At 42.8% G+C, this 144,179-nt stretch overlaps 1 protein-coding gene and 1 long non-coding RNA gene across 7 annotated transcripts in view; both read left to right on the top strand.

Annotated features, from left to right (window-relative positions):
* The window catches only part of LOC122118890, a 14,007-nt gene extending 11,687 nt beyond the window's left edge, over positions 1–2,320 (top strand). Inside the window, exons 2-3 of the long non-coding RNA XR_006149448.1 lie at positions 1,286–1,355; positions 2,161–2,320. This is a non-coding gene — a long non-coding RNA (uncharacterized LOC122118890). The remainder of the gene's footprint in view (positions 1–1,285; positions 1,356–2,160) is intronic.
* A 38,371-nt stretch (positions 2,321–40,691) lies between these two features.
* Vrk1 (VRK serine/threonine kinase 1) lies at positions 40,692–116,258 on the top strand. Of its 6 annotated transcripts, none has more exons than XM_042692733.1 (14): positions 40,692–40,771; positions 68,550–68,714; positions 74,760–74,815; positions 81,402–81,471; positions 83,833–83,920; positions 87,896–88,004; positions 88,138–88,230; positions 90,920–91,052; positions 91,848–91,968; positions 92,413–92,471; positions 93,454–93,632; positions 110,862–110,946; positions 112,189–112,260; positions 116,069–116,258. In XM_042692733.1, the coding sequence occupies exons 2-14, from the start codon at positions 68,555–68,557 to the stop codon at positions 116,098–116,100; spliced, it is 1,257 nt and encodes a 418-aa protein (XP_042548667.1). In that variant the 5' UTR covers positions 40,692–40,771; positions 68,550–68,554; the 3' UTR covers positions 116,101–116,258. The 6 variants fall into 6 exon arrangements, with proteins under 6 accessions (XP_042548667.1, XP_042548668.1, XP_042548669.1 ...); XM_042692734.1 differs by lacking the exon at positions 40,692–40,771 and adding an exon at positions 40,781–40,971; XM_042692735.1 differs by lacking the exon at positions 40,692–40,771 and adding an exon at positions 41,064–41,140.
* Positions 116,259–144,179: the final 27,921 nt, after the last annotated feature.

Genomic DNA, 144,179 nt, shown 5'->3' with positions numbered 1-144,179 from the left:
CGGGGACTGATGCAAAGGGGTTAATTGCCTCTAAGCATTGGAAAGCGATTCTCTAATTAAACTTTGAAACGGAATGGTAAAAACACTGGGTGACAGACTGTCTGTGGGAGGGTCCCCTGAGGTGCTCCCGGTTTCTTGCTAATCATCTTCCCGGCCCAGGCGGTGCCTGCTTGCTGCGAGGCGCGCTCAGACCTTGCTCTCCGGAACTCTGGATTGTCAGACGGCTCCCCCACGGCGTTCTGCGCCCTGCCTGAACCCCACACTTGTGCCTGGGTGGCTTGGAAGGCTCTCGCTTGTCTTCGGTTCCTGACTTCTATTTAAAAATCAAAAGGTTATTTCTATACTTAGCACCATGAGATCAAAGAAATGTGAAATTATTGGATGTTTAATCTGGATATTTGTGAATGCTGCCCAGAATATTGGGGGAAAGTGGGGTGGGGGGAGACCTAGGGTGGCAACCAGAGGGTCTCGCAGATGCTTCCGCAGCTCCTCCCAGCGAGGCTCCCCCTTACCCCCCCAGGGAGATACCTGCTTACCAGGTGCATCTGAAGTGCACCCTGCTGAGAGGCAGCGTGTGGGGGAGGTGGGCAGGGTGGGTGGGTTTGCCTTCTAGAGCTCTTCCTAACGTACAGTACCGTCCCTACTTGCTTCTCATACTTACCTGGCCGATTTTTTTTTTTTGGGGGGGGGTCGTTCCTGGGGCTTGAACTCTGGGTCTGGGTGCTATCCCTGGGCTCCTTTTGCTTAAGCCTAACTCTCTACCACTTGAGCCAAAGCACCCTTTCTGGCTTTGTCTGTGACTAATTGGAGATCAGAGTCTCACAGACTTTTCTGCCTGGGCTGGCTTCAAACCATGATCCTCAGAACTCAGCCTCCTGAGGAGCGAGGATTACAGGTGAGAGCCACCAGCACCTGGCACAACCTTGCATTTTACCCCTTCCCCCCCTCCCCATTCAGACCAGCAGGATACAAAAAGTCCACTTTTTATGTAATTTGTGTGTGTGTGCACGTGTGTGTGTGTATGTGTATGTGTGTGTGTGTGTATGTTTGTAATACTAGGAATTGAACTCAGGACCTTGTGCTGGCTGGGCAAATGCTTTACTACTGCGGCTACCTTCCTTCCCAGTCCACTCTGCCATTTTGTAGACTAGGAGACTGAGGCTCCGGCGGCCTCTTCAAAGCACAGCTTTCTGACAACAAGGGCCATGTTTCCTCTGTGCTGCCCGTGACACACAGCGGTCTGCTGCCTGCGGTGGGGTCTTGATACAGTTTATTTCTACTGCAGTTCCTCAAAGTGACCACACCAGAGAAGCCATGATGAGCCAGAAGTGGACGCTGACATTGGAACTGGCAAGGTGGGGGATGTGACTCCAGACCTTTCCATGTGTGAGATCTGAAGGAATCCTTTATCCAGTGGGAATACGTTCTGAGCCCCTATCACATGTCAGGGCATGGAGATCAGACATGTTGGTGGCTCCCACGATCCAGCACAATATTTCTTTTGAACAGGATGAGACAAGCTCAGCCGTGGTTTTAGGACAGTCCCTGGGGCGGCACTGTGGAGGAGGGGCTGGAGGCAGCTGGGACCAGCCCAGAGGCGCCACAGGAGATGGCTGTGGAAGGCCTGGGGAAGGTCTGAGGAGACAAGTTTAAACTGAATTGCAGAAGGGTTTCTGTGTGCTCTTTTGCCAGGACCCAAGGCCTGGTAGTTACTCCAATTTCTCTCTAGAATTCCTTTGTGGAAGTACCTTTTGTAGTTTTAGCAAACCATCACAGTGGTGTAAGAAGATGCAGAAAGCTTGCGCTGGTGGCTCACGTCTGTCATCCTAGCTACTCAGGAGGCCGAGATCTGAGGATCACAGTTCAAAGCCAGACCAGGCAAGAAAGTCCATGAAACTCTTATCTCCAATAAACCACCTAAAAACCAGAAGTGGTGCTGTGGCTCAGGTGGTAGAGTGCTAGCCTTGAGCTGAAGAGCTCAGGGACAGAGCCCAGGCCCAGAGTTCAAGCCCCATGACCACTACCAACAACTACAACAACAAAAACAAAGATGCAGGGACACTGCTATATTTTTTTTTTAACCAAACGACTGTTGGGGATATAATTCATTGCTCCACTCAGTCCACTTATGCAAATGTCCCTGTGACAAATTCATTCTAGGGCACTGGGCCAAGAAAAGCTGCTCCTCCTCACATTCACTGGATCCCATCTCCAGATCCAAAGGACTTGGTGGCGGGTCATCCTTCCCTGCACACTCCAGCTGGCCAGTTATCAGAGAGAGCTTTCAGTCTTCCTACCTGGAATTGTCATGTGCCCACTGTGTAACCTAATTGTAAGTTGTTCTTTGGAAAGGGAGGAGGAAGAGGGAAAAGAAGTGAAGCCAGTCCATCAATGGTGTTAAATAAACAGCTATGGCAGCAGGCAGATACTGTTTGCCAAACTCTGTTTCATGGCACACAAGAGGATCTGTGAGGTGAATGGGGGGGGACGGGGGGGGCAGGGGGGATCTGTGAGGTGAATAGCGTGGGGGGGGGCAGGGGGGATCGGTGAGGTGAATAGCGGGGGGGGGGAGCAGGGGGAACTACAGCTGGTGGATTATGTTGTCTCCCTTCGTCCTCAAGTCCGCACTGGAGCGCTGCTGAGCTTGTCCCTGAAGACCGTACCAGTAAGAGGGCGATGATACCACAACCCTGAATCCCAGGTGCAACTCAGCCCCGAATCTTTGTGGCTTGATCTTTGTGATTTGGTTTTGAACCAGGGTCTAGACGCTATCCCTTCATGGTTTTTGCTCAAGGCTGGCACTCTACCACTTGAGCAATAGCTCTCCTTTTGGTTTTTATTTTTCTGGTTAATTACAGATTAAGAGTCTCATCGAGTTAGATCCTCAGATCTCAGCCTCCTGAGTAGCTAGGACTGCAGGCATGAGCATCTCCAGCTTAGGGAGCAGTTTCTTGTGCATTTGCCAGATTTCCTGGGTCCCATCTCCAGATAGGAAGGACTTGGTGGGACTGATGGTGGTGTCCGCGTGGGAGGTGGGGACACACCAGGGACACAGTGCATCCTGGACGAGGAGGGGTTTTCTTTGAAGTGCTCCTCCCTCTTGGGAAAGGGATCTCTCACAGCATGGATGACAGTGGGAAGCCACAGAACCAGTCACTTCCTGTGCAGAGTGTGATAACCAGACACACAAGGTAGGGAGTCACGTGACGACTACCTTCGGCCGGAAGTGTAGCAGGTGCAGGGCGTGTATGTGCTGCGTTGTGTACTTCTTTGTGAGGCTGGCCTTCCTTAGGCCTTTTGTCTCGTCATTTTCACATTTTTTTGGTGCGATTACTTAATGTTTACTTTTTATTAAGCATATGGATCCAATTTTGATCTAAGGGCAATTACCTCAACTATGAGACCGTGTTATTATTTTTTATTTCTCTGTCGATGTTAATTTAGATGGCACTGCTGGAGCCTGCCTTGGCTCCTGGACAGAACAGCACCATCTAAATAACACCCGACGGTCAAACGAGTTGGAAGATGCTGCCTGAACCGCATCTCAGTTATGTGTGGAATGTTCCAGCAAGACGCAGCGCCAGCCAGCTTGTGCCCTTGAAATACTCCGGTCTGTGTACTGGAAATATATACAAACTATGTCTGTTTGTTATTATAACATGTATAATCGTCCCGTCCACTAACCCTAGCTCTGTCACCATGCCTTTGTGAACCCCATTTACCCATCAGCAATTATTTACTGCGCACCTCTGTGCTGGATACTACTCCATGCCTTGGTGACTTGTAAGTCTACCTTGCTTTCGCTTTTTGTGCTGGTACTGAGACTTCAGCCTTGTACATGTATGACAAGCACTCTATTACTTGAGCCCCTTCTCCACTCTTAATGATTATCTTTTTTTAAAAAAAATAATTTTTAGGGGCTGGGAAGGTGGCTCAGTGGTAGAGTGCTTGCCTTGCATGCATGAGGCCCTTGGTTCGATTCCTCAGCACCACATAAAGCAGAAAAAGCCAGAAGTGGGGCTGAGGCTCAAGTGGTAGAGTGCTAGTCTACAGTTGAAGAGCTGAGGGACAGCGCACAGGCACAGCGTTCAGGCCCCACAACCGACAAAAAAAACCAATCATTTTTAAATTGTTATTATAAAGGTAAAAGTACAGAGGGGTTACAGTCACATAAGTTAGGCAATGAGTACATTTCTTTAGGGCAATATCACCTTCTTCCTCAATGGTTGCCTATGTGTATTAGACAGTTTTCTGATACTGTAACAAAACTGCTGGGTTAGGCTCCTCTTTAGGAGAAGAGGTTTCTGGGCATTGACTTGGATCTGGTGAGGCTCAAATGGCAGGTGGGGTTGCCATAGCAACACAGAACAGGTGTAGGGGAAAGATCGCATTTCAAGACAGGAAGCCAGACGGTAGTTCAGGCAGCAGGCTGCTCTCTCCAGAACCAAGTTGGGGTCCTCAAGAAGATCCCTTGTTCCTTCTAAAGGAAAGTCCCCCCATTTGCTAAGGATCTCTCTCCCACCACCTCTCTAATCCACACCACAGGCCAAACCTCTACTACTTGAGCCTTTGGGTCGTCAGCTCAGACCATAGCCTATAGGAAATGCCTAGTTATTTCTTGGTTTACCTTATGTCTGAGGTGGTAGATGGGGAGTGGCAGCCATAGGTGAGTTGGTCAGCGAGCACATCACTTCTTGGACACATAAGTGAGCTACATGTCCCAGGCTCCCATGTGGCCAGGGGAAACCATGTGACTGAGTTCTGGGCAGGACAAATAATGTCCACTGCCCTTCTAGGCATGGCCCTGAACACCTGCCATCTAGCCCCACCTCCTCCAGTCTCAGTTCTGCATCCTCCTTCACATGCAGACAGGGCAGTTGGAACTCTGGGCCCTGGCTAGAAGAGGCCTGGTGGCAGAATGACTGCCTAGAGCCGACTCCCACATCCATCCATCCATTCAGCCATCTGTTCAGGCTGTGTAAAGAGAAGCCACTGATTTCTGAGTGTTTATCAGAGCTGTTGTCTGTGCTGGGCCATCAACCACTGGTGCTAGGGCAGAGGCTCCCGTGGACAAGTGAAACACATTAGGTCCAGGACCGTAGGCTCAGGGGAAGAAGCTCGTGTGCTCACCTGCTGTGTGGGTCAGGAGAGCTGCACCCAAGCATACGCCTCCAGACCTGCTAAGAACAAATCCACGTCCTATAGGGGATCTCAGCCTGGGTGGAGACTGGACGCCCAAAGTCCTCAGCAGCCCCAGTAGGAGCAAAAACAAAGATGGAGGCCAAGGTCAGGGACTCAGCGTGGGTCCAGTCAGAGCAGGTGCAGGTTTGGAGCTGGGGAAGGCGCCACGCCCGTGTTGGGTGCAAAGCCGATGGGAGTCCTTGCTCGCTGCATGGCAGCTGAAGCCACAGGGCACTCCAGGGAGGCAGAGGTTACCATTCATCAGCCCCGACATATCCTACAGACTCCCAGTGCGTGTTCAGTCCTGAGCCGGGGCAAAGCAGCCAGGCCAGCAGATCTACTTTGGAGGTAGTGCAGAGCTTGGACAGAGGCAGGAGATGGGGTGGAGGAAGGCCTGGGAGGCATTGGCTCTGGACTCTGGGGCAGCTGACTTGGGTCACAGCAGCTGCCCAAGAGTGAACCTTTGCTCTAGTGTGTCAGAAGGTCAGCACCGGCTATGGGCTGGGCGGGCTTTCCCCCTTCACCCATGAACATTTGTATTCCCCTCTTCTGCAAAGGACAATGTCCTGACTGGGGTCCTTGGAACTGAGGGCCCAGCAGGCTCAGGGACCAGACGGTAAATGCAATACAAATACCGATTCTACTGCTTTTATGTCTGCTGGTGAGAGGACACATGCACACAAGCACACGCACATGCACATGCACACACCAACGTGGGGTCTGGCAGATGTAATTAGCCTCTGGGTCCCTCAGAATTAGATGCAGGTGGCTAATTGTCCATGCCAGGAGGAAACTGTGGGCACAATTAGTCATGTCTCTTTCTCCACTCGGGGCTAATAATGGGTAGGTACTGGGGGAAGGGATCTGAAGGGCTCAGTCTGTCTGTCCTGGGCTGTGATGGGGATGTTGGTGGCTTTGCTTGTGCTTTGGGGCTGGGGAGCACTGCGGTAAGGATGAGGACAGGCAGGGATAGGTGCCAGCTTCTTATGAACGTCAGGGCCCGGTGCTGCCAACATCGCCTCCCCGCTCCATCAGCACACGGAGTCTCAGTGAGGCCTGCGCTGTCCCGGATGCCGGCCCCTCCCCACTTGGGTTCAGAGCCCCTTGCTTCCATTACTGTGTGGAAATACACACATCCGGAAAGGTATCATTACTACATCCCACATCCAGGTGAGCCATAAGGGCACACCCAGCAATTTACAACAATCTGTGTTGGGACCCAGGCTGGCCTGCAAGCGTCATCTTCCTGTCTTTGTCTCTCCTCCATGCCTGCCTGTCAGGAAACCCCCAGAGAACCCTCTGGTTCTGGAGGTCACCGTGGCCTGGGTACCCAGAGAGGCAGCAGGCAGGGAGTGGAAACTTAGCACCCATCCTCTGAGAGAGAAGGTGACAGGAACCCTGGTGCTTCCCTAAAAGTCCAGTGTCTTGGCCAAGGGACTTGGATATTGCTTTCTGGGCCTCTGTTTCCTAGGCTGTTAAAGTAGGGGTTCGAGTCTCAGTGGTGACTCAGTGTTCTATCCAGTTTTTCTGGTTGATTCTCAACGGGGCTATGAACTTGAAAGAAGAGATGACTTCTGACTGGGGGGAAGGCGTGAAAGTGGGGAGAGTGGGAGGGGGGTGTCTGGAGTAGTTGTGGCAGGTAGGACTTCCACAGGGGAAAGGATAGAGCAGACCGCACCCTGATCTAGGTAGAGCTCCATTCAGCCTATGGTTCTGAGTGCCAGGCACCATGGGCACCACAGAGAATATACTGGGTGGCAAATCGTGGTACCTGGACTGTGAGGATGGCTTCGCTACTCGTCACACCTCCAGAATTCACACCTGTGGGTGGGGTACCCACTCAAGACTTGTAGAAAGTGGAGGCAGGATGCTGCCTGGCTTCCAAGGCTCATGTGTGGCAGCTTCCACTCACTCTGGGGAAAGTCAACCTGACATAAGAAACCCTGCTATCCTGACGCCTCCATACTGTGAGGAAGTCCAAGCAGCCATGTGGAGGTCACAGTGGCCTGGGTACCCAGAGAGGCAGCAGGCAGGGAATGGAAACTAGCACCCATCCTCAGAGAGAAAAAGTGACAGGGACCCTGGTGCTTCCCTAAAAGTCCAGTGACTTGGCCAAGGGACTTGGATGTTGCCTTTCTGGGCTTCAGTGTTCACTGGGAGTTTCCTGACAGGCAGGTATGGAGGAGAGACAAAGGCACTGCCAGCTAGGTTGACAGACATGTTAATGAAGACATCATCGTTGCTTGGCTGTTATCAGGACACAATGAACCAAAGACCCCAAGCAAGGACCACCCTCCCCCCTCCCCCAGCTCTGCTCCTCAACCCACAGAGCCGGGCAGGAAATAAATTATTGTCTGAAGACCCCAAATTTTAAGATGATATGTTTTGCAGCCATAGATAATCAGAATACATGTATTGTGCAAAATTGCACAGGGCAGGCTCATTTTAGGTACAGGTGAATCCAGAGTCTCAAATAATGTCAGGTCTGTTTTTTTTTTCTAACTTTCTCAGGTCTGTGCTGGCTTCTTCCCTAAATGCTCACTCTCCATTGGTGTCCCCTAAAATCTCTAGACTTTTATAGCTCCTGCTTCCAGTAGTATGAGTGGACAGATTTACTCTTGCTCAGCAGTTCCAACAGCATTTGTGGAGCTGCACCTTGTTGACGGGGTAAATTCTCCTTCTGTGAATGGAGTAGAGGGCCATGAGGGGAATGCCCTGTACCCCTAAATGATGGCATATGTTTCAGCCCTGCCAAAGGCAAGTCTTGGGCCTGGGGATTGTACCCCTAAACAGTAACTGGAGGGGCTATTTATTACCAAAGAAGGGAAATGAGTTAGATGACAGAATGTCCAACTCTGTGAGCCTACCCATGCCATTTCCCCTAATCTTTCCTTATCATTTAGAAAAATTCAGGAAGTAATCCTTGTTCCGTCTACCTTATTGTGAGGCTCACACATGGGAACACCATAGGCAGAAGCTGTAAAAGCTGTGGAAAAGGTGACCTTTGCTACCAGGGACCACCTGGGGAACATATAACAGTGGAGCAGAGGCCGGGTATGGGGGTACATGCCTGTAATCCCAGCCACTTAGAATTGTAGTTTAAGACCAGCCTAGCAAATATAAACAGAAGGGGACATGTCTCAAGTTGTAGAGGACTTGTCTAGCATGTGAGTGAGGCCCTGAGTTCAATTCCTACTATGAAAGAGGAGGAAGAAAAGGAGGAAGAAAAGAGAAAAGGAGGAAGAGGAGAAAGAGGAGAAAAAGAAGCTGAGTAGAACAGGGCATATCTGACTCTGCTAAGCCCAAGTTCTCTCCATAGTGGGGAAAGGAATCAAACTCACAGCAGCACCAGTTTGTGTGCCCCCAGTTAGAGAGCCCAGAGCTGTGTGTCTCTGCACAGTTGTTGGGGCTTCTGAGGACTCCAAAATGCAAGCATCTGGCCTAGGCTTGGCTGAAGAAGGTAGGAAGAGACTTGCAGACAAGCAAGCACCTTCCTGAGATGAGGCGGAGGTCCCTGCTGGCAGGAAGACTCCTGCACCTGCAGGTGGTCAGAGAGACCCGTGCAAGGATAGATCTAGCATGTTCAACACACTAGAGGGTATATTGTCCCAATCTATTATTGATTGAGTGTGTGTGTGTGTGTGTGTGTGTGTGTGTGTGAACTGAGATTTGGACTCAGGGCCTGGGAGCTGTCCCTTAGCTTTTTCACTCAAGGCTGGTCCTCTACCACTTGAACCACAGCTCCCCTTCTGGAGTCTCATAGATTTTCCTGCCTGATTCTCAGATCTCAGCCTCTTGATGAGCTAGGATTACAGGTGTGAGCCACAAACTCCTGGCTCCAATCAATTGGTTATTCTTTTTTTTTTTTAATTGTGAAAATACTGTACAGAGAGGTTACAATTACATGGGCAAGATAATGAGTACATTTCTTATCAAGCATCGTAACCTCCTCCTTTATTTCTCTTTCCCATCCTCCCCCACAATTGGTTATTCTTAAGAGTCCTTGAACATTGCTAAAGAAAAGGGGACTTTCACACAGGACAGGGTAGAAACACAAAGAAGAGAAACTAAGTATTGGAAGTCAGAAAACAGCACGATGAAAGAAACTGAGTTCGCAATGCTTCAACACCGGGGTGAGATGTGACTTGTATACTTACATCCAGCCACCTGACAACAAATTCTCTCATTCATTTATGCATTCATTCATTCATTCACTCTGCCATCTGCACATGATTCCATTCACTCAGTCAACTATCCAACCGTGCTAGCCATACTGACACCAGCCAGAGAAAAACTGCAGTGCCTGGGAGAGGCCTAGACAGGAAAAAAAATCTCAGAGTAGGGAAATGGTTAAAATAAATCAGAATGAAATGGGAGTTGGCTGCATGTTTGTTCTTAATGACACACAGGAAGCGATAAAGCAGCATGCTATGTAATTGACCACTGAGGGTTTTCACTCTCAGTTTGAGATGTACCGAATCCAATATCCTATCAGTGATTTGATTTGTTAATAATCAAATTGCAAATACCTTTTCATTTGGCTTCAAAAAGCAAACAGCCATTCAGAATAATTTTTATGGGTCTTGGAATGCAATATAAACTTAAAATATTGTGTTTGCAAGTCCTATTGGCATGACCGTATTATAATTTATATTGGCCTATTTTGATGTACAGTAGCATAATGAAACTTTAAGAAATAGATTTTGCAAAGCTGCATCTAAGTCCAAGCCTGCATCCCAGATGAATGTAAGCACATCATGGGGATTCTTTTTAACAGAAATTTCTAGAGAGTGACTTCATGAAAACTTGAACTACATCAGGGTTTGTACACTTTTACAGTTTCACCCCTTGTCAGCTGCCCAGGTGGCCTGCCTGTTGCCTGCTGCCTGCCTCATCTTCTGCCTCACATAACCCACCTTGCTGTACTGGTTCCGACGTTCTGAATCTGTCATACACGCACATGTCTGTATGTGGTTTTCTGTCCCTCTGTCTGTAATGCCTTCCTCTCTCAGCTGTTTGGAGACTGACCGAGCCATCCTTCAGCCCCTGGCTAGAATGCCATCCCTGCTGAGAACTCTTCTCTCACATCCCCTGCAGGTATCACATCTAGTCTTACACAATTTAGAAAAAATGCCATTACAGCTCTTGTCACAGTGTGCTACCATTTTTGGTGAGTTTCTTGACATCCTCATCAAGATAGGTTCAGTTCAGAACCCTCAGCACCTGCCACCATGCCTGGTGTATGACATATGTCCTTCAAGTGTTTGTGTTCGAATGCTGTGGATGGATGGATGCATGCATGGATGCATGGATGGATGGGTGGATGCATGGATGGATGGATATGTGGATGTAAGCATGGGTTGGTGGGTGGATGGATAGAAGGATGGGTAAGTTGTTGACAATCAAATGTATGAAGAAAGGATGAGTAGACTGCTGATGGATGGAGGGTGGGTAAGTGGATGGAAAGATGGACTGATGGACGGGTGGGTGGATGGATGGGAGATGGACAAATACATGGAAGGAAGGATGAGAGAGTAGTCAGAGGATGCATGGATAGAGCATGGATGAATGGAGGAAGGAAGGATTGGTGGATGAACTGAAGAAGAGATCCTCCTGGAAGGTAACACTTGTCCTGCAATTCCATTCAAACATAGGCTGTAGAGAGACTTCAAGATCTAGTGGATGGAGTTAGACAAACAAATGTGTTAAGTAATTTCCTGATTCTACTCCTTTCCTTTAGAGCTATGCTTCAGCCTAGAAATGCAATCGGCCTACTTTACTTTTAAAGCCTGTTTTTAAGAATGGACCAGGAGGGCCACAGTAATAAGACAACGGTGAAATGGGAACCTGGGGGGAGAGTGTCCCAGGCGTGGATCCCCAGACACCGGAGGTGGAAGCATTCCTGAACCCTTCAGGGACAGAGAGACCAATGTGGTTTGAGCAGAGAGGTTTGAGATCTTGTACCCTGTAGATGCTGCATTTTCTATCTTGCTTAGAGAGGGTCTGCTAGCTGGGCACTCTAACGTATGTTTTCCTGTATTTTGTCCCTGTGCCTTTCCAGTTTAGAGTTTTACTTTGAGCCCTTTGACTTAACTAGAATCTGTTATTGCATGTGGTATGAGGTAAGGCTCTAAAAATATTTCTAAAAGGAGAGCCAATTATCCCAGGGTCACTTAGAGAATAGAACATTTTCTCTATCTGCACCACAAACGAAGCTGTCATTTGTACAAGAATTCTTTCTTTCTCTCTCTCACTTCACTGATCTTTGTCAGTTTCTATTAGAACTTTAACCGTGGGAACATTTAAGATGTCTGATATTTTTATTTTCCTTGGATTCTTCCATGCTTTCTTGTACACACAGACTTAGAAACCAGCTTATCAAATTTATTGCGATTTTGTAGGAAATATATAATATTAAAAGATGGATTTGGGGAGCAGTGACATCTTTATAGCAGAGTATATCATTGAAAGACAGTATGTTCTTGATTTTTCTTTCCAAGACCTTCTTGTATCATTGAGAAAAGCTTAGTCCTTTCCTAAATAGGATATGTACTTCCTAGTAAAGTCTATTCCTGTATGTCTGCCTATTTGTTTGTTATTGTTGTTTTGCTTTTGGTGAATAGGATTTTTTCCTACTTTATATTCTTCTTTTTTAAAAATTTCTTTTCTTTCTTTCTTTTTTTTTTTGGGTCCGGCCGTGGACCTGAACTCTGGGCCTGGGCGCTGTCCCTTAGCTCTTCAGCTCAAGGCTAGCACTCTGCCACTTGAGCCACAATGCCACTTCCAGCTTTTATTTCTGCTTATGTGGTGCTGAGGAATCGAACCCAGGGCCTTATGCATGCAAGGCAAGTTCTCTACCACTTTGCCACCTTCCCAGCCCCTAAAAATTTTCCACTGTGCACTCCACCCTCAGTTTACAGCACAGAGGCAGGGCAATGGTTTTGGGCCATAGTTTGCTCTAGCATGGGACATTGTGAGAGGACCAGAGGGGATAGGCCTATTCCATTTCCCAGTTGGTCATGGGAAACCACGTGTGTGTGTGTGTGTGTGTGTGTGTGTGTGTGTGTGTGTGTGTGTGTGTGTGTGTGTGTGTGTGTGTGACCCAATTATTGAAATCACAAATTTCTAGTACTTTTCCCAAATGTGACTGTATTGCCTGTACATAACATATTTTCTTCCTGTCTTTTCTTTGTCAATCGTGGGACTTGAACTCAGGGCCTGAGTACTGTCTTGAGCTCTTTTGCTCTATCACTTTGAGCCACAGCTCAAAAGCTTGCTTTTTTCTTTTTCTTTCCTTTCTCTCCTTCCTTCCTTCCTTCCTTCCTTCCTTCCTTCCTTCCCCCCCCCTCTCTCTCTCTTTCTTTTTTTTTTTTTTTGTCAGTCATGGGCCTGAACTCTGGGCCTAGGCACTATCCCTCAGCTCTTCAGCTCAAGGCAAGCACTCTACTACTGAGCCACCTTCCCAGCCCCTCTCTCTCTCTCTCTCTCTCTCTTTCTTTCTTTCTTTCTCTCTCTCTCTCCCTCTCCTTCCTCTTTCTTTCTCTCTCTCTCTCCTTCCTTCCTTCTTTCCTTCCTTCCTTCCTTCTTTCCTTCCTAGTTAACTGGAGATAAGACTTTCCTGCCCAGGCTGGCTTCAAATGGCAATCTTCAGATCTTACCTTCTGAGTAGCTAACTTTTTTTTTTTTTTTAATAAATTTTATTTTCTTCTTCTTGCTACTTGATTGTTTTGGTCAAGTCAGCCAGTGTTGTGATTTACTCTGAAATGTCCCATGGGCCCATGTGTGAAAGGCTTTTGCCAGGTGATGGAGCTTTTTGGGAGAGAATGGTTCTGAATTAGAAGAGTGAGCTCTTAGCCCAGCACGAGTGAGTCACGCCTGTCATCCTAACTACACAGGGGGCTGAGATCTGAGGGTCGCAGTTCAAAGACAGCCCGGGCAGGAAATTCCCTATGAGACTCTTCTCTCCCATTAACCACCAGAAAACAGGAAGTGGCACTGTGGCTTAAGTGGTAGAGCACTTACCTTGAACTGAAGAGCTCAAGCACAGCGCCCAGGCCCAGAGTTCAATCCATGACCAACCAACCAAAAAAAAAAAAAAAAAGAGTGGACTTTGAATAGCCAGGCAGTCATAAGATGATGGCATTGTTGGGAGGTGGTGCCGATTTAGGAGGCTGGTCCTAATTGGATGAGGCAGGTCATCAGGGGTGTGGCTTTGAAGGGCAGATCTTATCTCCAGCCACTCGCGGGTCTCTGTGATCCCTGCTCATTATGAAGGAAGCAGCTTTGTTCCATCCTGTGCTCCCAGCCAGGATGCTCTCTCTGGCTTCGCCTTGGTCTCAAAAGCAATGGCGCTGGCTGACCATGGATGGAAAGCTCTGGAACTGTGAATGTAAGGAAAGCTTTCTTTCTTTAAGTTTTAGTTATGTATTATTATTTGAACGCCTAATCTTGCACTCACTAGGACAGTGATCTATCACTTGACCCTTTTTGCTTTCACTTATTTTTCAGATAGTGTCTCTACTTTTTCCCCAGGCCAGTCTCAGACCATGGTCTTCCTGCTTCTACCTCCTGAGTACCTGGGAATAGATATGCACACCATCATCCTTGACCTTTGAAGTTGTTTTTCGCAGGTATTTCTCACAGCAATAGAACACTGACTCATAGAGCTAGCAAGATGTGGATTGAATAACAGAGATCATAGAACAAAACGTTTTCTTGTTCGTGACTATAATGAGCATTCTTCTAATGGCTCACCATTGGAAATTATGTTGATGGTGATTTCTGGTATTAGTGTACTAATAAGGCATGGGCTACATGGTCTGACCAAGAAACTCTGGCTGAAATGGAGTAGATGTTAATTTCTCTCTTGCATGAGAGCTTGCAGTAATACCCTTGTAAGTGGCATAAAGTTGGTTCTGTGTTCCCTGGGTAGCTTCTGGGTTTGCTGCAGTCACTGCCATTTCTCAGCCAGCTAAAGTCTGGGCAAACATCTTCCTCTTGGAGCAGGGCAATGCTAGATGCCACTTCAGCTCACAGTCTATTGGCTTGAACTTCATCTGGCCACACCTACCTGCAAGGGATGCTGGGAGTGGTAGTCTCTAATTCATTGGATGTTGATCCAGCTAAATATGGGGGTTGGGCCTAATTACAAAAAAGGACCAAAGGGAGAAAGGATAAGGAGACTAAAACAATCTCTCACCACCTTCTATCAACTTAATTTCCTTCTCTTCCTAGTTAATAGGCAGTCTGTTTTCATTTAGTCTAATCTGAGATTAGGTGCTTGATTTTGCCAGAATATTTCCAGCATTCTCTGGGGTAGGCATATGGTTTTTCTCCTTTAATTTGTAAGTGAGGTGAATTTTCTAGTATGAGTCACGTTTCTACTTCCAAGGTTAGACGCTACTCCAAGTTCCATGGTTTTTGTGGTGAACCATTGATTATATTTTAATAGTTGCTTCTATGTTTATAAGTGATATTTATCTGTAGTTTTCTTTATTGTTGTTTTTAGTATCAGGGTTATGTCAACCTGGAAGGATAAACTGGAAAACTTTCTGACCTCTTCTGTGTTCTATAATAGTTGACATGTCTGAAACTATTTTTTGAAAGTTGGGGAGAATTTGCTATTAAAACCATCTGGCATGGTGGTTTTATTTAGGGGCAGATCTTTGGCTACTATGGCAGAGACTGCTAATTGTACTCAATATCAGCCCCTTCCCTTTTCTGAGATAAGAGATTCCTAGATTTGTAGTATACACATTCCTGTAATGAGACAATTTTCCTGACTTTTCTTGATTTGCTAAATTTGGAATTTTGGCTGTTAAGGAAAAGGGAGGTTTACATGTGACTCCTGGCCAGGCCTGCCTGCCTGCTTTCCTTCCTCCCTCTCTCCTTCCTTCTCTCCCTCCCTCCCTCTCTCCCTCTCTTCTTTTCTTTTCTTTTCTTTATTTTCTGTTGTTCATGGTCCTTGAACTCAGGACCTGGGTGCTGACCCTAAGCTCTTTTGCTCAAGGCAAGCATTCTACCCTTTTGAGCCACAACACCTCTTCTGGTTGTCTGGTGGTTCATTGAAGATAAGAGTCTCACGGATGTTCCTGCCAGGGCTGGCTTTGAACCATAATCCTCAGATCTCAGCCTCCCAAGTAGCTAGGATTATAGACATGAGCCACCAGCTCCCGGCCTGGCCAGGCATTTAAATATGGATATGGTCCCTTCCCTCTCTCTATCCTTTTCTCCATTTGTTCCCAGGAGGAGGGCTTACAGGTAAGCTCAGCTGACCACAGACTGGAAAGGCAGATCCCAAAGCAGAAGAAGTCTGGGTACTTAACACCCCTGTCCACCATGCTGGCTCCTGGGCAGTTACTGTCTCCTCTTTCTTGTGAGTTATTTATTCTGTGGTGTGTTCTGCCCACTGAAGCCTGAAGCTACCTGTAGTTAATGTAATCCATGTTAATAATACCTATGTGAGCCTATGATTTTCTGGGTCACACACACACACACACACACACACACACACACACACACACACACACACACACACTTATGATCCTGCATGCTAGTCAAGTGCTCTGCAACTTGAGCCACCCCTCCCCACCAGCCTTTTTGCTTGTCTTTGTGTGTGTGCACATGCACCAGCCCTGGGGCTTGAACTCAGGGCCCAGGTGCTGTCCCTGAGCATTTTTGCTCAAGGCTAGCACTCTACCACTGGAGCCACAGCTCCACTTCTGAGGGTTTTTTTTTTTTTTTTTTTTTTTTTTGGTGCTTAATTGGAGATAAGAGGAGCCCCATGGACTTTTCTGCCTAGGCTGGTTTTAAACCTCAGTCCTCAGGTCTTGGTCTCCTGAGTAGCTACAATCACAAGTGTGAGTCATTAGCTCCCAGCTTTTTTTTTTACTCATTTATATTTATATATATATTTATATTTATTTTTTAATCTTCTGCTTCTATTTGCCAAGTAGCTTGGATTATAGCTGTGTGCCACCATATTCAGTTAGGAGAAAATATATTTCATCTATATTTTCAAATTGATTAGGCTATATTTGAAGAAGTGACTATAATTTTAGCTAGACCTCTTTCTCATCCCGTTAATACATTTGTTCCTTCTCCCTCTCCTCTCCGTATTTCTTCCTTGCCTCTTTTGCAAACACATGGCTTGCTCTTCTGGGGGATATTTGCCGTTGTTGCTCACTCTTCCTGATGTCTGCATGGCTTCTGGGCTTTCTCCATGGGCTCCCTCTTGGTGAGGTGTTTGGGTAATTGCACCCCAGCCCCAGCTCCGGGCTCTGTACTGGTCTCCAGTGCTGTGTTCCTCAGGACAGTGCTCAATGTCTTCAGACATGTTTGGGTTTTCTGTGTACTGAGTTATTTCCTCCCCACACAGAGTGCTCGTCAGAGGACGGAAGAGTGTGGCTGTTCCTGAAGTCTTCCGTAAATCCACTTGACACTTACTTGACAGAAGTAGATCTGGGTTATCAATCTCTTTGGGTGTAAGCTTTCATTTTTACTGCTCATCTGCTTTTATTTTTTTGCCCTGTGTAATCCAGTTTTGCTTTTATGTTTGTTCATTTCTTCCTGTGACCATCTTTAGGTTTATTTTATTATCCTCCCCCCTCTCCAGGTTCCTACGTATTTAGCTCACTTAATTTCTATATTTCTTATTCCAAATAGAAGGATCATGGCTATTGCTTTTCCTTTTAAGTATTGTTTTGGCTACAAACCATGAGCTTCCATTATATAGTACTCTGCTGTTCATGTCAAAATAGTTTTTTTTTTTTGTTTCAGTTTACTCTTCTCTCTATGAGGTCTTTAGAAAGGTATTTTGCTATTTCAAGGTAAATTGGCCTTATCAATCTGTCTTCATCTTGGCTGCTGTATGTTCTTAGTTTTATTGACTTCTGGTCAGAAACATGGTATTATGTCTTGGTTTTTGTTTATAATAAGAGTTTTATAAAATCTGACCATCATGACAAGAATATATATACTTTTCAAAGAAGACATATTCTTTGATTTCTAAGCTCAAGATTCTGCTTTTCTAGTATATCAAACTTGTTAATTGTGCTATTTAATTCTTCCCCATATTCTTTCTTTCTCTCTCCAGTAATCTTTGAGAGAAGGGTATTAAAAACTTCTAGTATGATTTTGTAATAGTGGGCTTCTTGCTTTTAGTTCCAAATTTTCAAATAATGTCATGTGCAAAAAATTCATAATAACCACCTCTTATATATTATACTAAAAAAATCAGGATAAAATCTTCATTTTTCTTGCTTCCTATCTGTCTGTATTGTAACTACCACAGGTTTGTTCCTTTCCTGACTATTACATCTTTCTCTTGTCTTTATTTTCAGTCTTTTCCTCTCTTCTTCCATATGTGCCTCCAATAAGTGATGTATGTGTGAATTTAGAAAGAATTCCCTCTAACCCCCTGAATTTTAATATAAGAATTTAATGCTTTCACATTTATTTCTCTACTAACGGAATTATGTGTATTCTAGCAATCATATGTTGTGGTAACCCCTCCAGCCTTTAATTGGAAAGCCTGTTATTGCTTTTTCTTTTCTTGGCACTCAGAAGTTCCACATCTCATGCATATTCATTCACTTTTGTCCTTTCACTGTGACCACACAGAGTTAAGCCTACCTTTCCAGCCTGGAGTAGAAGGAGTATCTCATTCTTCAGATGGAACTGTTTTCCGGCTTGTATGGATTCTTTCAGAGCCTTTCTGATACGTGATATACACCCATGCCTGGCCCTACCTGGCACAGAATTCCTAGATGGGTCTGCCACCTGACCTGATGCTATTTAGGCCTAGACCAGCTCAGGTACCATTTCTCCAAGCCTCGTGTTCCCACGTCTCCTGTCTCCTGGCTCTCCTCTGGCCACCACGGCATCCCACGTCAGCTCTCCATTGGGGTTGATCTGGTTGCTGGGTATTGTTTTTCTGCTCCTGCTTTCCTCTCCTGCTGTCATGGCTCAGCCTTCTGACAGTATTAAGTATAGTCAAGCGGCCGCAGGTTTTTGAGACAGGAATTCACCTGTAGACACTGGCTTTCTAATAAAGACTCCACATTCAATCTCTCAAAATGTGGTTTCTCTATTTTCTTGTGATTTTTTTTCCCAGCTGGGCACTTTACACTTCTGATCCTAGCTAGCTGGGAGGCTGGGAATCAGAGGATTGTGGTCCAAGGCCAGCCAGAACTGGTATTTGTACTTGTGTAAAAGTCACAATGGCAGTTGTTGTTGATGGCTGCATCATTAGAACACAGATATTCAAAGTTCTCGGCATCCTGACCAGCACTTGCTCTCTTCTGGTTTGATCTGGTTTCATTTGGGTTTGTTTTGGGTAGCCATTCTAAGGGGTGGTAATGGGATTTTTAAATAATTTTTTTTTTTTTTTGGGTCCGGTCGTGGGGCCTGAACTCTGGGCCTGGGCGCTGTCCCTCAGCTCTTCAGCTCAAGGCTAGCGCTCTACCACTTGAGCCACAGCTCCATTTCCGGCTTTTTTCATTTTGCTTATGTGGTACTGAGGAATCGAACCCAGGACCTCAGGCATGCAAGACAAGCACTCTACCACTGAGCCACCTTCCCAGCCCTTTTAAATAATTTTTGCAAAAAGGAAGAGGTCCATGGAGATAAGAGGGCCTCAGGGTCATGAGAGTCGGGTTTGGTCCTGCTGGCCTCCCTCCTCTCTCATGCCTGTGTCCGTCCTTCCTTTCTTCCTTCCTTCCTTCCTTCCTTCCTTCCTTCCTTCCTTCCTTCCTTCCTTCTTTTTTCTGGTGTCAATAGGTTGATCTATAGTATTAGTATACACACATATGTGTGAGCTAGAGGTGTGGCTCAAGTGGTAGATCACCTTCCTGGTGAACAGAGTCCTGAGTTCACCCTAAGAAGAAAATGATACACATATATACTTTTTGGGTGTCAGTACTTGGGCTTGAACTCAGAGATTTGTAGTCTTGCTTAGCTTTTTCACTCAAGGCTGGTGCTATACCATTTGAGCCATACCTCCACTTGGCTGATTAACTGGAGATAAAAGTCTCTTGGATGTGTCTATCCAGGCTGCCTTTGAACTGTGATCCTTAGAACACAGCCTCCTGTGTATCTAAGATTAAAGTCATGAGCACAGGTGCTTGACTTACATATGTAGTATTTTAAAGTATTGGCACATTTTCTGTGGGCTCTGGACAGGATCCTGGGCCTGGCTCTGCAACTGCTGTGCACATCAGCCACATCTTCTCTGTGTGCCTGCGGCAGCTCACAGGTAACCTCGCCTTGTGGGAAAGTCAGCTCCCAGCGTCCAGGGCAGGGGATGGACTCTGTGTGGCCCCTCACAGGGCTGGTCGCATCCTCCACACTGCCACTCCCGGCCCGGCCCCCACCCCTCCTCTCTGTCTCCGACCTTCAGCACCAACCAAGTAGGTGGGGGAGGGGGAGTGTGGGTTTCTACAAAACTGACAGAACTCAGCAGAGCCGCAGTGGCTCACACCTGCCATCCTAGCTACTCAGGAGGCTAAGATCTGAGGATCACAGTTCAAAGCCAGCCTGGGCAGGAAAGTCTGTGAGACTCCTATTGCCGAGTAACCAGCTAAAAAAAATAAAGAAAACTGTAAGTGAAGGTGGGGCTCAAGTGATAGAGCACCAGCCTTGGGTGGAAAAGCCAAGTGAGCGTGTGAGACCTTGAGTTCAAGCCCCGGTATGGGCACAAAAAAGAAAAGAAAGGAAAAGTACCTATTTGAACAACCTGCCTGAAGATTCATCGGCAGCTTCTAACTCTGGCTGCCGGGACTTTGGAGATTTTCCAACTTAGAAACAAAAAGATGCAGGGAACTGGGGAGCGGGAGGAGGGAGTCAGAGCTGAAACACCTGGAGGAAGTTGAGAGTCCAAATTGTGCCATTTAGCCCTGGCATGTTTTACTTCTGAGACTAGTTCACGCGAATAAACAGATCTACAGCAAGGAACTAATAAGTAAAATGAGGTAAATTAACATAAAAGAGCAATTCACAATAGGCCTCTATTCCACAATGTGGAAGAAGTACAAAGGCCCCAGGTTATAGCTTTCATTCTGAATTTGTGGCTCTATAAGAATAACCTATATGAGGCTGGAATAATTGAAAATTCCCAATTATGGCCGATGCGTGGGGTTCCCGCCTTTTGTGAGTGACGTTCCAGACAGTCTGGCTCACCCATCTCCGAGGGAGGGGGCCGCGCTTGCCCCTCCTGCCTTTCTTCCCCAACAAAAGCCTCATGTCCCATTTGGAAGCACAATATCAATCTTGCCTTATCCATATTACTGATGGGTTGTGGGTATTCTACTGTAATTATGTTAAAAAAAAAACACACAACGAAATATTTCAAAATGTGATTGGCAGGCTGATTACAGTAATGCATGTGATTAAGCCCAGGGCTTGCTTGTGCAACCAGAGGGAACGTCAGTGACAATTAACTGTGTTTTCTTTAAAGTTTGCCAAGATTTCTCTTAGTTTTCATTGTGTTGTAAAATAGCCCACCGAGGCACCTGCAGCGGGCATCCTTAGTACTCTCCCTTGGAAGAGCTGTGACGGGGGTGGGGGGTGGGAGGGAGGGGGGAGAGTGAGGGGGGGATGGGGAGGTGGGGGAGAATGATATTCAAGTGCCAGGCGAACTTTACCAGCTTAAACCAGGGACAAAGGCTGTTGTGTTTTTGTGTCTGTGTTTGTGTGTGTGAACATGTGTGCGCCGGTGTGCATGTGAGTGGAAGTCTGTGTGTGCATCCGTGAGCATGTGTGCTTCTTTATGTACACCTCTATGTATGGTATGTGCAGGATGGTATGTGCATTTGTACACGTGTGTATTGTGTGTGTGTGGATGTCATTCCTTCTCAGACCCACCCTCCCTTCTTCCCTCCTCCCTTCCTTCCTCCCTCCCTTCCTCCCTCCCTTCCTTCCTTCCTTCCTTCCCTCCCTCCTCCTCTTTCTTTCTTCCTTCCTTTCTTTCTTTCTCTCTCTCTTTTCTTTCTCTTTCTTCTCTTCTTTTCCTTATTTTTCTCTCTTGCTTCTCTCTCTCTCTCTTTCTTTTCTTTCTTACTTCCTTTCTTGTGTTTGTAATAAGGCTTGAACTCAGGACCTGAGCATTGTCCCTTAGTGTTTCCACTCAAGGTTGTCACTCTGCCATTTGAGCCACAGCTCCACGTCCAGCTTTTTGCTGTTTAATTGGAGATAAGAGTTTCATGGAGTTTCTTGCCTAGTCTGGCTTTGAGCTGTGATCCTCAGATCTCAGCCTCCTGAGTAGCTAGGATTACAAGTGTGAGTCACTGGTGCCTGGCTCATAGCTGACTTAGAGCCTGTGTCTGCTGCGTTCTCTTCCATAGAAGGACCTTATTTGCTCCATGTGGGTCGAATTCCCAGTTGGCCTCTATGGGGAATGCCTCTCATTGCTGGCTCATACAGTGGCCACAGACAGGTTAAGTGAGCAGTAGGTCTACACCCAGATGGCTAGTTGTGTCTCATTTCAGCTCATGACCAATTTCAAAGCATCTCCTACAGTCCAACACCCATGCTTTCCCACTTCAGTGACTGAAATGGAGACCCCACCTGCCCCATGAGGTTGTTAAATGATTGTCAAATTCCAAATACTGGAGAATGACACTAGTCCTATCTGAACTCCTCCTCTGTAGGAGAGAGAGCTAGAGCTCCCCAAGATTGAACATGCTGAAGGGGATTATGGAAGAGGTACCTTGTCCTTCAGTCCTGGCTGACTAAACCTCAGACATCTCTTCTCAGAACCCTCCTTGCCTCCCCTTCGTTGCATGACATGTTGATGTGAATGGCATTTCTTGCTTTGTGCATTGTCTTACTTGGGCTGGTAGCAAAGCAGTGCAGAGCAGGGCTTGAAAGACAATAGGGGTGTTCTCACGCAGCTCTGGAGGCTGGACATCTGGTAAGTAGCTGGCAGGCCTGGCTGGTTTCCATGGAGGCCTCTCTTTGGCTTTTGGTGGCCTTCTCTTGCAGTGTCTTCCCATGGCCATTCTGTGTGAGTCCATATCATCTTCTTAGAAGGATAACAGGCACACAGAGCCCATCTCATGGCCTTATCAGAAGCTAGCCACCTGTATAAAGACCTTACTCCAAAGATAGCCATGGTCTTTGAACTCAGTGTCTCAAATTGGTGCTTTTAGGCACAAGGCTAGCACTCTGCCACTTGAGCCACCCCTTCACTTCTGGCTTTTGGCAGATCAGAGTCTCATAGATTTTCTTGCCCAGGCTGGCTTTGAACTGCAATGCTCAGATTTCAGTCTCTCGAGTAGCTAGGATTACAGGAATGAGCCACCAGCACCCTGCCCATATATAGCCAGATTCTAAGGCACCAAGGGTTAGGTGGGTGGCAGTGGTACAATTCATTGAACCAGTTCCTTGGCAGGAAGGCCCTGGGGCACAAAAGGGACTCTTCCTGACTCAGCGGTGTGTTGAGTGTCATGATGACATGCTTGGCAAACAGCGGAGCCACATGCTGGTTCCTAGGGCTGGGGGCTCAATAACAAAAACCAGTGGTCTCTAGGCAGGATGTTAGAAGTCTGAGATCAAGAGTGCTGGCCTGTGAGCTCTCTGCAGATATAAGGAAGTGTCTCTTCCGGACTTCTCGCCATGCTTCTGGTAGTTTCTTGTCTTAAATCAGTAGAATACCAGTTTTTATGTGGTGTCCTTCCTCGGGTGTGTGTGTGTGTGTGTGTGTGTGTGTGTGTGTGTGTGTGTGTGTGTGTGTGTGTGTGTGTGTGTGTGTGTGTGTGTGTGTGTGTGTGTGTGTGTGTGTGTGTGCTTATGTGCTCAAGTACCTACTTTAAAATTTTTTTTTAAAGTACCTACTTTTTGTTGTTGTTGGTTGTGGGGCTTGAACTCTGGACTTGGGTGCTATCCGTGAGCTCTTTAGCTCAAGGTGAGCACTCTACCCTTGAGCCACAACACCACTTCTGGTTTTCTAGTGGCTTATTGGAGATAAGAGTCTCATGGAGTTTCCTGCCCAGGCTGGCTTTGAACCATGATCCTCAGATCTCAGCCTCCTGAGTAGCTAGGATTACAGGTGTGAGCCACCGGCACTCAGCTTAGTACCTACTTTTTTATATCAGATTGGAGGCTCACTCTACTCCAGTGTGACCTTATCTAATCCTATTCTATCCCTAGTCTTGCTACTGTGAGTTAAGACTTCAGTGTGTGCCGTTCAGTCCATAACAGACCTCTAGGTTGGCCTTTCCCAGACAGGACAGAGCTTGCAGGGCCCCAGACTCTGTCTGCAACAGACAAACTGTGTCATGTAACCCAGACTGTTGTGTTCAGAATTCAAAGCCAGGTCCTCTCATCACAGAACAGGCTCAGGCTGGCTGGCAGTGGCCTGGTGAGGATGCTCGCTGTGAGCCCTGCCCCCCCCCACCCCCTCTGCTTTCTAATACCAAAGGCAGAGGCAGGGCTGTGCTTTGCCTTTGGCTATTCAAGGCTGACTTTGAGCTCCGGGAGGAAATGGAGCCTTCCTGGAAGGGAGGCTTTGGCTGGCTTAGCACCAACGGCTTAGGTTTGACTGGGGACTATGAGAAACCACTGTTTAGGTGGGCCTGCTGTGGGAACGGAACACTGGCAGACACCGGGTCAGTGCGTGGCTCCTGGAGTGGTATTAAATGTCCATCCTTAACGAAGTCCACCCGATAATGTGGTTCTCGGTATTGATACTGCATTTCTTCTCCAGGGCCACTGCCCCTAAGCTTCCAGCCAGGAAGGGATAGCTGCTGGGACAGAGGACAAGGTGACTATGTGTCTGAGAAGTATGCCCGTGCACATGTGTGTGCATGACCTGTGTTTTCACAGGAATAAGTAATTCATCGTATGACATACACATGACCTGACACCACACCGTTACTTGGATCATTTCCAAGTTCCGTTCAGTGGCATTGAGACCCTTCCCTCGGATGCGGGACTGTCTCCTGCACCCACTGCCAGAACGCTTCCCTTCTTCCCAAGAATGAAACTCTGCAGCCATCATACAAGAATGCATATGGTCACTAGGCTTGGTGCCCTGGGCTTGTCCAGGGTTCTCTTGATCTCCCAGCGTATATCCCGAAGTGAGTGGCATAAAACAGTGATCGTGGTTCTGTGGGGGCATTGATTGTGGCAGGGTTTGCAGGTCAGCCGGTCTCTTTCTCCCAGTGGCTAAGCCTCAGCAAGAACCGCATGAAGAACCAGAGAAGCCTGGAATCTTAATCGGGGCTGTGTGACTCGGCCTTGTCCCGGCTGCTGGGTGCCTTGATTCTCCGGTGTTCATTTAGGGCTAGATCAACCAGGATGGTATGTGTACCAATGGCTAGACTGTGACACCTGGACAGAGGCCTCCTGATCCATGCTTCTCCACATAGCTAGCTGGGGTTTCCTTACTCAGGATGGGCTCAGGGGAATGGGCCAGCGGCCTTTTCCTAGAGTGAATATTCTGAGGACCTAGGTACAAACCGCAAGGGCTTGGGAGCTAGACTTAGAAGTTACACATAGTCCCTTCTCCCATAGTCTACTGGCCAAGGAAATCACTAAGGCTAACCCAGGTCAAAGAGAAATAAATTCTTTTTTTTTTTTCTTCTGCCAGTACTGGGGCTTGAACTCACAACCTAGGTTCTCTCCCTTAGCTTTTTTTTTTCTCTCAAAGCTGATGCTCTACCACTTGAGCCATAGCTTCATTTCCAGCTTTTTGGTGATTAATTGGAGATAAGAATCTCATGGACTTTTCTGTCTGGGCTGGCTTCCAACTTTGATCCTCAGATCTCATCCTCTTGAGTAGCTAGCATTACAGGTGTGAGCCACCAGTGCCTGGCTAGACTTCATCTTTTAGCACTCTATACTTAAGAGCCACAGTGCCACTTCTGTTTTTTTCTGCTGATGTGGTACTGAGGAATTGAACCCAGGGCTTCATGAATGCTCTCTTCCACTAAACCACATTCCCAGTCCTAAACGTCATCTCTTAATGAGGAAATTGCCAAGGAATTCACGAGTCCTTAAAGCACATGGTGCTATTAACTATGACCAGCCATTCTAAATTGTTGGTCCAAGCTCAATCCCCAGGGTTATAGAAATGCTGCTCTTAACCCCAAATTTAATGGTAGCACCTGTATCTCACCCCACCACACGGGGTATACATGTTCTAACTCTTCCACTCCCATCTTTGTTATTCTTTTATTTTTATTGTTAATTTTTTGTTTGTGTGGTACTGAGGAATTGAACTCAGGGCCTCATGCATGCTAGGCAAGCACTCTGCCACATTCCCAACCCCATTGAAGGATCCCCAAGCAAGCTCTTTGGCATGCATGGCTCAGGAAATGCTTCATGGCCTGGGATTCACTTACTTTTCTATCCTTTGTCCTCTATTCTTTATTCCAATTTAATTACTTATAAATCCACAAATCCCTGCTATCTTCTTCCTGGTTCTTTACACAGGCTGCTTTCTGCTGTCTTTTGCCTTCTAACTGTTTTCTAGGGCAGCAGTCTTGCTTTCAGAGATTTCTTTCTACCCTATTGCACCCCAATCCTGCAAGGTGCATACTTACCTTACAAGCCCTTTTTGCTGTGTATGTTCATGTGTCTATCAACCCCTTAGACGTGCGTGTTCATGTGTGTATCTTCCTCTCTAGATGTGTGTGTTGTATATGTATCTTCTCCTTTAGACAGGTAATCCCTTGCAGGCAAGAGCCATATATTTTCCAGGGTTCTTTCTCTTTGCATGGCAATAGAGTGATGTGATCATCGTGAACTGCATGTATGCATGAATGAACAAATGAAGAATTATGAATGATATGGCCTAAAGAATTGTTTTGGATATTCTATTGGTTTTGGATATTCTATTGGAATATCCAAGTAGAAGTGTACGAAGTATTGGTGGGAACAACAAAGGTAGGAAATGGCTCAGAAATTGCATCTAATCTCTGGAATATTGTGGCTTTCCTCTTTCACCTGTCCTCTGCCAGCTGTTAGTGCTGTGGAAATGGTGGTAGGTGTCCCTTGGGAGAAGGATGTCCTGTGTTGGAATGTGTTGGGAAGCTCTACAGTTAAGCAAGGTATTGATGTTCTCTCTTTCACTGTAGTAGTTAAATCTGTCTATGAGTGTTGGAGATCTTGCAGGAAGTACAGGGGGTAATGTGTCCCCTCCTTATTCCACTTGGAAATGCTGACTGGACCACTGGTCCTTAGTACAATCTTTGGAGAATGTTGTTTGATTTCTCCAGCTTCACAAATCTTAGAATGGGATAGGATAGGATATTCTTGTCTCTAGGCCCTGGTGACTAGGGCCCCAGTCTGCCAAATGTCCCTGGCGGTCAGCTATTGAAGAATAGCAGGGTCTATGCACAAGAGACGCTAGTCATATTCTCTTTGTCATATAGGTGACTGAGCTGAGAGGTCACATGGAATTGAAATTGCAGGTAGCCATGTTGGTCTGGACACAACAGGAGTGACAGGCCTCCATGTCAGTCCAGGCACCACATGACTAATAGGCCACCATGTTGATTCAGGTACCATGTAAATGACAGGCCACCATGTTGGTCCAGGAGCCATGTGGCTGACAATGCCTGTTCTGTGGTGTATTCAGATATCACCTTTGAAGGAGGAAATGAAGGTTTGAAGAGGAGAACGAGCTGCCCAGGGTAAAGCTGGGGGAGAGTGGTCTCCTGGCTCTAAATGGATTCTTTCCATTGTACCACTGCCTCAATGGGGCCTGAACTACTCAGCCACTGAAGATGTCCACCAGTCAGAATCAGAGAGCCCAGATTCATTGAGTACCCATCTGCATCAGGTTTCTTGGCCATGAAATTAAATGACCCCTCGACAGAACACCAGGAGCTGGTGTTACTGAGCTATTTTATAGATCTAAGTAAAGATACACATTGGAAGTGATCAGGTGAGTTAGGCTCAGGTATCATGAACTTGCTGTGGATGGCTCACATGTTTTTTTTTTTTTTTTTTGGTCTGGTCGTGGGGCCTGAACTCTGGGCGCTGTCCCTCAGCTCTTCAGCTCAAGGCTAGCGTTCTAACCACTTGAGCCACAGCGCCACTTCTGGCTTTTTCTTTTTGCTTATGTGGTGCTGAGGAATCGAACCCAGGGCCTTAGGCATGCAAGGCAAGCACTCTACCACTGAGCCACCTTCCCAGCCCACATGTTTGTTTTTTTTTTTTTGCTCAAAGTGGTATGCTTGAAGAAGTATCTTACAGTCTGTTCAGAAGGTTTTGATATTTGCACATGGGCACCCAGAAAGTTCAGCCTCTTGAAAGCCATCTTATGCAGCCAGTACAGCCTTGCTATGGGACTCACTACCATATAGGCTACTTCTAGAGCAGCCTTGGAGCGGGGGTGGGGGGGAGTGAGAGGGAGGAGCGGGAAGGATCAATGGCAAAATTGGTAGAGCCAGCAAGGCTTTTTATGCCACTTGTTCAAAGCATTTAAGTGCCTTTTAGATCACAGATTGAACCACTGACATTATACAGTGGAACCTTTTAATACCAAAATATACTTCCAGAGTAAAATTCCATTATGGGAAAAAGCATTTCATGGTACCAGCCTGCATAATAATTCTCTCACATGTAATAGGGTGTATGAAATGTTTGATGATAAACAGAGTTTCTCAATATTGTAATAAGACTATTCACACTGCTCAGTGTGTGCATGTGCAAGTATTATGTGTACGTGTGTGTGTGTGTGTGTGTGTGTGTGTGAGGATGTTGGGTACATGTAACAAGCCACTTGTCACATGTGGCCTCATGTGTTTTTGTAAGTAGGGGAATGGGATCTGATGGGTTTGGGGGTTGCTTGCTGTCAGATCATGTGGAAAAGCTGTTTTCACTTGTTCATCCTTAAAACTGGGCTTTTATATCAACTAGAAAACTCAGATAAACTGAACTTAATATGACTTAAATGAAGGCAGATGTATGTGTGTGTCCGTGAGTCTAATGGTTCATACAACTAATCTCAGGAACTTGAATATTCTGGGTGCTGTCTGGACTCCCAGATCTGCTTTTTGAGTGGGACTCTGATTTGCGGTGTACATTTGATCAACTTTTCTGGACATCAGTATTGCAATTTGTAAATCTGTGTTCGGATCAAAGCACTTCCCTTCTGCTCTTCTCCAAATGTACATTCCCCAAATGTCTCTTTTGTTCTAAAAGATGATTCAATATACTTTTATATGATTTCTCCAACCCAGGTAACCTCTCTCAGGTAGTGTGCATTTGTGTGTGTGTGTGTGTGTGTGCCAATACTGGAGCTTGAACTCAGGGCCTGGATGCTGTCCTTTAGTTTTTTTCACTACAGGTTGATGCTTTACCATTTGAGCCATATTTCCACTTCTGGCTTTTTGGTCATTATTTGGAAATAGGAGCTTAATGGATGTTCTTGACTAGGCTGGCTTTGAATCCTGATCCTCAGATCTCAGCCTCCTGAGTTGATAAAATTATAGGTCAGGTATTAGTTATTGGTGTCAGCAATGTTTGCATATTATTATTATTATCATCATCATTAGTTATGAGGCTTGGACTCAGGGCCTGGGTGCTGTCCCTGAGTAATTCTGCTCAAGGCTAGCACTCTCTCACTTGAGCCACAGCTCCACTTCTGGTTTTTGGTGGTCAATTAGAGATTACAGTCTCACAGACTTTCCTGCAAGGGCTGGCTTTGAATTGGGATTCTCAGATCTCAGCCTGCTGAGTAGCTAGGTTACAGGTGTGAGCCACCAGTGCCTGGCTAGTATTTGCATTTTAGCAATGGAATTTAGAGAACCCAGTGGCTCTATTAAAATAGTGGAAGTGTTTCAGGCAGGGTGGTACCATGTCCCAACTTTGGCCTGCATTTTAACCTTGACTACAACATGTAGCATGACCTTAAGCAGCTGATTTGACCTTCTTGGGCCTCTGTGGAAAGAGGGGGCCTTCCAGGGTGGTTGTAAGGAGACTCAACAGCAAGCTTGGGTCAGAGCAGCTTCAATTTTATGGACAGGGAGCAGCAGGAGATGGGCCATCACCATGTGAGGGCTGGGAAGTTAGGACTGTCTCTTCTCTGCAACATCCATCATGGCGCCGGGAGGGTTATGTCTCCCAAAAGACATGTCCATGTTGTAATTCCATGTTTTTGCACATTGGGAAATAAAGGTCTTGACATGAGCTCAACCTAGATTTAGAGTGTGTTTTCTAAAAAAAGAAAGGAACAAGAGATTTTTTTATTTATTTTTGGTGGTGGGGCTTGAACTCAGGGCTTGGGTGCTGTTCGTGAGGTTTTGTACTCAAGGCTAGTGCTCTACCACTTTGAGCCACTGTACCACTTCCGGTTTTCTGGTGGTTCAATGGAGATAAGAGTCTCATAGATGTTCCTGCTTGGGCTGGCTTTGAACTGCAATTCTACCTGCTAGGTAGTTGGGATTATAGGCATGAGGAACAGGAGATTTTAGACACCCAGCCAGGAAAACCATGTGAAGACAGGGACAGAAATGAGAGAAGCCACAAGCCTTGATATGGGAGTCACCGGAAGCTAGAAGAGGCCAGAGGTCTCTTAGAGCCTCTGGAGGAAGAACAGCTTTACTGCAACCTTAATTCCTCTAGGGGCTGAGGCCGAACCTGTGTTGTAGGTCACAAAGTTTGGGTGATTTACCTCTCTTGGGATTTCTCACAACCACTGACCTGGATTCAGAGTCTAAGGGAAACTTTACAAGATCCGTAGTTTTCACTCAAACTGCCTTTCTAACTACAAAGGAATCATCTGTCTCTCTCCCTCTCTCCCTCTCTCTCCCTCTCTCTCTCTCCCCCTCTCCCTCTTTCCCCTCCCTCCATTCACTCTCAGCATGTGCCCTGTCTTGATTACCCGTGGAAATTTCCCCTACTGAGCTGATTAATCAAAATACTGACTCATTCATATCACATTTAGAAATTCCTGATCGTGTTTAAAAATAGTTGGTGACTGATATGTACAAATAAACCCAGCTCCAAGCCAGAGTGATTATTGGTGATTTAATTCACTCCAGGATCCCAAGAGGAGTGTATGTGTGTGTGTAGGGGGGGGGGTGTGAAATCATATGGCAAGAATGTGTTTTTAATGATATGTTTTTACTAATAGAAAAGACAATATACATTATACACACTTGAGCTCTGGTAAGTGAGCCGTACCAACCTCTTCATTTATTCATTCAACAAATGGTTAGTGAGTGTGTGCCAGGAACTGTGTGTGGGCTCTTTCCTGAAGTCTTCAGTCCAGAGCAGAGGATAAATAACTGACGATGCAGTGACAATCAGACACTGAATTTGGTAAGCAGGGTGTTGGTGGGAGGACACCAGCTGAGGCCAAGGTTGCAGGCCTAGGCTCGGCCATACTGGTTGGGCTGGAATCCAGCACTGGATGAACCACTGGACCAAACTGAGTCTTTGCTTCTTAGAACCCGGATGTGGGTGCTTCCCTTGGGTCATGGCTTTTTTTTTTTTTTTTTTTTTTGAGTTTGAAGGGATAGCCAGACATGTGTATTCAGTTCCTCTTACAAGAGCATAAGTGTCAAGATCCCTAATGTAATTATATTGGTAACCATCTTATTTTCCAAGAAGGTCACATTCACAAAAACTTGGAGCCGGTGGCTCATGCCTGTCATGCTAGCTACTCAGAAGGCTGAGATGTGAGGATCATGGTTCAAAGCCAGCCCGGGCAGGAAAGTCTGTGAGACTCTTATCTCCAATTAACCACTCAGAAAACCAGAAGTGGCGCTGTGGCTCAAGAGGTAGAGCGTTCACCTTGAGCTGAAGAGCCCAGGCCCAGAGTTCAAGCCCCACAACTAACAACACAACACAACAACAACAACAAAAACTGGAATGAGAATGTGGACATGTCTTCTAAATTCCCTACAGACTCAGTCTTCCTGGTGATGGGTTTGTTCAACCTTCCATTGCTACTCCCCCTCTGCCCTATGACCCCAGGGATTCTGGAAATCTTGCTTCTGCACATGGAGTTCATTAATCAGCCACGGATTGGGGGGGCTGTCTTTATGGAGGATCTTGGGTTGCCCCTTGTGGCTCTTTCCATCTGGGATGTCAACTTCATTCCCCCATTTCCAGCTGCTCTAGCAGTGTTCAGAGCTCCATCCTCTCTGACTGATTTCCTCCCTGCAGGCTGAAGACTGGCCTGTAACACCACAGTAACCATGGGTGAGGGGCCCTCAAGGGGGGCTCTTGCTCAGGGTCAGTTCTCCCTTGTTTCTGCCTGCTGGTGTCTGCTGCCAGTGCCAGGTAGTGTGATATAAACCACTCTGCCAACCTCCTTCCTCCCTCCCTCCCTCCCTCTCTTCCTTCTTTCCTTCCTTCCTTCCTCCTTCCCTCCTTTCTTTCACTTTCTCCCTCTTCCTTCCCACCCCCCTTTTTCCCATCCTATCTTCTTCTCTCCCATTCCTTTCTCCTCTCCCCTCCCTCCTTCCTTCCTTCCCTTCCTCTCTCCCTTCTTCCCTTCCTTCTTCACCTTCCTGCTTCCTTCCTTTCTCCTTACCTTCTTTCCCATTCTAGCTCTTCTTCCCTTCCTTCTTCCTTCCCTTCTTTCCTTCCTGTTTCCCTCCCTCCTTTGTCTTTCCCTTCCTCCCTCCTTCTTTCCTACTTTTACTCCTTTCTCCCTCCTTCTCACTCTCCTTCCCTTCTCTCCCATCTTACCTCTTCTTTCCTCTCCTTCCTTCTTCTCTCCCATTCCTTTCTCCTCTCTCCCTTCCTCCCTCCCTTCTCTCTTTCCAGTTTTTATTTCTCCTTTACTTTTGAAGGAGAAGTTCACAGGACACCAACATCATGGTTCCTGGACTATGTCTTAAGATGCTTCTCCATACTCTCTCTGCTGTGAGGCCTCTGAGAAGTGGGACATCTTTCTTTCATTTTCTTCTCTAAAAGCATGATTTTTTTTTCTTCTGGCTTCTTTCAAGAGTTTTGTTTACTTCCAATTTTCTGCCATCCGACCATGACAAGCCTGTTGCTATTGTTGGTGTGTGCTTGTGTCCTGCGTGGGGTTGTCTGAGCCTCCCTGGCACCATCCAGATCCCTCTTCCTCTGCACCCCTTCTCGGAGAGTGCCCCCATTCTCAAGGTGTCATTCCCACATCCTGCATGCCAGCCTGGCGCTGATCGCCTCCCATCTCTGCTTCCACCTCTGAGATCTGTGTGGGTTGGAACAGTAAGATCCACACATAAAGAACCTTGAAGACTTGGAAGCTGAGCGCCTGATGCTGTGGAGGAGCTTTCTGAGAAGAAGCCAGAGCTGAGGCAGGGAGGAGGAGGTGGGGGAGAGGAGGAGGAGTTGGGGAGTGACCTACCAGCTGCAGACTATGACAACAGATCTGGTGTGTGTGAAGGGGGCAGACTTGAGTAGAGGAGGGGCAGAGTGTCACCGGGCCTGAGAAAGTGCACATGCACACACCTGCACGTGCACGCACAGGTACATGCCCACGCCCACACAGATACAGTAGTTCCTCTTTTCAGCCCTTCAGCTTCTGGAAGTTCCAGCTCCTCCCCTAGCCAGACACTGTCTGAAAACATTATATGAAAAGTTTCAGAAATAAACAACTCATAGGGCTTAAATCGCACGCTGGTCTGTGTATGGCAATGACGTCGCTGGCCATCTGGCACCGTCCCACTTAGTTCATGAACCATCCGTTTGTTATATGATACCTGCTGGACGGTGCTAAGGCAGGTGATCCAGCATCACCTGAAGCTGATGATGTTGAAGATCCATGGTCACCTGACACGGTCACCATGCCCGAGCCATTCACTTTACTTTATTTCAGCTCTTTATTCATCATCACAAGAACTGAGTCTGGGAAGGAGGGGGCCGGGTAGGGGGACATTCAGCCCCATGCCTAGTGCTTTCTTTTAGTCTTATCAATCTGAGTCACCTCTCCTTATTTGGGAGGGGGGAGAGTGGATGGAAAAAGGGGTTGAAATTCCTTCCTGGTATCTTTGGCTACGGTAGGGATTGGAATTGTGCTCTTGGAAACTAGAAGGTAGGGGCAGAGATCCCTTCACGATGTCACCATGTGCCTTGTGTGTGTGTGTGTGTGTGTGTGTGTGTGTGTGTGTGTGTGTGTGAACTCAGGGGCTGGGCATTGTCCTTTAGCTTTTATGTTCATGACTGGTGTTCTACTACTTGAACCACAGCTCAATTTTGAGTTTTTTTTTTTCCAATGTTCTTACTGGTTAATTGAAGAAAAGTGTCTTACAGACTGGCCTGAGCTGGCTTCGAACAGTGATCCTCAGATCTCAGTCTCCTGAGTAGGTAGGATTGTAGGTGTGAGCCACCGGCCCCTGCCAATGGTGGTCTGGCCTTTTAAGGATACAATTCTATCTTATCCATCCAGGCTGGAGAGTCTGGCACAGTCCTAGGGTGTAGTAAATGTAGAAAATATTGCTTAATTATAAATGGACAAACTTCCAATTAAACTAATATTGAGCATCACAAGGCTCTGAAGTATATCTCGAACCCCCTAATTAAAGTGGCTTCATTGATTTTCAACCTACGTGGGGTTTATCTTGATGTTAAGGAGGACTAATTACAGCCATGGGAAAGAATGATCCTTCGGTTTATATTTAAATTCCCAAAGATAAATGATACCTAGGTAAATCAGGCTTTATGCCTCTGACACAGGTGTTCGTGTAGGAAAGTATTGGCTTAGCTCAGCTCCCTGGTGTGGAATGCAAGTCCTGGGAAATCCAAACCTAATTGTGAGTTGCAACCTGGGTTTCTTTTTATTAATGGTCACTAATAGTCTGCAATCAAGCCACACCTGTGAGAGGCAAAATAACAATAGGCTTGTTTGCCTGAAATGAGTATAATTCACCAACCTGCTGATTCTTCTTCTCTCTCTAGGCATTAGCCAGAGACATTTGTGCAGACAGAAGGAGAGAAAAATGCCCACTTATCCAGTTTTAGTAGGCAACGTGGAGTTATCACGACCTTGGAGTCATGCTGTCTCAGCTATAAATCCTCACTCTGTCACTAACTAGCTCTTTGAGTCTGTCTTATGTTACTATTGCACAATACCTGAGGCTGGATATTGTATGAAGAAGAGAGGTTTATTAGCTCAGAGTCTTGGAGGCTGAAAAAGCAAATGATGCTAGCAGGGGCCCTGTGGCTGCATTGCCTCCAGACAGCATCGAGAAAGGTACCATCACCAAAAAGTGATGGCATGGGGAAGAGGACAAGAAGAATTCTAAGACAAGAAGTCTCAGAGTGGAGAGGGGGCAGCCACACTTCCCCACAACAACCCTCTCGCGAGAACTCAGGGTCTTGTCCTGTATCAGTTCTTTCCAAGAGCAATGGTCCCAGCTAGTAAGAACCCCCCTCCACATCCCACCTCTTAGAGATCTCACCTCTCATTTGTTTGTTTGCTTCAGCATTGAGATTTGAACTCAGGACTTTGCACTTGTGAGGCTAGTGATCTACCATTTAAGCCATACTTCAGTCCTTTTTGCTTCAGTTACTTTATTTTCAGATGGGGGGGTCTCACTTTTTTGATTTGCTAGGCTTGGGGGCCATGGTCTTCCTACCTACTCATGCTGCATAGCTTGGATTATAGGCATTAGATACCATTCCCAGCCCCAAAGTGAATAAACGTGTGTTGTGTGTGTGTGTGTGTGTGTGTGTGTGTGTGTGTGTGTGTGTGTGTGTATGTGTGTGTGTGTGCATAAAGGAGACACAGGGTCAGTACTTCAGCATGTAAATTTTGGGTGGTGTGATATAATTCAGCTCATAACACTACAAAATCAGTGTCTGAGGGACAGTAAGTGGCTCAGTCTGTAGAGACAAGATAAGGCCTCATACTCTGAGATATATCCAGTGTATTCCACATGGGGTTCTAGCTACGCCACTGTCCGGGGCTTGCTCTTGCCGGGGGGCAGATATACCAGAATATACCCAGACATATTCTTGGGCAATTCAGTGTTCCACCCTTTCTTTCTCCTCTTCCTGCTGTTTCCCACCCCAGGAAACAGCCACTGTTGAATGGACAGTGATCTCCTGAAAGTTTTGCTCCATTTGGGCTTTTCCTCCAAAGCCTTTCCCTTTGGCCTCTAATACACAAACTTCCAAATCAGGAGAATCTTGGGTTTCCATTGTTTCTTCCATGAGTTTCAAAAGTGCATTTTCAAAGTCTAAAGGTGAGGAGAGCTGGGCGGCATGGCTGATGTGGCAGAAAGCCTGTCTAGTAAGTACAGGTCCTTGAGTGTGAGCCCCAGTGCTACCAAAAGAAAAAAGTCTAAACCAAAAAAGTCTAAGCCATCCTTGTCCCCTCTCTCATGGCAGTGTGGGAGGAAGCCACAGGGTCAGAGCAACTGCTGGGAGCTAGGACAGAGACATGATACATCACAGGAGCAAAGCAAAGCCCTAAGCCCTGAATTTCCCAGCAAACCCTGCTTCACTGATATTTTCCACCCCTAATCGGTGGCAGTGCTCTTCGTTGGGACATTTAGTTGATCAGTTGCCCTGGTGGCAGGATGATGGATTTCCAAAGATCATAAGGCCTTGTTGGTTATGTAATCTTATGTTCCTTTTGACCCAGAGGAAGACCATAATCATTGATTTCACAGCACTGAGTTCAAATCCAGCCTCAGTCCTTTTTAGCTGTATGGGTTTGGAAAGTTTGCCGTGGTCCTTCAAAGCTCAATTTCCTCATCTGTAAGTTGGGCCAATTGAGGTACTTTACGGAGTTGCTAGAAAGATGTAATGAGATGCCAGTTATTAATTACTTAGGACCATGCCAGTCACATGGTATCTGCTCACGCATGTGTGCGTACGTGCGCGTGTATGCACGCGCGCGCGCGCACACACACACACACACACAAATCTAATCACTGGAAAATATTTTCTTGTATGTTATTGGTAAAAGTTGGTTTAGCTTCAGCATGGTGATGGCGATGTGTGAAAAAAAAAATAAAAAGGAAAAACAATGTCTTTTCCAGGCAAAAGCTATATTTAGCGACAAGTCTAATTCTCTTGTAAGAAAAGGACTTTGTTTTGCTAGAGTCCCTTTGAGTTTCATAATACTGCTTATATATAGTGCCTTTTGTCGCAGAATCTTGGAGCAGCCCTGAAATCAAAACATGACAAACGTTGGAAGGTTGCAAAAATAAAAGTGACAATTTGCTTTTGTTGTTGAACAAGCTCTTCTTCCTTTCCCTTTGCAACTTGGCAGCTGGGCTTGAACACGTAGTTATATTTGACCTGAGTTTGGGTCCAGCCACTGACAATAAATCCTGACAGCTGTTTGCAGCTTGGTTGCTATGCCATGCTGTTCAGAATGAGGACTGGAAGAGAGGGGCATGTAGAAGGAGAGGAATAAACCTGTACTGTCTCTTCAGGACCAAGAATTTTACGTTTGTTGAATGGTAACACCTTTGTACAACTACTTAATGATAATAAACGTATAATTTAAAAAGAATTTAACACCTAATCCTAGGAGCTGTTCCCATTTATGGATGAGGGGGTGGGGATTGTCAAAGTTAGTAATTATACAAGGCCGCACAGCAATGAAGGGGCAGAGGGAGGTTCCTGACTGAGTTCTAGTTTACTCATAAAACTACGGCCTGTCACATGATCACACAGAGTCTCTTTCTCTAAGGGTGTTCGTGGTCTCTTGCAAGAAAAGATATGAAACAAGAGAAAGGAAGCAAGATTCGTGCCACGGGGGTTTGGGAGTGTCAGGTTTGGGGCACAACATGGGGAGTGGAATGAAGATGACAGAAAATCTGAAGAGAATTTCTTACAATGAAAACCTAGAATTTCATCCGTCTAAGACTTCATGGAGAGTACAAAGTCCTCTTATTTTATGTGTTATCACTAGAAAGACAGTAAGTCTACTGCCAGTTACAAGAAGTGTGGATTGCAAGATGTAACCAGATTTCAGAAGTATTAAAATGTGAAGAACCTGTATTTTAGTTGTGTGTGTGTGTGTGTGTGTGTGTGTGTGCATGTGTGCAAAAGTGCTGGTGCTTGAATTCACGGTCCTGCTTGGCTTTTTTCTCAAGTCTGGTACTCTACCACTTGCACCACATCTCTACTTTTGGCTTTTTTCTGGTTAGAGATATGAGTCTCATGGACTTTCCTGCCCAGTCAGGCTTCAAACTGTGATCTTCAGTTCTCAGCCTCCTGAGAACTAGCTAGGATGATAGGTATGAGATACGAGCTCCCAGCAGCTTGCATTTATTGGAGAAATTGCATTATAAATGAGAAATTGCATTTATTTGGGCCAGCCTCTCTCCTGTATCAAAGTTTACCATGGAACACCATATCTACTCTATGTCTTCCTGCATGGAGAGACAATACAGAGAATTGGTTGTTTGTGAAATCACTCAAGGCCTGAGCTAGCAGGCATTTGCTAGAACACTGCAGAAGCACTGGAAGTCTGTGGGCCTCGTTAGCTCTAACCTCATCATATTTCTCAACAACAGCAGCTGTGATTGGCAGCAGTGGATCTGGAGCAGCTAGCTCTGTTGGTTACTAACAGAGTGACCTTAGCAGATAGATGCTCATGAATCTATCTGGTCACTGAACTATTACCTACCTGCAGGGTTGTGTGAGATGATTTCCCCACTGCCGAGATCTCCACCAGGTGAGAAATGTATTGAGGCTAATGGTGAACAAATGCAGCAGTGGTACTCACTAGACACTATGTTGAAAATGAACTATACAACTTGTGGGTGGGGGTGGGAGGGAAAAACTGGGAGAGAGCAAGGGAAGGGGTGACCTTGTCCAAAAAGAAATGTACTCATTCCCTGACTTCCGAAACTGTCATCTCTGTGTACATCACCTTTATAGAAACAATAAAAAAGAAAAACAATGTATTGAGGACATGGTGCCTACACATGGTAGATGCCTAAAAGTAAAATGACTGTGGGGTACACCCCAGGGACAGGCATTCGGGAGACCTCTGAATACATCCTGTTCCACACCTCCTTCTCCTCTCTTCTCTGGAGGTGGCATTTCCTTGGGACACCAAGATGGTTCCCTATGCATCTGACGAGACAAATTGCTGGTTGGACCCTGGGTAATTGTTCCCATTGCACAAATGGAAACGTGGGTGGTGATTCATTACCTGACTCATGTTGGCCTCTCAGGCTTCCTAATGACTGTTTATTTGAACTTCACAGCTGGAGGTTCTGCCACACTGGAGACCATGTCAATCTCCCCACATTTCCCACAAGCCTTTACTCTGTTGTTTCTCCAGGCCTTTATGCTAGAATAAAGTGTTGAAGAGGCTTCCAGAAAGAAAAATGGTGCTCCAGGGCCTCAATGGGGCAAAGCCAATGCTGCTTCCACATCTAGAAAGTTTTGGTTGGTCTTCCCTTGCTGAGGCATTTAGAAGAGTATTTATAGTGTCTAACCATCTGTAAAGTCACTCTGCTTTGGCCATCTTATCCCTTACTCAGAAATCCCAGTACTTGGCCAGGACAGTATTGTGTACAAGTCTCTGTCTCTATGCTGAAACTTTCTTTACAAAAATTGTCCTCATCTAATGATGTCCTGTATTTAAAGATTTAGAAATAGATCCGAGGGACCAGAATCACTTACATTATTTGATCTGTTTTCTTCCCTGTCAGAACTGGGGAGATAATGTGTAGGCAAAAACCACAGTGCCCACTTAAGGTCTCCCTAAATAACAGTTAAACTAGAATCTCTGTAGTCTATTTAGTCTAGTCTCTGGCTTATGGGAAGTGCTTGGTAAACACTTGTTTGGACTGGATTGGTCTCTCTTACTACATGGCAGGATTATATTGTGAACTTCCATTTTTCCATTTTGTTCCTAGATCCTTGTTCCTGACCAATCAATCTTTTGCACACCCTGGTCTTGATACTAAGCTGTTAACTGGTAAAACTTTGCTGAGGGTGTCCTAAGTCCCAGTGTCGTTTCTCCACCTTCAGCACTCAGACGTGTGGTCTCCATGACTGCAGCCTGGGCTGGTGTCCTGCAACGCTCTGCACTGGTAGGACATTACAGCACGTGTGGGTGGTGTTGGAGGTGTTGGCAATTGCTTGGGAACATAGCTGTATTTAAGCAGCATGTCACTGTAAGCCATCCAGGAGGGTGCTAGAGCTACGAGCTCTGGGATAAATACATTCTCTTCTCACCTCAGAACACTCCATGCTCTGTTGCTGATTTAACTGTGCCTTAAGGTCAGCCAATTGTCAACCCAGCATGGAAGCAGTGACTTTTCTTCTGCATATCTCTAGTGGGGTCAGGGGACATGGTCACATTGTAGCAGATAAATCCCATTCCAAGTCTTCTTAGTGTGTCTGCACATGTGTATCTCTCTCTCTCTCTCTCCCTCTCCCTCTCTCTCTCAATGGATTCTGGCTGCAGAGTCTGGGAATTCTACACTTATGGCATGTGTGAATCTTGAGATCTCTTGGTTGACAACTATTCATCAAGTACGCACCTTGGGCTGTGTATTCATCAGGGTTTTAACAGGAAACAGATGACACAGGAGAAATAGGTTAATTTGATGAAGGTTGAATTGCAAGGCAACTGTTCACAAAGGTGTATGTGGGGAGCCACTAGGAATGGAGCAGAAACTGGAGGCAGTGTGTTTTCATCTCCTGACCTTATGTACAAAGAAGGGGCTGATGGCACTCACTGCAAACCCAAAGGAGGCCCAGAAAATGGTGAGCTTCTGCTGAAGGACCTATTGACCTGCAGGTGACCTTTTGTTTTTCTTTCCAGTTCGTCTTCTCCCCCTCCCCAACAGAAGTTATGGAGTAAGGATCATAGATGTCAGTCTCCTGGCTGAGGGAGCAGGAAGGTGTCTGTAGGGACAGTGTAAGACACTGGACAGAAAACAGCACTGTCCAATGGACAGGGAGATTGAGGTTTTTATGGGGACTGAAATGTGCACAATTTTGGGGGAATTCACTTTAGGAAAATCACTCAAAATATCTTGCCTTGGTAAGCAGAAACCCCTAAAGTCTCCTCAAACATCTAGTTAAGGCTTGTTCCAGGACTTCAGAAGGTGTGATTTAAGAGCATCAGTGTAGGTGATTTAACTTATAACCTAGAGTTTGATTTCAAGAGCTTTATGATTTTTAATCTAGAACAGCGTCCCAATCCACAGTAAGCTTAGTCTCATGGGTGATAGAAATTCACAAGTGATAATACAAAGCAAACTGGTATAAGAGAAGTACAGCTAAAACACTACAGGGGGTTAGGTCTGCTTTGAACATGGGAACATTTTAACGGATCAAGCCAGTGAACACACGAGCAATATTCACTTCAGTTTCTGTGGCACGGATGTGGTCTGAAGTGCTGACGGAGGCTGTAAAACTACATTTCCCAGAAGCCATCGGGGCCAAAGGGGGTGGCAACTTACTTGGCCGCTCAAAGACTCTATCTCCCAGCATGCAGCGGGCGCGCGGGCCGCAGTTCCCGGCATGCCTTGGGAGGCTGCGGGGAAGCACAGTCCCGCCTAGTCGCTTGCCATTCCTCCCGCCCTCCCTGTCTCTCGGAGCCAATGGGAAGACCCCGTATTGGAGGGTGCCGAGCAGCGGGCGTAGCTGCGGACTTGCGAGTCGGAGAAAGCGGCGGGAAGTTCGTACTGGGCGGAAGGCGACGGGCCTACTGCAGGTCGGGTAAACAAGACGCTGGCCTCGTCAAATTCGTACTGGGCGGAAGGTGACGGGCCTGCGGCGTGGGTCGGCGGGACTCTGTCCGCGCCACGCTCGCACTGGGCGGAAGGTGACGGGTCTGATGCAGCTTTGGTCGGTAGGACGCTGGTCTCTCGAAGTTCGTACTGGGCGGAAGGTGACGGGTCAGAAGCAGCCTGGGTAAGCTGGACGCTGACCTCACGATGTCCGACCTGGGTGGAAGGCGACGGGTCTGATGCAGTTTTGGTAGGCAGGACGCTGGCCTCACGCGGTTCGTGGTGGGCCCGAGGCGACTGGAGTGCTGCAGGCGGGGCTGCAGACTGGCTGGACTGGACGCGGGACGCGCTAGGTGTGTAGTGGGACGGAGGCGACCGCGACCGGCCTTTTGCTGCCTGGGTGGGCGGGACTGCAGCCTGGGTGGGCGGGACGCGGGACGCGCTGGGTTGGTGGTGGACCGGAGGCGACCGGTCTTTGGCAGCCTGGGTGGGCGGGACGCGGGACGCGCTGGGTTGGTGGTGGACCGGAGGCGACCGGTCTTTGGCAGCCGGGGTGGGCGGGACGCGGGACGCGCTAGGTTGGTGGTGGACCGGAGGCGACCGGTCTTTGGCAGCCGGGGTGGGCGGGACGCGGGACGCGCTAGGTTGGTGGTGGACCGGAGGCGACCGGTCTTTGGCAGCCGGGGTGGGCGGGGCTGCGGCCGGGGTGGGCGGGGCGCTGGCTTCGCGGAGTTGGTTTTGGGCCGAAGGCGGCCGGTCTTTAGCAGCCGGGGTAGGCGGGGCTGCAGCCGGGGTAGGCGGGGCGCTGGCCTGACGAAGCTCCTGGGTGGGAGGCTGAGGGGCTTGTGCAGCTTGGGCAGGCGGGACCCTGGCCGCGCGGTCCCGGGGTTGGTTCGCCGAGCCGGGCGCGGGGACGAGCATCTGGGGCTGGCGGCGTGAGCCTCGGCGTCTCGGCTGACCGCTCCTCCTCCGCGTCGTCGTCCGGCACGCCCGGGCCGGTTTCACCGGGCGCCACGGCGTCCAGGACCGTTGCAGCGGTGTCTGCAGGGTCAGGCGGCCCCGCAGGGTCATGAGGCCCCGCATGACCAGGCGGCCCCGCAGGGTCAAGCGGCCCCGCAGCGTCATGCGGCTTTCCGGGACGCACCGCGGTGCCCAGGGGTGGCCCCACAGACCGTGCAGGGCCACGCTGCAGCCGCGGGTCCTCCGCGTCGCCCTGGTCTCCCGGTCCGCCCCCAGGGTTAGGCCGGCCTTCTGGCCCGCACCGCCATCCGGGGCGGGGGTTGGGGCCGGGGCCCGGGTGTGAGCAGGGCCGCCGGGGCCGCGCTGCCTCGGGCGGCCTCGGTTCTGGAAGCCATTCCCGGAAGATGAGCCTTTACTTGTTGAATGCGAGCCAGGCAGCGGCCAGGTGGTCCCGGAGGACCCGACGGAGGAGGCGGCCGTGGCCCGGACCTGCTCCAGCGCGGAGCGGCACCGGCCGGCCTCCCCCCACCGACCTCCCCTCACCGGCCTCCCCCCACCCGCCCGGTGAGGCTCGCGGGGCGCGCTTGGGGCCGCGTGCCGAGGTTCCGCGCTTCCTCCGGCCCTCTCCAGTGACAGCCGGCCGCGGCTCCCACCCCGTCGTCAGGGGCGACGCCGGCGGCTTCCCGGCGCCCGAGGAGTTTAGTTTCCCTCCGAAAACCTTCCAGCCGATGTAACCACTTAGCTCCGCGGTCCGGGGGGGGACCGAGGGGCTCACGCCCATGGAGCCCACCCCTTTTCTCACTCCCGTCCCCATCAGTCTCCCAGTCTTGATGCCTGCTTTGTTCTTAGGAAGGTGGTGGTTACAGTTAGGCAAACTGTTTGAAGAGTCTCCTTAATGCTTTTTTTTAAAAAATCAGTCCTGGGGCTTGAACTCAAGGCCTGGGCTCTGTCCCTGAGCGCTTCCATTCAAGGCTAGCACACTAGCATAGCACCACTTCCGGCTCTGTGTATGAGGTACTGAGGAATCGAACCCAGGGCTTCATGCATGCCAGGCAAGCGCTCTACCACTGAGCCACCTTCCCGGCCCCACGTTTGTTCTTTTACAAAGACTATGGGAAAAAAGTTAAAAAAAGTAGACCAACATTTAATTTTGAGATTTCAGAATAAAGGCATTCGTGAGTGTGAGTATGAGTGTGAGTGTGTGTGTGTGTGTGCGCGCGCGCACGTGCACACGCGCACACGTTTTGGGTCTTGAAATTGGTCTGGGTGCTGTCCCTGAGCTTTTTAGCTCAAGGCTGGCCGTCTACCAATTGAACCACAGCTCCACTTCCAGTTTTTTTGTTGGCTAATTTAGGATAAGAGTCTTGCATGTCTTTCCTGCCCAGGCTGGCTTTGAAACGTGATCCTCAGATCTCAGCCTCCTGAATAGCCAGGATTACAGGTGTGAGCACCCAGCTAACAAGTTACTTCTTGTAACTTGACAAGGCTGAGCATTGTACTTTGTGGAAGAAATGAATCTACAGTTGGAATTAAGTTTCTGGTTAGATAAGATAATGTTCCTCTTTTTACAGAAGGGAATGCAACGTAAGCACTGTAGACAATTGAAGCTTTCTGTGTTGATATGTTTGCAGATGGTGCTCTGCTTATCTTTCTATTGCCCATCCTGTTCCGTGTTGCTACTGTAATGCAGGTTGAATTTAGTAATAAGCTTGTGATAGGCATTACTGACTTAGTGCAGTGCTAGTGTCCAGTCCAGTCCTATAGTGTGATGAATTCTTTTTGGGCTCAATGCTGCAAAAATTATGAGTGTATTTGTTAAACAAATGAGATTAATGGAGGGATGTGTTAAACATAAAGCCTGGCATATAGGAAGTTAGTTAAGTGCCCAGGAAATGGTTATGGAACGTTTGTGCTAAGTTTTATTCCAGTATGCAAATGTATATTTTAAAAATAACAGTAATGCAATTCAAGATGTTGATAGACCCTAAAATTAAATTTCTTAAAGGAAATAGGCCAGCCTTTTTTTTTCTTAAAGTTTGAGAACTAATGTGAAATAGTAAATAAATGCATGTCCCAGATGTCTAGAAAAGGAAAAAAAAAGCAGGGTTTTAATTTTGACAATTAAATTTTTTTCCCCCTAAAGGAGTCCCTTAGTATATATGTATATACTATGAATAGAAGTTTGATTTGAAAGATAAAACTTGAAAAATAATTTTTATTTGAAAAGTGAAACTTGGAAGTGAAACAAAGCTTTGAAATTTACTGTAAGTGGAATGGAGCAGGATGAGTCCTGGATTTATGCAAATGTGCAAATGCTCTCATCCCAAGTATCAGGCAGCCAGCCTAATGGGGATTAAATACTGCTGCTTTGTGTGAGGAAGAGTAAGTGAGTGAGGCTTTCAGAAAATTGGTCTTGATGGGTTCTGAGACTCATTGGTAACAATAGCACAGGAGAATATTTTGTAGAGGTTATTATTATTATTTTTCCTTACATGCTTGCTCTGGTGAGAAGAAATGGACTCATTCATTAAGCAGAAGTCCTTGTGCCTACTGTTGACCAGGAATTGCGCTAGGTTCAAGGTCTATGCTTGCTATTTTCTTGTTTCCTTTGTTTTAAATTAATTTAGACCATTCTTCTTGACCACGCATGTTCAGCATGCAAGCAGTCAGTGTATGTGTTAAAGCACATGCATTGCAAACCTTCACTATTGATGAAGTGTAGGAAATAGGGAATTTTAACGGGAATGGAAGACTGACAAATTTAGGAGGTTGTAGAATCTGCGTTAGTTTTCTCTTTGTGGATTGGCTGTCTAGCTGCTGTTTCCATGCCAGCAGATTTATCTATTTTACACTTAGTTCCTGGTTTTAAGAACCCAAAAGAGACTACATCATATAATTGTCAGTTTTCTCTTAAGATTTTTTTAAAAGCATGAAGTAAAAAAATCTTACAGCCAAGATAATTATAGCTTTATTTCACTTTTTTATTTTATTTTTATTTTTGTTCTTCCTTATGCCCCTATCCCTACTTTTATTAGGTTGCATGAGTTATGGTGGGGGGAGGCATACTTGCATTTCCATACATTTACAATATATTTCAGTCTGTATTACCCCCTCTACCACTCTCCCTCTTTAAAACAATTTCAACAGGTTTCAGTGTTCTACTTTCATAGTTGTCAACCATTTATTTTGCCTATCCTCCTTGCTAGCCCAACCCCTCCTGCCATGATCCTCTCTTGACAGAGCCTGTTTTTCTTTTCCTGTCCTCAGGCTGTTGGTCTCAAATTATTCTTACCAAGTATCAGCTGAATATGTCATCTTCTGATACTGTGTATTAGTGAATTGTGATCACATTTCACAACACAACTACTAAGTAATATTAAACCTCTAGTCTTTATAGACTAGACTCAAGGCATGTTGTTTATTGTGTAATATGGTAATAATCACCAGCATACAGGTTACAAATAATTATGAATCCTTATAAGCAGTTAAAAAAAGGCAATTTGAAATCAGGACATTTTTACATTTTTATCTACAAATGGTTGTACAAGGGGCTTACAGAATTTAATATGTCCATTTTTGTGTGTAGTGCATCTTGATCAGAGTCACCCTTCCCTCTTGCCCACTCCGATTTCCCCTTCCCATCAGTCATGTCATTTTCCACTTCCTTTCCCACATATGCACATCAAGTATTTTAACTGCATTTACCTACCATTCTCTTCCATTCATCTGCCTCCTCCCTCTAACCTCCCCCTTCATAACATGTTTCAGCTTCCTGATACTCATTTTGTTCAACCATGTTCGCTGTTCAAAGGGTTTACAAGTTGGAGTTTCACTTCTGAATATATTATACTTTAGTCAGCTTGGTTATGTACGTATGCATATGCTTCTGTGTGTTTACATTGGAAGTTGTATTTTGGGTGTAAGATCTACATAAGAGAAAACATGTATCCTTTGTCTTTCTGGGCATAGTTTACTTCACTTGACTTTTTCCCAGGTTCATCAGTTTCCCTGTGAATGACATAATTCTTGGTATGAGCAATTAAAAATTTTTTTTATGAAAATAGTCCAGGTTATAATATACTTAGTCTTTTTTTATAGGCTTGTAGAAAATGCTTTAGAAATAATAACTACTATATTTGTATTACTTTATGCTTCTGATGGGAATATGAAATACACAAGTACAGCCACTTTGAAAATTAGTTTAACAGTTGAAAAAGTTAAACCTATGCTGAACATATGGCCTAGCTGTTTCACACTTGGGAATTTATTTTAGAGAAATAAACTAATTCACTAATGTACGAACATATACGTGGATGCTTGTAGTAGCTTTATTTATAAGTCCAAGCCAGAAGCCATCCATGTCCTTCAGTTTGTCAAGGGTTAAATTGGATTTGATACACGGAAGGGCACTCATAACAAAAAGGAATCAGCTATTGATGTAGCGCTTTTGATTGAGCTTAAGAACTTCCTACCAAGTTAAGAGGCCAGTCACAAAGGTTGTGTGATTGTAGGATCTGTAACTGCAGGTAGTGGGTTTACCTTTTGGTAAATCAGGCGATAAAGGGGTGGAGAAAGGTGTTTTTGTTTTTTTTTTTAAACTTCCAACAAGGAGAGCACCAATTTGAGTTTGCCAAACTTCTCCAGGAGCAACAGAAACAAGGGGCTTTTTACTGGGGGAAATCCCCCATGTTCGTATAGGGAAGACTCACTTGTGGAGAGGGCACATTCGTGGCATGCTCAGTTTGAGGTCCTAATTACAGTGTTCAAAAAATACGCCACCCAGGAACAGCTCCGAGCAGAGAATTTAGTTTTATCATGAGCAAAATTGATTCCACATCATTAAAAAGTGACTTGAGTCTGTGATTTTGGTTGGTTTCTTGTACATTTCTCTAGTGAGCTTGAGATGAAACCAGAAGAAAAAACACAGCTGAAGTCAGTGAGACAGTCTTACAGAGGGTCAGCCCCCATCTGCCAAAAGTGTAAGAGCTATCCCTAAAACTGGCTCACACCTATAATTGTAGCTACTCAAGAGGCTGAGATCTGAGGAACACAGTTTGAAGTGAGTGTGGGCAGGAAAGTCTGTGAGATTTATCTCCAGTTAACCACCAAAAAGCTGGAAGGGGGTTGTGGCTCAAGTGGTAAAGTGCTACCCTGGAGCAAGGAATCCTCAGGGACAGTGCCCAGACCCTGTCCAGCACACATGCAAAAAAGTTGGCTGTGTGTGTAATGGTTCGTTACATTCTGAGGATGACTTTAGAATGGGAACAGAGCAGTGTCTGGTTGGGTTAGGGCTGAGTTTCTTTGGTAATGGAGCAGTCTTATGTCCTGATTGTGCTGATGGGTACAGTGTGTGTATGTGGGACAGAAGGTGGAGTACATGCATACTCTCTCTCTCTCTCTCTCTTTCTCAAAACTGACATTGTGCCGGGCGCCGGTGGCTCACGCCTGCAATGCTAGCTACTCAGGAGGCTGAGATCTGAGGATTGAGGTTGCAGTTCAAGGCCAGTTTGGGCAGGAAAGTCCATGAGACTCTTCTCTTCAATAAATCAATAGAAAACCGGAAGTGGCAGTGTGGCTCAAGTGGTAGAGTGCTTGCCTTGAGCTGAAAAGCTCAGGGACAGCACCCAGGCCCAGAGTTCAAGCCCCACAACTGACAAAAACAAAACAAAAACAAAAACAAAAAACCCTGTCATTGTCCATTTCCTAGTTATAATAGTTGTACTACGCTTGCCCAGTGTATGGCTGTATAACATTTTATGTAATCATTCACCCCTTGAAGGACATGGGGGTTGTTTCTAGTTTTTGGTGATTACAAACAAAGCTGCTCTGAGTATTTATTTTCAGGTTTTTGTGTGAATGTATGTTTCTATTTCTTCTAGGATAAATGCCTAGGAGTGTAACTGTTGGGTTGTGTGGTAAGTATATGTTTAACTTAGGAAACTGCCAAACTTCCAGTGTAGCGACATTTTACAGTCCCATCATCACTCTATGAGAGATCCAGTTTCTCTGTGTTGCCACCATTTGGTACTGGTTTTATTTTTGTGGGTAGAGGTCACTTTAATGTGTACCTTCCTAATAGCTAATTTTTCCATGTACTTATTGACATTGTGTCTTCTTCGATGACTTGTCTGCTCAAATCTCTTGCCCATTTTGTCAATGAATTGTTTGTTTTCTTATTGCTGAGTTTGGAGCTTAAAAAAAATATGTTCTGGATAGTCCTTTGCCAACTATATGATTTGTTAGTACATTCACTCAGTCTCTGGCTTGTCTTTTCATTCGTACAGTGTGGTTCACCGCACAAACATCTGATAAAGCCTGGGTTGTCAGCTTATGGATGTGCTTTGAAGGCATGCACATCTTAGAATTCAATGCCCAGTCCTTTGTCAGGAAGATGGCCTTATGTTTTCTAGTATTATGTCTTACATTTATATCTGTAATCTCTTGGGAGTTGATTTTTACATAAGATGTGAGGCTTAGATATTGATTATTTTTCTTCTCCCTTTGTCTGTGAACGTCCAATTATTCCAAAACCATCTGTTGAAAATACTATTCTTTTTCCGTATAATGGCTTTTTACACCTTTACCAAAATATTGTTTGGCCATTTACTGTAAACAGTGCCACAGGAAGAAATAAATGAACAGTTAAGTAAATGTTAATACAAGGCATGATGTAGTTTGAGTTTGGGACAAGAGGGAAAACATTTTAGAGAATAACATGAGCAAAGTCATGTCCTAGGCAAGTAAGAACTGGATGTTTTGGGAAATCATGTGAGCAAAGGGGATGTGGAACTTAAGGCTATTTAATTTAAGACTGTTGAAATTGCTGGTTTTGAGCAGGAAACAAATGGTATTTAAGAGAAGTTGTTTTAGGTGTATACAGGGCAGTAAGAGGTGGGTAGGAAGGGTGGGATGCAACCATAACCCTTGATCTATCACTTTGTATTTCACAGGTCTGCCAGAAAGTGATGTCATTTCACAATGTTCTAAGTTGAATGTGTGTGTTCAGCTTCCTGTCACTGGCATGCTGTCTGAGATGATCAACCTGTAAGGGGAGAAGTTTATTTTGGCTCCGGTTACTGGGGTTTCAGTCCGTGGTTAGTTGGCACTGTGGTAAGGGAGAATCTCATGCTGAGAGTTACGATGGGGAAGCTGTTCATCTCATGGCATCTAGGAAGCAGAGAGACAGGAATGGAGTTCCCTACACCCTTCAAGGGTAGGGCACACCAGAAGCCTAACTTGCTTTTATCAGGTCTCACCTCCTAAAGGCTTTACCAGGAGTGCCCCAGGCTTTTGAGGGTCCCTTTACCAAACCGTAGCAGTGGGTATGGTACATTTCAGACTTTGTCACTCTTCAGGTATAGATACTGAGAATTCTGTCGGACTTTCAAACTCCTTCAGAGTAATGCTACTTTCAGCAAGCTGCTCTTGTGGAAGAAAGTGTAGTTTTTTTTGCCCATTGTTAATATGGATGGTATAGATATATATTTTTTTCTTTTTTTTTTTTTTAAATCAAGCCTGGAAAATGTCTTAGAGTTGAACAATGAAAGTGACTAAAAAAAACAGAACAAAAACCAAAGAGTTGATAAACTGGTCCAGTGAGGAAAAGTTAGCAGACTCATTGATCATAGTAAACAGGGTATTCTTTGTATACCCAGGGTATTCTTTGCACCCATACTTAGGAACTGTGCAGAGGATAGAGGACCTGCTTCTCTGTAAAACAACTGACAGTGAATGGCTCAAATTGCAGTGTTAGGGTTTTAGTCTTGGGAAAGAATTTCCAGATAGCAGTCATTCATGCCAGTAATCCAAGAGATTTTTAAGGGCAGAGTTTAGGAACATTTTGTCTATAGTCAGGGGTATGATAGGTAACTGCCGTACAGATCTGCCCTTGGAACTTATTGTTTTTGGATTTGGACACACTTTCTTCCTTTTTCTTTTTTTCTTTTGAGTTTGAACTCAGGGACTGGGCACTGTCCCTGAGCTCTTTTGCTCAAGGCTAGAGCTCTACCATTTTGAGTCACAGCTCCACTTCCAGTATTTGAGTGGTAAATTGGAGATAAAAGAATCTCATGGGGAAGTGGTGCTGTGGCTCAAGTGGTAGAGCGCTAGCCTTGAGCTGAAGAGCTGAGGGACAGCTCCCAGGCCCAGAGTTCAAGCCCCACGACCGACCAAAAAAAAAAAAAAGAATCTCACGGGGACTTTTCTGCCTGTGCTGGCTTTGAACCATGATCCTCAGATCTCAGCTTCCTGAGTAGATAGGATTATAGGTGTGAACTACCAGCACCCAGTTTAAAATATAATTGTTTTCTCATTACCCATTTCAGTTTTTGATTTTTCTATACAAATTAATTTTTAACCCATTTCGCATGAGAGTCTCATTTATTTTCTGCATTTAAAAGACAGCATTTAAAATGGATATATATGGAGTTCATTGGATGTAGAATGCACTTCTGCTGTTTATAAAATAACCAGCTAGCTGGTAATCCTAGCTAGCTACTCAGGAGACTGAGATCTGAAGATTGAGTTACAAAGCCAGCTGGGCAGGAGAAGTCAAAGACTCTTGTCTCCAATTAACCACCAGAAAATCAGAAGTGGTGCTGTGGCTCAGTGATAGAGCACTAGCCTTTAACAAAAGAGCTCAGGGACAGTGCCCAGGCCCAGAGTTCAACCCCCACAACTGGCCAAAAACAAAACAAAACAAAAAAACTCAGCTAATAAGAACCTACACACTGTGAGGTGAACTGCTAGAAATCAGTGCATTTTTACACTTACTTGGGACCATGGAAAACACAGCATCCCATTTAAAAACATCAGAGGTGACTTGTTGAGCAGGGGATTGTATGATGATACGCAGAAGTTGAGGACTGGCCGTGTGAAAGCTCCACTGTGATGACTCACTTGTTCTCAAAATACTTTCTGTTTGATTTAACTCCTTAGTTTGATTCTTTGCCACTAGTGAAGGTTTGTTTTTCCCCCCTGACTAAACGTGGGGATGGATCAAGCCTGTAATGCACTTGTGATTGCAGCCCTTCAGTCTTAGCACAGAGGAATTTTTTTTTCCTACAGAAGAGCGGGCTCTTACAGTGCTATGCAAGCTGCCCACTTAAAACTATCATTGCTTGGCACCTATGCCCTAGTGACAGTTTGACCAACATGTGAGCAGGCACACTGCCATCGTGACAGATGGGTGTGAGTAGAGGCAGCCAAGAAACCATGTATCTGCATCTAGTGTATTTGTTAAGGGCAGGATTCCCAGTCAGGGACGTTCAAACGTCTGTCCATCTTGAGCTTTCACTCCTGTGGTATAAGGGATGTCATCATTAATCCCAGCTCTGACTGAGATTCCATGGGTATATAAGGGCTTCTTGGCACTTACAGAAGTAGGCAATTGGGGACAATCAGGATAATTGTTCTCCCCTTCATCACAGTACTACTTCAAATAATCCTTTCCTCTTTCTTCTAGCCAACTAGATTTGTAAGGAATATAACCCAGTTTATGCTTTGTCCTGACACATCTGAATTGTGTGTTTCTTTATGTGTCTTCTAGAGCTTGAAAGCTTTGCTAGTCATTTAATATTTATCCTTTGTACAGAGAAATATAATTGGAGTCAAGTAGATCTGAGTTCAAATATTGACTGCTGTACAACCCTAGGGCAGCCTAATTTAGCATCAGATCACTTCCTGTTATACAGGATTGTTGTGAGAACTAAATATGGATTATGCATATTAATCACTTATATAAGATCTGGCCCACAGTAAATGTTAATGTAAGTGTCATCATTACTTTGATATCACATTAGCACACCTGAAGGTAGTTTTTCTATTGAGAGCGATTTGAAACAGTATATATATATATTTTTAGCTCCTTTCAGTTTTTTTTTTTTGGGGGGGGGTGTCCGGTTGTGGGGCCTAAACTCTGGGCCTAGGCACTGTACCTCAGCTCTTCAGCTCAAGGCTAGTGCTCTACCACTTGAGCCACAGCACCACTTCCGGCTTTTTTCTTTTTGCTTATGTGGTGTTGAGGAATCGAACCCAGGGCCTCATGCATGCAAGGCAAGCGCTCTACCACAGAACCACCTTCCCAGCCCTCCTTTCAGTTCTTGAAAGTCACTTAGTGGACCTTATGCAGGTGTTTTATGGAAAATAATGGTAGGGTATTCCAATGATGGGAAACTCACTATGTCTAGGGCTGTTAGAAAGCTCTTTCTTTTTAAAGAATTTTTTTTAATTGTTAGCATAAAGGTGTGCGTGGCTTACAGTTACATAAGTCAGGTAAAGAACATTTTTTTTTTTTTTTTGGACAGTGTTCCCCTTCCCTTGCTCTGTTTTTCCCTCCCATCCCCATCCACAAAGTGTATAGTTCATTTTCAACATAGTGTCTAGAGAATACCACTGCTGCATTTGTTCACCCCTTGTCCCTCTATTTCTGTGTCTCTTACCCTTCCAAAGACAGATAAGTGAATACACAAGACAAAAAAATTTCCTGGCGTTCATTTTGATAAATATTATTTTATATGATCAGATATACATAGGCCTTGCACCTTTGTGTTCCTCTCCTAAAACTCCTCCTTTGGTCTCACTGTGTGTGAATGCCTAGAGTCCCGTAAGAACTTTCTTATTGTGAGTGGAAATCTACTTTGTTACTCTTTTACTCTGTCGTTTGGAGTCCTATAGAACAAGCCAACTTCATTTTCTACAAAGCATCCTTCCAGATATGTAAAACCAGTATCAAGTATTGTCAGCCCTTTTGAGTGGAAACATCTCCAGTTCATTAACTATTCCTCATATGCCATAGTTCCATGTCAGGTCATCAGGTCATCAGGTGGCTTTTCTCTTGAAATTTCCATTTTTTTCTTTATATTATTTTTATCGATATACTTCTTTACATTAAAGGATCAGAGGAAAAAAAAGCAATGCAAAAAAGAATGGTAAGGTTGCTTAAGTGGTAGAGTGTCTCCCTAGGAAGAATGAGGCTCTGAGTTCAAATTCCAGTACTTCAAAAATGAAAAAAGAAGAGAAAGAGAGAGAGAGAGAGAAAGGCAAATTCTTGTGTGAAAAGCATTGAAATTTCCATTTTTAAACTGTAGTTTAAAAATCATGGCTTGATAAGTAAAAAATAGACACATTGCTTGTGGACATAGCACCCTTCTGTTAGTGTACTGAAGAATCTTGCCTTTTTATTAATAATGGCTACTTTCTATTGATCACATCATGCTAGAGGTGAATAAAACTCTTGTCATTTTTTTCATGTTGTTGCTCTGCAATAATTTTGGGTAGCAGTCATGGATAGAACTTGCATTTTACCATGCTAGATTTCTTGTTACTGGCTAGCTTCAAGATAGCTTGTTATTGGCTAACTTTTTAAGATACGCTGGAAACCTTATTCTCGGTCAAATTGCAAGTTACTAGTTTAAAAGAACAAAAGTGGTGATTCCATCAGCTGAGATCGGAAATACAGAACGAAAAAGATGTGTGCAGAGTGCGAGGAGGATTGAAGATGAAAGCCTGCAGAGCACCCAGGTTTGAGATGTGGCAGGGCAGAAATATGGGACGTCAAGAAGGTGGTGTAGCCACGTGGGTATAAAGGAAACAATTGTAAGCCGCAAAGATGGTCCAGAACTGTGATAGGTGTTTGACTGCAAAGTGAGCAAGGCATGGTGACTGCTTTCTGCTTTGGTTTTTATTTGACCCATGATTGAATCAGTGGCAGTCCTTAGTTGTGTGCCTGAAGACTTGGAGGCATCCTTTATTTCTCCCCGTGCACTTGGATCTATTTGGTTACCAAATTAGATCTATTGACTTAATCAATGGTACTGAGGTTTGAACTCAGGACCTTGTACTTGGAGGGCTGGTGTGGTAACCGCTGAGCTATACCTTCAGCCCTGTTTCTACTGGTTAATTTTAGAATTGGTTCTTTCTTTCTGCTGAGGCTTGTGCCTGAACTGCTGTAGACTTCTTACTGTTGCTGGGATCACAGGCATGAATCACTGTGTCCAGCTTTTTTGCATGAAAATGGAGTCTCTTGGACTTTTCTGTCCCAGCTGGCCTGGCACCATGCTTGATTCTTCCAGTCTCAGCCTCTGACTCGGCTTGGGATGACAGGTGCATACCACTGAGCCCAGATATGAGTTGAAAAAGAGTTTTGTGAACTTTCTACATAAGTTGGCCTCAAGCTTTGATCCTCCCATTAGGCTCCTAAGTAGCTAAGATTAAAGGCATGAGCCATGGACACTCATCTAGCAGGTTTTCTTTTTAAGTGTAACAGAAATGTGCACAAATGTTACCTAGCTCAGTGATTTTTTTTTTTTTTTAAGCATAGTAGTACCTACCAGGCAGATGTAGATGCTTTTCTAGCACTCCAGAAACTCTGTTAATTACTCCCACTGAAAGTAGCCACTGTTATGAGTTCTGGAACTGAACTTGCATGTACATGGGTAATGTCCTGTCTATCTTTCTTCCAGTCTCCTATTCATCATTGTGTATGAGGTTTCCCTATGTTGTTGCATGACTTTTGTTTTTAAGTAACTGGTTCTAGCTACCCATTACTGGAAAATGCACTAGTTTTGGCCATTAAATATGGCTTCACACACTGGTTCAAAGTCAGTAATGCAAAATAACATGCATTTTATCATGACTTTGAATTCTCTGGGTTGGGAATTTGGTGGGGATGGCTTCTCATTGTAATAGCAAATCTACAGTGGTTGGGCTTTAAAGTGGAAGGCCAGAATCATCTACAACTGTTGGTTGGTGCAGCCTAGCCTCTATGTGGGGTCATGAGGCCTTGGCTTTTCACAACATGCTTCAGAAGTCACGCATTACATCTACCCTTCTCTGTTGGTTGGAATAGACACTAGCCTGCCTGGATGCACAGGAAGGGATAATAGACCCTTCATCCTCACGGAAGCCCTTTCTTTTCACCTGGCACAAATTATATACCAACATCGATCCATTTTATTATAGGTACATTTGGAAATAGTGTATACTTTGGGGTAATTATGAATACTGCTGTAATTTTGTTTATATCTTTTGGTGCACATATGTTTTAGTTGGGAGTATATCTAAGGATAGAACACATGCCCAAATGTATGGGAGGAACTCAAACCCTCTTTTACTAGAAAGCAAGAGAAAAATCTCCAAGACTGTTGTGAACCTTTTTTTTGCGGTCGTGGGGCTTGAACTCTGGGCTTGGGCGCTATCCCTCCGGTCTTCAGCTCAAGGAGAGGGTGATGCTGCTTGCGCTACAGTGCCACTTCCGGTTTTCTAGTGGTTTATTGGAGATAAGAATCTCATGGACTTTCCTGCCCGGGCTGGTTTTGAACTGTGATCCTCAGACCTCAGCCTCCTGAATAGCTAGGATTACAGGCGTGAGCCACCTGGCTGTTGGGAACCTTTTGAAAGGACACAGTGGCTAGTTCAAACAGGCTTCTGTGAACTAGCATGAAAGAAAGGAGTGGCCCTGACATTGAGAAATTAGCTTGCATTAGTCTAAACTTTTAAAAAAATCTTGTCTAAGGCTTTATTCTCAAGGAATATTAAACTCTTCTTGTCCAACTACAGGTGTGTTTCTGGTAGTTTTTGGCTGAGGCAGGATTAGGATAATCTGAGCAGCAGTTAAACAAAAATAGGAAACAAGTGACCTGACATATAAGGTCACAATTAGCAAAATTCAAAATGTTAGCCGGGTGCCGGTGGCTCACACCTGTAAGCCTAGCTACTCAGGAGGCTGAAATCTGAGGATTGCGGTTCAAAGCCAGCCCGGGCAGGAAAGTCCGTGAGACTCTTATCTCCAATAAACCTCTAGAAAACCGGAAGTGGCGCTATGGCTCAAGCGGTAGAGTGCTCACCTTGAGCTGAAGAGAAGAGCACAAGGACAGAGCCCAAGCCCAGAGTTCAAGCCCCATGACCGACACACACACACACACACACACACACACACACAACACACACAAATGTGAGGAATTTTTCTGGACAGATGTGAAGAGGAAGAGAAAATAATAGGGAGATGACACTCCTAAAGAGATCTGAAAACACACCAGCCAGATGCAGGGACTAGTCTTTGGTCGTGAGTATAAGTCAACGTGTAAAAGGACACTGAGACAGCTGGGGAGATTTGAACACTTACTCTAGAGAGTATGAAGGAGGTATTGTTAATTTTTTCAGGAGTGATATAAAAGTATTGACAGGAAATGATAAGACATATGAGATTTGCTTAAGATAATTGTAGCAGGGACTGGTGGAATGGGACAGGGGGACAAGCTGGCCAGGTATTGATAGGTGTTGGCACAGGTTGATATGCATGCCAGTGTTCACTATGTCATTTTGCTGCTTGTTTGTATTGAAGATTCCTATAATTAGAAGCTGTTCTTAAAAGCACGTGTTCCTTTTTCTGTGAATTTGTCCCTATTTTTTTCCCAGTTGTTTGGTTGAACTGTCCTTTTTTTTTTCTTAATGCTTTGAAAGGATTGTAAGTATAAAAATTAGCCTTTTTTTCCCTTACAATATTTTTTATTTATCTTTTGAGTTCATGGTGCTTTTTTTTCCCTTAATCTATGGACTAATTTCCATTTTTATTTTGTTTTCTCTTTATTCCTCCTTTGTTCCCTTCCCCCCTCCCTCTTTTTCGCTCTTCCTTCTTTTTATTCTCTTCCCTCTCTTCCTCCTTTTTCCTCACTCCCGCCTTTCCTCTTTCTTTTTCTTTTCTTCTCTTTGTTTCCTTTTTTGTGGATCCGAGGGCTTGAACTCAGGGCCTGGGTGTAGTCCCTGAGCTTTTGTGCTCAAGACTAGTTCTCTCCCACTTGAATCACAGCTCCACTTCTAACTTTTTGGTGGTTAATTGGAGATAAGAGTCTCCAGACTTTCAGGGTTGGCTTTGAACCACAATGCTCAGATCTTTGTAATCCTGTGTAGCTAGGATTACAGGTATGAGCTACTAACAACACCTAGCTACCAGTTTTCTTTATAATTTAAATGTTTTGTGTGTTGTTAGAAAAAGGTTTTCTCTGAGATTCTGAAAAGTTGTTTTTATGCACATTTTATTGACTATAGTTTGGTGTTGATATACTTTCATTATTTGATCATCCTACTGTTTTCAACATACTTAGGAATATTCTCTAGAGCTTTGCCCCAGGAACATATCTGGAAAAATGTCCAGTATGTTGATAGATTAAATAGTGAGCATGCAGAACATGAACAAAGTTTGGTGGACAGTCTGGGAAATTATTTGCAAAAATAATAATATAGCTCAGTTTCTTATTTCAGAGATGTTTCAGTGTTGCTCGACATAATTCTTGTCTTGATGTGTGGCAGGATCCCGAGTCCCCTCCCTTGAAAGCCAGCTTCTTCAGCTGGCTTTCCTCGGTGGCCTCTGTTGCACAGGCAGAGCAGTAAGTACAGTGCATTTGGTGTCTAGTAACTCCAGCACCTTCTTCACCATTAGAACATGTGGATGGGTCGTCTTCCCACTGCATTAGGTCAGAAAGAATCTTGAGTCCTCGGAGATGCCAGGGTCCTCTGTGCAGGAAAGGGTGACTTTGAGGTGGCTAGGGCTCGTGTGTACATTCTGTAATGTGCTCTGTTATGTGCCCTGTTATGTGCCCCTTGTAGAACTTTAGACATCATTTAAGGAAAACACAAGTTGAGGAAGTATCTGCCATATCAAACATTTTTCTCTTCCAGAAATTTTATGGTCTAATGATAATTACTTTTCTAATATACATGAAAAAACTGTGACTAGGAAAAAGACTTCTTGTCTGAAGATACCCACCTTCTTTTTCAGTTTGAAGCGTGAGTCTTCACCTAGTTCTTTCCAGCTTAGGTGTGAAAACATGACTAGTGTGACAATTGCTGCTAAAGATTATGTCACAGTTTGAGTTTAGCCTAATGTTTTTTTTTTAAGGAATAAATCTATGAATTTATAGGCTCATTATCTCTGTATTCTCAGGGTTTTTGTTGTGTTGTATTTTGCTACTTCCTTAGTTAATGTTATAAAAAGAACCATCTAGCTATGAATACTTGTACTTTTATTGATTTACATGCTCCTCTGAGTGAAACCAGGGGCTGGTTAGGAGGCCTTAACAGGAACCTAGAGACTTTGGTTTAACTTCCTGGTGCCTCAAATTTTTGTGTTAAATGTATTAGTGAGATCTATCTATCTATCTATCTATCTATCTATCTATCTATCTATCTATCCATCCATCTATCTTTACTGAATATTCTTGTAGTTCTCTCTCAGTGGTAGGATTTATAGGGACAAATCAAGAACATATATGAAAGCTCTTACTGGGAATTGGCTATGTAAATTCAGAATTTTGTGTTTTACTTTTCAGATGATTTCTTAGTGTTAATCAAATGCATTAATCAACTTCATATTATCTAGCTCATTTTGGGGGCGCTTGTCTTTAGATGCATGGCTTTGAGATTGTTCTTGGTATAATTTAGAAAAGAGGCAATTGTTGACCAATTATATAATTTAATTTTGTTCTTTTACCGTAGTTTGGCAGGAAGCCATTTACACCAAAATATGTAATTTCTTTTTTATCCCAAGTAAATTTGAAATACAAATGAGTTATTTTAGCCTAGGAGTATGATAGGATAGGGAAAAAAGCTTTGTTTTTGACTTTTCCTGAGTCATCCATTCAGTAATTTATAGTTTTTGCTCTAGTTCTGAGATGAACTAGAAGGAGCTTTTATTAAAATCTTCCAGTAGAGTAGATAACAGAGTGGTCACACCGAAAGTGACTTAGTGGAGAAAGGAAGTTGAGTCAGAATGTCTGGCCCAGTAGACCAGCTTATGCACCCTACCCTTGTATATAGTTCAGTTCTAGAATGTACAGGACTTAGGGTGGTTGTGGACTGGGACCTTTGTTTTTCTGAAATGCTGCTGTGCTTGTGGTGGCTCCAGGATGGACAGTTCCTGACTTAGATAACAGCAGTGATATAATCCACTTTATAATTGTGCTCTGAATGCCCTAGAAGTCATTGTAATGGAGAGAGGGGAGTTTTCAGGCTCTTGATAATGTAGAGACCTGTCCCCAGGGAAGTAGTACTTTATTTCTCTTGGGTCTGATAGGCTTTGATTTTATAATGTGTAAAACTGTTCACTGTCTTTCATAAATAGTTTGTCTAAGGATTCAGAAATATTCTTTACCTGAAAGGCTTTGTTGTGCTCTTTGTTTGAAGAATGGAATATTATTAAATCATAACTGTGGCGTGAAGGTGGTCTTGAGTGGAGCTGGCTACAGCTTCTTGAGGCCCAAGGTTCCATTTTATCATCTTTGAATTTCCATTTGCTTGCTGTTTCTTGCACATACTTTTGGAGGAATTATGTCTTTGGAGTAAATGGTTCAAGTGTTGAATTTCCTGGTGAACTGATTTGCTATAAAGAGAGCTTAGCAAATCTAGAGTAAGAGATGATTAGCATGCTTCCTAGACCATCTGTCACTAATACCAATTGTTTCTGCTTGGCACTGTAGGCTTGTTTTTTGAGGGGAAAGGCAGCTTGTCTACAGTTAAAACAGCTCTCTGAAGTTATTCTGTACCCCTCTGTGAGTGGCTAAAAGTCAGTGCAGTTATTTCTCAGTGACTTTCTTATTCAGTAAGCATGAATACAGTCATTTCTTATTCCAATAGCAGTGCCATTGTAACAGGGGTTTCTGGCTTGCTCTCTTAAAATGCAGGTGAGAGCAGGGCACATCCCCTTCCAGCAATTTCCCTTCTTATCCAGACTTAAGGTCCATCAGTGGTCCAAGTGTGGCCATTCTTTTCACCTCAGTATCCTGGTGTGTGGCCCCAGTGCCTGTTTTCCCTTGGCTACTTTTCTGGATGCATGGCCACTTTGCTGTTTGTAGAGCTAGCCTGGCACATTCCTACCTGTGCACCTGAGCATTTGTTCTTGTCTCAATGAGTGATGCTTTTTCTTCAGAGCATCTGCATGGCTAGCTCCTTTCATTGTCTCTGCCTAAATGTTACTTTTCTTGTGCGATTTAGGAAGCCATGTTTTAAATTCCACTCTGTTTACTCCTTCAACTTCTACATTTGCTCCCCCTCCTTAGCTCATTTTACCCCTTAGACATATAACGTCTTAATTTAAAATGTGTGTGTGTGTGTTTGTTTGTGTGTTTGTGTGTGTGTTTTCTGAGTGAAATATAAACTCCAGGAGGACGTTTTGTTTCTTTAGCTTGGTGCTTTATCCTTGTGTTCTAGAACAGTTTGTTTCACAGTATGCTGTCCATATATACTTGTTGATCAATAGAACCTATGGTCTCATGCATGCGAGGCAAGCACTCTACCACTGAGCCACCTTCTCAGCCCCTCAATGCTGTTTTTTTTTAATTGAAAACAAAAGTTTAAAAGTGTTTGTTTTTTGTCAAACACTTGTAAATAATTCATTCCACCAGTGCTACTCAATTCCTGATACTGAAGTTGAAGGAGAATAGGGCCTCTTCCTATTCTCTATTTTTCAGGAATGGAATTTGATCCATTGTAATTCTATTCCTAACTTGAAGTGGCTTTTGTGACAAAGACATCGTAGAAGAGTCATTTTGAATTTTGGACTCAAGATTATGTAGTTCATTTTATAGTTGAATATATTTTGAGCACATGTTGGGTTATCAGTAAATATTTGTAGTGTAAACCATATCGTATTTCACAGTAAATTTATTATTGTGGTGCCTGGTAGGATTTTGTAATTAGCATTTTGGAAAATAGCACTGTAGTGCTTTCTCAGTGTGTGGAGGGAGTGAAGTGATTGTGGTCACCAAAGGCCGATTTGTATTATTTTGATTCAACTAACTTCCATCTCTGTTATAGCTATTGTATCTAGAAACTTCGCTTTGTTTTGCATTGTGATAAAAAATGATGTTGACCATGTACCTTGTTTATGTTTTCAGTTCAGTAGTGTTAAGTGGGCTCACATCATTATGAAGCACGTGTTTAGAAGATTGAAACCATGCCATTGAATAGTCTACCTTTTTGCCCTTCCTCCAGCCCCTGACAACCATCTATGTGTTTTCAGTTTCTGTGAGTTTGGCTTATTTAGATTCCATGCATGAGTGGAATCACACTGTGTCTGCTATGCGCTGGTGGCTCAAGCTTGTATTCCTAGCTAGGCAAGAGGCTGAGATCTAAGGATTGTGGTTCAAAGCTAGCCTGGGCAGGAAAGTCGTGAGACTCATATCCAATTAACTTCTTCCAAAAGTCAGAAGTGGAGTGTGGTCCAAGTGGTAAATCGCCAATCTTGAGTGAAAAAGATAAGCAAGAATGTGAGGCCCTAAGTTCAAGTCTCAGTATTGGTATGTGTGCATATGCACATGTGTGCGCATGTGCACGCGCACACACACACATACATACACAATATTAGCTGGGTTTTGTATTGTGGGGGCCATTGATGATCTTAGCAAGAAATGTGGTGGTGGATCTCAAGGGAGGAGCCAGATGCAGTGAGTAGAATTATGTGCGGAGGGAGGTAGAGTAAAATACATCTTTTTTTTTTGGGAGGGGGGGGTCAGTTGTGGGGCTTGAACTCAGGGCAAGCTAGAACTCAGGGTGCCATCCCTTAGCTCTTTTGCTCAAAGCTAGCATTCTACCACTTTGAGCCACTGTGCCTCTCCTAGTTTTTGAATGGTTAATTGGAGATCTCACTGGGACTTTTCTGCCCAGGCTGGCTTTGAACTGTGATCATCAAATCTCTAGGATTACAGGTATGAGCCACTATGCTCAGCTAACATTTTTCTTTTAATGAAGAACTTTGAGCAAACGTAAAAGCTGATGGGAAGGACACCACGAGAGATTGGTAGTGTAAGTCTTCAGGTGGTGGGTGGAGAGTGATGTGAAAGTGATGGACTTGCTGTTTGGTAACTTCCTTGGTGTAAGAGAAAGAGAAAGAAAGCTACTGTTCCATGCTAAGCTGGGTTTTCAGTGAGTTTACATGGGTATTTATTTTTTTGAAAAATCTGTTTTCTCTTAAAACTAGTATTAGGCATCTGTTGAGAAAGGAAAGGGAATTGCAGTTTTGAGGAAAAATAATCCTGGTCCACCATTGTCCATATGGGGAGTGTGTCTGCTGAGCTTTTAATAAGAGTGGCAGTGGGTGATGTTGGACATCAGGTACTTGGATTTACAAACAAGACAGACAAAAACCAAACCAAAACAATCATTTTACTGTGTAGTTTTAGGAAATACTGAGTACCTAAAAAGTATAGTGTATTGTAAATAAGGCCATTCTTACATCCAAGGTGTTTATAAAATTAGGTGCAGTGAGAGATGGAAACCATACTTGAGAGGAGCTTTCTGACTGTTAGATAGCTGTTTGGTATGGGAGAGATTTCCATAAGCATATGTAAGGGAACGTACTAAAGAGATCGATGGTCAGTAGCCACCTTGTCCTCAGTTCTCCTTGAGTTAGCTGTGTTTCTGTGCAGTATGAGGCATATCAGAGAAGTTATGACTTTAGAAAACTATATAACCTCCTTACAAAGGAGCTTACATGCATGCCTGTTTTAGGATAGTTTCTGAGCAGTTATCAACCAGTATGTAATAAGTGGTTTCTGGCATTGTCATTTCCCAGTATGAGTGTGATGAATTCATTGAGCTCATTAAGTGTACATGTCATTGTTGTGATTCATTCAAGCTTTTTGTCTTTTCTTTAGCAGAAAATTAAAAAAAATTCCAAATTTGAATCCAGGACTTGAAAAAATGCCAGTTGTCTAAATACAGTACCATAGTGTGATAAATATAGCTATTGAAAAATTTAAAAATCTATTCACAAAACTTTATTTTAATATTCATAGCAGAACTTTTTTGGAATGTTATCTGAAAAACAAGACCATTTTATCATCAGAGCTGACTATTAATTAGGGTATTGTTTCAGATATAAAAGTTGATCTGCCACTGAAATTCTATTTGAATATGTATAGACCCAAGCTTGCTTTGTGTATTTAATAACTTTAGTACCATAATTACTCTTGTTTACAATTAAATTTTGGTGAATATGCTAATACAGATTATAGTAGTGAGTAATTCCAGCAAAGGGCAGTATTGATCTGCATCTTGATGTACTTTTCAGTTCCATCTGCATTTCATTTAGTATCACAGGGAAAAGAAGTGATCAGGTTATGTAGTGGGTTATGTGATGATCAGTGATCTTTGTGTTTGAAACTTCTCTGGTGAATTGGCTACTGGAGTATATTTGAGCCACCTGGGCCAAAGTTATATGCAGGAAGATTTTATTTGGTTACATGTTGTACTCTTCAGTGTATTCTTTAATAGAAACCCTTGTGCAGGGATTGGTGGCATTATTAGAAGAAACCTATAATATACTAAAGCAATTGTTAATTCAAATTAGTATTTTAAGTTCTTTAGAACACTCACTAGCTTATTAAGTCAAATACTTGTGGTTATGTTACTGTTGGAGCCATGGACTTCTGGTTTTGAATAGTTCTCCTTTTCAGAAACTGCCTGAAAAGCAACAAGATTGAGAAACAGTTTCAAATTCTGGAAAAGTAGATTTCTTATAACCCTTACCCAGAAAACAAGTTGCCTCCAGTGCAGATGTATCCTGAGTATCATGCTATCATGCTGAAAGTTAAAATACTCAGGTATTGACACTTCTCAAAGTTGGCAAAATGATGTTCTCCCAAGTTCACCTCCTGAGGGCCACACCAGTAGCCTTAGTTTAGGAAAATGGGAGTGAAATGAGAGTAAAGGGTCTTAGGTGTCATGAAGAAGTTTTATATGTTGTGGGGCAAGTGTGTATGGTATGTAAACAAATTCATGCATGGTTATAATACTGGCATGTAATTACTAGTTTATTGCTTCTCAGCTCTGAACTTAACCTTTCTTTGCTTTGTTATACTTGAACTAAGCCTTGTAAACCTTGTACTTTTTTGCCTTTCTAGAATAATGTTAGGTTCTGTCAGTAGAAGGTGAGGAATAAATATATCATTGAGGAAGTAACTTCTCCTGCCATTATCGTGTCTTTTTCTTTTTTAATATATTTGTTGTTGTTTTTTTTTAATCTCAGGGTTTGACTGCAGTCAAACTGCTGGCTATACCGTACTCACTCTCTTGTGAGTTTCATCAGCATTGTAAAAGGCAGATTCTTCAACCAATATTGCAGTGGGCAGATAGCAGTGGTCCTGCTCCACCGGCCTAGACTCCAAGGAACTTATTGGCGTCCAGTGGACTGTCACCACAGCTTGTCCAGCAAAGTGTTCCTCTTTTGGTACTCTCCCTCAGCCTCAAAGATAGCGGCTGCACCTAATATTTGCTAGTCTCATATTCCTTAAAGTTGTCTTTTACCCCTTTGAGTCGTTGATCACTTAGAAATTAATTTTTATAATTCTCCTCTTTAAAGTCTTTGTATATATATATTTTTTGTAACCCAAATGAATCTTGTTCAACACAGGGCTTGTGTGATTTACTGTGTTAATTTTACATAAAATAGAAGGAAATAAATCATAAGCAGACAACTTGGTTTTAACAAAGTGAATGCTCAGTTTAAGTATCACCAGGATGGGGATGTGGAATACTGCCTGATTCCCAGGGCCATGCCTGTTGGCACCTGCACCTTCTTCCAGCTCTCGGCATTTCTGCCCCAGATGCTGGCTGCATTTGACTTTATCACCATTGATCAGTTCTGATCCCTTTGGGGAATGTTAATTATAGGAGCAGTAATGTTTTTAGTGTTTAAATATGACACAGAAAAATGTTTAAACACTTAATGATTGCATTTTTCTCTCATGAAAGTGATGCTTATGGTGGGTGTTTTCTTTCTCATCTCTTGCCAGGACTTTGCAGCACAACTCATCTGCTTTCCCAAGTCACTTACAGCCGTGTGGTAGTAACCACTTTCCTGTGGTTTAGAGTTGCCTGCTTTTGTTCTGTTTAGATGTATTTAAGGATTTTTTGTTTCTCCTGAGATAAGTGTTTGACTGTGTAACCTAGGCTAGCCTTGAACTCCTGGTCTCCTGTATCAGCCTTCTGAGTGCTTGGATTGCAGGCATGTACCACTGTGTCTGGTTAACAGTACAGCTTGCTTGCTTGCTTTTCTTCTCTCTCTCCCACCCCTTCTTTTTTCCTTCCTTCCTTTCTCTCTTTCTCTTTCTCTCTTTTTCTCTGTCTCCTTCCTTCTCTTCTCTTTTCCTTTTCTTTTTTTTCCTCTCTCTTTTTTCTTTCTTTCTTGTGCTGGTACTGGGGTTTGATCTCAGGACCTGGGAGCTATCCCTGAATTTTTTATTTATTTTTGCTGAAGACTAGCACTCTACCACTTGAGCTACAGCTCCATTTCTGGCTTTTTGGTGGCTAATTGGAGATAAGGAGTCTCATAGACTGTCTTGCCCAGGCTGGCTTCAAACCCTGATCTTCAGATCTCAGCCTCTTGAGTAGACATTAGTACCCAGCTGAATACAGGATTTTTTTTTGGGTCTGGTCATGGGGCCTGAACTCTGGGCCTGGGCGCTGTCCCTCAGCTCTTCAGCTCAAGGCTAGTGCTCTACCACTTGAGCCACAGCACCACTTCCACCTTTTTTTTCCTTTTTGCTTATTTGGTGCTGAGGAATCGAACCTAGGGCCTCAGGCATGCAAGGCAAGTATTCTACCACTGAGCCACCTTCCCAGCCCCTGAATACAGGATTTTTAACTGGACCAATCCTTTCTCCCTCCTATCATCCATATTTGAATTGTGATTTTTGAGGACACAGGAGATAAATAGAATAAGAATGTCAGCTGATGATGGCAGTCCTTCCTTGCCCACACAGAATCATTCTGAGATAACCAGGAACAGACAGATAAATCCTGTATATACTGTGCACAGGCACCAATAATGAGGTCTAATCCATAAACTAGGCATCATAAGAGATACTGATATAAAACAGTTACAACAGTGTACTGTGGTAAGTTATGTTGATGTGTTACTTCTGTCTCAAAGTGTCTTCCTGTACTGTACTTTCTTTCTTGTGTTGATAAGAGGTGGTAAGTGCTTCCCTAGTGAGAGGAAGTGGGGCCAGTCACTAGGTATGGTGGCATTGTTAGGCTGCTATTGAATTTCTTCCTTGAACACAAGCATTGTGATTTGACATTCAGTCTGGTAGCCAAGATGGCTGCTGTCACCAGTGGGTGGGTAGCTTATATAGCATGTATGTATGTATGACTAGGATGGAGCTGAGTGAAACAACTCAAGATTTCATCATGTTGTCCACAGTGGCTTTCAGTTTTAAATTTATGATTTATTTCTAGAATTTCCCACTAAGTGTTTTGGGGCCTCGTTTGATTTTGGCTAACTAAAGATCATGACTTGCATTATTGCCATTATTTGCATTATTCCATACTTATGCACATAGTACCCAAGTTAGCACAGCATGTACCGCCGCAGTCTGAGTCCTGGAAGTTGCTGTTGGGACAGATGTTCTCCCAGTTTTTTGTTTTTTTTTTGTTGGTCATGGGGCTTGAACTCTGTGCCTGAGTGCTGTCCCTCAGCTCTTCAGCTCGAGGCTAGTGCTCTGCCACTTGAGCTACAGTACCACTTCCGGTTTTCTGGTGGTTTATTGGAGATAAGAGTTTCACAGACTTTCCTGCCCGGGCTGGCTTTGAACCTCGGTCCTCAGATCTCAGCCTCCTGAGTAGCTAGGATTACAGGCGTGAGCCACCGGCGCCCAGCTCTCCCAGTTTTTATAGTTGTTCTGTGTTCATATTGCCAGAACAAGGGCTTTATGAATACTCTCCTTTGTAACTCTTTTCCAGTCTCAGGTCTACAAGCAAGTGTGTGTGTTTGCTTTGCAGGGGCACTGATGCCTCCTTGGTATCCCTGCTTGTTCTCTAGTAGGGTCTTATTCTTTCTACGTCCACAATACATAACTTGAGTTTTGTTATATGGAGATTGCCTTTTCTTATTCTTTGTTTGCTTTTGGAATATGGTTATCTTTTTGACTCTCTCCTTTTTATTTTGGTGGTGGTTGGGTTTGAACTCAGGTCCTTGGGCTTTCCAGGCAGATGCTTTACTACTTGAGCCATGTCCCCAGCCCTTTTCTTGCTTTAATTTTTCAGATAGTGTCTCTTGTTTTTGTCTCTGGAGGGCTCCAAATTGAGGTCCTGATTAGCTATGTCTCCAAGTGTGCAAACATTCAAGCTCAGCTTTGTTGAGATAGGGTCTTGCTAACTTTTTTTTTTTTATGCTAAGGCTGGCATCAAACTTTGATTTTTCCCAGTCTTTGCCTCTGTGTAGCTGGGATTTTGAGAGATGGTCTTGCTCTGGTAGCCCATGGCAGCCAGGAGCTCATGATTATCCCGCTGTAGACTCTAGGCTGGGATTACAGACTTGTACCACCATACCTGGCTTCTTTTTTCTTAAATTTGCAATGACTTTTCATTTAAAGGTTTTTGTGCATATCACTTCTTATTTATTTATTTGTACTGGGGCTCCAACCCAAGCATTAAGTATAGCACGCTAAATGAACATGTGCTCTTGCCACTAAGCCACAATCTAAATCCTTTTTGCTGTTTTTGATTATTTTCTATCACTTAATTTATGAGTTTTTATATATTCTGATTCTTTTTTATCTTTATATGTGAAGTTTTGCCTTATTTTTAAATATATACAACTTAACTTTTCAGAGGACATGTTTCTCTGAAGGCACTTCCCTCCCCCTTCCCCCATAGTAATCTTCTGATAGTTTGTGGAGTGAGGCTGTGGTTACTTTCAGTTCCTGTGATTCACACGCAACTGTTATCCAGTATGTAGGCTTATTTTTAGATGGCATTGTTCAGGTTGACTTCATATCATTGCCTGTTATTCGCTCTTCATTTGGTTTTGTGTTGTGTTCCAAAATCTGGAGGTTAACTCACAGATTCACTTCCATTTGTGTTGTCCTTAGGATCCTCACTTTGGGTGCTATCCCTCACAGGTTGCGTTAGACTAAGGTTTTGACCCCTGTTTAAAGTCACACAACACATGCATGTGTGTACTCACGCTACTCCTTTGCAGAGTAGAGTGAATTGACCTGAGGGTACTTGAAGCTTAGAAGTGACTTGAAGTAACTTGATCAGGATTTCCCAGCAAACCAGTAACATATTTGGGATATGTTTTTTGATTCTAGTCCAGGCTTTTTTTTTCTTTTTGCCCCTAGTAAGCATTGCTTTTCCAGAATTAGTTATGGTATACTTAAGCTTGTGAGAAAGTGGGTTGAGATGCATCTCTTGTTGAATTCATAGTGGGAAACGAGCATAGGAATACTCATTAGGAATGTCACCAGCTCTGCCTTTTCTGTGGATCTGAACAGTCACAGGTTCTTATCATTCCTGGAAGGTAACGTCCATGCATGTGTGGATGGTAATGTAATCTTCACACAGACCTGGGACTGACAGGGTGCTGCTCTCCTGCCCTTAATGCCTTGTCCTCTCTTCATTCCTCTGAGTGTGTCTGCAGGCTTTGTACCGTGTACTGAGCATTAGAGGGCTGAACTTGGTGAGGGCCTCGCTGCAGCACTGAGGAGTGTGTGCTCATGCACACACTTTGCTCCTGACCTCACACAATTTTTTTTTTTTTAATAGTCCTTCAGCCATAGATGATATGCCACTGGAACTTAAAACTAAATAATATCTGGAAAGCAATTGCCGAAATTGTCTTACTTTTGCAAAACCAAGAGATAATCAAATAAACTTGAGCCATTATAAATCAGAATTGGCTAGTACCCCTCACGTAAGTTTTGGGATAAGTAGGAATTTGAACACACACATTAGTTTTACTTAAGGAAATTGGTTGGAAGACTTACGGGATGATAACTTCGAGTATTGCTTTGTTTTGTATTATAGTGAAAATGCCTCGTGCAAAAGCAGCTCAGGCTGGAAGACAGGGCCCTGCGAAGAGACGCCTTGCAGAACAGTTTGCAGCTGGGGAGATAGTGACGGACATGTCAAAAAAGGAGTGGAAACTGGGACTGCCTGTTGGCCAAGGCGGCTTTGGCTGTATATATCTTGGTGAGTTCCTGACTGCTCCTGTCATTATCATTATCACTCCAAAGGCTTTCATGCTTTCTTAGCAAGAATGATTCCTCCTTTGTTAGCTGTTTTGTTTCTCATGACCTACAGTCACCTAATGTATATGGTTGCATAAAAATTCATCTGACATGGAGGAGTAGAGAAGTGTTCATTTAATTATAATAGAGAAAGATTGAATTACATGTAATATTGTCACTGCTGAGTACTACAGCTATAGATTTTTAATGTATTTATAACCTTAATGTCTTTTGAGATGCAGTAGAAGATGCGCACATCTTTTCTTCTCTACTTCCACCCAATTAGAATACACTTCGTCTGTTTTTGACTACTTTAATAGATCTTCTATAGATGTAGATTTCCTTTTTCTATGCTGGATTTAGGAGAATGCATTCTAGGCCAGCCAAATGCACCATTCATTAGCATACTTACCTCGAAATTTTTGGAGACCCGTGTAGAGCCGTGAAATCAGAAAGCTAACTAAATTGTTGATTTTAAAAGTACTTTGCCTGATTGCTTCTTAAAGCTGCCTGCTTCTCCCAGAGAATCAGCGCCTGCTTCTCTAAGAGTCAGTGAGGATGCAGTGCAATTGGCATTTACTTTCCTTCTAACTTCTCTAGTTTCTGTTCTTATTCCACTTCTCATCTCGATTTAATTAGTAAACTGTTCAGTTTCTCTCGTGGAAGTTTATATAGCATTTTATTTTTAGCACTGAGTGGAGCTTTTTTTGTTCAGGGAGTAATCTTAACTCAGAAGACTAAGACTGTAGTATAGATTAGTGCTACCTGGCAGTTTGTTAGACCCGCACATTCCTGGATCCCATCTCAAACCTGGACTTCCAAAACTTACCAGTGGCACTCACCTGCTCTTCTGGCTATATAGGAGGTAGAGATCGGGAGGATTGAGGTTCCATGACAGCAGAGGCAAAAAGTTCAGGAGGTTCTCATCACAACAGAAAAGGCTAGGTGTGATGGCATATACCTGTCATGCCAGCTTTGGTGGGAAACATGAATAGGATCTTGTCCCGGTGAGTCCTGGCACAGAATGAGACCCTGTCTAAAAAGTTACCAGAGAAAAGGGTTGGAAGCATGGCTGAAGTGGTAGAGTGTGCCTGCCTAGCAAACACAAAGTCCTGAGTTCAAACCTAGTACTGACTGATCAAAACAAATGGATGCCTTAGGAAGAGGCCCACCAGTGTGATTGACAAAGCCCTTCAGGTGAGCCTGGTACATGTTCAGATTTGAGAACCATTAGCTGAAAAAGCAGCTGCTTTTCCTCAAGGGGTCTCACTGTACCTCATCATCTGTGAGGTACAATTTGTCTGCTGCTCTCTTTGGGCTTGTCTTCATGAAGAATAGCTTAAAACACAGGGCTTTGCTTATATGTTTTTGTCACTTGCCTTTGTGGGAAGTAGGTGTTGATGCTCTCTGTGGTTTGGAGCCAAACCAATGAGTTAGGCTGTCACTCCAGGAGAAAATCCTCAAATTGTCAAAGAGTAGTAGCTGTACTAGATGTGTATATTTTTGATTGTTGCCTCTATTGTGGAATGTTTGAATTTGTGACATATTAGTGGGCACTTGTATCTAAGTAACACAACTTAATTTGCTTTTGTAGCCTTCCTCAAATTGGAACTTACCATGTAAGTGTGGTGTTTTGAATTTTTTACTAAGAAGTGTCATCTGATAGTGTTTTACTAAGAAGTGTCTGCTGATAGTGTTTTTAGTATCCTGTGGTTTGACAGTTGTTCATTAACAACTTTGCAACTTCTTCTGTAAACTTCGATTGTTTAGCCCAGAGAAGAAGAGATTTGCTTAGGTCTTGCTGCCCACACTTTATCTCTCTGTCCACAGGTATTCAAACGGCCATTTTCAAAATCACCAGCAACTTCTGTTAGCGAACTAAAATTTTACTTTGACTTTATTTATTGTTGAGCGTTTGATACTCAGTATCTTTCTTTCTCATAGAAATTGCTCCCATTATCTTACCTTCCATGGTTAACCATTCCTCCCCCATGCTTTTCTTCTCTGGCTGTGCTTAGTCTTCTTTGTAGGTTACCTCTGTATTCTTCAACTTTCCTTCCTTGGCCTACTTTTTCTTCCTGGTATTCTTTCTTAGTGATCTCACTGATTTTCACAGCTTTCTGTCACTCTTTGTATTGTTGACTTCCATTATCTTTTGTCTGCAATGAAGACTTGATCTCTTCCATCCTTGTCCAGGGCTTCCAGCAGATCTCTTCTTGGATGTCTTTAGGCATTTTCTTTTTCATTTTGTGATCCTTTCATGATTAGAAGATTATCTATGTGAGTGATAATTGTTAAGCTAGGAACTAGGAAATTGTTTCTGAAAATTCTTTAATGGTCCCAGCACCTCATGTAGTCCTATTGCTGTCACTGATGTCTCAAATCCATCCATTTCTCACCTACCACTACCGTGGGTCAGGTAGTCTTACGATGTCTTGTCTGGACTTGCATTGTATCAGTCAATCTTCTTTGCCCAGTTTCTGCCCTTTGGATCTCCCTGGTCATCGTGTGGGCCTAAGTGATCTAGCATGCTAATGAGACCATCCTATTTACCCATTCAGTGGTTCCTCAGTTCCTCAAAAGTCAATTAAGAATGATGTATACAACTCTTCATATGTAAGTTCAGTTTTCTTTTTTGCAGCCATTATACTGTCCCTTTGCCTTGATCTGTGTATAGGCTGCTGTTCCTTTTTTATTTTTTTGATGGCACTAGGGTTCGAACTCAGGGCCTCATGCTTGCTAGGTTGGGCTATACTATTTGAGTTATGCCTCTAAATTATTACAGTTCTTAAAAATAGTTATTATTGCAAACTTCACTGCCTATATTTCCCAAAGAAAATTGAGCTTGGCTGCTTCCAAGCACAAATACCTTTTAGAGTAATGTTCCTTTGAATGCAGGGCCCTGCTTTCTTAATGACCCAATTTTCTCTTTCTTATCACTTCAAAATGAACTTGAATATTTTTACAAAAGTGACCTTCTTCTTTGGTATTGTCAAAAGAATTAAAGCTTAGCATCAGAAATAATATTATTCATAATCTAACATAAACAAAAATCATTCTTTGAACTTATTAGAGTTTATAGACTATGGAATCTTTTATCCCTACATTTTTGTTTTTGGTTGGTTGTGGGGCTTGAACTCATGGCCTGGGTGCTGTCTCTGAGCTCTTTTGCTCAAGACTAGAACTCTTACTACTTGGAGCCACAGCTCTACTTCTGGTTTTCTGGTGGTTAATTGCAAATAAGAGTGTAGGGACTTGACTGCCTGGGCAGGCTATGAACTGCTATCCTCAGCTCTCAGCCTCCTGAGTAGCTAGGATTATAGGTGTGAATCACCAGCAACTGGCCCTGCTATTTTCTGTTTTCAGGATTTAATGTATTTGTACAATATGATTCAGTTTTTTCAGCTTGGGAGAAATAAAGTTAAAAACTAATAAATTTCGTGTCCTCAAGTAATGGGCATAGTAATAAAAAAAACCTCAATGATATCCTTTGTTTAAACAATGTATGCAACATAATTAAGACATTTTATGTTATTTTTATGTCTTGAAAACGCTTTTGTTCTACTTGAGATAAATTTCCATATAGATCACTCTCTATAGTTCAGTGACTTTAGGCATAAGTAAACATCTGTGACCCTGTTACCATAATGCACCTAGTAAACATACTGTTATGTATAAAAAGTATCCTCTTGTTTTTTTTTTTTGGTTGGTCATGGGGCTTGAACTCTGGTCCTGGGCACTGTCCCTGAGCTCTTCAGCTCAAGGTGAGTAACCCCCCCCCCCCCCCCAGCCCCCCCCCCCCACACACTTTTTTCCTTTCCCCAAACCAAGTTTAGGGCAGATACTATATTCCCTTCGTGTTTACTTTCTCTGATACTTTCCATACTGCACTGAAATTACTTTTCTTAATTCTATATTAAATGTGTTTTTTGACAATGGGACAACTCTTCTTGTTTTCTTTGTGGCTAGCATATTTTGCAGTAAATACTGTTTGAATGAATTATTGAGCTTCCTTTCCCTCCTCCTGTTCTCATTTGAACATGCAGTATTACTGGAATGCTATCTTTATTTTAATATTTTGTTAAAAAAACCCTCAACTACTTTATTACTAATTCAATAACTTAAGTGATGTTCCTTGGGACTGTTTCTCTCTTTCCCAAATTAGCCATTTTTATGGGAGACCTTTCTTCTTTAGTCTGAAGTACTTCTGCAGCCCTTCCAGACTCTGGTGCTTCCCAGCTGATTGGTAGCCAATATCTTATCTTGGTGTCCATTGCTGCCCTTCTACTTCTGTGGGAGAGTGCTTTGGGGCTTTGTTCTTCTTTTCTTTGTCGGCCTTTATTCTCCAAGGATCTCTCTCACTCTTGAGGCTTTAAATATGTAAGCTTTTTAGATTTTATTTTTTGACAGTTTCGGGGATTGAACCAAGTATTTCGCACGTGAAAAGTATGCACTCCCAACTGCTGAGTTATATTTCCAGCTCTCAAAAATAGCTTCCTTCCCTCCCTCCCCCCTCCTTTCCTTCCTACTTTTCTTTCTTCTCCTTTGTTGCTATACCGGGTATTGAACTCAGGAACTCCTTAAGCAAGTGCTTTACCACTTGAACTATGCCCCTAGTCCAGTAAATAGCTTTCTGTGTAGACAACTCTCTCTCTCTCTCTTTCTCTCTCTCGCTCTGTGTGTGTATATATGGTTATTTTCACATACATGTAAATGTATGTATACATACATGTACATATACACATATACACACATTCCTCTTTCCCCTTCCTCCCTCACTCTGATTGTCATCAGCGTTCACTGAGCTTCCTTGTTTCATCATCATATGCATTTCAAACTTCAGATACTCTCAAACTGGATCCACATACAGTTCTCCTGTCAGTAGCAGCTTCCTCTTTCTAGTTGCATAGGAGCCACCCATACCTCATCAAGGCGAAATTCTCACACTCTCTTGACTCCATCAAAAAATTCTGTCGTCTGTCCTTTGAGGGTCTGACTGATTCATAATCTTTTTTTTTGTTGTTGTCCGTGGGACTTGAACTCTGGGCCTAGCTGTTCCTGAGCTCTTCAGCTAAAGACGAGCACTCTACCAATTGAGCCACAGCGCCACTTCCCATCATCTGACTAGCACTTCTTGTCTGCTTCCAGGTTGGCTTGGCTAAGCACCTTTGCTTACCTGGTGTAATGTTTACCTGCCTGCTCTGCTCTTGCCCCTCTATGCCATTATCCTTAGGAAGTCTTCTAAAAGGTTTTGTTTTGGCCCTTCCCCTTCTCAAAACCTTCTGGTGGCTTCTCATCTCCTTTATAGAACCAGCCAGAATCATAGTATGTGTCACCTGGGGAGCCCCTCATGTCTCTTCTTTGCTGCTTTTCTGATCTGCTCCCTGCCACTTCTCATCTCACCTTTTCTCTTCCAGCGCCTTTGGCCTCCTGACTGAAGGCATTTCTAACCTGACCCTACCTCAAAACCTGTGGTCTAGTCTGCCTGAAATGCAATCTGAAGTATTGATCTTGATGAATTTTCCCCTACAGTGGTATTTTTTGAGAACTTTGGCTCTAGATGTTCCTTTTTAGATTGTATAGTTTTCAAAATTTAAGAAATGATATTAGTCATCATTTTTTTTGGATTCACCGTATGTATCTATCTATATCTGTTTATCATTCACTATATGTATCTCTCTCTCTCTCTCTCTCTCTCTCTCTCTCTATCTATCTATCAAGGCCCATGAGTACTTTTGGGTTAAAGAAACATTTAGCTTGTTCAACTTGGGGCTTTCTGTATATCACTGGTGAACTAATGGGAAAAAACAGAACACAAGATGGCTTCCATCTTCAGTATTAAAACACGAGAAAAGAATGAAAATTGATGAAATACATTGTAACAATATTCTGAAATGTATTTGGGAACTGGAATTTATAAAGGTATTACAGACATACAGGTGTAAATATGCATACAATATTCATAATAATGTTATTCTGATGTTATGTACTTTTCTTCTTTAAACAGCTGATGCAAATTCTTCAAAATCAGTTGGCAGCGATGCACCCTGTGTTGTAAAAGTGGTAAGACAATATTTCAGCTTATTTTGTCTTTTTTTTTTTTTTAACAAAAGTTTATATAGTATTTATTTTGTAAATCATCCTTTGGTAACTAGACTTAATTAAGCCATAAGGTATTATTTTTTAATAATGTTTCATAAATGGTTAATGATACATAAAAGTACCTTTTATTTAGTTTTAGGTAACTAAATAAAAAAGTTAAAAAAGTCCCTGTGTTCTTTTGACTTAGAGTGGCATTAAGGTTTGGGGCAAAGTCAGTGGAGTGTAGAGGAACTAAGCAGTTGTGGTTCCTGCCTTTTATCTTAGCTACTCAGGCGGTAGGGAAGGAGGATCAAGCCACCCAGGGAAGAAAAGTCCACAAACAAGACTATCTCCAAATTATCTAGCAAAAAGCTAGGCTGGAGTGGTAGAGTACCACTGAGCGAGCATGCTGAATAAGCATGAGATCCTGAGTTTAAAAAAAAAAAAGTGTCCAGGATGTAGATGTGGAATAAGACACCAACTGATCTGTTCTTCCAGCTGTGTAGTAGGTGAGATGAAGTATTGTATTATCCCTCAGTACTATGCTAATTTGGTGTAGTTTATTTTGCATTTGCTTCTGGACTTTCTGTTGGTCAATTTTCTGTTTATTCCCAGTTTTTTCCCTTTAGTATATTTAATTGCTTATTTGTCATTTAATTAGTTGTGATTGTTGAATCTACTATATTCAAGTTGAAATTAGCTCATGATGAGTAAAGATTAGCAGCACCCTATCTGTCATGGATGCACTTTCAATAGCCAGGCCCATTTATAGATCTACTAGTAGTGGACATTTTAACTAATTTTTTCATCCATTATCTATTTTTTTGCTTACTACCATTTGCATCTTTGATCTTAGTTCTTGGATACATGTAAAGAACATGTTTGTTTTTTATGTTTCTATAAAAAATTAGAAGAGCCAGCCAAATGTCTTACTTGGGGAAATTAACAAATTAAGTCCTGTTCCTCTTTTATCCTCACAGTTGACATAACTCAAGAATTATCTCATTGTTATGTTGTGGGCTCTTTTCAAACGCAAGTATGCTTGACCCCTACACACTAGCTTTCTTGATGTAGAATTGTTTTAGTGATTTATTTTTTTAAGCTTTTTATCTTTCTTTTTTTGCTAAGAGGCATATTTTTTACATGGACATACATAAAAACAGTTTGAAGACTTCTGACACATGCATATAACTGTTTAACACTCACTAAGACACAGAACATTTCCATCACCCAAAAAGATTTTTTTTGTGTCCTTTGCAGTAGAACTTCTGTTTTCCATTCGGGCTATTACAAATACAACTTCTATAAACATTTTTTTTTTTTTTTTTTTTGTCAGTTGTGGGGCTTGAACTCTGGGTCTTGAACTCTTCAGTTCAAGGCAAGCTCTCTGCCACTTGAGCCACAACGCCACTTCCAGTTTTCTGGTGGTTAATTGGAGATGAGAGTCACAGATTTTCTTGCCTGGGCTGGCCTTGAACCTTGATCCTCAGATCTCAGCCTCCTGAGTAGCTAGGATTACAGGTGTGAGCCACTGGTGCCCTCAGCTGTGAACATTCCTCTATAAGCGTTTTTGTAGGTGTAGGTTTTTTTTTTATTTTAAATAACTTATCTTGGGATTTGAATTGTTGGTTTAGTGGCGAAAAATGAATTAAACTTATAGAAAGCACTGGAAAGATTTCCAAAGCAGTCCATTTTTCGTGTCCCAAGAATAATGGAAGTTGTCATTGTCTGTTCTCCCCTCTGTTTTCTGGGACCACTTCACTGGGCATAGAACATTGTGGTATTATAGTTCCAGTTCTCTCCCCTGTTTTCTGGGTTAGTTCCTCTGTTTTCTGCCACTTCACTGGGCATAGAACATTGTGGTATTATAGTTCCAGTCTGCATTTTTTTTTTTTTGATGACCAGTTTGAGTACATCCTCATTGTACTAACTGGCTATTCATCTTTATTTGTATCTGTGAGGCACCTGCCTCTTTACTCTTTTGCCCAATCTCTTTGAAGCAGTTTTTTTTTTTAATAACTGAATTGTTGCTTTTTATAATGTGTAATTAAGAGTTATTCTGAATACAAGTCCTTTTTCAGATATGTGTTGGTAATATATTCCTCCAGTTTATAGTTTTGTGTGTTTTGAATACTTTGAGTTCATCTTTTGAGCTGGACCAAGGTTTTACTTTTATTCTGTGACTTGGTAGTTAAGTTGATATTTGAGTCAAATTTGCATTTCTAATACATAGACCTCGTAGTCAAATTGTATATGCTTTTAACCAATACTGAAATTGCTTTGCTAATATTTTGTGAAGGATTTTCATGGTTTTATTCATAAGGAGTATTGGCTTTAGTCCTCCCCTCCCCCCTTAGTATTTCTATGTTTAGAATTTTTAAGCTGGTGGCTTGGTTTTGGTGTCAGGGTCATGTTGGTGGATGATTGGTCTTCTTTGTACCCTGTGTCTTCTCACTCTTTAAGCCTCTAGAAAAGCCAGGGCTTTTCAGGTCCTGAGCTACCTGTTGTCTGATTTGTGAAAATAGTACTTTCTTATTTTTTTCTCCTTCGATATATATTCAGAAGGTAATACATAGTGATCCAAGTTTAGTGTCCAGACTGTGTCTCCTGCCATTCTCCTTCCTTGATGTCCTATTGCTTTAGATTTCTTTTCACTGTGCAGTAGCCTGCTTTGAACTATTCAGCTTGCTGCTAAGGCAGAGGAACTAAAGTTCTTACTATAAAATTGTATTATTTGCATGGAATTTTAGAGAATATTTCCACATGTGATGTATACAACAAATTAAAATACTAAAATTTATAAAGGATAACACACTGAGGCAGTATTATTGACTTTCCCTTTGCTCCTTGCAAAGTTACTGTAATAGCTCTAATTGTACAGATCACATCTAATAGCCTCATGCTTCTAGGTTTTATCTTTTATCTCCAACTAGATGTGAAATTATCTAGTAATGACCTTATTTTAAACTTTGTTTTCCTTTTATAGTCCTTAAATGCCTATTTAGTTTCTTAAGTATTTTTCATCCATAATTTCCACCACCTTTTATTTCTCTTTCTGTTCATTTACTCTAATCTTCTTGATGCCCTTTTCATTCCTAGGACAGACCCCATTTTCCCTTCTGATAGCTTTATCATGTGCAAAGTTAAATGGATCATCAGTTACAACCATGGAAAATGAGTGTCACATCTTTCCAATATCAGAACTGTTTGTTGAACATTAAGGGCTATTGAAGGTTATGCTTCTGGTTTTCTTGTTTTAGTGGTACTGGGGATGAGCCTTGAGCCTCATGTCTGTTAAGCAAGTGCTTTACTGTTGAGCTACACCCTGTACCCAAAGATCATAGTGTCAGAGAACATGTAGTACCTACCCACTGGGATCCAAAGCCCTGTGTAAGGTATGAAGATTGTTTTTATAAAATGCCTGTATATGAAGAAAATATGTCAGAATGTTTACAGTTTTTCAAGAACGAGCATGTGTTTTTAGATAAAAACCTCCAATGTACGTGAAACTGACTTGTGGGCATATGAAGCAGTGATTTGCAATCCTAGTTGTGCTGTAGAATCATAACCTCGGGGGTAGGACCTAGTCATTGGTATTTTAGTAACATTCACCAGGTGATTTCCTTTGTACATCAAGGCTGAGAACTATGGAAGAAACTGGTGTTGAGGGCACGTTAGGTATTTTATATGGAGTTATGTCCATTCACTTTTTAATTCTTGTTCTGAGATCCTTTTCCTAGGGATTGCTTCTGGTATCAGCTTTTATTTTCATATGGAAGACTTGTCAAAGAATTGGGTTATTGCTGATATATCTACTGTATGAAAAGCTCTAAATGGTTAACCCATAAAATCTTCTATTTGGTTTTGCCGTGAAGTTAAGACAGACATACTCAAGATGGGTGTTTAGGCACTTACTACGAATGTTCTCCCCATACCCAGTGATAGTCTGTGTTTTTGGTCTTTAGTCTTGGCTCATGTAAGCAGCTGTGGAGCTGTGATGCTGGGTCATCCTGGCTCACTGTACTTAGCTTCTAGATAGTGGAGATACTGTGATTATTTATTCATTTTTAAGCGGGAAATTGGTAATAGTTAGATAATGCATGTGGAGTCTCTCTTGCCTCTGCCTCTCTCCTCTGGTCTCTTTCTTGTCTCTGTCTCTGTCTTTCTATATCTATATCTATACCTATATTCCCCAGCTGGAATCACCCTTTGTAGTCATGTCAGGAGCAGACCTGGAGATGGAGGTTGGGTTATTTTTGGCTTGTATAAACTAAGTGCCAACTGGTAGAAAATTGTATTCTAAAGCTCCTGGCAAAGAAGTTTGCTGACTGATGTTTAATTTTACCTGCTGATGTTATGAGAAGTGACCTGAATTTTCAATTCAGATATAATATTTTTTTTGTAGGAAGGAGAAACTTTGTACATCTTCGTTTTTAAATGGCAGCCAGTTGCTTTTAGATGGTGCCATTGAAATGTATCACATTTTATTTTTTTTCTGTTGTCATCTTCATTTTGACACTTAGAAGTCTTAAGGAAACGTTTAGTGATATTCTAGTTAAAATGTCAGTCCCAATTTCTTTTCTAAATCTTGGCTATTACAGAGCTGGCAAAGTATTTTAGATTTGAAATATGTTAATAAAACTTTAGTTATGAGTTAAGGTATTTTCTTCAACAGAAATAGCTAGCTTTGGCTAGTGTGCAGTGCCAAGGAGTAGCTCCTTTATTTTCTCATAATGGAAGCTTATTGGATTAGTAAAAGTATGAAATGAGCTCAAAAGGCCTTCATTGTAGTAAGGCTTTCATTATAATGGCCTAATGGGTATGGTTGACTCTCATTATTTTAAGTTAATAAATTATTGCTTGAAGGAAACTTAAAAATTAAAGTTGATATGACAGAGTTTGGAACTGAATAAATCAAAATTTCATATTGATGGTAATAAGCTAGGAGTTGTCTTATGAAAACCCTTTTTCAGGCTTAGTTTTATTAACGAGCTATTCCAAAAATTAACCAAAGTTCCTTCTCTTTGATTTCCCTTGCATTGATTCTGTGATTCGTGTTCATTTGTTTGTTTTATACATTCTCTGATGTCTTTGGCTACCCTTGTTGACAGGGAGAAACCACAGGATATGGAGACTTGAGTGTGTGGCTTGGTTCTGTTTTGAGGAGTCAGTGACTTGCTGAGCCCGTGTATGCCAAGGCTGGTATCTTACAATACGGGGTGTTCTAAAACCAGGCTGCACGTGTAGCTGTCAGGAGAAAAGCTTATGTTTAGGTTCTGATACAAGCGTGTACAGGTTGACCAACATGCTGTGAAGGGCTCATCATTCATAACTGGGTGCTGCTTCACTGAAAATTGGCAGTACCTTCCTGTAAGCACGAATCGATCACTTACATAATTTTTGAATTACAATAAATCTGAGGTAATAGAACTGTTTGGTTTTATCTAAATCTCCAGGAGTAAAATTGATTAGTAGTTAAGCAGATTGAATAAAAAAGAAAGTGAATATATTTCAAGTATTTGCAAAGGATCTAGTACCCAGAGAGCTCATGTTAAGACAATCAACCTCAATTATCAGTTCCTTTAATACTCTAATAAATTTCAATACCAACTATACAGGTTTGCTGTCCAGAATCATTTTCTTCTCATACCTTCTAAAAGAAAAGCAATTAATGTTTGCTTCATTTGAAGTTTTCAAAAAATTTTTTAGATCCTTAATTTCAAATTATTTCTTACCTTTAATAAAGATGGTAATAACAATATCAAACATTAAAAAAAAACTTGATTAACCATACAAAATCTGCTTACTGAAAAACCCACAGAATTAAAAGACCTTTCTATTCTTTATTTAATGAGATAAATTCTTTATAGGCAGAAACTTTTTACAAATGTTTGTTTCTTTGCAGATACTTTAAATTGTTAATAGTTTTCAAGCTGGGAAAGGAATGTAGCTCAGTAAAATTTGTGGAAAAAACAGTTATTTTAACTTCAAATTATCACGTGTACATAAAAACCTTGGGAATTCATGTGAGAAAGAAAAAGAGGGAGTTCAGTGAACAGGGCTTGCTCTGGAGATCAGAATGAATGAGTCCTGTTTCTACCAGTCCTGGCACACCAGATAGAGCAAGCAGTAAGTAAGAAAGAACAAAGGAATAGGATTTTGCCATTAATTGGTTAAGTTGGGTATTGGCATTTTATTAAATCTCAGCAATATCTTGTAGCCCTTTGGTGATAGAGTTAACATGGTTGCTGGTCTTTGCTTAAGGGAAAGCTTAATAAAGATAAAATTAGTTCAAGCACTTTTCTTAAACTTCTGTGAAAACTGAGCTGTATATTTGATGTTGTATAATTTATCACTTATAAAAATGGAATTTGAGAGAAATTTAGGGCTGAGAGGCTATTCTGAGAATATCTGAAATAATTCTAAGGAGTTGAACTTAATGCATAGTTTTAAATTTATCAAATTGCAATCTTTTGAAAGGAAAATTAATTAGTCTGTTTTGAAGTTTCACTGAAAATAACTTAGTAGTTTAACTAGCATTAGTACTAACACACTCTTATATTTTAAGGAACCCAGTGACAATGGACCTCTTTTTACTGAATTAAAGTTTTACCAGCGAGCTGCTAAACCAGAGCAAAGTAAGCAATATAATATATGTGTTCACATTTAAAACACTGCTTTTCATTTTGTTTTGCTTGTATAGGCCAAGGCTAGAGCATTCCATCGTATGGCTCCTTGTTATTTTTTTTTTCCTTTATAAAAAAAATGTAAATTTGGGATTGGAGGGATGGTTCACTTGGTAGAGCACTAGCCAATGAGCAAAAGTGTCAGGTACGGAATTTGAGTCCCATTCTTGCACCAAAAAACTCCCAGACAGTTAAATTTGTTTAAATGACATTTCTGTGAGGTGATCTTGATGTCTTAATAGTTTTTTTCAATTATATTTCACTTATATTGATATAAAGAGTGACATATGACTTAGAAAATATTGTTCTGTATTGAAAGTAGCCTTAGTCCTTGAGTTTGATAGCTGCTCTCACCCTCTGTAGCTTCCAACTGAGCTCCTCAGATATCTCCTTTCTTTTCCCTCTTAAGAACTCCAGACCTATGTTAGAGTGAGAGAAAAGCTTCCTTCCATCTTCCCTACATTTTGATGCTGATTGAAGAGAAGATATACAAGTTATAGAGGAAATCCTCAACTTGTAGAGTAAAAATAAGTCTTCCTATGGAAGCAAATAAATATTTGCATAGAGAAAGAAAATTACTGTACCTAGTAGTATGGTTTTACTTTTTTTTTTTTTTGTCTTGTGCCAGTACTGAGACTTGAACTCCAGCCTCAAATTCTCTCTTGCTTGGCTTTTTTCCTCGTAGCTGGCACTCTACCACGTGAGTCACAGTTCAATTTCCAGCTTTTTGGTGATTAATCGGAGGAGAGAGTTCTCTTAGATTTGATTTGTCTGGCTTCTAACTTTGAGCCTCTGATCTCAACTTTCTGAGAAGCTAGGCTTAATAGGTCTGAGTTCCTGGCTATTTGTGTGTGTGTGTGTGTGTGTGTGTGTGTGAGTGAGAGTTGTGGGGCTTGAACTAAGGGCCTGGGCACTGTCTGTGAGCACTTTTGCTCAAGGCTAGCACTCTAACACTTTCAGTCACAACAACCCCACTTGCAGTTTTTGAATGGCTAATGGAGATAAGAGTCTGAATGGGGCTGGCTTTGAACTCAGCCTCCTGAGTAGCTAGGATTACAGGTATAAGCCACCAGTTCCCAGCTCTTGTTTTTTTTTTTTTTTTTTTAAATAATATTTGAGGTCTGGGAATGTGGCGTAGTGGTAGAGTGCTTTCCTAGCACGCATGAAGCCCTGGGTTTGTTTCCTCAGTACCATATAAACAGAAAAAGCTGGAGATGTAGCTGTGGCTCAAGTGGGGTGCTAGTCTTGAGCGAAAGAAGCTCAGGGACAGTGCCCAGTCCCTGAGTTCAAGCCCCAGGCCTGGCAAAACAAAACCAAATAAAAACTTTAAAAAATGCTTTTGAACCAGGTGCTGATAGCTCATGCCTTGTAATCCTAGCTGAGACCTGAGGATCTTGGTATGAAGCCAGGCAGGTAGGAAAGTCACGAGTCTTAGTGGAGCTGTGGCTGAAGTGGTAAAACTCCAGCCTTGAATGAAAAAGCTAAGGAACAGCACGTGAGCCCAAAGTGCCAGCACTGGTGTGCATGTGCACATACACATACATACGAAACAACAACAAATGCTGCTTGCATATTTTTATTTTTATTTATTTTTTATATGTATTTTATTTTTCATTGTAAAGATACTGTACAGAGGAGTTACAGTTACATGAGTAAGGTAATGAGTACATTTCCTATTGAGAATTGGTACCCCCCTCCTTTGTTTTTTCCCTACTGTCCCTCCCTTCCTTCCACCTCCCTCCTTCCAGTGTAAAGTTTGTTTTCAGCATAGTGTCTTGTACATCTCATTGTTATGGTGGGTCAATCTGTGTTTCAACATTTTGTTATTTCCCTTCCCCTCCCCAAATTAGAGAAATGTATATACAAGATGCAGGACACTGGAATCAAATACAATGACAACAGAGGTTATACCATGGGGAAACCCCATACAAAAGAAACAGAAAATCACATAGTACATTATAAATACATTAAAAACAACAGCAACAAAGGTAAAACCTCTGTGTCCCTATCTTGGGGTTGCTTAGCATCATCTTATATGGTTGTATGTACATAGCATTTGACCTTTTTGCTTGTCTGGTAAGATTATCCTAGATGTATACTAATAGTTATTGCAATCTTTTTTTTATTTTAAAGAATGTTAAAGACAGGGTAACAAGCATTAATAAAATGTTTTGTTTATAAAATACTTCATGTTATACCATACTCTGTTAATAAAGGTGAAGTCTTTATAACTGTATTCTGCTCTTAATGTTTTATTTTAAAATGATCATTTACATAAAGCAATTGAAATCCAGTATCCATTTTAACTTGCAGTTCAGAAATGGATTCACTCCCATAAACTGAAGTACCTTGGTGTTCCTAAGTATTGGGGATCTGGTCTACATGATAAAAATGGAAAAAGGTAAAAACTGCATGGGATTTTTTTTCCCATTCCTTTTTGGACATTTCCTATCTTTAGTCAGCGTTACTTATTGAGCATCCACCTGTCCATAGACTTTTACCTGGGCTGTGTGGACCAAATGTGGTTGGAAATAGATGAGTAAGATACTGTCTCGGCCTTCTTCCTATAGCAGCAGATCACTGCTCTGGAGGCCTTCTGAGTGTAACCCACTGACAGACAGAAAGCCTACGCTAAGGGGCCTGGCTTTTTTTTGGTGTGTGTATGTATGTTCGTGAAACGCCTCTTCATGTCCTTTACACAAGGGAGAACTCTTAGGATTCTACTTGGTATTTCATGTTGGATACATAATCTGGCTATGGAAAAAAAATCAGAATCCTGTTCTTTATCAAAACTAATCTAGCTAGGGAGGAAATATAAACATGTTTGAAACATTTAGGGAACAACTATGTGCTAACTTAGGTAAATTTTTTGACTCAAATGTCTTAGGCCTTGAGAAAGTAAGAATGTTGTTCACATAGCTAAGTTGGAGAAAACCTCTTTATTATTTCAATGCACAATGGGCAGAATTTAAATATTTGAATGGATGATTGGAGCTTTATGACTGGGCTGGTACTGAGACCTCAGGAATAGATTTAGTTTGAAAATAGGGGTGTATTGGTTAAAATGCTCTCAGTTCCAAGTAAAGGAAGACTGCCGTAGCTCTCTTAAGCAGTCACCAAGGGCCCTGGTTCCTTGTCTTGTACTGGCAAGACACAGGAAGGGTTGCTCTGTGCAGCTCAGGCTAGCCTTGGACAGTCAGGCAGGTATGCCATCATACCTGTCGTCCATCTTCAGTCTTGAGTTCTGGAGGTATATGCCATCATACCTGGCCTGACCTGCTTGTTTGCCTTCATCTTGGCTTTCCTTGTATATTCTCAGGGTAGCTGCATATTTCTAGACTTCATGCAAAGTTCCCAGAGGCAGATTTGGAATACTTTCCCAGTCCTGTGGCAGGCTAACCCTTAATGTTTTTTTCAGTCCAAATTTTGTCAGTACTGATTCTTAAGTCAGTTACTGCAAAGGCCAAGTGGCCACAGTGATTGTTCTGGTAAAACATGAGTTGTGTGGGAGAGGATGGAATGCCTGAAACTAAATTGGTGTTCTATTAGGAAAGACTTGAGAGGTAGGGCAAGTGTTGGTAGCTGGTAGCTAGTATCTTATTTGAGATGCGACCATCTCTCACAGAGTGTGGGGCTGCTCGTACCATGTGTACCACATTGTCACTTAGAGTTTTGCAGGAATAAGTTTGCTGTGAGGTGACCAGAGCCTGAGAGAGACAGTCAAGGCTGATGGTAGGCAGTCCCACGAGGGCACTGTCCCAGAGAACCTCAGAGGGGCCGAAGTGCTGACTAGAGCTTCATGGGCTCCATCCTTAATCTTAATCACAGCTTACTGTGGTGATCTCACACCTGCTGTTTCTGCAGATTGAGTTTGCATAGTTGTCTCCTTCAAAGGAGTAGGTGACACATGAGAGTTACATATGATGTGCTGATTTCCTTTTCTGGTTGAGGCTCTTTTAAAATAATGAGTAAACTTCTTTGAAGTGGGAAGAAGTAGAAAGTAAGATTGTTCTCCAATCACCCTTCCTCACCAGAAATACTGTTAGCTGTTACCATTATGAAATAAGTTAATCTGGTTTTTGTCTTCCTGTTACTTGAATTGTTTTATCCAACTCCCTAGAAAAGTATGCATCAAAGTTTTTATGTTAGTGGAGTTACTCAGCGGTAACATAGTTAGATCATAGTACTTGGTGATGTGATAGAGCTGACTTTCCGGAAGAGTGTGGTGACAGTTTCTCTGTAATTTGCAGAAGCTTTAGTTGATATTTGTTATTTAGCCATGGTGAGATGAAGAGATTGTTTAGAGGAGTGAGTTGCCATGTGCACAAAAACAAAGACCTGTTTAATATAGTTTGTTAGCAGACCTTATGCTGAAGTGAGCAATAGTGTTTGAGCCCTCTTTTAGACTATCACAGAGGGAGTAATAACACATGTGTTATTATAATTACACACATCACTTTCTTGTAAAATCTTATTTGTAAAAATATTTGTTATGGTCTCATCTCTGAACCTTTCAAAGCCTGCTATAAAGGAAAACCAGGATAAAATTACTGTTCCTTTTTTACTTTAGAGGTCCTGGTAAGAGGAAATATTACATGAGTGATTTTTTTCTGCCACTGTTAGAAATAGCTTGGGATGTTGGGGTGTCACATAGGAGTAAGGACACCAATTCGAAAGGTACTTGGCAAGGCAAAGTTTACCTGTGTAGAGAGAGAGAGTGCACCATCAGCTAAAAAACGGGAAAGCAAGCACACACAGCAGGCAGGCTGCTCCTTTTTTATTCCTAACAGAGCAGGCCCCACCCTCTGCTCAGATTGGCTGAGCTCAGGTTCACAATCTGCAAAGGGGTGTGGCTTAATTAACAATGCAAGTAAAATTCAAGGAGCATCTAACAGGATGTAGTAATTAAAGTGCTCAGGAAAAGGATCTATATAAGGACAACAAAGGTCAAGCCACCTGCCCAGGCAGGAACCCTTTAGAAAATTCTTTCAATATTTAAACAGAAAGGAAGCAGACTACTTTGACAGAAAAGACACTTTTTTCACACCACTGTTTGACTTTGGACAAAACACTTTACATTGTCCACATTATTTAAAATGTGCAGACAAGATCTCTTTTCTTCCAATTCAACAATGTAAAGAATCCTGAATTTTGTATTATCATGTTTTTTAAAAAAAATATATATATGAGTTGGTTCTTCCTTCCTTGTTAAAATAAGCATACTGTATTGTTGTCATAAACCTCTTAGTAAGTGGGATTTTGTGTTCTCCTGACTTAGAAACTTGGTGTGGTTAGAAGTGTGGGCCCACCACTTCCTAGAAGACAGACTTGTCAGTTTTCTTGTTTTGAACTAAAGGTGACAGGAGCGCCCCCTAGTATCCGTGCAGTGAGGTTCATGTGCTTTGAACAGTGTTATGCTCATACCAAGTGTTTGGCCAAAGCTGCCTCTTAGCATGTCTCCTTATGCCATCCCTGTTGGAAGACATTCTGACACATTTTGAGTGTGGTCTTGGTTTTTATTGATAGCTTGGAAGGATTAATAAGACAAGTTGGAATTTGGAAAACTGTTGAAGACACAAGTGATCTTCAGAGGAAAAACTAAATAATGTTACTGCAAGCCAGTAAGGCTTTTTAGTCTATACCAAGCCTTGAAATTTGAGGGTTAGAAAAGCCATTAGTGAGATGAGTCCCTACTTCATTTTACTTTTGTCACCATTGCAGCCAAGGAAGTGAAGTAATGTTACTTGGTCGACGTGACAGCTGTTTGGTGGTAAAACCAAAAACCTTTGCAATTTGCCAGCGTATTTATTTTCTACATCTTGGCCATTGAGTGTTTAATGTTTTAACTATTCTTTCTCATCATTTAAAGGATTGTTATTGAACTTAGTTGTTACAGCTTCTCTGACAAACTTGGTCATAACAGAAAGTTGGGGCTGCTGAATGTACCCAGGAAGTAGAGGAGCAGCCCCAGGAAGGAGGGGGGCTGTCTAGAAACAGACTGGACTCAGGAGAGGGACCAGTACAGGGTTCTCATTCTCATTCAGACAATCTTAGTTTTATTGCAGGTGAGTGTGTTAGACAGTCTGCGTGAGTGTTATTGTAAGTAGAATGTTACCTCCTCAGCATAACAGACTTGGAAGAAGCCCTCTGAGTAAAAGACCGGGCAAGAAATAGGAATTCCTGATTTCTAATTAGTAGAAATGTTCAAAGCTTGTACGTATTTTCTCCTGTTTTGATTTTAAAGAATACTGTCTTATTAAACATTGACTTGAAAAAAATCATTTTGAAAGGAGAATAATGTCTGTGAAATGTTGGGATATTCTCCTCAGTTATATTTTCTTCATTGCCCTTTCCTTTTTTTTTTGTTGGTCTTCAGTTACAGGTTTATGATAATGGATCGCTTTGGGAGTGACCTTCAGAAAATATATGAAGCTAATGCTAGAAGATTTTCTCGGAAAACTGTGTTGCAGCTAAGCTTAAGAATTGTATGTGAGCTATATTCTTGTTTGGAAAACAATTGTTTTTAATACAGTGAAGGCAAGTTTCTCTTGAAGCTTGGTCCTCTGCTGGCTGCTGTTGGGTACTGCATTAATTTTATTGTGTGTGATATTTTCATAGCTGGAAATTCTGGAATATATTCACGAGCATGAGTATGTACATGGAGATATTAAGGCCTCAAATCTTCTTCTGAGCTACAAGAATCCTGACCAGGTAGTTTCATAACTTTAGTTTCTACTATTTAAAACACGTTTGAAAACAAATATGGTTGTTCTGAACTCTTGAACCCAAGCAGAAGTTTTACTTTATGAAGTAGATCGGGTAATAATATTTCTTTTTGACACTTTTATCTAGTTAACATTCTACATTTTTGATGCAATTTGCTGGCACTTTATCAAGTTGGCTATTTTACCCTAAATAATATTCAGAAGAAGTGCTTGTGATACAAAATGAATTTCAAATAGCTGTTTGGGGGTGGAAGCTTAAAATTACATAGTACACCAATGAATTATGTTTGCCTGTCTGCGTTGTCACTTTTTTTATTTCCTTTGTTCAAGAAATCCATCAAATGTAAGTGTTCTGTTACTTGGAAAATTTGGTCTTTAACATGTTGATTATTCAAATCAATTGGTTTACAGAAATATCTGAGCTGTCTAAATTTGTATACCCTTAGTGTTTGGAATTCAGATGTGCATTTTAAAAAGTTTGTTACATGCCTTTCTACTTTGTATTGTTTAAGTGGAGAAAAGCTACTACTGGCCCTTCATTTGGGTCAGTTTACTTGGAATGGAGGGAGGGATCTGCACAGTTTTCTTGTGCCTGTTATTCATGGAATTTGTCAAGTTCAGTTGTCATTCATAGTGGGGTCATGGTACTTAACCTGTATTCACTTTTTGGTCTTGTATGTAATAGGAAGACTTTTAAGCATTTTAAAGCATTTTAACTGTGTTGAATACGTCTCTGATAAAAACAAGAGTTGGGTTTGGTGGTGTATACCTGTATTCCTAGCACTTGAGAGGCTGAAGCAGGAAATATTCAAGAGTCCCAGGTAGCCCTACACTACATGGTGAGATGCTATCTCAAATAGCAAAAACAAAATAACAAACCAAACATAGCTAAGAAAGTAAGTTGTAAGGATCCCATTAATTGAAGTGGGCTGCATTTGTATAATACAGAAGTTTAACTCATCAATTTGCAGGCATGTGCTTTGGATAGGATTACTTTTTTAGTGTTTGATCCATCCTTATACTTGATTTTAGTTTTACCTTATCCCTGTACTTAGTTACCTGAAGGAAAACTGTAACAGGGGCTATGGGAAACAGGAAATCAGGAAATAGGCTAATCAAAACCACATATATGTGCCATACAGATTGTAGATACATTGTGCAAAGATAGGTTAATTATGAAGTGATTAATATTTAATTATTAATTTGTAGTATTTAAATGTAGATAAGAAGCTGGGTGCTGGTGGTGTAACCTTGTACTCTATCTGTGCAGGAGGCTAAAATCTGAGGATCTCGGTATAAAGTTAGCGGGGCCAGAGTCTTTTCTCCAATTAACTAGTAAAATGCCAGAAGTGGAGCTATGCTAAAGAGGTAGAGCACCAGCCTACAAGGAGAAGCCAAGTGAGAGACTTGAGGCCCAGTGTTCAAGCTCCAGTACAGACATAAAAATAAAGAAATTTAATATAGATAAGGGTCTCATCTAAAAGTTGTTTTTTTTCTTTTCTCTTTATTTTAATAGTATTGGGTTGGACTCAGGGCCCTACCTTTGCTAGGTAATCATTTTACTACTTGAGCCATATCCCTAGTCATTTTTGCTTTCAGTTTCCTTTCAGATAGATTTTTATGATTTTGCCCAAGCCTGGCCTTAGGGGGCTTTGATCCTCCTATCTCTACATTCTGCAAAATTGGCCTTACAGCTGTGTGTTGTGGCACCACCTTGTTTGTTGAGGTAAAGTCTTGCTAACTTTTTTGTCCGGGCTAGTCTCAAGCTGCCGTCCTCTATCTGTACCTGATATGTAACTGATTACAGGTCTACACCACCACGTTCAGTCCTTCAGATCATTATTTGAAACCTTGAAGTATTTTTATGTAGTAAATTGATATTTGACCATTTTATAACTGAAGAAATAGGAATAGAAGATAACTGTTGCATCATGTGTTAATTAATTTAGCATCTTGTACTGTGTGCTTGTTTTCATGCAGAGTATTGTTTGTATTTCAATACGTATTGATGGTTTACTTTTGTGTTCACTTTTGTATTAGACCTTGTGAGAAAGTGTAAGCTCTATGAGACTTGCTCAGCAAGACAAGATTAATTATAAGTTTAACATATACTTCTCTAAAAAAAGTATATCAAGAGTATCAAATGATATTATCCAGAATATAGTCACATGGTCATTTAATATTTTTAGTCAAAACAGATTCCTGGGCTGGTTTTGTAGATCAGTAGAATTGTAGGAGATCAAGAATGTGCAAGTTTCTGACTTAGATCTCCTTAAGTAAATGAAGTGATTTTTAAAAAAATTATTGTGTGCGTTTTGCATTTCACTCATTTGGAGTATTTGCCTTTGTAGGTGAATTGACCCCCAAATAATATTTAATTCTATATTTTATTTATTTATTTATTTTGGGTCCGGTTGTGGGGCCTGAACTCTGGGCCTGGGCGCTGTCCCTCAGCTCTTCAGCTCAAGGCTAGTGCTCTACCACTTGAGGCACAGCGCCACTTCTGGCTTTTTTCTTTTTGCTTATGTGGTGCTGAGGAATCGAACCCAGGGCCTCAGGCATGCAAGGCAAGCGCTCTACCACTGAACCACCTTCCCAGCCCTTAATTCTATATTTTAAAGTAGCACGTACAATTGCTTTGCCTTTAAATTGTCTTGATTATTGGAAATTTATAGGTGTACTTGGTGGATTATGGCCTTGCTTATCGCTACTGCCCGGAAGGAGTTCATAAAGAATACAAAGAAGACCCCAAAAGATGTCATGATGGCACTATTGAATTCACCAGCATCGATGCTCACAATGGCGTGGGTATGTCCACAGTTTTTGAATGAGAAACCCTACTAATGTTTTCAACTGAGTTCTTACACAATTCTTGATGGATGCAGATGGATAAGGATTGGAAGAGACAAAGTGGGGATGGGAAAGGGGATAGAGGTTATTCTCTCTCTCTTTTTTTTTTTTTTTTTTTTGGTGGTTTGTGGGGCTTGAACTCTGGGCCTGGGTGCTGTCCCTCAGCTCAAGGCTAGTGCTCTACCACTTGAGCTATAGCACCACTTCCAGTTTTCTTGTGGTTAATTGGAGATAAGAGTCTCACGGACTTTCCTGCCTGGGCTGGCTTTGAACCATGATCCTCAGATCTCAGTCTTCTGAGTACCTGGGATGACAGGTATGAGCCACCAGTGTCCGCTTATTCTCCCACTTTTGTGGAACAGGGTGTCTCCCACCATGCTCCTGCTTGAAGATAACTGAGCAGGTTCATCTACCTGTACTCAGGACGTCCAATTACTTTTATGTATGATTGCAGGCTGGTTGGATTTATACTTTCCAAACACAATATTACATGTGTCATAGTTTCATAATTTTGTCTTCCTAGATTAATAGTCTGAGTTTGTGATCCTAAAGTTTATGAGTTTGGATGATCGTTAGTGGGAGATAAGTTTGTTGTAATGAGGCCTAATGCTCGGTTCTTTCAGTGCAAGAGCTGACACGATGATGGAAAGAGCCTGGAGTAGCCTGCTTCACTTCACTGACTGCTTTATATACACCCTAACTTGGACCTTGAAAATGATTTTTAGTGTGCTTAATCTTCTTTTGTATTTGTAGCGCCTTCACGACGTGGTGATTTGGAAATACTTGGTTATTGCATGATCCAGTGGCTTAGCGGCCATCTTCCTTGGGAGGATAATTTGAAAGATCCAAACTATGTTAGAGATTCCAAAATTAGGTAAAGGACAACTTAAAACTTTGGTGGGGGGAGGGGGATAAGTTATGCTAGGGAAAATAGTTTTAGTCAGAATTTCTGGACAGGAACTATAGTGTTTTAATGTTTTGTTTTAAAATTTGTATGTGTTTTTTGTTTTGAGAAAGGGTCCTGCTTTGTAGTCCAGGCTTTCCTGGAACTTGAGATCCTTTTGCCTCAGCCTCCCAAGTGCTAGAATTATAGGTATGCATCACCATATCCAGCTCAGAACAGTAGCTTTAACTGACACCAATGTAGAAATTAGAAACTACATGTTAAACAGTAAGGTTCTTTGGAGTTGGTTCGGTTTATTTTAGAAGACTATCTGAAATCATATTTGGGATATAATACAATGCTACTTAGTGTGCAATTTACTGTTACTAGATAGGTAATCTATGATACCATGTTTGACTGTTTCATTTTTAACAGATACAGAGAAGATATTGCAGGCTTGATGGATAAATGTTTTCCTGAGAAAAACAAGCCAGGTAGGAAAAGACTGAAATGTGGGTAGGGAGGAGAAAAGTGTGATGCCCATGAAATATGTCTCATGCACAAGTTCTGGTGGTTTTAGATGTAGACTTTGTACTGGGGTATCTCAAAGAGGCACTTCCCACTCCCCAGTTGGGTGGCTGTGTGAGACTCATTCAGTTGTTCAGTTCATTGTACTTAAGGACATTTAATTTTAATAATCTTTATTTTAAGCCCAGTGTGGTGGCTTGTTATAATCCTAACAACATGGGAAGCAAAGATCAGGAAGATCATGGTTTGAGGCCAGCTCAGGTAATACGTTAGAAAGATTCTCCCTCCTCCCTCATTTCAACCAATGAAAAGGCTGCATATGGTGACAGATGCCTGTCATCTCCACTCTGTAGGACACATCAACAAGAGCATCCAAGCTGACTAGGGCATAAATGAGAGACTATATTTAAAAAAATGAAAAAAGCCCAAAGGGCTAGGGTTCTGCATAGCACCTGCTTGGCAAGTGTGAGGCCCTGAGTTCAAAACTCAGTAGGGGGAAGTAGAGCTGTGCCTCAAGTGATGATAGATCACCAGCCTTGAGTGGAAAAACTACAGGATAGCGCTTGGGCTCAGGGGACTGAGACTCGACCCTCAGTACTGGCACAAAATAAAAAGAAAAACAAGAGTAGTATCCTACTCCCAGTCTACTCTAGTTCTTTTTGTGCTTTTTAACATTTGTCTTAAGTAAATTTTTTTTGTCTTTCACAATTACCATTTGTTTTTACAGTCTATCTAAAATTTTTTAAAATTTATTTTTATTTTGCTTGTCAATTCCCAAATTAAAAACATACTTTTCATTGGACAAGTGATTGCAACAAAAGACTCTTCTTGACAAGATGTACACACACACATTCTCATTTTATGGTAGTCATAAATTATGTTCGTACAGGTAGGAGAACTAGATCAAATTTTGATTACAGTTTAGAAAAGGATGGTGTTATTTTTCAGGTGAAATTGCTAAATACCTGGAAACTGTGAAATTACTGAACTACACTGAGAAGCCTCTGTATCAGAATTTACGTGACATTCTTCTACAAGGGCTAAAGGCCATAGGAAGTAAGGATGATGGTAAACTGGACCTGAGTGCTGTGGAGAATGGCGGACTGAAATCCAAAGCAGTGACAAAGGTGAACTCTCACATCCTCCTCGCGCTTCTTACAAGTTAACCTGTGCTAATAGTGAAGTACAAGAATAATTCTGTGATGAAAATAATAGATTGACAATGAAATATTTATCACTTGCAAGGACAAACTCCTTTTACAGTGTAGCCAAAGTATAGAGGCTTGTGGGAAATAACTACATAGGCTACTACTGGACATACATAGCTGCGTATGTGTTAGGATGGTACCTTGTGATGCTGATAAGCCCGCAGAAGGATTTTGCTGACCCTGACCCAACTGATTATCTGCATCTTCCCCCTCAGTCATATCTTGGGCTCAATCTTAGCTCAGTTTTTCTGTGTTGATGGTGTGTTAATATTTGACCTCTTCAAACTGGGCAGATGTAATTGGTCTTTTTATTGGTCTGTTCTGTCATTTGAACATTATTTTGCTGTTTAAGTGAATGTTGGCGAGCTCAAAGATCATCAAAGTCATCAAAATGATGACCTTAATGCTAGAAGTGTTTCAGAGTGTTTAGGACTCCTGAGAGCACCTTAGAATTTAGATTATAGAGGTTGCATTAACTTCTACATGCACTATTGATTATTTTTTAAATAATTAGTTATATTTACTGGTTTCCTTTCTTAACTAAAATGACTTTTCTTTGTTTTTCATTTTTTAAGACAAGGTCTCACTGTTGTAGCCAGGCTAGCCTCAAGCTTTCAATCTTCCTGCCCTTGCCTCCTGACTGCTCGGTTACAGGTGTGAGTTGCTTGGCTATCATCTAAATAAGCTGCTGGTTTTATATGGGACAGGAAATCTTGTTAAAGAAAAACCTTTTTCATATTATTAACTCTGCTATTAACTGCAAATTTCAGTAGGTTTCATCAGATCTCTCATAATTTTAAACTATGAGAAAAAGACTGGAAAACAGATTTTATCTTTAAAATCAGGAGCAGCCTATTAAGAGAGATTCCTGTCTTTAACTGACAAAGGTGATTAGTATCACAAAATTGGATCAGGAAAATCTGGTCTCATGGTAATGTCATTATACAATGTCATCTAGACACTCACAGCTGCATAGACATTGTTTTTTTAAAGTTTTGTCCTCAATTGCACCTGTTCATTTTTGCCATCTGCAAGTGTGCTGGGAACCAGATCCAGGACTGAAGGGAAGAGAAAGTGGAGCCCGTGTGCAGCGAACCTATTGTTCGCACGCAGGCTGAAGCAGACAGCGTGCACTTTCTGCTCTGTCAGATTCCTTGGCATTAATATTTTCAGCTAGTTTCCTCTGAAGTTTACTGACTGTGGAGTCAAGATTTCTCCTGCAGAAGGAGCTTGTCCAAAGTACCCCACTCTCTGGAAATCCCTGTCTTTGTCCCTACAACGCTGGGGTGAGCCTGGCTTCTGCAGGCTGGCTTACATTACACCAGAGTTCAAGCTGCCGCAGAGCTTCCCTCTGTGGCCCTGGATTTCTATTCGTCCTGATGGCTCCTGAAGCTGGGAATATCCTGTGGGGTCATCTGGATACAGCTTCACTTAAAGCAAAAGAAAAGGTTGCAACGTTGGGAGGCTCAGTTGATTAGTTGACTTTTTTTGGTATACTCACTGCTGACACAAGGCTAAACTTTGTAGTAAAAAGAAGTTAATTAAAATTCAGATTAGGTTGTGGTAAGGCCATGAAACTGCTTTGATAGCTCTACAACTGAAGTGAGATGAATATTGTTAATTTTTCTTTCTTTTGTTTGCAATGTAAAGTAATTGGGCCAGACTAACTTTTAAAGCAGGGCTCTGCTGATGATATAGCTTTAAGGAAAAGACTTTTGCTCTTTGAGAAACTAGTATGCTGCCTTTTTTTTTTTTTCCTGGTATTATTTTAAAGTAGTTGTACAATGGGGCTACAATTCCATAAGTATAGTGTTTCTTGGTTAATGTCATATCATTCATTTTTCTCCTATACCTTTTTCCCATCCCTGCCCTCAAGTAGTAGTTCAGTGTTTACATTATGTCCATTGAATATGATGACTGCATTTGCTCATCATTCTGCTGTCCATTGTGTACTGCCCCTTTGCTCACTGCCCTCCCCCAAATTGTTTCCACTTACTGATACTTGTTTTGATAATAGTATATTAGTTGTTCAGTGGTGTTATAACTGAATTCTTCATCTAAGTGTACCTATGTTTTTAAAAGAGCAAAGTTTATAAGAGCTTTCCCCTCCTCTGGTTACCAGGAAGCTGCATTTTCTCCCTGTTCCTTTTCTCCTTTTGAAGTCTTAAGTTACAAACTGTATAGTTACTAGGCTGAAGTCTTTTCTGGAAAGGGATAGGTTTAATAAACTCAATGTATATTTTTATGTTCCTAAGAGGTATCCTTTATAGTAGAATTTATAAGAATTGGTCAACAGTAGAGAAGCAGAGTTTTATCCATTGTTTGCAACCATGCTTCATTATGGTGCTGTATATTTGGAAACTAAAGTGAAATAGGAATATACCCCCTTGGAAATACTGTTAGCTCAATAGCCAAAGAGTTTTATTTAATGCACAGAACCTTGGAAATGTTTAAGCTGGAGAAGAAAGAGACTAAGTATAAATCTTGCTTTAAAAAGTACAGGGTTAGGGCTGGGAAGGTGGCTCAGTGGTAGAGTGCTTGCCTTGCATGCATGAAGCCCTGGGTTCGATTCCTTAGCACCACATAAGCAAAAAGAAAAAAGCCGGAAGTGGTGCTGTGGCTCAAGTGGTAGAGCGCTAGCCTTGAGCTGAAGAGCTGAGGGATAGCGCCCAGGCCCAGAGTTCAGGCCCCATGACCAGATCTCCTCCCCCCCCCCCCAAAAAAAAGAAAAAAAAAAAAAGTACAGGGTTAGCCAGATCCTGGCGGCTTAGCCTATAATACTTAACTGGTAGGCAGAAATGAGGAGGATTGCAATTAGAGGCCAGCTCAGGCAAAAAGTTAGTTATACTCACCTTCACCAACAAGCTGGGTGTGTCAGCACAGGTAAGATCATGGTCTTAGCCTGGGCAAAAAACATGACACCATATTTGAAAAGTAGCTAAAGAGCAAAGGGTTGCTGGGTTTGGGTGGCTATTTCAAGTGGTATGGTGGCTGCTTAGCAAGTGTGAGGGCCTCCCTAAGTTCAAATTCCAGTACCACCAAAGGGAAAAACTCACAATACCCCCCCCCCCCAATCTTGACATTACAATGCAATAGATTTAGTGTGTACTAAAATTGCGTAGTTATGCAGAAGTTCTAATTTATGTAACTAGTCTGAGCTAGGTCTCTGGAACTACAATTCTTCCCTAGCTGGGTGCTGGTGGCTCACGCCTATAATCCTAGCTACTCAAGAGGCTGAGATCTGAGGACTGCAATTCGAAGCCACTCAAGGCAGGAAAGTCTGTGAGTCTTACCTGTAATAAATTACTCTGAAAAAGCTAAAACTGGTTCTGTGGCTCAAATAGTAGTGTGCTAGCCTTGAGCAAAAGAAGGTCAGAGACAGAGCCTAGGTCCAGAGTTTAAGCCCCAGGACCAGGAAAAAAAAATTCTTCCCTGTAATGTTGGCTAAAAATAGCTTAGTTTACTGGAAGAAGCTCACCAAGTAAGAAGGATACGGATACTGCTATTAGCCATCTTCTTTTAGGGTGTTGACTAAGTTGCCTGTACAACTCCATAGAAAGTCTTGGGTTTCTAGAGCGTGGTCCTGTGGTTTTTATGGGTACCTTGCAGTTTCCTATTATGTATTAGCCCTGTCAGTAATGTGCACATACTCTTCTTTGCTTCTCTATTTTTTACCCCTACTATAAAATGATGTATGTATATAATGTATATCTGTCTCTATCTATCTATCTATCTATCTATCTATCTATCTATCTATCTATCTATCTATCTATCTATCTATCTATCTATCTATCTATCTATCTATCTATCTATCTATCTATCTATCTATCTATCTATCTATCTATCTATCTATCTATCTATCTATCATCTACCTCAGTTGCTGACTGGACTTGCCAACGTTTTCCTGAACAAAATTACTTCCCATAGTTAAATAATTGTCTGCTGGCACTGAGCCTGGAACTGGGCACAGAATTGAATGAGAGACTGTGGCTGTTCTGGTGGGCAGTTTCCTCCTGTCTCCCAGGGGATGGCATTGCACACGGTTTATGACATACCATGTGGCCCGGAGGGGATGTCTGAACTCATCCCAAGGATGAAACTGACTTGATCATGGCCTATGATTAATTTTTTTAATGTTGAATTCTATTTTCAATGATTGTATGTGTTTGTGTGTATGAGTGCATGCATGCATATGTGCCAGCTTGGGGCCTGGACATTGACCCTGAGCTGTTTTGCTTAAGGCTGGCTCTACCACTTGAGCCACAGCTCTACTTCTGGCTTCTTGGTAGTTGATTGGAGATAAGAGTAGCGAGGACTTTCTGCCTGGGCTGGCTTTGACCTGCATTTCTCAGATCTCAGCCTCCTGAGTGGCTAGGATGACAGGTGTGAGTTCCTGGTACCCAGCCATTTGCAAGAAATTTATTGTAAATTTTTGCATCGGTATTCCTCACGAGATTAATCTATTCTCTTTTTCTGGCTTCTGGTCTTGGAATGAGGGTAATACTGGCTTTACTGAACGATGCAGCGTTCCTTCTTTTTCTGTTTCATGGGAGAGTTTGTGGCGATTGGTGTTCTCTGAAGTTCTAGTAGTATTCAGCCATGAATCCATTTGGCTCTGGGCTTTTCTTTGTTGGGAGACTTTTTATTACTTCTTCAATCTTATTGCTTGTTACAGCTCTGAAGAATATTATTGGAATCTCTGTCAGGAAGCATGTTCATTTCAGACTAGGTTGCATTGCTATGGTTATATTCGGCTTCTGAACACGTCTCTAAAGCTGCCCTCTCAGTTTATATCCAACCCACCAGCAGTTACCGCCAATCATGGATACTAGACATTACATTATGTTTCATTTTACCTATTTTAGTTGTATGTGCACTGATTTTGTGTGTGTGTTGCCAGTAGTGGGGATTGAACTCAGGACCTTATGCTCTCACTGGGCTTTTTAGCTCCTGGTTTGTACTCTACTACTTTAGCCATACCTCTAGTCTAGCTTTTTACTGGTTAATTGGAGATGGAAGTCTTGGAGTTTGCTGCCTGGGCTGGCTTCCAACTGAGAACCTGAGATCTCAGCCTCCTGAGTAGTTAGGATTGTAGGCGTGAGTCAGTGGTTTGATTTCATTGAAGAATATTGTTGTGAGGGACCTTTTTGTATGCCTAGTGGCCTTATTGAGTTTAATTTTATTACTTTATATTTTTTGTATTTATTACTTTATATTACTTTAATACTTTATATTTTTGCATTTCAGTTTTTTTGCCCATTTGATATAATTTGTGGAGCCAGGTGCTGGTGGTTCATCCCTGTAATCCTAGCTACTCATATGGCTGACATGTGAGGATTGTGGTTTGAAGCCAAGGGTTTGACAAGTTTGTCAAACCCTTACCTCCAATTAATCACCCACAAGGCCTCAAGTTCAAGCTCCAATAATAGTGCTCACGTGCTCATGTTCTCTCTCTTTCTCTCTCTCTCTCACACATACATACACAACACACACACACACACATACACACGAGTCTCTCTCTCTCTCTCTCTCTCTCTCTCTCTTCCTCTCTCTTCCTAATGTTATCACCTTCCTTTTGATTTGCCAGACTTTGAGTATGTGTGCTGTACATTCCACCTTCCAGTCTGTGATAAATCTTTTAATATAGTGTCTATTGATAGAAGTTCTTTTAGTGGAGCTGAATTAGTCAGTCTTATAGTTTATGGCTAATGCTTTTATATTGTATTTAGGGAAATTTTGTCAGCCTCAAGATCAAGATCATGAAGACCTTCACATTATTTCACAGAAGTAGATAAATTATGCATGGTGTAGCTATGTTGGGTATCTGGTTAATCTGGGCCATATGTTGAGAAGACCATAATGTACCCACAGGATTGCTGCAGGGTAAATATGTTTGTTCCCTGACACATTGTTCTGTCCATCAGCCTGGTATGCATCAATCCTCGCACTAATGCCACTGGGCTTCATCGTTCTCTCTGACCCATGTAAATCCTCCAACATTGCCTTAAGATTGTCTTTGCCCTTCTTGGCTCCTTTGAGTTTACATTTAAATCTTAAAGCCAGACTATTAATTTCCACAGAAGTATTCTTGAGATTTTGCTGATTCAGTAGACCAATTTGGGAGGAAGCAACACCTTTATAATATCCTTTTCCATAAACATGGTCTACTCCTCTCTCCATTTCCATGTTCTTTCACTTAGTTCAGCTGTAGTGGTGCTTTTTGTGTTGGTAAAATGGTTGTAATTGGTCCTCTTGTTTCTTGTTTCCTTTCTTTTCTTCTCTTTTCTTTATCTGTGATTACCCCAAAGTTACCTTTCTTTTTCCTTTGTTGTAAGGTAAGTCATCCCAGAAGCCACATTTTAAAATATAGAATATTGGAGTCTTTATTATATAGTTAACAGGCTGCAGGCCGCCAGTTGTTACAAAGGCCTGCAGCATGCAAGTACATATAACATACTAAAAAGGAAAGAAATAATAAGAACAATATCAATAAGCTGGAGAGCTGAATTGGGACGCCATGATGACTGGAGATGAGCCAGGAGACAGGACACAGGACATGATCACAGAGACACAGGTGGCATGGAGTCCTGGCAGCTAGGCGGGTCCAAGCCTAAATAGTTGGGAACAGGAGCAGATCCTCAGGAAATTCCCAGTTCTAGGCACTAGGCTGACCGATTCAGTAACCTATCAGCCAAGTACCTGCACCTGCCTCCAGGGGTCCAGGCATGCCCATTACCTGGGAGGCAGGTGATGGCGGTGGGAGGGGTTCCTCCCCTCCCCTCCTTTCTACCCCCTCCCTCACCCGCATAAAGACAAGATGCCAGACCCTGCCATCCACCACGTGGCCAATATGGCGCTGGCCAGACCTGACCTCCTTACTTCACTTTCTCCCCCTCATCTTTCTTTCTGAAGAACCATATTTTCTTTCAGAATAGAGTTTTTAGATGTATATATGTATGTACACACTTTTTTTTTGTTTTGAGACAAGCCTTGTCTAGGCTGGTCTTGAACTGGATTTTTGGCCCAGGCTGTTGCCAATTGCTGTCGTTATAAATATGTATCACCACACCCAGCTTTTTATGCTATTAATATTCCTTTTGTTTTCTCTTTTTGTATTTTTGTATTTTAACTTGTTGACATACTTTTCCTCTTATTCTCATTCATGTTGAGCTTTATCTACACGTGAATATTGGGCTTCCACATCCTATGAACTGTTCTGATTTCCTCATAATTTGGACTTGTAGGCTTGATATTGTCTGTTGATTTTAGTTGCCTAGAGGTGTGAGTATTAGCAGAGGATCTGGTGAGCAATAGGGCAGAAGATGTTTTTTCTCATTTCCCTTCTCTTCCGAACTAGAAGAGTCAGAAATTTGAGTGATTGATTTGAGGTATTGTTAGTTAATCCACAGCGAAAGAAAGGCTTCATTGTTTTCTTTCACATAGTTTTATCTCTTTTATGTGTTTCTTATTTATTTTCTTTTTTGTCATCTGTTCTGGTAATTCCCTTCTGATTGTTGAAAATACCTAATCCTGAATGGGTTCCATTATTCTGCCCCCTCTGTTTAGGCTTATTCTCTGCAGGAAGAGACAAAATGTCAGGTCTTGCTCTTGGTGGATTTCTGTGGGGATCTTGAGGGGCCTTCTGTTCCAAGGACTTTTCAGACCTTAATTTTCCAAGCTACCTTGTTTATACCTTCTAATTGGGATAACTGTAAAAAAATTTCTGAGCAGTGTTTCCTTACAGCCTTCTTCCCATTGTGGTTTGGTGGTAAATGACAGCTATGGTGTTTCCTGGAAATGGCTTCCAGCCTTATTGGCCAACACCGTGGAGGCTGTTGGTGTGGAGCCACACCAAGCTGGCTTTTCATGCTTATTTGCCACTCGTTTCTAAAGGTTTTGGTGGGCTGGGGGAGTAGAGTGTGAAACGGTGAAATCTTATACCCTAAGTGCTCCTCTTTTTAATTTTTTTATTTTAACTTGTTTGTGTGTGAACATTTTGAGCTAATTAGGCCCTTGTATCTTTTCCCACAAGAGACAACAGCTCAGCAACACCCAGAGCATCTCATGTTACAGTCAGTAAGACTTCAATTCTAGTTGTTTTTGTTTTTGTTTTATGCACTATGTATCAATTACTTATACTTAATGAGAAACTGATATTTTGTTACTATTCTTGTTATCTTTCCTTTTTACTGGATTAAATTTTAAGAGTATAAGTTCAAGTAACTTTTTTTTTTTTTTTTAAAGAGAACTGGGAATGGTAAACTTTCTGAGTCCTGGAAAATTGAAGTAGACTATCTTTTGTTCTACTACAGAGAAATATAGGGTTATTAACTGTAACAGTTCCTGTTCTTAACAGCTAAGTCATCTTCTAGCATCCACCTTTATTGTATTCCATTTCTGGTGCTGGGGATTGAACCTAGGACCTTGTGCTTTTTTAGACAAGCGCTTTACTACTTGACCCATGTCCCCAGCCCTATTGTGTTTTGTTCTTTTTTTTTTTGTAGGAAAAAAATGGTTTTGTACATGGGATGAAACAATATAAATTCAAAACTTACAGATAAGGGTTAGCTCTATCACTCATCTCTTTAAAAAGTTTATATGAATATCCAGTCAAAACCAACAGGGTGTCCTTTTTTTAAAAAAAAAAAACACCTAGATTTGTGTCTTTTCCATTCTTGAAGCTTCTTGCTTTCCCCTTTATCCTGGTATTCCCATTTCACAGTGATTTATTTTACTTTGCTCGTGACCCTCATTCATCCTTCCTGGTACTCAGTGGTCACTCCATGTGTAAACATTTAATGCCTATCTTCAACCCTTGAAAACTTCATCTTCCTATTCGTGAGTCCTTCCTTTCCCCCCATCTACATTCTCTTCCTCTGGAACTCCTGCAATGCTCTCTGAACTCTGAAAGCCGACTTCTTTTCCTCACAGCTCCTAAGTTTTCTGTGAACTTGAGTTTTCCAACCTTAGCATGGTTCTGGTTATAACGTGGATTCTGGTTCATCGGCTTTCATCTACAGTTGTCCCTCATTATATCATGGTTCACTTACTGCGGCTTCACCGCATCATAGTTTAAAAAAACAAAAAAACAATGAAAATAGCGATTCCTCACCAATCATAGGATTTATATTCCAGAGACCTCTATGACAGGTGAAAATCTGTGAAGTAGCAATAAGTGAACCGCAGTATAGCGAGGGATGATTAATGCTGCTACTTGATGGACTTTCTCCTCTTGTAGGAGTCTCTGGAAGGCAATTCCTGTGATAGGTGTGGGATCACTATATTCTACTTTTTAGTCATAGTTTAAGGGATTGATTATTTTCTTGATACATTAGCTTTTGCTTGTTTCACTGGTATGACAGCCTCTTAATTTTCTTTGAGAATGATAATTATGATTTTTTTAACTGTATTTTTTTGTCTTTTCTTTTTTTTAGTACTGGGGATCGAACTCAGGACGTTGCACTTGCTAGGCAAGCGCTTTGCCACTGAGCTACATCCAGCCCAGAGAATGATAATTATGATTTTTTTTAAAGAATGACTATTTTGGTGTGTATTGGGGTTGTTTTTTGTTTTTTGATTCTGTAACTTCCTTTAGAATTTGCCAGTCTTTGTTCTTTAGCCCAAGATGGAACGCCTGTTACCATTAGTTGATGTTTGCATTACAGATGCCTCCTGCCAGTGATTTTAGTGGATGAGAGAGACTTGTGGCCAGATGGCTGGATTTCTTTTCTGGATGTCGGGACTCCCTGATTCTTCTGTTCTTTTGTCTAGTCTGTGAGGTGCTTTTAACACAATCCGTCAGGTCATTCTAATGCAGATTTTTATAAGACTAGATGTCATCCTGATGTGGGGAAGTTCCATCTGTTGAACTCAATGACAGTTCACAAATAATAAGAATAAGGATTTGGAGAAAAAAAGGAAGAGTTTATGAATCTTGCCAGGCAAAATGAAGACCATCGCTTTTAAAAACATGAACTACTATCTGAAAAGCTGCAGTCGTGGCTCCCAGGAGCCTGGGCTTCCAGACTTCGTGAGGATGGTGATCTCCTGTCCCCTCTCTTTCCCTGATGTGGAGGTGTCAGGCTCCAGGGTTGCCTTCCTTGCTGTCCCAAATGTTCCTTTACTCTCAGGGTCTGAGAGAATAGGAGAGAGCGGGATGACCTTGCCTGGAGCAGTGAAGACATTCTTGAGTTCCTTCACATAGAGGAATGGGGGTGGGGGGTCAGGAGGGAGCTAGAACAAGGGAAAGGAAAGTTTTTTTTACCGTCCGTGTAACTGAAAGCAGGCTGGTTGGTAAAGCGAAACTGCACTTGGGAGCCTGTCAGTATCCTGTGACAGGGCCTGCGTATGAGGGCCCTCTAGGAGCTTTCCAACCTCCCACCACCTGTACTACACTACTCATAGAAATAAAGCACAAGCTGGAGAGAAAGCTCAGAGGTACATGCTAGCAGACCCCAGTTGATTCCCAACTATGGACAATAAAAGGCCGTGTGGAGGAGGTGTCGGGGAGTGGGCAGGCCCTAGGAGGTTTTAAAATTTCCTAGCTAAGGCCATCATGCAGACATAGTTGGCAAACAGAGCCAATCAAAATATGAGCATCTGAATTCTAACTTGTAAGTAGAAAACAGTCTTTTCAAAGAGGCATAGAAGATATTGGGCATTTTAGGCTTTGAATGGTAACATTTAGCAACCTAAGACCAATTTTTGTGTGTGGGCAGTGGTGCACACATATCCTATTTGGATCTTTGTAAGTACCTTGCCTGTAGGAGGAGGAAATATGGTATGGTATAAATGCCTTGAATGATACCTAGAGAAATTGATTTGGTAAAGTAATGAAAGGCCATGTTTATAAGGTACTCACAATTAGATGAGTCCAGCTTTCTGTGATATCACAGTTCTGACTTAGAGAAGGTTAAATATTTCTGTACCTTTATTTTTAATAGGACATGAATATAAAGACTTTGTATGGAAATAATAATGTAACCTACCTTGCTTTTAAGATTGCTTGGCGGGCTAAAAGGGAAGTACAAGGTGCTTGAAGCAGTGGCAGACGTATAGCATGTGAGTAGTAAGTAAATGGCAACTACAGCATTATTACTGGTGCTATTATTTCAGCCATGACTTAGGTTTTCTCATCTTCCTGGGGTTTGATACAAGAAAATAAGATATACAATGTTTTTATTTGAATCTCTTACTACTTTCTTTAGAAGTAAGATAGTATATCCTTAAAATCCAGCCAGGCAGATGTGAATACTGCTGGCTTGTGTTCTGCTTGGTGAACATATATGTTGTAGAGTGTTTTTAGTAGTAAAGGATTGTGAATAATTGGAAGCTAATTTCCTAATGGATGTCAGGATAGCGACTCCTGTGGAATAAAAGCTCCAGATGTAGCATCATGAATTTGTACTTTTACCTCGGAAACTGCCCATTGATAAAGTATAACAGGTAGCATAAAGCAGAAGGCCCCTGACCACTAAATTTGTGGCTGCTCTTTTTTGCCTTTGTGCTAACTAGTAAGGTGTTTTGTGGATATAGATATTCTGAATGAAAATCTGTCCCTCTGTTGTTAGCAGTAATTCCAACATAGTTCTGCTATGTTTTATAAGAAACTTGCTCATGTGTGGCTTGAGTCCAAACCTGCAAGACTAGCAGAGTTGGTTTTCATTGACCTGTTTATCTGCCTTAGTTTCCAGTGTTACAGCTTTCAAAAAGTCTATATTTCTTATTTTTCTTTGAAAGTTCTTTAGAAGACTTTTGTTCTGGTGGTAAGATACCGGCATTTTACACTTTAGGTGGTTGTTGTTGTTGTTGTTGTTGTTATTATTATTATTTGGTCTGTTGTGGGGCTTGAACTCTGGGCTTGGGCGCTGTCCCTGCATTCTTCAGCTCAAGGCAAGTGCTCTACTGCTTGAGCCACAGTGCCACTTCCAGTTTTCTAGTGGTTTATTGGCGATAAGATCTCATGGACTTTTCTGCCTGGGCTGGCTTTGAACCATGATCCTCAGATCTCAGTCTCCTCAGTAGCTAGGATTACAGGCGTGAGCCACTAGTGCCCGGCTAACTTTAGGCTATTATTAAACATGTATGTAGTACTTGGAATTTTGTGAGGACTTTAAGATGACTTTGTACATGCTTTGAGGCATTCATACGTGATACAAGGTGGAAATGTTCCAGGGTCATGCAGCTCAATATACATTCAAATAATGGTTTTTCTCAGAGAAATTAAAGATACTTAAAAAAAAATCTAGTGATTTTAGGGATAAATTTAATGGCAATTAAGGCATAGCTAGCTACCCGTTTGCATCTCCCCACCAATTGTCCTTAAAACATGTTAGCTTTGCTAAAAGTTTTTGACACTAATGGTGCCAGTGCTAAAGCCCTCTGAGGAAAGCATGAATGAGAGATGTCATACTTATTCTGACATCGTAGAGAATACCCTGACATACTAGTCTTCTAGATATTAATGCATTGGATCTCTGGAAGTCTTTCAGCTTGGTAAATGACTGCTGGTTCACTCGTGTGATGTGAATGATAGAATCACAAAAGGCTATGGATGACAAGAAATTGGATGTGTTGTTTCAGAAGTGCAATAGTTATTAGTCTCTGAAAGGTTGATGAGATTATGTTCCCATGGGAGTAGTCTTCCTGTAGATGTGTGACCAGGGCCTACCTTGTTTCTCAGGTCATCTGCCCATTAGCTGTTTTCTTAGGAAGAGGATGAGTGACAGGAAGGCTCCTGTGTAGCTCTTCCTCTGATTCCTTAGCAGGCCAAACTGGAGGACACAGATGCGTTCTTAAACAAGTGTGCGACACATTCTGCTACTTTTATGAAAACTGCTTTTATTCTGATAGCCACTCAACCAGGGCTCTTCTGTTTGTATATTGTGACATGACAAGTGCCTCCATAATTCTTGGCATCTTGTATGGATTAATGTTAATTTTTGGTACACATAGATGAGATTCTTAGAGTGAATTAGTAATTCTTCAAGATATTGTAATACTGGAACAAATTAATCTAGTAAAGAATTGGCATTCCAGACTTGGTATTTAAACATTTTGCTAAACTTTCCCCCCAGAATTGTTAATACTTAACAGAATTACTTTAGTAATGCTTTCTCTTCATCTTCCTATCTCCAGAGTAGATAACTTAAAAATATTGACAAGTGAAAGATCTAAATTAAATTAAAACAAATAACAAAATAAAGTATTGACTAAAGCCATGTATATATTGTATTTACCTAAGAGTTCTTAAGGGCACTGAAAGAATTTCTTTCACAGCTTTTACAAAAGGACAAACAGGTGTAGAAATCGAGCATATATGTTTAATTTTTATAGAAGCTTCACTGTGTGTGTCATGGTTGGGGATGAAGCCTGTCTCAGTGCTGGGCACATAGTACATGCTTAGTAAAGCATGTGGCAGTCTTCCTGTGCCTGTTTGGGCAGAGGTCAGAGCTGCCCTACGGTGGAAGGACGTTCTTTCCAGCATCCCTTATTCTCATTGCAGTCTTCATCACTGAGCTCATTTGAAAGAATGCAAGTGCTTTAGTGCATTGTAGCAGAACATATCACTCATCTCCTTGCCCATTTCCATCCTTTTCGCCTTCCTCTCACTGTTCCTACATTTTCTTAAATATATCTGTAATTATTTAGTACCCATTCAAATACTACACAGTTTTTGAGTCACTTGAAGGTAAGATATCAAAACCACTCTGCACTGTTATAACTGTAGTGGGATAATTGCTCTGTGGGTGCAGATCCACAGATAATTTCATGTTATTCTGTTATGTTCCTCAGAGGTTAGAAAAAGGACAACTGCTTGTCCTGCCCTGAAGAACATGCACAGTAAGGAGGGAATGAAACTAGTCTCTAGGAAGTACACACCTCTGCGTGTACTATACACACCTGTGCACTACACCACTTAGAGAGCACATCAGAATAGAAATACAACTGGGAAATGATGGTCCTTCTAAAGGGGAGGCAGCACAAGTGTGTGGGGAAGGAAGGCTGTGGAGAACAAGGAGCTTTGCCTTCATAGCTAAGTGAGAAATGCTGAGCTCATTCTCACTGGCCTTCTGCGTTCCCGCCAACATTTTTAAATATTGTATTTTCCCTTCAAAGAAGATGTGTTGGTCTTTTCTTTTGTCCCATGTGATTCATGTAACAATGCATTGTTTTTAGTTAGAGTACAATTACTTTGAAAATAATATACATCTGTATGGTGATGTCTAATCAGGTAACTAAGGTTCACTGATAGGGCAGTCAGGCATTTCTACTCAAGGTTCTTTGGCACATACGTGACACCATACAGTTGAAAGTTAGGTTGGATATTCTATGAATGCCTTTTGTAATAAGAAGGAGGGAACCCTACGAGCGCTCAATTTGGAGACCATGCATCGGACTGGTGTTTCTTAAAGGTAATATTTGGAGGCTGGATTTGGGGAACTGAAAATCAGTCTTCGGTTTTACCTCTGAATATTTTTACTCTTTTTCTGCATTGAAATGGCTTTACTGGTCTCCAGTCAGTGTTGACAATATAAGTAAATTATCAGTCCATATTCATCTAGCTGATATGTCTTCGTGTTCCTAAATTGGAAGTGAGAAGCTGCTAATTAAATTTTAATCTAGCAGATCTGCACACTTGAAAAGTACAAAGTGTAAAATATATACTAATGCCCTTTGAAATAAACCTAATTTTGGAAGGTAATTTAGTTGTTCTCAGTTGAAAGGAGTCTATTTTATGTTTATTTTTTGTCATGCAATATTTTGCTTTGGTTTATAAGTGCAGATAAAGGCTCCTGTGCGCACTAGGAGAGAATGTGACAAAATCAGAGATTGGCATAGTCACTTGGTGAAGCCATTTTCAGTTAAAAGGGAAGGACACATGAACTGTCTGAAACCTAAGGACGCTGCTAATTAGAAGGAAGCATTTGGAGATGCTGGATGGAAGCTTGTAACACACTGTTTGGAATTTTCCTCATTACCTTACAAAATGAATGCCATACTTAGATTCTATTAAACTTCAAGGGTTTTGCTTTGTTTTTTAATTGGCGATCTTTAGAAATATTGGCCCTTTCTATCCAAACTACATATGTTGTCAGAAAAGTTGGGCCCAAGCTACCTGGTTGTAGTGTGGATTAATGTAATCGCTGCTTTTCTCTAATACATGCTGTTTAAAGCACAGGTGTTTCTTTGTTGGCTGAATACTGTCTGATTTTCATTACCGTGTAATTTACCTGCATGAAGATTAAGAAAGCTCCTTCTTATTAAATAAGCTTGAAAACAAGATGAATGCACTAGGTTCCTTGGTACAAAATATTGGATAGCTCCTTTTATAATGAGCATTTAAAAACTTGCCCTCCAAAACCTAGAAAATGCATTCTCTCCTGTATGGAAAGCGATACAGGACTGAAATATTCCTCCTTAATTTTGGTCTGAACGAACAAAAGTGTCTGTGTTTATTCCTGCCTAATGCATCACAAATCTGCTGACATGCTAACCTTGGAGTCTTGGCTGGCGTTAATCAGGCCTGCGCACCGGCAGGAAAGATGTACCTAATGCACTCCATCAGTGCAGTTTGCATATGGAAGTTCTCACAGGGGAGCTGCCCTGTGCCAGCTGAGGGTTACCTGCCCACTGCAGTTATTGTATGTAATTATCGAACCAATCTGTTCAGCCCAGCAGGGTTTAGATGGTAATCATGAAGCAACACTTTGGAAAAGAAAGATGGAAGGCACTTTCCCCTCTCCTATCAGTTATGTGAAGTTGTAGTGACTCTTATAGCTATGATTGAGAAACAATACCTTCATACACAAATCCGTTAAATGAATCCCTTTTAAAGTTACTTAGGGTTATTAAGTTTTGAATATGTGAAACCTTTTCTTTCGGAGCATGGTGGGTTTCTCTGAGTCCTGATCTTTCCACAGTCACCCCAGGCATTTAGGATTGTGATATACAGATAATAATAGTTCTGACCATTTGAGGGCTTTAAGATAATGGCGCTTGCACAGACTGTACAGCCTTCTTGTACAGTTCTCTAAGGAACAGGGCCCACGTCCGCTGTCAGGGACCATAGCAGTTGTCAGCAGGTTCATCTTCCTTTAGAGCTATCACAGAATGGTCACAGCAAGCAGTATTCTCATATGAAGTCTAATGTGTCCATTGTTAGGAAATACAAATGGGACATCCTTGCTGCATTATGATCCTGTGAAATTTGAGACAGATTGTTTCCTAAATGATCTCTACTTACTTTAGCAAAATGAGATAAGTTATAACTTAAACTTTGGATTTTTGCACATTGAAATTTGGAACAGCATGGGGTAAAGTTATGACAAATACAGAAGTTTTACATTTGTTATGAGTGTCCTTCTGTGCTTAGACAAACATTACATAATTTGACTTTGGACTGGATTCGGTAGTGTATGTTATAGTGACAGGATTTAATAAAAAACAGATTCTTGCACCTTTGGGAAGAAGGAAAAGTGACAGGATATCATCACTGTCTCCCAAAATACCTAGCTGGGAAGATAAATAGGAAGAGGAGTGGCCGAAGAGAATGGTGGGAAATCCACATGCTTTTTAAGGTTTTAGGAGCGTGTTACACTTTGATGGTTATTCATTTACTGTAAAGTTTGTAACCCTCTTACTTAAACATTTAGTAAAATGTAATGTAGAAGAGAAACATTGGTTAGAAATGTGTCCTTGCTTATTATTGAGGAGGACTTTACCAACCACTGTTAGGTTGTGTATGTGAGGCAGAGCATGTGTTATTTCTCAAGTAGTTCTCCTGTCCCCTCTCCTTTCCCCCACCCCCTCCCCAATTGTGGATAGTTGCTCTGATCAGCAATGTGATCAGCAACAGCTGACATAGCTTTTAGTGATGAAGTTAGACTTGATCATCAGTAAAACACTCAAAATTCAGACTGACTACATATGTAGCTAGAAGTTCTCTTCTGTTTTGTTCCACTCCCATTTCTTCCTCACAAACCATGATATTGAAGTTGGGAATATTCTTCCTATGTTTTGTCACAGCCCTATTTAGACATATTCATATGTATACCAGTGTATGTTGTTTATTTATTTCTTTGACTATCAGACCATATCTCCTCTCTCTCTCTCTCTCTCTTTGTCTTTTAAATTTTTATCCATAAGAAGCGAAAGAAAGATGAAAGCACAGCTTCCAGTGTTGAAGATATGGAATGCTCAAGCACACAGACAGAGGAGGCCATCCAGACCCGTAAGTTGAGCACTTTTGCCTAACTTCTTCTGCATGTTGGTACAGATTTGCATTTTCTCCCACTAGATGAGGAGGTAACCATTGGGTTCATAGTACTTTGAGTTTACTACAAATATCACGAATAGAGCTTATATCTGCATAGTATGTGCTGGGATATCTTCTGTAAATACTCTGTGGTTTCCTCTTCACAGCAGTCATGAAGTTGGGGATGGGGAGCTGCCCTCACTGTGCAGATGTGGAACCTGAGACACTGACTACTTAAATGTCAGTGCCATTGTGACAGGGAGAGAGGTAGAGAATTCTTCACTGGTAGCCAGTAGCTCTGCACTCCCTCACATTTGTCCACCTAACTTGAAGGATGTAGTAAAGTTAGTCAGTACCTGTGAGCTTCCGCTTGCCTGAGTTGCCTGATCTTTCCCCGTAAAGTCTATCTAACAGCTCTTCTCTTCACAAGTCAGGAGGCAAGGGGGTAAAGCTTGGACTCGACACTTCTCAAAACTCTTGAAGTGAAGTTGTTTCTTAGGTGGCTTATCAGCAGGTGCAGAAGGTACTTCCTATGGAGTAGTAGTTGTAGAAATGGATGTAGCAAAGACCACACATGTCAGCAAGTGGCACAATTAGTCAGTGTGTACCAGTCCAATGAGATGTTTTCCTTCACTCCTTCACTCCATGGAGAGATGTAGTTCTGCCCACATCATCTTTTTTTTAAAATATAATTTTTTATTATTATTAAGGGGTTGTACAGAGGGAGTTACCAAGTCAGGTACATTTCTATTTTTGGACAATGTCACCCCTTCCTTTGCTTTCCCTTTTTTAAGACCTCCACACCTCCATGTTTTTTGTTGGTCCTGATACAGTTTTTGATTTTCAGTGAGAAGACTTAAGTTTTGGTAAAAATTTTAGTATAGCATGAATGCCTTTGTGAGCCAGGCCAACGCTGCATGCCCTTCCTTTTTGACAGTGGCCTGATATGTGTGTGAGGAAAGCAAAGTACTGGAATTTCAAAGGTAGTGATCTTTGTCCTGAGCTGATGAACATTTTCTACATTATCTATTATGGATAGGACATCATTATGTTTATGTTCATTTGCTCAGAATCCTTAGGATGCCCGCAGAGGCCTTTCCTCTGGAGGTCCAAAGTTTTGAAGTCGTCCCCCTCTTTTTTTTCTGCTGCTGTCAATCCATTTGCTACTGTTTTGGTTTTTTATTTCCTCCTCCCCTGTCTTGTTCATTTTGTTACTAGGAAGTGAGGACTCCCGAGGAGCAATACATGGAAGCATGTCTCAGCCAGAGGCTAGCAGCAGCAGCTATGACAGTGAGTGGGGACAAATTAAGGAGCTCACTCCTGTAATCCTAGTCACTTTAGGAGGCTTAGATTTGGAAGATCATGGTTCAAAGCCAGCTGGTCAGAACAATCTGAGACTCACCTCTCCAATTAACCAGCCGTGTCAGACTGCAGGGTATGGTTCAAGTAGTAGAGTACCAGCCTGTGCAAGAAGGCTGAGTAAGAGCTCATGGCCCTGAGTGCAGTCGCTGGTACCAGCACCAAAAAGGGGGAAAAATGTAGGAGTATCTATTAGAGTGATATTCTTGCTTTAAAAGAAGTCCCTTGAATTTTACAAGTAGCAGTTTCAGTTTAGGAAAGGCCCTGAATTGTTAGGCTGATGTTGGGCCCTAGCTCTTAAAGACAGGTCTCAAGCTTTGAACCGGGAAGTCTTATGCTCTCTTCAGTGACTGCAGGTCACGTGCTACCTGAACTTTGCTTAATGAGCACCAGAGCTTCAGATCGATGAGTGAGCTTAAATCTAGTTTTAACTATGGGAAATGTTTCTAGTGCCTAAAATTTTAACATGAATTCTTCTTGCTAATAGTTCTTCATGTCAGAATAGGATTTTTGTTATTTTATTAATGAGGAAAGAGACTAGATATAACTGAAGGAGAACAATTCAGATTTTTGATATTGCATTTTTAAGATAAGTAAATCAATTTCTCGTTTTTCATATAGAATCTGAGTTTCTTTGTTTAGATTAAAAAAATATTTCCCTAGCCAGGCCCTGGTGGCTCACACCTGTAATCCTAGCTTCTCAGGAGGCTGAGATCCTCAGATTGTGGTTCAAAGCCAGCCTGGGCAGGAAAGTTCCCTGTGACACTCGTCTTCAGTTAACCACCAGAAAACGGGAAGTGACGCTGTGGTTCAAGGTGGTAGAGCACTAGCCTTGAGCAAAAGAGCTTAGGGACAGCACCCAGGCCCCGAGTTCAAGCCCCATGACAGAAAAAAAAACCAAAAAATTTCCATTGTAGTTCTTTTGGTCCCCCTAAAGTACAAGCCAGTTAAGGTATCTGACATCAAAACATTCATAAAAGGGAAATATTTCCCCAAATGATAAAATGTTATTGTTTCTAGCAAAAAAAAAAGGGAAAAAAGGATTTGCATGAAAAAGTATATAATTATATATATTTTAAAATACAAATCCATATATATTTTATAGATTCAGCAGCTTAAAGTAATTTGAAGGAGCAGGCTTGGTACTACATTTGGAGTTTTTAATTTTTACGACATATGTAATGCAATTTAGTGCATTTTGTGGTTGAGAGCTCTAAGATTTCATGTCATAAATGTATTTCAAGAATGGTTACCTCTAACAACAGCTTTAGAAATGTCAGTTTCTTCATTAACAATTTTATTTTCAAACACAGTTTATGGTTTACAATATGGTGAGAGATTTTTCTCACTGTGTGATCTTTCAGAATGCTGTGCCTAGCAAGATGGAGCAACTTTCCTTTAATATCTATTTAGACCATTGTAAAAACGTGTATAATTTTCTTGATACACCTAAACTCATTTTGAATAGCTGGGGGTCTATTGTGTGGGAACATATTCTGAAAGCTTTCCCCATGTGTATTGTGTAGGTTTTCTCAGAGAAAGAGAGGGGTGATGGGGGGGTGTTCGGGAAGAACAGAGGCCTCTAATCCTTTTATTTTTATGCAAGGCATAATTTTTACCAATTGAGAAAATTTGGTTATTTGCTGCAAGTAATTTTTCTCCCTCAGAAAATGATTAGTCTTAAAAAAAATCATGCATATTCTGGCACTTGAAACCATCCCAATATTTCAGAATTGTACTAAAAATTAGTTAGTGTAGTCATGATATTTATAGCTGGTGTACTCTGGTTCCTGAAATGGAGACTTCTTGTTGGAGTTCATTTTGAAGTCCTGTGGGTTTGGACATCTTCTGCATTCTGTGTGACGCACACATTAGGGCACTGCACCAGGAAATCTCCCACTCCCACTTCTCGCATTTTAAAAATCAGAGAGGAATGTCACAGCCTTGTGTAGCTTATTTTTCAACCATCAAATCTTCTGCACTAGTTTTATGATTGGACTCATCAGCAGTAGTAGTATTTTATGAACATGGCTATTTTAATCTAAAGAGACAAGACAGTAGTTTTTCTTGAAGCAATTGGCATTGATATTGGGGGAATGTTGGATTGATGCAGGCAGTACAGTTTTTAGGGTACTTATCCCTGAGTATGTTCTAGGTCCACGTGTTTTCAGCACTTGGAATTACAGTGGGAAACATTCAGTCTAGATTTGGGAATAAACAGCAGTATTTAAGAGCAAAATGCCAAGTGAGGGGATTATGGTGCTATTTGAATTAGTGCTCTTTGTCATGTGTGGATGGCCTCGGTATTTGAAAGGCTGATACAGTAAGAATATCTCTTCTTGACCTTGGTTTGTGATATCCCATGACAGCAATCTAAAGCACCATTTACAAAATTTTCTGTGCAGAATTAACTTCAAAATTCTCCAGATAAAATGCTAAAAATCCACTATGCTTATTTTTAATAGCTGTATCACAGAAATTAAAGAGAAACCTCCGATTGTTACGTCATCCATAGCATATGGTTTGAATGGCAGGAATTTAAAATTTGAACTGTTTCTCAATTAAATTGAAACTATAACTTGGAAAAATAAAAAGAAATGTTCATTTTTAAACTGATCATCCAATTAAGTAACAATTTAAACCCATTATCAGAAAGCAACTAAAAAGTATTTAGTATACATATGTCAGTTGTGTGACATGGTATGTGACGTTCACAGGAGAAATGCTGGCTCTTTGTTGTTCTTGTGTTTGTCACTTAACAGCCGGCCAGGATGCCCATTGGTGTGGTGCCCAGCTCCTTCCTGGAGAGAGAACCCAGCTCACAGCCACAGCTCAAGGGAGCAAAATGCCACACTGGTGGGCCTGTACTAGGCAGTGTGGTCAGGCGGAGATGCATAGGTGGGGGGAGGGGTGTTGAGTAGCCTCTTTGGTGAGGAAGAAACATCTCCCCACCCCCACACTGAGAATCCCTTAATAATTCCAACCCTGGAAAAGTTGGATAGGAGCTATTTATAGTAGCCTTAGACCAGGATCAGCTGTGATTTTCTAGTGAAAGAGACTTCCTTTTTAACATACCTCGGTGCTCTGATGCCTAGGACCCATTGCAACAATGAGATGTACAAGTCGTTATGTTGAAAAATGAACTTCACAACTTTAGCAGGGGGCTGGGTGGTGGGCAGGGTGGGGGGAGATGGGAAGGGATGGGAAGGGGAAACAAAGGAGGAGGCAACAATGCGTGATAAGAAATGTACTCATTATCTTGCCCATATAACCCCTCTGTATGGTATTTTCACAATAAAAAGAATTCTAGAAAAAAAAGAAATAGGCTTTTAAAAAGCAGCTCATTTTAGAATAAAAGTACTTGCTTTTCATACCAAGTGTGACCTCAGTATCTCCCAAAGAATAAATGCTTGTAGCCACAGTTGATATTTGGCGCTAATGATTGAAATTTTTGTAGTAATGAAATTGAGGGAAGTAGTTCAGTAGCAGTGTATATTGGTGTTTCAGTATTTTACCAGTGGAAGAGCTAGCAGTTAAGGTTAGGAGTAGAGTTTGTTAGTTTATACTTTTGTGTATTAGAATAATGGACACAGTTTGCTAACAGTTTTAGGATTGTAACATGCTCCCATCAGTCAATTAGTGTCTTAAAATATTAATAACTGTCTAACAGTGTTTGTATTGCTGTTCTCTTGCTTTTATCAATTAATGATTGGTTATTTAAATTTCTTTGATTTTTAAGGTTCAAGAACCAGAAAAAGAGTCCAGAAGTAACTCAAATGCTGGAAATCGACTTTTCTGCTTGTTTGACTTTTTCTCTTTTTCTCTTTTGTTTTATTTCATGTGAGTTCTTGTGGGGTGGGAGTAATAATTAAATACCTGTTTTTTTGAAAACAAATTCTTTTATTAAAATGGATATTTTGTACAATTTATTGAGGACTAATTTATGAAATTGCAAAGTCTTAGATTGTGTACATGGCTGAGATTTGAAGTATGTACAAGACTTTCCTAATCATTGTGCGTTTCTCAGAGTGGGTAGAAATGTTTGACAAGTCTTCACTGTTAAGGATATGCAACACTTTAAGGTCTCCTTGGCTCAATACAAATACATAATTTGTTGTGGCAATGAAGTTTGGTTTGTATTGATTTTGTTCTTCACCACAGCATTTGTTGAGCATTCACTGATGAGACAGAAGCTTCAAAAAAGGGCCAGAATACACATCTGTGTGGAGAAAAGTTAGAGGACACGGGATCAAGAAAGTGTTCCAGTTCTACAACAAGATGGGTGAGAAATTGTCAAGTGCAGTCACAGACTGTGCCAAGCCTGGCTTCTGTGAAGGAAGTGTGTCCATGAGCTAGATTTGTACAGCTCTTGTTCACCGATTATTTGCTTATAAGTTTTGTTGTTGTAGCAAATGGTATTTGTATAGCAAAACAAACACTGTTGAATTTTAGTGATTAGAAAATTTTAATATAGTGTTTCTCTTACCTGGGAACAGAATCTCAGATTTTTAACATTTATGGGCAAGATATATTTCTCAAAGTTTACTTTGTTAAAAAACTTGTCATTGAGGGATGGGAAGGTGTCTTAGTGGTAGAGTGCTTGCCTTGCATGCATGAGGCCCTGGGTTCGATTCCTCAGTACCACATAAGCAGGAAAAGCCAGAAGTGGCTCTGTGGCTCAAGTGTAGAGTGCTACCCTTGAGCAGAAGAATTGAGGGACAGTGCCAAGGCCCAGAGTTCAGGTCCTACAACCACCACCACCAACAACAAACAAGTTGGCATTGGATACCTTTTCACTTGGAGTGGTATTTAGATGTTTAGGAATTTTAAGATCCCCAACAGAGTTGGGGATGTAGCTTAGAGGTAGAGTGCTTTCCTAGTATGTGAGGCCTTGAGTTCAGTCCTTAACACTATAAAAAAATAATTATGTGGGGCTGGGAAGTGGTAGACTGGTAGCCTTGTATGCATAAGGCCCTGGGTTCGATTCCTCAGTACCACATAAGCAGGAAAAGCCAGAAGTGGCACTGTGGCTCAAGTGTAGAGTGCTACCCTTGAGCAGAAGAATTGAGGGACAGTGCCCAGGCCCAGAGTTTAGGTCCCACGACCTGGGGGGAAAAATTGTGTGTGTGTGTGTGTGTGTGTGTGTGTGTGTAAGAAAGAGTGAGAGAGAAAGAGAGAGAGAGAGTGTGTGTGTGTATGTGTGTATGTGTGTGGTGCTTAGGGCAAACCTGAAGTAGGTATTTCAGTGTTGTTGTTTTTTTTAATTTTTGTTGTCCTTAAGTAGTTGTAGAAAGGAGCTGCCATTCAACAAAGCAATTTATGAATGCAGTGTGCCTTGATCAGTGGTACCCCTTTCAACATTCTCACCGGACCCTCCCAAAGTATTTCAGTTTTATAAGACAAATTGATTGGAGAACATATCGAGTAAATAGTCATGTAAGTGGGCCATGGACATAGACATGTCCAAGGTTTGAGAAATGGTGAAAATAGCACCAGTAATGAATTTTTGGCTCTCTGGTGGGAATATTTCGTTGTCATGTGAAGTATTTTAGCACTGTAATGGTCATACAGTAAAAATGCAACTCAGATCTGCAGACTCAGATCTGTAGGCCTCCTGAAGACCTATGAGCTCTGCATTTACAGAACAGAGAATTAGGTTTGGGCCAGAGACCCCTGCTTCTTGAAAATTTGGATTTTCATACTCATCAGTGTTGTGTCCTAAGTTTATTTTTCACACCTAAATCAACTCTGGAGTTCTGTTTTAAATACATTGGTGCTTAAAATAGGATACAATGTGTGTGGCGTGTTTTGTATATATGCCTTAGCTTTTTTTAGTTTTCAAAACACAAAATATAGCAAAACCTGTTGGTTAAATATTAAGGAAACAAATATTTCCTCACATATTGTTTTAAACAAGTGCTGACATTTTCTCAAATGTTACTATATTGGCAAGGCTACAGAAATTAATGAAAAACTACTAGCCAGAAGTAGCCCATTTGATTTACCAGCTCTGCCCCTCATTCTGTGTGCTTTCCTTCCTGCGGCAACAGCCTTTATTTTTAAGACATGGTTAAGCAGCCTCCTTGTCATTCGAGATGTTTTGCCCTTTTAGTTTCATATTTCTTATTTTTATCTTGCCTTATTTTTTATTTTCTTTCCAGTCTTGAGTGGAGTGGATTTGCTGTCTTCATTTCCCCCTGAGTCCAGCTTCCTGGCTCTGTGGTGTCTTAGGTGCCATTAGTCCTGTCCTTTGTTGCCATTCTGTTGAGGATTTTGTGGGGGCTTTATTGTCTGTTGAGGGTCAGCACCCATAGTGCCCTCTTGTCCTTCCCTCAAGAACATTCCAGTGTGTTCTCCATTTTCTGCAAAGCAGCTGATAAGTCTTTGGTCCCTACTAAGCCCCAAAGTAAAATAGCTTCTCAGTGTTCTTTTAACGGTGGCTTGTTGAGATAAAACCCTGAGTTTTACTATTTTAAAACTGACTTTCAATTACTAAATTAAAGGTGCACATAAAGATCCAAATTACATAGCAAGAAATTAGTGGGGAAAATAGAAGTAATTTCTGTCTGCCTATGTATTACTGAGCATTTTGATGTTTAGTCTTTAGAGTTCCATTGTTATTGTAGTAGACCCTTGGTGTCCACAGGCATACAGTTCCAGTCCCTGGAACTGTTCATTGTATTGTTGGAGCTCTGTGAATTTCCCGTTAACACTTCTGCCCTTGACAGCAAATCTCAGATTTTCACTTTATCTCTGTAATTAATCACATTCACTTCTACCTTGCTTTGAAGGCACTGTTTGCTCTTTGGCAGGCAGATTTCCACAAAATTAAAGGTAGGGAATTCAGCAGAACACAAAATGATTTTAACAAAACTGATGACTTTGCAGGACCTCACGGAATCTCTCATCAACCAAGCTATGTAATGTGTCTTGGGAGTTAAAATTTTTGTTCTAAAAATTCATTCAAGCCGGGTGCCAGTGGCTCAGGCCTGTAATCTTAACTACTCAGGAAGGAAGCTGAGATCTGAGCATCGCAATTTGAACCCAACCTGGCCAGGAAAGACTGTGAGACTCTGCTCTCCAATTAACCAGCAAAAAAAACTGTAAATGGAGTTGTGGCTCCAGTGGTAGAGCTAGTGCTTGAGCAGAAAAAGGTGAGGGACAGTGTTTAGGCCCTGAGTTTAAGCCCCAGGACCAGTGACAAGCGCACATGCGTGTGCGCTTGCACACACACACACACACACACACACACACTCTATTTCATCTCCCTGATATCTCCCTCCCGCCGCCCCTCCCCCCACCCCCCCCAAGCTTGGTCCAAGCTAAGAATAAGTCAACAAAGTAGGCTTTACTGTATTGTGATTAACAAATTTGATAATGTATGGTCATTGTGGAAAATTTAGAATGCATAAGTCATACAAGCCACAGGCAGCCACTGCTAACCTTTTCATATTTTCTTCTTTTTTTCCCTATAGATTTAGTCTTTTTATTATTTAGTAAAACTTTATATTCTGCATTTTAAAGCTAACAGTATTTCTCATATTATTACAAATAATGTTGAATATAATTTTGTTTTCATGTTTTTTTTTCTTATGGATTTAGGGTATTTTCCTGTTTCCTTGTTTTCAGTCATAGCGTAATTTTAATAGTATTCTAAAACAAAAAGCAAATCCCTGGGTCCAAGACTGTGAAGTGCAAAGTTGCCAGATAGATTCATATTATGAGATTATTTTGCTGAAGCTTTACTGATTCACACCTTGCCCAATCAGTGGAAGTCCCTTTCTTGCCTCCTATCATCCTCTATGCTTTCTTACCCAGGTCTATGTGATGGATTAGAAGATGTACCTAGGAAGGGAGGTATTAGGACTTGAGGGTGGAGTCCTGGTGCATGGGATTTTGTCAGAGCTCTAATGCATAATAGCCCTTGGCAATTCAGGGAAAGGCCCTCACAGGAGTAGCACCTGCCCTGCTGTGACCTTGGGCTTGAGAACTGTGAGCATTTAAATGAGTCTGGTTGCTGTATTTTTGTTACAAAGCCCAAATAAAACATTGTTAATTTTGTTATTTGGTACTAGGGTAATTTAAAAAAAATTCTAGTAAACTTGGACAACTCTTTGTTTGTAAACGAAGCATTCTCTTTTCTTTTTGGTGTATTGGTTCTGTTTATGGACTAATGACTGAAATCCTGTATCGTGTTTGGCTGACTTTTTCCTGATTATATGTGTTGAATACTTTTTAATTTTCGTAAAAAGTTTAGTTTTTGTGGCTTTAGTCTGTTTAGTCTTTTCATTGTGATTTCTGCCACTGTTTTAAAATATTTTCTAACCAGAAATCAGAAATAGTTACCGTGACTTTTTTTAGGCTATGGTTCCAATGCTTCTGAACTGTCAATTAGCTTAGATGAATGTATATGTTGAGGAGAGGATCACTTTTTTTTTCCCCCTTCACACAGTTGACAGTATTCTAGTACCATTTGTTAAAATAAATTGATCTCCCCAATCTTCCTCCACCCTGGTTTGTGCTGTCTCTTTATTCCTAGAGTTCTTGTACCAGGTCTGTTTCTTGCTGTTTGATTTCATTGATCTGTCCTTAAAGCTATCAGCACTGATTTAACTAATGTCATTTACTTATTTTTTTAATTTATTTTCCAATGAACATTTAAAGAAATCAAGACAAGGCAAAACTCACCTATCTCACCACCACCACTACCAAAGTCAGACTGTCCTTTACTCCATGCTACACTCCCACCGTCATGACAGTACCAAGTCCACTGGTTATTCTGTAAGCTCTTCATTCATTGTTCTCAGTGCCATGGGAGGAACAAGACAGACTGGAGGATCCGTGATGGAAAAGGGATCATTATGTGAGTACACCTCTAAACTGTGTGCATAATCTTGAAAGTCTGCCCTTGGCTAGATGGTATTGACAGCTTTCTTTATCACTTGCGCAAAGTTACACAAATAAAATGCTCACTACCTCCACTATACTAAGGAAGTTACTGTCCACATATTACTACTACTTTGCAACTTTTGGACATTATTCCTGAATTTGGCGCACTGGGAAGTTAAACTTCTTCACTGAACTTCCTTCTCTTTTGTCATGAAGCACTATGTATAACTTCCATCAAGACCTTCTTAAGTTTGGTAGTTCTATATTTGTGGGAAGTATGAGTAGAGGTGATGCTTAAGGAAATCTAGAGGTACAGGGGCAGGAAGTTGGAGGAGTACATCCAGAATGCAGGGATGGGAGGAGGAACCTCTATATTCTGAAATCTGTTTCAGAGTGATCCTATCAGGTCAAGTGAGTATTTGGTAAAACTGGGCCACTGTTTTTTTTGTGTTTTTTTTTTTAAAGAAAATTCTCAGGCTTTTCCTGTAAAGGACCAACATGAGTTAGGACTGAAAAGCACAGATCATGCAGACATCCTGAGGGAGGTCCTGGGACAAAATGTCACAGGGAATTCTCTTAGGTGCCCATGATGAGAGGAGAGTGGTAGTTTACTAGTTGGACTTGTGTAGGGGCTACTGGGCTCTGGCACTGGCACAGATACCAGAGAGCTGACTAGAGCCTCCGTTGCATTTTGGAGCTGGCTGTGGAGCTATGTCCCTGGGCAGTGTTTGAGAAGTGGCAGAGATACCTAGGACGGTTGGCATGCAGACAGGTGCATTCAGGAATCTTAAGACTCCATGTTCTAGACAATTTACATGCCTCCTCATCCACTGTAACAGCTGTGAAACACCTCGACTTTATTCTCCTGGCATCTTTTATTTAACTTCCAGGTTGTGTTGCTAACATGAGTCAGTTCAGCCAGAGAAGCATGCTCATCATAATATGCTTAACATAATGTGGTTGCAAATTGTGCCTGCCCCCAAGTTTCAAATACAGTCATCCCTCACAGATATGTAAAAGCTTATAGCAAAATTTTCTGGTGTGGGAGGGGGCCAGTAAGCTGAGCACTGGTTGACCACACCTACAGCTACTCAGGATACTGAGATCTGAGGATTGTGGTTAAAGCCAGACCGGGCAGGAAAGTCCAGTGAGACTCATCTCCAGTTAACTACCAGAAAGTCAGAAATGGGAGGAGTTGTTCAAAGTGTTAGGGCACTAGCCTTGAGCAAATATTGCTAGGGGCAGTGCCCAGGCCCTGAGTCCAAGCCCCATGACTAAATAAATACAATTGTAATTTACCCTACTGTTGCAATTGAGAAAGGATTATTAAGATGTTTCTTAAGATGTGCATACAGCCACTGCAAACGTTACTGTTTTTCCTTTTCCAAATTTTTAACTAAGCATTTGAAAAGCAGTTGTATTCCAGGTGCTGCTGTTCTGAAGGTATGTCTTCACTGCTATGTCATGCAAAGTGTTCCTAAAGAGAGATTAGAATGGTTTCCCAGGCTGGTCTGTTGTGGTAGAGGTCAGAGAACCACAGCCTGCAAAAACACAATTGGGAGGTCAGGGATCCCAGACACCTGCTGTTCCCAATGAACTGTATGATGCACATAGAAAATGTTGGGACTCCAGCCCTGGTCATCTCTGGTTGGTCTTTTAGTGACAAAATTGAGGGGAAATAGGAAACTTTAAAATGGGTGGTGTTTTCTTTTTCTTTTTCTTTTTTTTGGGTGTTATTGTTGATATCCCTATTTGAATGTAAAGTCCCTTACACAAAAGAAGCATGCCGCCTTTAGACTGCATTTACTGCTTGCGATGACTCCAGTTGTGTGTAAATATTAGAAAACAGCGGGGTCCTGCATTCCAAGAATCACTTGAGCAGTGCCACGAAGACAAGTGTCCTTACTGGTATTGTAGTCATACTACCCAGCTCTCCTGCTGTTTCTAATCTGTGCGCACAGCCGTGAAAAAACTGGACTGACATTTACAGGCACAGCAGGGATACACTTGACTAGGGAATGTTAAAGACTCCAGTCCCTCCGATTCAAAGTGGCCACCACACGCGATAAATCTTCACAGGAGAGCCGAGGGCTGGGCTGCCCTCAGCTGATGCTGTAATGAGGGCATCTGTAATGAAGCAAAGGAGCAGAACATTGTCCCTCGAAGCTCAGCTTTTTAGCAGTCAGGTATTATTCAGACCTCTCTAAAGAAGAATGCGACTAAAGCGAAGGATTTTCCTGAGGCGATGTGCTTTTTGGAGGCTCTTTCTCCCACTATTCTTGTTCCTTAGTCCCCATTTGGATCTTGCAGGAATGTTTCTCAGTAAAAGAGCATTTACCTATCAACTTGGAATAAAGATGAATTTCTCTGGAATCTGCCCTAATCTGCTGTGTGAAAGAGGGTCGGTTGCTTCCTGACTCCAGTTGGACAGACTTGCTTCCCTATTTTATGCCAGTGAACTGCCAGATTTGTATGCCGTAATATTGGTAATGCAATTAGGTTTGCTGCACATTGTCTGGTTGACTTCTCACTTAAGAGTTTCTTTCCCTATGGGAATAAGACTAGACAGACTGCCATTTGCTATTACTAATTCTGCTTACCATTATCACTGGAGCTTTTTTTTTTTTTTTGTAATTAGCTATCTTAGTTAGCTCTTAAATTTTAATAGCCAATTGAAGCTACGTTTTAGCCAAGTTCCATATCTAAATTGCATTCAGTCCATTAACAAAGTTGGTTAAAAGGCTATTAAAACGAAAGCCAATATATAGTGGCTCACACTTGCATCTTCACCATAGTAGCCATGGCAGCCACCCCGAGTTCCTAAAGGAACTTTGTCTCCAGTGAAGTCGGCAGGGTTGGATCCCACTTCCCTGTGTCAAGGAGCGGAGGCTCACAAAGCATTGTGGATGCCAACATTAACACCCTAGCCTATCCTCCCCCATTTCTTTGATTCATGGTAATGGAGGGAGGAAGAAATAGGCATTTAATATTCTAGATTAAAATGGACAGTTTTTTGAAAAGTGAATAATTGAAATGATTTTTTTTTCATTTTAGTTGATCAAAATTATTAGCAAAACCATCTGAGGCACCTTCTGGTAGGATTGTAGTCTTGTGGGTTCAGTCTGTAACACATTCTGCCAGACATTAAAGAAAAGAAAAATTGTAGCTGAGCCAGCACATACATAGGCTCAGAGCACCTCTCGCCCACTGGATGGCTCCATTAGAACTATGGTTCAACTTAGACCTTTACTGGCATTCCCCACCCTTGAAGGCAGGTTGGTTGGCCTAGCCCCTGTGCGGAGACCTCTGTCCTCCAAAGGGGATATGAAGTTGTTTTTTCCATTTTCAGAGAAACTCAGTTTCACCTTTTTTTTTTTAAATAAAGAATTGGTGATACAAGTTGTCAAAAGAAATTTAGAGTGGTACTGGATGAGTTCAGGCTCATTTCATCTCAGTTGTTAGAACCCTGAAAATGAAAGTGTGCAGAGAATCTTCACTCTTGGGAGTGTTGCGAAGCAGTTCCCACTCCCTACGTTGCCAGGGCCATTTTGAAATGAATAGTTTTTCAGAAATAGAAAAAAAAATCCCATCTCAATAATGGCCTTTTGTTTCTCCATTCAGAAGATATTAGATCTATGGTCATGTAATGTGAGGCGTGAGAGTGCGTTTGGGTGCTTCCTGCTCCTCTGCACTTAGCCCCTTATAGGTAGCTTCTTTCTTGCTCTAGAGCTGCCTCTGATGGCTCTGTGTTATCTATTAAAAGCCACTCGAAGACAGAGGTCCACGTAGAGAAGCCCACTGGTGCATTGCTGTATTTACGTCTTTCTGTGGTGTCTGGATCATTATATTCCATTGCAAACAGATTTAGTGGCCTCACAGTTCTATGCCATCATTCACCTCATTTCCTTCACTGGCCTCTGCCTGAGGGCCATGCAGTGGTGAGGGGGTGAAAAGGTAGAGGACCAGATGTGCTGGAGAGGCTCTTTGTTTGGTACTGGAAGCTGAGAGAAAAGTGCAAAAGAGGTTATTTTACCCATTTAGATTCTGTGCAGTAAAATTAGTACACATTAAAAATGTATGTATAACTAATTGGCCTTTGATTAAAGTAGAATTGGCTTTCAAAATCAGGTCATAAACTCTTTTAAGAGGTCAGCTTGATAGCTTTGGTACAAGACTGAAGGCAGGAATGGCCCTTTCTTGACTTCTTCTGAAGCTCCTACAGCTTCGTGATGGATTTAGAGTGCGGTAGTCAATCCTCGCCTCCGTTTCATCCATTTGTTTAAGGAAACTTGTTCTCTCTGGTGATACTTGTATGTGTGACATTAAGGTAAGTGTTGAAATGTCTTAAAACTGAAGACCATAACCCCCTCAAGGAGTCTGGATAGAAAATAACACTATATTTTGTGCATTAAGAGCTAAAAGGAGCTGGGGATGTAGTTCAGTGGTGGTGTACTTGCCTAGCACGGATTTAATTCCCTAGCAACATTAAAAAAAAAAAAAAAAAGGGAAAAATAACTATCCCCCAACCTTGACAATCCCCCAACCTCAAAAAGTAATTTTTTTAAGGGGGTCAGTTATGGTCTTGACCTCTGGGCTTGGGTGCTGTCCCTGAGCTCCTTAGCTCTAGGCGAGCGCTCTACCACTTGAGCCACAGTGCCACTTCCAGTTTTCTGGTGGTTGACTGGAGATAAGAGTCTCACGGACTTTCCTGCCCAGGCTGGCTTTGAACTGTGATGTTAGATGTCAGACTCTGGAGTAGCTAGGATTATAGGTGTGAGCCTCCTGCACCCAGCTCAAAAAGTAATTGAAAAAGACAAATGAACATTTTATGTATGTGTCAGTTTCCGATAGGAGTGAGATCCTATTGTCCTATTTAACTTCCAGGGAAACAGGCTGAAAACAGCAGACGTTTCTTCTTCCCACAGTGTGAGGCCTCCTGTCCCATCTGCAGGCTTGCTTGCTTGCTCATCTTCACCATGAAGTCCTCTGCATCACTAGGGTCGGTAGGAGGGGCTTGGGACGGGATAGACTGCAGCCCACATGGGCCTGGACACATGCAGGGTTCCAGCCAGTAACACCCCTCCCCCCCCCTCCCCAGCTTGTTCTACTTTTGTTAGATTCCATCACTTCCGGATCTTTCTGAGTTTGCCTATCTGGTGACACATCCTAAGGGAAAGAAAGTAATGAAAATGTCTTTGTTCTACCTTCTACCTTGTCTACTTGTCTGATTAATTGAAGTAGAGTTATGTATGTATAGCTTGAAAGTGGGTTTCCTTAAGAGTTTTGAAGGCATTGTATTACTGTCTTCTGGTTCCATTACTGCTGCTGAGCCAACTTGAAATCATAATTTCTGGGCTTTCTGCACATGGGCTATATTTTTTTTCCCCCTAATGTCCTCAGCCTCATAAAGATAGGTTGCTGGGTTTCTATTTTCTTTTTTGGGGGGTCCGGTCATGGGGCCTGAACTCTGGGCCTGGGCACTGTCCCTCAGCTCTTCAGCTCAAGGCTAGCGCTCTACCACTTGAGCCACAGTGCCACTTCCAGCTTTTTTTTTTTTTTCTGCTTATGTGGTGCTGAGGAATCGAACCCAGGGCCTCATGCATGCAAGGCAAGCGCTCTACCACTGAGCCACCTTCCCAGCCCTGGGTTTCTATTTTCTATGTCTCCTATTAATCAGAAAACAGGACCTGGGGATTTTGTGAAAGCCTTGGCGATTTCTCCCCTTCCTGTTTTTCCCTTTGTTTCCCCCTTTCCTTCTCTTTCTCTCTCAGACCCATTATGTACCCTTTCTCTGTTTTTTCCTGAATTTCCAAACAACAATGAGATTTACATAATGGACTGTTTGAAAGTCATGTGTATAATGTTTTTGTTTTTTTTTTTCCTTAAATCATCCTGGTCTTGGTTCACGGATACAGATTCTTCTTATAGCTTTAAGGATTTTAATTGTAATATGTCAAAGTGCCCTTGTTCCTCCATAGAAATTATGCCATTTATTTTGGCTTTGTATTTAATTGTAAATGGTTTTCTCAGCATCTAGGGTTTGGTGCCTGGCTGTTAGCATGTAAGACTGAGTGTTTAGGCAGGTGACGTGTAGGGCTTGTGTTTGGGGCTGTCATTGTCTTCCACTTGATGGGTGGGCCATTGTTAGAAGAATCAAGCTAATCTGTGAAAAGTGCCAATGACTTGTGAGTGTAGTCTCAGAAGAAAGGACAGTGTTTTAGAACAGGAAAGGACAGTCATGAAACTAGCCACAGGAGCTCCTGGCACTTGAAAACTGTGGGGCCTCTGCTGAGCCTGTGAAACATACAACCTGTGTTTGGGTATTGGCACCCCTACACTTGAAGTTACATCTGTGGAGTGCCCACTGTTCCTGGCAGGCATTGTATGCATCCCCCTGGAGAAGACAGAGTAAGCTTTTATTCTGAGCTTAGAAAGGCAGAGGAAGTCTGTGCCACTGAGCTGTTGTGAAGATGAAGTGAGGCACAGGAACTCTTCCATACATGCACTTCCTTAGTTATCTTTCCTCTTGCATGGTCAGCTCATTCTTCCTGTCTCTTGCTGCTGAGTGGAGGTTCAGTTTGTGCAGGAATATCCTGGTAAAGCAGGGTGTTTTTATTTTTATTTTTGTTCAGTCGTGGGGCCTGAATTCTGGGCCTGGGCGCTGTCCCTCAGCTTTTTAGCTCAAGGTTAGTGCTCTACCATTTGAGCCATAGCACCACTTCTGGCTTTTTTTCTGCTTATGTGGTGCTGATGAATCGAGCCCAGGGCCTCATGCTTGCAAGGCAAGCACTCTACCACTGAACCATCTTCCCAGCCCCAGCAGAGTGTTTTTGGTTGTTTTTTTTTTTTTGGAGACCCTTCTCCCATTGCATTGGTTTTGTCAAAAATTACTTGGACATACTTATAAATGAATCTTTCTGGGATTTCCATTCTGTTCAGCCATCCTTGTGCCAAAATCACAATTTTTTAAATTATCTAAATAGTAAGCCTTAAGATTACACTGAGTACTCCCACTTTATTCCTTTTTTTTTTTTTAAAGATTATTTTAGCCACTTGAAAGCCTTTGCATTTGACATAAAGTTTAGCATAAGCTTGTTTGTGTCTATAAAAACCATGTAAGAATTGTGGTAGAAATGACATTAAAGCTTTAGAGAGAGTTGACATCTTTACCAGGTCGAGTCTTCTGACCTATGACCACAAAATATACCTGTGCCTTTATTTAGAGCTCGGATTTCTTTCACTTGGATTTTGTAAGTTTCAGTATGCAATCCCGTATTTACTTTTCAGGTATATGCTTAAGTAATTTTCTTCATAGCAACTGTTAATTGTTGTTTTGTGGGTTTTATTTTTTTATTTTTGTTTCCTTAGATTTGTTGTCAGTAAGAAGAAAGGCAGCTGAATTATATGTGTGTTGATTTTGTGTTCCATGATACTCATGCATTCATTATCAAATTGTAAGCTCACGAGTTGAATCCTTGTTGGGTAGATGAGATCTTAGCTCTGTAAACACTTGTCCCTCCTCCATCATTCAGCAATTGTGGATAGTACAATTGTGGGTTTTGTTGTTGTTATTGTTGTTGTTGTCGTCATTGTGATTTTGGTGGTACTAGGGTTTAAGCTGAGGGCCTTAACTTTGTTTGAGTTACTTGCTTGGCTGGTGCTCTACCATTTGAGCCATGCCTCTAGTCTAGATTTTTGAGTTACCATCTCAACCTCCCAAGTACCTAAGATTATAGGTGTGAGTTGAAATTGGTTTTTTTTTTTTGGGGGGGGGGGTCCAGTTGTGGGGTCTGAACTCTGGGCCTGGGCACTGTCCCTCAGCTCTTCAGCTCAAGGCTAGCGCTCTACCACTTGAGCCACAGCGCCACTTCCGACTTTTCTCTTTTTGCTTATGTGGTGCTGAGGAATCGAACCCAGGGCCTCACGCATGCAAGGCAAGTACTCTACCGCTGAGCCACCTTCCCAGGCCTGAAATTGTTTTTTGTAAATCTTATTGTTTGAAAAACCATCTTTGATTTATTGTTTTATGTTTATTAGATAGCTTGGCTGGGTATAGAAGCCAAGGACGGAAATTACTTTTCAGGTTTTTTTAAGGTATGATGCCACTCCCTGTTTTCTAGCATTTAATGTTGCCAAGGGAAAGTCTAATGCATTCTGGTTTTCTCTTGTTCTGAAGCTTGTAGGCACTGCTTTGTATTCTGATACCATAGTATTTCATATCAGTGTCCTTTGGTGAGGCCTATCATTTGTAGTTTCAGAAACCAAATTATTTGTTAAATAATAAAAGATAGGTATTCATAGTAAGACCCTTTCTCGAAAAATAAAGAACAGATTTTATTTAGAGGACTTAGAATCCAGTAGAGGAACAAGGACTAGAAATGTATGATTACAGTAATTTCTGGCTGTGACAAACACATGAATAGAAAATTTAAAAAAACGAGGAGTTCTTGGACTATTGGTGCTACATTTAGATACCCAGGGAAGATCAGGAGAGCCGAGGCTGAAAGGCAGGTGTGGGGGGACATAGCCACTGGGGCAGGGGTGGGGTGGGCAGAGAAAGACAGCGCCAGATAGTCAGGGGCAAATGGGAAGTCTGAGCTCAGCCTGCAGGAGGACTGGAGAGAACCATAGCTGAGTGTGGTGACTGAGGATGGAGTGGCCAGAAAGGGGGTGTGAGAGAGCCTAGAAGCTGTGTTACTGGGGCTACAGAAAGGGACCAGAGGCCCTTGGAATACAGTCCTCAGAGTGATAGGCCCCATTGTGCACTTTTCAGAGATCCCCTAGCTACTCTGCAGGATGGGCTGCCAGGTGGCAGGGGCCACCCAGGAGGGGCTCTTCGTAGTGTGTGGACCAGAGCCCTGTGCTTTCAGTTCTGGGAGGCTGAGTTATGTCCTCCCTCCAGAGGCTCTGCTGTGTGTTCCTGGAGCTCTTAGCAGTTACGTGTTGGACCTCTGACCCTTCTCCTCTTACACATGAGAGACAAGCGCTCTACCACTGAGCTTTATTTTTAGAGGGTGTTTTTATTCATTCTACCCTTCAAATTTTTCATAGACATTTAAAAGCAAAAATACAAAACAAACAAACAAACAAACACCTCTGGGGCAGTTGAGTCATGCTGGGTCCAGTGTCCCTCTCCTGCCTTTCTAGAGGAAGGGAGTCCTGAGCTGCTGAGGGGAGGGGCAGGGGGCTGTCCTCACCATCTCCTTTGCTATGTAGGTAGGTTTAGCTCATCCATCCTTTGAGCTTTAAAAACAAACAAGAAAAATGCGCCACGCTTATTAGATATGTTGGCAGATGGAAGGATTCCAGAAGTGTTTACCTGTTTATTTTAGTTTTCCTAACAACAGAGACTTCCTGTAGGCAAGTTCGACGCTCAAGAGATGTGTAGTATGGGGAGGATTAGTCAGATGCTCCACAAGCCGCAAGTGTCCAGGCACTGACCTCCACACCCCAGGGACTGCTAGAACCACTGGTGTTGGCGGCAGACACATTGCCAGGACTTGTGAATGGCCATTGAACAAATGAGAAGCGCCAGAGACCTGGAACGGACAAGATGATGCTTGTCTTCAAGTGTCATTGCCCTCCACGTCCTGGAATCATTTAACGAGATGACGCCAAGCCCAGTCTTGCCTTTTCTTCAAGTCATGTGCTTCTTTCCCCTCCCTCTCTTGCACATTCACTTTGCTAGTTCTTTGGAGAATACACACAGGGCACCTCCGTTTAATCAAGGCATTGGCCCTGGGGCAAGTATAGACACTGCACGGCATGCCAGGTGGGCCTCAGAGGGTCACCGACTGCCCTCTGTGCCTCTGTCCCCTCCGCCCTTGGGTGTGTGAGGAGGCATGTGAGGCAGGCTTTGCGTGCTTTTGCAGTCAGGTTGTCGAGGCAGCGCAGTTGATGGTTTTTCTGTTGGCCAGTCAGTGTCCCTTAGCAGTCTGGCAAGGAATCTTTCATCCTGTTCTTTGTAGTCTTGAACCAGGCACCGTGTCAAGATAGGAAAACAGGAAATGAAATGAATCTGCTAGGCATCCGTGTGAAGGGAGAGCCATCAATTACCTGAGAATCGGCAGGAGACACTGGCCTGGCAGCAGATGGCTGGGAGAAGCAGCAGGCTGGAGCTCAGCCTGCCTGGGGGTGATGGCCAGGTGGAGGCTGGCCGGCTTGCTCGTTGTGCTCAGCACCCATGGCCCCCCACATCCCGGTGCCCTCATTTGCACAAATCTGGCAGGATGGACATGCTTGGGAATGAGGTCAGCGTGGAGGAGGAGAAACCATTACAGAGGAAATAACAAGCGGATGGTGTAGTCTAGAGGGAAGGAGGTGATCCCCAGAGCAGGGAGATCAGCGTATGTGTCTGGAAGTCTGTCATGTGAAAGGAGAACACCACGTTTCTGAGTCGCTAGAGAAGGCAGAAGTAGGGTAGAAGGCCCAGTGAGGTGTAGAAGGTAAAAGCAGATGGCCCAACATGGAGAAGTGACTGATAGCACTTTCATTCCAAACGGATCCAGCAGACCCGCGAGGCTCCTGGGAACTTCGAGTGGAGAGTGCTAAATTCATGGGGGTGAGATTCTTATATTAGAACCACATCTTTCTGTATTCTAGCTGCTGTGGTGTTTTTGTGTGTTGTTTCGTTTTATCTTCATAACAACCCAGGCAAGATAAGGTACTGTGATTTTCCTAGAATCTTGGGCTGAAAGAGATCATGTGATTTTCCCAGGCCGCCCAGTTAATGAGCTCCTGTACAGCAGCATCTAAGCTAACCCTCCTTACTCTTACCCCGGCAGCCACAGTCACTGGGCAGCTTGATATCATGCTCAGCTCTTGCATATCCCAAATATCTTCAACCTTGATTCTGTCAGCATGGGCTGAGTCATACTGTGACAAGTGAGCCCCCATTCCTCAGGGGCTTGAAAATCACAAAGATGATGCTGTCATGGTAGATATATGTCATACTTAGTGAACATAACACCACCAAGGGTGAACCCTAACGTTAACCATAGACTTTGGGTGATAATAATGTCAATGGAGCATTAGTTATTGTAACATTGTTAGGGTATTGATGGCAAGAAGGCTAGAGCCTTGTAAGGTTGAGGCTGGGAGTAGATGGGAAATTTCTATACCAGCCTTTCAATTTTGCTGTGACCCTAAAACTGTTCCAGAAGTAAAACAATGGCAAGAACCCACAAGGGTTGATATATTTATTATACTATTATACTAAAATACAGTATTATGTATTGTATGTCAGTAGGACACAGCATAATGCTAGGGACAAGTAGTTTTCATCTGCTTGCAAGGAGGGGCATTTCTGTCCTGTGTTACCAGAAATCCTCTTTGCAGCCTTCTGTGAGGAGTGTGGAGAACACACACACACACACACACACACACACACACACACACACACACACATACATCCTCTCACCCTCCCTCTCTCCTCCCCTCCTTCCCTCTCCCCACATTAGCATGTTGCCTCAAGTATGGCTGGATGAAGGATGATGGGATCAGAAGCAAGACAGCAGTGTCAGAACCCAGGCATTACCTTTTCCTGGCACTGGCCACAGCCTAACGGTGAGAGGCTAAATATATACTTGTAAAGAATGGTTTGACCAGTCTGGGAATGTGGCTTAGTGGTAGAGTGCTTGCCTAGCATGCATGAAGCCCTGGGTTCGATTCCTTTCTACCACATAAACAGAAAAGGCCAGAGGTGGTGCTATGACTCAAGTGGTAGGAGTGGTAGCCTTGAGCAAAAGCTCAGGACAGTGCCCAGGCCCTGAATTCAAGCTCCAGGACTGACAAAAAGGAAAAAAACAAAAAACATAAACCTAATTTTGGGGGCTGGGAAGGTGGCTCAGTGGTAGAGCACTTGCCTTGCATGTCTGAGGACCTGGGTTCGATTCCTCAGCACCACATAAGCAAAAAAAAAAAAAGCCAGAAGTGGTGCTGTGGCTAAAGTGGTAGAGCGCTAGCCTTGAGCTGAATCGCTGAGGAACAGCGCCCAGACCCGGAGTTCAGGCCCCATGACGGGACCCCCCCAAAAAAATTTTAAAAAATAAAGAATGGCTTGACCATTACAGACCTCTCCTGGAATTCTCCAGTTGGCTTCTGTGTATGGTGGCAATGAAGTAATAGCCAAAACTGGTAGATCTGGGCCAAGCCTCTCATTTTGAGATGAGACTAGGTATAAGGCAGAGAGTTAGTGAAGTCGTCCTAGGCTAGCTTGCAAGTGTGCCTCACCGAAAGCCACCTGGTCTTAGGTTGGGTCCCTGGGGCTTGCAGTGGAAAGGAGCCTTGTGTCCAGGAAGTGAAACGTGCTTGGAAAGGGCCCACAGAACCAACTATCCAGGAAGCAGGACCATGGGCCAAGTTCAAGTCCGCTGAAGTTGTAAGGAAAAAAAAAAAAAGGCCTCAGCCAATTTCTGAAGTGCTGGAGCTAGGATGACCTTCTGGCCCAGTCCTGAGTGCATGCTGAGCACCTTGTGGGCCTGTCATTGTTGGGCTGCTGGAGGAGGCCGTTCTCCTGCTGAGAGCAGGTCTTGGAGGGTAACTGTGTATGGTTGGTGCCCAGTCCTGCAGTGACTGGGCGGCTCACCAGTGACACTAGAAATCCCTCTGAGCTCCATCTCAGCAAGTCTGTGGCTCTTCTCACCTCAAGGATGGCCACAGATGCCCAGGTATGCTGGGTCTGTCCTGCAAGTTCCCTGTGTGAAGGTGAGTTACGACCATGTGTCTAGAGTGAGGATAGGTGAGATTCCCAGACTCATCCTGAGAATCAGAGAAGTGTGCATCTCCTCCCTGCCCGTACAGTCTGGGTGGGAGGCTCACTCCCTGAATCCTACCAGTGGTGCCTTGACAGTGAAGGTGGGTCAAGCCCTTCCTCTAATACGCTCCCGTAGCCCTTTCAAGCTCCAGACCTACCCTGCCGTCTGGTCCCTATGGCTTGCTCTTCCTTGCTTCCATTTCACCCTGGGAAACACCAAGGTTACCGGCACCTCAAAGAGGCCTGGTAAGTGGATAGCAAAGAGAAGGATGAAAGTTTAGCCAAGGTCCAGTGAATAGATCTTTAATTCCACACCTGTGTCTGTCTTAGGCCCTTGGCTGCTTTTTGTTGTCTAACATTATTCCCTTTGTGAAATCTTTTCCTTTCTGGGGCCAGAAGTTTATTGTCTTATGAGATTAGTCAAATGGAAACTAGTGTCATAGCTTACTCGATGGCTCTCATGAGAAACTTCTCTTGGATAATGGGCTTTTTTGGGAAGTTTTCTGGCTGTTAGATTTCCCTCTCTGGGGAAATGGGAGTATTAGAAATTAGGAAAACAGTATCAAGTTACCACAAGGCTAAGAAATTCCAATGAATGGAAAATACTGGATGAGATTTGCCTCGCACATGGAGATGAGCGAGCTGAAGTAAGCAACCTTCTTGCAAGGCCTCAAGAATCAAAGCGTTTTGCTCCTCCATAGTCACAGATGGCTCCTTCCTAAGCAGGTAAGGGAGTGTGCCTCGCAAAGGCCCTTGCACCGGTGACCGGCGTCCAGTTGTTGAGTAGCTGTGTGCTCTGCTCTGCTGCGCTTTTGGTGATGCAGCTCTTATTTGGGGACTTCTTCCCAGATCAGAAAATAATTGGTACTGGTTTAATAAACCCTGTCTACCTGAATAAGTGACCCTAGATATCTTGTAGTGCGTGTGTGTGCATTGGAGTGCAGAGATGGAATTTCTACAGTCTCTTCAAGTGGTTGATTTTGTGTCTTCTGTAAGCGTTCCTTCCTGTGACCCCAGGACCCTCATTTTGCTTCTCAGAATGCCTCTTGACTCCCTCTGCCTCCTTGGAAGCTTGTTACCTTGGCTTGAGGGATCTTTCCAATGTCACCTAACTTCTAGAATAAAGGCTCAGTGACTGATTCCCAGTGCACCCTGGGACTGTGGAAAGAGATTCAAGGAAGTTCTCTCTGGTCTGTCCATGACACACTATATCCTGAGCTGCTGGCTGCTCTTCAGATGAACTGCTCTCTGTCTGGCCGCCATGTTTTTGCACATGGCACTCCCTCGAAAGCTTTTCTCTGCTTTGTACTGAACTGAATCGACTACTCAAGAACCAGGACCAGGCATCACTTCTTGGAAGCCAGGCCTGACCTCCTCAGTCTGACTTAGAATAACCCTTCCCTTTGCTTCCTGCTTCCTGTGTACAAGCTACTGCTTTTAGAACTGTGTGTGTGTTGTGGTTTTCCCCCCAAGCACATAGAAACCCTGGGATAGTTACCGCCTTCCATCTTGGTTCTTGATGCTCAGTGCCTAGACCAGCCTATAAGGGTCACTTCATAAATGATTTTTTTTTTTTTTTTTTGGTCAGTCATGGTCTTGAACTCTGGGCCTGGGCGCTCTCCCTCAACATTTCAGCTCAAAGCCAGCATTCTACCACTTGAACTACAGTGCCACTTCCAGTTTTCTGGTGGTTTATTGGAGATAAGAATCTCACGGACTTTCCTGCCCGGGCTGGCTTTGAGCTGCGATCCTCAGATCTCAGCCTCCTGAGTACCTAGGATTATAGGCGTGAGACACCAACACCCAGCTCACAAATGATTTTCTGAGGACAATGGAATAAATGAATTATGAAGTGAGTCTTATTTTTCTAGAGTATTTATTTATTTTTCTTTTGTGGTGCTGTAGATCAAACCCAGGCCCTAGACATCCTAACCTGTGCTCTCTCACTGAGCTACATCTACAGCTATGAAATGATTTTTGTTGTTTTTTGGTCGGTCATGGGACCTGAAATCTGGGCCTGGGCGCTGTTCCTCAGCTCTTCAGCTCAAGGCTAGCACTCTACCACCTGAGCCACAATGCCAGTTCTGGCTTTTTTTTTTCCTGCTTATGTGGTGCTGAGGAATGGAACCCAGGGCCTCACGCATGCAAGGCAAGCACTCTGTGACTGAGCTACCTTCCCAGCCCTATGAAATGATTTTTAAAGAAGACTTATATTACTTCAAAAGAGATTTGATCTTGGAATGATAAGGAACCCATATTTGCAGAGTTGGGGCCATAGAGATTAGATCCCAAGCAAAATGAAGAGAGATGGTAGAGAACGTGGTCGTTGCCTATCTTATTTCAAAATCTGACTGAATAGACGGAAGTCAATAGAATTTAATTCATTCAAATAACGCACTATGTATGCTTCAAACCTGATTTATACTTTTCAGAGTCTTCATAATGTAAATTCAATGACAAAGGATAAGAAACAGTGGCTTGTCACATTACTTAAGTATGAAATGAATACAGAGATTCAAATCTTGATGTTTTCATGCTCTTTTTAGAGACTGCTTGATATGGAGTAATGGGGCAGTGGAGGGGCTGGGAGGGCATATGGAATTGAGGTGTTTCTCTATGGTTGGAGTCGGCCTGCAGTTTGATGGGCCTGAGCTGCTCTGAGATGTGTCCTCATATCCAGCCCGAGATTTTGCTGCCCAGAGGAGTAGCACACGCCCTTCCATAGCATCTCGATAATTAGGCAATTTTTATGTACGAAGTGCTTTATAACACCACACCTCCGTCATTCTGACCTTTCCTTCACTTACCTGCAGCATGTGGTATTTTGGGAAGTGACTTTTCTTGGTGAGTGACAGTTCCCATGGAAAGCATGGTGCCCTGGTGGGCCCTGGGAGCAGGACCCCAGACCTCGCTGTGGTACCTCTGTCTATAATTCCCAGCCTAGAAATGCCAGTCCTTCCCTCCGATGCCCTGGCGGCTCTGGGGTTTCGCTTTCAATAGTTCACAGCATGTAATTGTGGGAGCTGAGGTGGGCATCGGAGAGAGCTGCCATTTCCTTCTTGGGGTGATGCTGCTGGGCTGGGGGTGCACGCAGCCTCAGGAGGGGATGGTGGGTGGACAAGGCTCCTGTCTGCGTGGAAGGGGGAGGGGGCTTGTGACTCACACGCCGGCCTTGCAGCTGCCCTTTGTTCTTGTTACCTGTCCAGAATCAGAATCATGCTCCTTCTTAAAAAGCATTTTGTGAACCTTTAAAATGGGAAATGCTCTGTGATTATGTATGTAGTATGGCTTTTAATTGATAATCAGACTTTCGAAGACATGTTCTGCTACCTATCTTAACAGTGTATTTGTCTGCCAAAGTAACCAAAGCTTCCTCCTACTCTTCCTTGTCCCCAAGCCAAATTTTGGGCTACTCTCTCTGGCCTAGTACTGTGGGATCTTGATAGTGAATTAAGCATGTTTAGATGCAGGGGTGGAGACAGGGCCAGCTTCAAATCCCACTGAGGGAGGGCAGGCACCTTCATGGTTTCACAGGCACCTGACACCTGCCCAGAGTGACCCCGTTGGTACCAGCAGCTGCCTTCGTGAGCTGTGAATTCCTTCCCCAACCAGGGCTGGGGACACAAAGATAGTGGAAGGCAGGGGAGGGGTAGACAGGAGTGAGGGAGGCAGGGGTGAGGAATACTCTCTTCCCGCAAGAGCACATTGCTTTGCACATACACAGTACAGTGGCCATCATCAACCTTCAAGGGTAGCTAATGCTTGGAAATAGTTCCAATTCTTTGGAGCCAAATCTAGCCACCAAATGGATAGTCGTGCTGAGGAATGTAGCACTTGGGATCAAAAGCAATGTATTGCTATAAAAGCAAAGCCATTATATAGCTTTCAAATGGACTCCAGTGGCAATTCTAACAAGAATCCAAACGAGGTTGGAGCACTGACAGCCCCAGTGAAATGGCTGTGTGGTTTCCCAGAAGGACATAATGTGTGTTACTGAGTTGGACAACCACAGCACAGACCCATGGATGTCATGTGAAGGTCACGTGGATGGGGGTCAGTTCCAATTCAGCCATGCCCTTGGCATGTGAGGCCTGAAAAACTGAGGGGGCACTCTTGCTCATTGTTCTAATGGGGCCCGCTTGGCTGCATGCCCCAACCGTGGGCGGACTTCTAGGCATCCTTCAAGAACCCCAAATTGACTTTCATCTCCTCTGTCCCTATGGGGAGGAGAGTTGCCATCCTCTTTGCCCCATTTTTGTGTGTGAGTAAATCTCTATTATGTGGACTTTCCCACTGAATTGTTATAATTTGCTCTTTATCTCCCCTCAATCATCCCCACCATATCCTGAGATCTTGAAGGCAGAGGCTGCCTTATTTATGTCTATTTCCCAATGTGTGAGAGCTGTGGAAGTGCACTGAGGTATGAATTCTGGGAATAATAGATCCGACATTTGATGACCTTCAGTTTCCCACTGATCACTTGTCCTAAACCCACAAGGTCGTGTAAAATGGTAGAACGGGTGGAGACCGAGCAGTCACACACACAGCTGTACAATGTCCACACCGACAGCACCGTGATTCCTGTCCAGTGGTACCTGGGGGACCGCATTACGTGGGCTTGTGTTCCTTGTACATCTGTGTGGGGCTGGGCCTGTGAGGGGGCCTCAGGCCTGCAGGCCAGGTTTCCTTCTGGATCCTTGGTGTAGCTCAGTTCTGCCAGGAATAACTCCTGCTTAAGTGTGATGTGTAACAAGCAGTATTTGAAAGTCAATTACCAAAAGGAGACCACTGCAGAATAAAAGGGAACTAAGTGTGGAAAATTAGAAAGCTGTGTTGAACAGTCTTTCGTCTCAATTAGCTGCACTTCCTCATCTTCTAGCAGCGGAACCCGGTGTCATCGGAGGGGAGCGTGGCCTGGCAGCCTGCAGCACTGTTGCTTCTGATGGCCACAATTATGCAATAATCGTAACTGCTCTTGGAGGGCTTGGAGAGCTGCCTTTTCCTCTGTAATCAGGAGGGAGGAGGAAGGACTGGCGGAGTGGGACGCGTTGAATCTCAGTGAGTGTCTGAGAAGGGGCTAAGTGAATCCGGGCTTCCCTACTGGCTTGGGGTGCTGGTAGGCACCCTGGTGGGAGCCTCATGCAGGGACCTCTGACCATCCTCTATAGGAAGGCCCACTTCTAGTCTATGCTCTATCCTGGATCCTCAGAACTTGCAGGGCCAAGCTAAGCACGGGTGCCTCATGCCTGTAATCTACTCAGAAGGCGGAGATCTGAGCATCACAGTTCAAAGCCAGCCTGGGCAGGAGATGGCTGTGAGATTCTTACCTCCAGTTAACTACCAAAAAACTGAAGGTGGAGTTGTGGAGCTCAGGGATGGTGCCCAGGCCCTGAGTTCAAGCCTTAGGCCTGGCAAAACAAAAACAAACCACAACAACAAAAAACTTTCAGGGCCATTTGAGACAGAAACCTCTTCCTAGCATTGGTCTTCTTCCCATGTGAAATACTTGTTTTTGTTTGATTGTTTTGTCTTTTAACCTAGAGGGTAAGAAATGGGATTTTTCACACCCACTGGAATCCCAAGCTTCCATCATACTGGCCACTGGCAGAGGCTTTCTGTGTTCTCTTTAGATGCCTTAAGAATTTCTTAAATAATAGGGACAGTAAGTGTGTGTGTGTACGTACATGCCCACACAAATGGCCATAGACTCTCCTATTAAGAGGTACAGTCTGTTTCTGTAGTTGTCCAATCTGGTTGGCTGATTCATGCTAGATTTACATTTTTTAAAGTTATAAAACTGACTTAAAGTTGTATATATTTAATTGAGGTGACGGTTATTTTATTTTTCAGTGTTGGTGTTTGAACTTGGTTTTGCTCGGGTTAGTTTTGACATTGGTTCTTGCTTTGTTTTTGCCCAGGCAGGTCTGGATCACAGTCCTCCTGTTCTTCCTTCTGTAGTTGTGATGACAGGTGACAGGCATGTCCCACCATACCCAGCCTTCTTTTTTTTTTTTTGGGTCTGGTTGTGGGTCTGAACTCTGGGCCTGGGCGCTGTCCCTCAGCTCCTCAGCTCAAGGCTAGCACTCTACCACTTGAGCCACAGTGCCACTTCCGGCTTTTTTTGTGTGCTTATGTGGTGCTGAGGAATCGAACCCAGGGCCTCAGGCATGCAAGGCAAGCACTCTACCACTGAGCCACCTTCCCAGCCCACTATACCCAGCCTTCTTAAGATAGGGTCTTGCAAACTTTTTTTTTGGTCTGGGGCTGGCCTGAAATCATGATCCTCTCCCTCATGTAGCTGGAATGGTAAGTGCCTGCCATTATGCCTAGGTGTCCTGACCTATCTCAACCTGCCTGGCTGGCCTTCAGTCTCTTGATCACCTTCTGAGTGGCTAAGATTCCACACACCAGCCATTAGAACCTGGCACGATGCTATGATTTATGAGTACAACCTGGAATAATGAAAACTAGTCAATATGTCCACTACTTGAAATTGTTAACATTTCTTTGTTAGGTTGAATATTGTGAATTTATTCTCCTAGCCATTTTGAAATGTGCAAATACTCCACTCTTAACCATATGCACTACTGTGGTCCTGTTCTGAAGCCCTGGCTGGCACCTCCTTATTCTCCCTTCTAACCTCTGCTCTGAGCTCGACTAGCTCCAAGCCCCGTGTAAGTAAGACCATGAGGAATTTGTCTTTCTTTGTCTCACCCATGTCATTTAACATGTTCTCCAGTTCTATCCATGTTGCAAATGACACAATTTCATTCCTTTTTTTTTTTTGGTTCACATTTTTAAAAATATATGTTAAATTAATTAATCCATGACAGTACTCAGAGCCTTGTGCTCTCAGCTTTCTTGCTCGTATCTGGTGCTCTACCACTTGGGCCATACCTCTAATCTGGCATTTTACTGGATACCTGGAAATAAGAGGCCCCTTGACTTTTCTGCCCAGCCTGATGTCAAACCTCCATCCTCTCGGTCTTGGCCCGTGGAGTAGCTGGGATTACAGGCGTGTCCCTTCTTCTGGTCCATGAACTTGGGATGCCTGCTCATTTATTTGTGTCTTCTTTCATCCACAGTTTATAGTTCTCGGTATATAGGCTCTTTCACCCCCTCAGTTGAATTTATTCCTGTGTTTAATTTTCTTGTAGCTACTGTAAATGGGATTGTTTTCTTGATTTCTTTTTCAGATAGTTCATTGTTAGTATATAGAAATACTACTTACTTATGTGCATTGATTTTGCATCTCACAGCTTTACTGGATTCATTCATCAGTTCTAACAGCTTTGTGCTGAGGGCTTTAGGGGGTTCTCTCTATAGGTTTGTGTTGTCAGCAATGGACAGTTTAACTTCTTCCTGTCCAATTGCCTCTCGTTCCTTCTCTTGCTTAGGTGCTCTCCCTAGGACTTCAGTCCTGTACTGATCAGAACAACGAGGAGCCTTATTTCTGTGTTTGTCACAAGCGTCCTTCCACCGTGCCACACTGGAGATTGTGTAGATCGGTGCTTCTGCAGTGCCACCCCGACTTCCAGCTTGCACATAAGTAGACACCAGCCACACGGCCCTCTGAGCATCGCAGCAGGGCTCCATTCCTGGGTGGTCAGAAGGAAGGCTGGGTGGGTGGGGCCTGACCTGCGCACTGGCAGTCCAGCAGCCCTTCACAGAGCTGTGTGTCACACTGGGTCCTGGGACCTTCCTTCTGCCGCACAGTCGCCATACACGAGGCAGATGTTGGTGAACTGCCCGCTGTGTTTTAGGAGTGGTCCTTTCTGGGCCCTGGTGTCTCAGTCATAGCTTGTGTTTCCTAAGCATCAAGGGGATGCTTAGAAACCACAGCCCTCACAGGACCCTGCAGGCCTGTCCCCACTGCAGAGGTGGGCCTTGGGCGCTCCAGAACCCTGCAGGCTTGCTGAGGAGGAAGCAGCTTCTCTGAGGCCACTGATAGGATGTGGAGATCGACACCCCACTGGACTCTAGGCTGCGGTAGCTGCCTCTTTGGCACGAGCAGGCCTTCCCCTCAGAACCGATACACCTGTCTGTTCTCTGTGACTATCACAAAGGATGTGAGGCTGGGTAACTCAGAAAGAAAAGAAGGGGATTTCGCTCACAGCTTCAGGACCTGTAAGTCCAAGATCGATGGCCCTGTTGATCTCATCTCTAGTGAGGACCGCAGAGCGCAAGGCAGACAGTGTCACGGTGCTGGCAGGGGAGGCGGGGAGGAGCAAGCACCGGTGGCTGAGGCAGGAAGCCGCAGGGTGAGGTAGACAGATGCAGTGACTTGCAGCAACTCACTGTGGCAGGAATGAACCCTTCAACGAAAACCAGGAAGCAGAACCGGGGAGTGGAAGGTCAGGGGAGGGGCGGGGCAGGCGAATGCGGGGAGGAAGGGTGGGCGGATGCAGTTGGCATATTCGGTGTACCTGCGTGAGAAAGGAAGCCGGTAGCTGGAGGGGATTAGTGTATGTGTGGGAGATCTGGAAACACTGGAAGTGGTGGCATTGATCGGTACGCATTCGACTCGTAAATCTATAGGTTGAATCGAAACCCCTTTGTACGACTACTTACATGTAATTTTAAAAAATTAGCAGAAAACTAAGAAGAGCTAATACAGGGTCCTACAAGGACCACAGCAATCCCTCACATCACTTTGCTCCAGGCTCCACCCCTTAAATGGACCACCACTGCCTTGAGGACTGGCTTCGCACTGGTGAACCCTGGTGAACACAAGGTCATGTCAGAGCCTCACCGGGGCTCATTGCGGTGCCATGCCAGCATCCTCAACCCCCTCCATCTCAACCCCAGAGCCCCGAAGCTGGGAATACCTTGAGACCCAACCTGTGGGCCCTGTGACGTCTCCTTCCCGCTAGGCAGCCAAGGGATGGGGCAAGGAGGGGGAAGTCCGGTGTCTGCAGGTCCTGGGGGATGGGGCACAGGGTGGGGGTGGGGGGGACACAGGCCCAGGAGAAAGCGTCCATTCATTTCCATTTTGCTTCCCCAAGAAGCCAGTGTTTTGCTAGAGTCTGGCGTAACTGCTGTCTGCTTGGGTAGTGTTCTGCAGAGAAATTCATTCACATTTCAGAAAGGAAAAGAGTTATCAAAGATACACATGGATAGAAAACATGGCTTCAGAAAAAAAAAGTCTATGAATAGCTTCCACATAATAGTGACTTAAAGCAAAATAGTCTTCAGCTATGGTTCAGAGTTGAGTGCAAATAGAGGGTGCTTGTAAGACCGCTAAGATAGCTGTCCTTTCTAGGATGAGGATTGTGCTGTTTTATCAATGGCAGTGCGGGGCCGGGGTGGAGAATTTGGAAGGAAAATGGCAGGAGCGGGTACAGCCGAGGCTGGACTGCGCTCGGGCCTCTGCCTCCACGCTCCTGGCTGTCATTTTGAGGGAACCACAGAGCAGGTGCGGTGACCACACACCGCCAAGTCCCGCGTCTCTGGCCTGGCCCTTCTAAGGAACAGTGTGGAGTGGCTGTGACCCTGTGATGTTCGCTTCAGCGGTGATTGCTAGAACTTTCACTTCTACAGCAGGACTTCCTGGAGCAGGGTTGGGAATCCTGGGCTGGAAGCCCTGATCACCGGGTGATGATCCTAAGGTGATAGGATGGTGTCCTTATTAAAGAACACAGCCGCGGGAGGCTGAGGCTGGGTGCCATCGTCCTGAGGGAGGGGTGGGAGAAGCAGCCCTGCCGGTGCCTTGGCCTTACAGCTCCAGAACCATGAATAAATGCGTCTCCATCCTTAAAGCCACTGGCTTTGTGTTTTTCTGTATAGCAGCCCTAGCAAGCTAGCACAGATTATCACCAGATTGTCTCAAGCCATTCTGTTGTGGAAATGCTTGTTATGTGGCATGAGCTACTGATACAGATTGTCTAGCACTAGGAAGTTTAGGGTTGTACTTCTAGTCCTGCCACTTCCTCTTGAGCTGGACTTTCCTCCCCCTCCATCCCCCTGAATCTTTTGGTTCTGATTGTGAGACAGGGTCTCACTTTTTGCTGGGACTGACCTAGATAGCCATCCTCCTAATTAATGCTTCTTGCATTAATTAGGTGAGTGGCATGTGCTACCATGCCCAGTTTTTCCTGTTGGGTTGGGTTCTCATGAACTTACTTTGTCTGAACTGGCCTGAAGGACGAGCCTCCTGTGAAGCCAGGGTGGCAGGCGTACACACTGTGACCAGCTACTGCCTGAGCTG

The sequence above is a fragment of the Dipodomys spectabilis genome, unplaced genomic scaffold, assembly GCF_019054845.1.
Source record: "Dipodomys spectabilis isolate Male_0828 unplaced genomic scaffold, ASM1905484v1 ptg000157l, whole genome shotgun sequence".
In the NCBI taxonomy this organism is placed as follows: domain Eukaryota; kingdom Metazoa; phylum Chordata; class Mammalia; order Rodentia; family Heteromyidae; genus Dipodomys; species Dipodomys spectabilis.
This window is presented reverse-complemented; position numbering and strand designations above follow the sequence as displayed.

What these genes read in the sequence shown, in the direction of transcription:
- Vrk1 (XM_042692731.1), top strand. Translation starts at nt 47,632, where the DNA reads ATGCCTAGGAGTGTAACTGTTGGGTTGTGTG. An exon ending in CATGATAAAAATGGAAAAAG is followed by an intron (nt 83,921 to 87,895) that starts GTAAAAACTGCA and finishes GTTGGTCTTCAG; the next exon opens with TTACAGGTTTATGATAATGG. An exon ending in TCCTGAGAAAAACAAGCCAG is followed by an intron (nt 92,472 to 93,453) that starts GTAGGAAAAGAC and finishes GTTATTTTTCAG; the next exon opens with GTGAAATTGCTAAATACCTG.